Source organism: Lampetra fluviatilis, chromosome 11, assembly GCF_964198595.1.
Source record: "Lampetra fluviatilis chromosome 11, kcLamFluv1.1, whole genome shotgun sequence".
NCBI classification, from domain to species: Eukaryota; Metazoa; Chordata; class Hyperoartia; order Petromyzontiformes; family Petromyzontidae; genus Lampetra; species Lampetra fluviatilis.
The window spans coordinates 122,965-228,915 of record NC_136285.1 but is presented as its reverse complement, the minus strand read 5'-3'; the positions used below and the strand labels follow the sequence as shown (position 1 = coordinate 228,915).

Sequence of the window (105,951 nt, the reverse complement as noted above, 5' to 3'; positions counted from 1 at the left end):
TGATTGAGTGAGTGGGTGGGTGAGCGTGTGAGTAGGTGGGTGATTGGGTCCGTGAGTGGCTGAGAGTGTCAATAGGTGAGAGAGTTGATGAGTGAGTGAAAGGGTGGCTGAGTGTGTTGTAACCTGCAACAGCATTTGCTCCAACAGTATGTGAAGGCTCTACGGGGGGTCTTCGTGACCTGCAGTGTGGTTCAATCTTGATTTTAAGCTTTTGTGACTGCAGGAATTTCGGTAAAGTCACGTAGGTAGAAAGAATAATAGATCACGACGTTCCGATCGCAACAACACGGTGCAGACTGCTGTGGACGATGCATTATATTGCGGTCGCTTATTGTTTCGATCGTAACGTCGTGATCTATTCTTTTTTCTACCTACGTGACTTTACCGAAAGAACCAAAGAGTATGCAGTGTGGTTGTTGAACAAATATCAATATGGGACGATACAGTCTAAAAGACTCAGTCCTTTCATGGCTGGAGGAATATCCAAGTGGAGATGCCCTGGGAATGTGGAGCCTCCCTTTCGCCCTGCGAGGCGCGCGTTATAAGTCTCCGAGGTAATGTCCCCACACCCCACCCGCAAGGTGTGCCACCCTCCCCCCAAGGTGCGGCCCCTCCCCTGCGGGACCCGGTCGGGTGAGATTCCTTCCCAATCTCCCGCCGCACCGCGCGCGCCACCATCCCACTCGTCGCCTTGCGAAACCTCGGCTGCTGCTACCGCCTCCCTCCCTTGAGTAGTAAAGTCCGTGCCCTCAGAGCCCCTTCGCCTGTCCAGCGCGATAGCTGTCCACCTAGTATTTTCCGTGTTCTCCCCCTCCCTCGTGTCCTCCTGCTCCCCGTGTCTTCCTGCTCCCCGTGTCCTCCCGCTCCCCGTTTCCCCCCACCTATCCTGGTGTCTCGTCCTCCCCTCCTGGTGTCTCGTCCCACCCCCCTGCCCGTTGCCGCCATGGACCCCGCGCTCCTCTCGCTGCTGTCGGCAGTCGCATTCCGAGCGTTGGGCCCGGCTCTGGGTCCCCTGGCGCCTCCGCCCGCAGTACTCCGCGGGGATGCGACACGGCAGTGGCGCTGGCAGAACCTGCGCGTGTCCATGGCCCACGCACTCATCGCGGGGCCCTCCGCCCTCGGCTGGTGAGTGATCCACTTCGGTTTGGGTCTCAAACTCAACAACGGGGTCTCACATTCACACTACCACCACCCCAGTTATCACCAGTATCACCCACAACCACCGTCATCACCGCTTTCACCAGCTCCACGACCACAGTCATGATCGCTATCATCAGATCCACGGCCTCCTTCATTCAACACCACCATGTCCACCACATCCACAAACACCACGACCATCGATGCCGTTTTGCCACCACGACCGCTTAAACAACCACCACAATTGTGCAATAGCGCGGGTTTATACAGCGGCTAAATTGTGCGTGTACACTTTTGATATTGCTTATCTTGTTTGGTGATTACTGTGTTGTGAAACGCTTTAGTTTGTTTTGTGTTTTTGGGTGAGAACGCCAGAGACAAGAATAGTCTCATTTGCTAGAGTGACCTGTGTCGCCATCGTGACAAAAGCAATAACGTAAAATAAAGTACAACAATTAAAAATAAAATATAATCCGTAGAGACAACCAGATACGAATTAGATCTAAAGCAACCGCGTTACTTAAGAAATAAAAATAGTGCAAAAACACAATTATTTAATTTAAAAAATCAATTTCCAGAAAATGAATTCGCTTTTTTAAGATTCGGATTCAAATTAAGTTACAATAGATTTAAAGTGCTCATTGCATCAGTATGCTGAAATCCTATGCTGATAAGAATACTGCTAAACATTACACGATGATAATTATTTGTCTTTGATGGAGCGCCCTTAATGCGTCAGAGCGCGTTACATGTGTAGTAACTGTGAATGTCATTGTGTGGTTCCGGGCTTGCGAGGCCACGGCAGATAATGTCATTATGTGCAGCCCGGTTACTGGGCATAGTACCAGCTCTAGTGGGGCTTGGGTGAGGGCTGGTTAGCGCAGAGGCACCACGTACAGTGTGCGGTGCGGCCTCCAGGTGAGGGATCGAGAGAGAGTGTCGGCCAGCCAGGGTTACGTTGGGGCATGATACGCTGGTTGACCTGCCGACACATGACCAGATGATATTGGAGGGGGGCCACTGGTGCACGGTGGCCGCTGGGTGGTCACGCGGAAAAGGGCCAGAGAGATCAAGAAGGTCGGCGGGGCGAGAGGCGGATCCAGCCCCAGCCCGGGCCGATATAACGGGGCCCCGTGTGGGGCTCGGGGTTCTTGACTGTTGGTGAGTGAAGATCCACGTCAGGTTGAAGAAGCCTTAGGCCTCGGCAAGGTAAGGTAAATTACCCTTTTTACCGGGTAAAAGGGTAAAGGTAAAGGGTAAAGGTGTCGACATGCCAAGGGGTAAGGTAAAAGGTAGGGTAAAGGTAGCTCGGAAGAATTACCCGGTAGGGTAAAGATAGCGCGAAGTATTACCCGGTAAATACGGTGCCTTGTTCACCGCTAGAAGCTCCGTGGCGCAGTCCGTGGCCTCCATTTAATAAAAAAAAAAACTTTAAAAAAACACGCTTTTATTAAATGTACTAGTAATGGCAGAACTCCACGACTCCAGGAAGTGGCCCCGAAGCTCGCCATAACGTAAGGGGCTGTGGCTAATTACAGCCAACGTGAGTTGAGCGTGGACAATTAGAGCCAAGCCGAAACATAGCGTATACAAAAGATCGTTTAAAAATATGTATTTTTTTAGTGATATAATATAGTATTGTCATCATTATGACATACATATGTAATAATGTTCCAGGAGACTTTGACGCCGGGGTTGGAGGCACACATATTTATTCTGTGTCGGGTACAGCACAACACTGGACATACAACACTGGAGGGGGTATCGGCCCCCTCACCCGTCTAACTGGGAATACACCCTCTAGCTACGCCTAGCCTACCTCTTGGTCCTCCACTAACGGCTAGGGGAGGCTAGCTAGCCGACACTGGTAAGTCGGGCTCACGGTACCCGGAGTCCCAGACCAGCTCTTACAAGAGCACCGGCTCTGGCTCTCGGGACCACGCCGCTGGCTCGATCCTGTTCGGCCCTGATAAGGGCGGTGATCCAGGGGAGTCCAGGGCTCTATCTAGACGACCTGTCTTCACTGGTTAGCTTCAACATCTCTCCCCGAGCCCTCCGGCTCATCCCCTTTTATACCAAAACCCCCGCTGAGGGGTGGGGCCCCAGGGGATCCCAGCTCCGAGTCAGCCCCCCAGGCTGCCCGATGCGGACGTCGCTGGGAGCACCTTCCCGTGCACCGACATAGCCACGCCCACTGTGTTTCTTTCCCGTGTGATCCCATTGTATAACAGCCCCTCCGTAACACCCCTACATCACCCCCCCCCCCCCCCCTGTACAGCTCGCAGCCGTCCCGGCTGCAACAAAACGACAATAAAAGTGTATTTACCCCTTGAACCCGCGTGTGCCTCACAATTTTTTTCAACAATAACGACAACAAGAACAACAACAAGAACAACAACAGTAAGAAGAGAAAAGAACCCGACGCACCCCCCCCCCCCCCCCCGAATAAATACGAATTCCGTAAGAGCACCATATATACAATTAGCAGGAAACCACACCACCCACACAACACACAGTGAACACAACATATATACAATCCTCCGGGCATCAGAAAAGTCTGCGCATTTTCGCGCGCGTTCTTGCAGCAGGCCCGTCACACGGGGCAACCCCGGATGGCGGACTGTTGGGTGGCAACCGTCCGTGTCCGAGTGAGTCACTTTCTGTTGCCGCGTGACCCTCGGCATCCCCAGGAGAGGTTGGCGGGCGTGAGCCCGTCACTCCCGGTGCACCTGGGGGCGGGACAGCCGGCAGCACGTTAGGTGAGAGCAGCGGAGGCGGACCCTGGGAGTCGGCGGACCCCCCACATGTTTGGCCATGCGTGTGTGAAGTGGGAACTCGGACCGCAACGAACGGTTTCAATCTGGAGGGGTGCACAAACCACCGCCGCTTCCCCCATTTGATACGTACACACTGAGGCCGCAAAACCTGAACCACCTCCACAGGACCCCGCCACGGCCGCACCAGTTTAGAGGAGGTTGCAAGTGGTACTTGGGGACAGTGTAACCATGCCCTGTCACCTGGTTTCCACTGCAGCACTTGCGCCCGACCCAGCCTGAGCCTCTCGTTAGCCTTCTGGCGGAGGTCGGAATTTTGCATAGCAGCCTCCCGTGCCTCTATTAATTTAGCAATATTGAATTTCACATGGTCGGCCAATTTAGATTTACCCCGCGGCGTGGAGATCTGCAGCTGGGTCTGAACAGGTGGGTCAGGTTCGCGGCCGTACATCAGGAAGAAGGGGGAAAATCCCGTCGCCGCATGGGGAGCCATTCTATATGCTGCCAACACCCCTTGAATTTGAAGGTCCCAATCGGTCTGTGAGTCCGAGACCTGTTGGGACAGCATTGACGTGATGGTTCGATGCAGACGCTCCACCATCCCGTCAGTTTGCGGATGATATGGGGAGGTACGAATTTTTTTCGTGCCCAGGAGCTCACAGACCTCTTGGAGAAGTTTACCAGAAAATGTTTTGCCCTGGTCGGTCAGCAGCCGCTCCGGAGCACCTTTGTCCAGGACGTATCCCTGGACAAAGGCCTCCGCGATGGCTGCTGCCGACTGGTTGGCAAGGGGCCAGGCCATAGGCCAGCGCGTAAAATATTCCACCCCGGTCAACAGGTATCTGTTGCCCCTGGGGGTAGCGGGGAATCGGCCCAGAATATCAAGCGCGACAAGCTCGTTGACCCTGGAAACTATGATGGATTGCAAAGGCGGGTTAGACTCCCGTGCTGGTGGTTTACGTTGCGCACACCGAGGACATGACCCCAACAGATCCCCGACATCCCTTGTCATGCCCGGCCAAAAAAAATCCAGCTGGAGCATGGCGAGGGTCTTTTGAGTCCCCAGGTGGAGGAGACGCTCATGCGCGGCCCACACCACCTTACCCCGCAAACCAGAAGGGACCACCAGCCGGTGTCGATGGGATCTCCCGTCCCAATGCATTAACAGACCCTGGACCATCTCCCATGAGTCGACATCACCCCTCTCCCGCCCAGCACTTCCGACGCGACGACGCAACGCGAGGAGGGAGGTGTCCTCCATCTGAAGGCGCCCCCATTCAGCAACAGGCAACCCCAGCAAGGAATCTTTTCCCTGTTGTGCAATCGAACCCGTCATCGACGTTGCGTCAGCGGCGGCCGCCAGGACCGGAACAGACATGTCACTCGGAGGCCTGCAACGCCCCAACCCCAGAAGGCATGCGCATTCAGAGGTGGTTGGCAGCCGTGACAGAGCGTCCGCATTAGTGTGGCGAACGCCCTTACGGTACGTAGTTTCGAAATCGAAGTCCTGGAGAATCTCCAACCATCGAGACAATTGTCCCGATGGTTGTTGAACTCGCAGGGCGTACTGTAGTGCCGCATGATCTGTGCGGACGGTGAAATGCCTACCGTACAGATATGGGCGATACTGTTGGATAAAGTTAACAATTGCCAACAGTTCCCGACGGGTGACACAATATCTTTGCTCCGCTGGAGACAACACCCGACTACCGTACGCTACTACCCGTTCCACGCCATCAACCACCTGCGAAAGCACGCCCCCAATTCCCGTGTTGCTCGCGTCCGTGTCGAGCAAAAAGGGTTTGGAAAAATCAGGGTTAACCAAAGGAGGAGCCTTTACCAGAGCGTCCCGGAGGGATCGGAAAGCAGCCTCCTGTCCCCAGTGAAACCGGACCCCCTTAGATGTCAAAGCATGTAAGGGCTTTGCAATCGTTGCAAAATCCGCGACAAACCGTCGGTAATACGACGCAAATCCAACGAAACTCCTGACCTCTCCCACAGAGGTGGGAGTCGGCCAGGAGCTGACACACTGCGTTTTGGCGGGATCGGTAGCAATACCTGAGCGTCCGACAATATGTCCCAAATAACGCACAGATTCGCGTAACAAATGACACTTCTGGGGTTTAAATTTCAAATTAGCAGCCGGCATTTTGAGGAAAACCGCCCGCAACCTCTGGAGATGTTCGTCGAATGTTTTGCTAAAGACGATAACGTCATCCAAATAAATCAAGCACGAGTCCCATTGTAACCCAGCCAAGACCAATTCCATCAATCGCTGGAAAGTTGCCGGCGCTGAGTGGAGTCCCATCGGCAACCGGTTGAATTGGAACAGGCCGTGCGGTGTACGGAATGCAGTTTTGGGTTTCGAATCATCGTCCAGAGGAAGCTGCCAGAATCCCGAAAGCAAATCCAATGTGGAGAAGAATCGCGCCCCCGCCAAGGCGTCAAGCGATTCATCCATCTGTGTGAGCGGGTATGCGTCGGCAACAGAAATTTTGTTGAGGCGACGAAAATCGACGCAAAACCGCAACGAGCCGTCATGTTTTTTAACTAAGACAATCGACGCTCCCCAAGGGCTGGTAGAAGGAGAAATGATGTCGGCGGCTAACATGTCATCAACAGCCGATTTGACATGGTCCTTTTCGGCGGGACTTAACCGAAAAGGATTCTGGCGTATTGGCACGCTGTCACCCGTATCAATATGGTGACGCAGCAGATGAGTGCAGCCCAAATCGTATTTGTTCCGACTGAAAACGTCGGAAAATTCACGCAGCAGTGTTTTAAGCTTTTGACGCTGTAAGTCTGACAGGTCCGTCGATCCCGCACAAAGCGCCTCGAGCCACCCCTCATCACTGTCCGTATGTGGTCGCGGCAGAGGGGCAGCGCTTACGTGATTCACGACGGGCTCCTCACAGGGCACCGGCGTTGCATGCGCAAGCACGGTCCCCTGTGGAACCACCACCGTCCGCGACCCCACATTGAGGACCGCGATGAAAGGGTCCCCGTCCCCTTTAACGATGGTCTGGGCCGGAATTAAGTGAGGTCCGCTAACCCCGACCCTAGACGGTCCCAGCAGAACCCCCTGGTCCCCAATCCCCTTAGCGAAAGGCCGACGTAGTTTAAGAGGCACCAGCATCTGGGCCCCCGGCGGTACGCGTACCGTTCTATCGACGAGCGCCGGTACCGTCGCGAACGCCGTCCGACCCGCAGAGGGAGACGGCAGAAATGACATACGTCGGCCCGAAGGGAGCTCAATACAGCCCTGGTCGACTAAGATACGGATCGGCATTTTGGCCAGGAAGTCCGTCCCCAGCAGGCACGGAACCGCCAGCGAGGAGGAGACAAAAATTGGGCCTGAAAATTTGATATCCCCGATACAAATTTGCGCTCGAATTTGTCCAATGATGCCAAGTGAGCCCCCATTAGCAGCATAGAACGGAACATCAACGGGCAGCAAAGGACGGCTCTGAACAGGAAGAATGTTGTAAATTAATTCCGAAATAATGGTCGCCGATGCTCCCGTATCGACCAGGATGCGCACCTCAACCCCATCAATGTGCCCCACAACGACTGACGACCCCGACGACGCGGCCACAACGCGATGGGCCAACACGGACCACTGGCTGGGTTGGATATTAGTCCCCACAGTGGTACGTGTTGGTGTGCAATTTCAGACCCCCGTTCGTTGCGGTGCGTGAGTGTGTGATGGGTGTGTGTGTAGGCCAACCATGTGGGGTGCCGCGACTCGCCGGGTTATGTTGTTGGAGCTTGGGAAGAGGCGCGGCGTCCTGTCGAGGCGTCGCCCCGCGCTGCCGAGGAGACCGGCATCCCGAGGCCACATGACCCCGGAGGCCGCAATTGTAGCAGCGCGGGAGCGCTCCCGATGACTTTGGCTGGTCGAGGCGGCTCGATCCTTCCCGAGCCGGCCGTACTCCCGCTCTCCACTCTAGCTGACGGTCGACGGCGCAAATTTCCTCCGCCGGGAGGGTGGCTGCAGCCACGGCACGGCCGGTCGCCGCCTTGCTGGCCTTTCGTCGCTGCGAGAGTAAGTTGGCGTGGAGGTGTCGTGCGGCCCGGAGGGAAGACATCTCAGCGTCGTCCTGCGCCATGACGACAATATCCAATTCGTCAGCCAGCAAGAGGATCTTCTCCGTCACCATGGCATCCACTCCTTCGTCATCCATTTGCGGGAAAGCCGTTCTTGCCAGTGCCAGGAGAGCTGTGCGATACGCCAGGGGCGACTCCTTGGCACCCCGCTGACGATCGTAGAATAGCTGTCTGCAATCAGAAGGTGGTCCGTAGACTGCAGCTAGCAGCTGAAGCGCCATCTGCAGCGTGGCGCGCTTGGCTTTCGGCGCCGAGGTGAGAGTGGCGAGGGCATCGCTGTCTAGCATCGCCGGCAGCGCGCGGAGAGCCTCGGCATCTGTCCACTGCGCCATCTCCTGGTGTGCGAGTAAGCGCCGCTGAAAGCCGCCCCAGTCACCATCCTCGCCCACAAACTCCTTGAGGGGAGGTAAACGTTGGTGCAACGCAGCGGCCGCAGTCGAAGGTCACCCCCCGTTGCTCCCGTCACTCGGCTCGGCTTCGGCGTGAACGACGAGTGGCATCGCCGGTCGCACCACTGGTGACGCGCTGGCCGCTCCTGATGACGTAGCAGCCACTGTATGCCCGACGTCGGACGCGAGGCTCAGCCCAGCCACGCCCTCAGCAGTCGCTGCGGCGATGGCGGGAAATTCAGAATCCGGCTCCGTGAAAGTGGCGGGAACCCGTGCTGCCCGTCGGCTGTCGTCGCTCCGTGGCGGTCCACCAGCCCCCAGCCGCGTAATTTGGTCAAGCGTGGCGGCAGCAGCGTAAAGTAGCTCCGCCTGTCTCGCGTGAGCCTGCCGCAGTCCATCTGCTGATGGCTCCCCTCCATCCAGACGCTGCGGTGTGGATGGACCCGGCCCCGGCTGCTCGGCGTCGCCTTCAGCCATCTCGGGCTCAACTTCGGCAGCAGTGTCCTCCGCCCCCGGTTCCCTGGCACGAGCCGTCCGTCACGTGTCCATGTTCGTAGCAGATCACTTCTGACACCAGATGTAATAATTTTCCAGGAGACTTGGACGCCGGGGTTGGAGGCACACGTATTTATTCCGTGTCGGGTACAGCACAACACTGGACATACAACACTGGAGGGGGTATCGGCCCCCTCACCCGTCTAACTGGGAATACACCCTCTAGCTACGCCTAGCCTACCTCTTGGTCCTCCATTAATGGCTAGGGGAGGCTAGCTAGCTGACACTGGTAAGTCGGGCTCACGGTACCCGGAGTCCCAGACCAGCTCTTACAAGAGCACCGGCTCTGGCTCTCGGGACCACGCCGCTGGCTCCATCCTGTTCGGCCCTGATAAGGGCGGCGATCCAGGGGAGTCCAGGGCTCTATCTAGACGACCTTCTGTCTTCACTGGTTAGCTTCAACATCTCTCCCTGAGCCCTCCGGCTCATTCCCTTTTATACCAAAACCCCGCTGAGGGGTGGGGCCCCGGGGGATCCCAGCTCCGAGTCAGCCCCCCAGGTTGCCCGATGCGGACGTCGCTGGGAGCACCTTCCTGTGCACCGACATAGCCACGCCCACTGTGTTTCTTTCACGTGTGATCCCATTGTATAACAGCCCCTCCGTAACACCCCTACACATATACCAAGTTTGCAGTCGATACCACATTAGGAAGTGTGTTAAAATTGAGTTACAAGATTTGAGGATACGACAGCGACGACGACGACAACAACAATAATGACAACGACAGACAGAGTTCAAAGAAAGCATGTAAAATTGGAATTATCGAGAGTATTCTACATGAATAAAGCGCTCTACCTACCATTTACCATTATAAACCTTTTCATGTGGTAGTACCCCAGTAATTACCCTGTAATCGGGTAATTTGTATGGGTTAAGGGTAAAAGGTAGGTTAAAAGATAGGCTCGTTGCTTTTTACCTTTTACCTTAGCTGCTAAAGGATAAAAGGTAAGGGTAGAGTGATTGTATTGTGGTAAGGTAAAAGGTATGGTAAAGGTAGGCTCGTTGTTTTTACCTTTTAACTTTTACCTTACCTTGCCGAGGCCTAAGAAGCCTCTAGCCACACGGTCTGGGACCCAGCTCGTGGTCCGGACCGGGATAGCGGGACCGTGTCTAGTTCTGCCGTAGCGTGGTTAGATGGGCGTTCGACACCCAAATGTAGGTTACGTTATGTTGTGTTGAGTTTATGTAATAAATAGTGTTGCTCCTAAGACAATTTCTGCGATTCAGTTGGGCTCACTACACATGTGTTTTGAGTTCAACTGAGTCGCAGACATACTCTTGGAGGCAACACGTTTATTTAACACCAACACACAGGTAACTGCCCACCAGGCTAACTACACTAATTACAATGTAACTAACTACTACGGACCGGACCACAGCTCGGGCCAGGTCCACATGTTGGAGACTCGGTAGAACGTAGATGAAGGTTTCTTCAAGATGAACAACAACGCTGGTTCCTCTGGGGGACCCGGATTATATTCTCTGCGGAGTGGCTGGCTCCGCTCTTGGCCATGACCACCTTCCAGAATCCTCGAGCAGGATCTGGACCCCGACCACGTGACCACCCCGAGCCCCCACTTGGAGTCCCTTTGTAGACTTAACTGGTTATGTGTCCTCTCGGGTCAACCAGAGTGCCATGGCCTTTAGCAACCTCATTCCTATGGCTGGCACTCCCACACCCTATCCTGTAGGGCCGGCACTGCACGCTAAGCGTGGTGCCATCCATCGCTATCATTCAGCGCTCACCGAGCCCCCCTAGGGCCGGTACTACACGGTGACATCTCGCGATGTCACTACATCACCCCCCCCCCCCCCCTTCGTAGCACTCAGCCGTCCTGGCTGTCAACTCTCCCTTCAACAAACATAAAACAAACAACCCCTTGTGTGCCTCAGAAAATAAATACCCCAACCCATCTATACAATATGTACACTATAAACAAATATACAGCAACTAACGGAGAAAGGGGACAAAAGTACAGAACAACAATAGGCAAAACAAAGGAAGAGAGAGAGAAAAACAAAATGCAGTAACACGAAAAACCTCGGGATCCCCTCCAGTACCAGAATCTCCCACCCTCACCATGTAACAACACCTGTGTAGTAGAGTTCACGACTCTTGGACGCCGGAGTTGGAGGCACACGGGTTTATTTCATACAGCACGGTTGTGGCATACAACACTAGAGGGGGTATCGGCCCCCTCACCCGGCTAGCTGGGGATACACGCGCTAGCTACTCCTAGCCTGCCTCCTAGTCCTCCACTAACGGGCTAGTGGAGGCTATCTGGCCCGACACTGGTAAGTCGGGCCCGGTACCCTGAGTCCCAGACCAGCTCTGACAAGAGCACCGGCTCTGGATCTCGGGACCACGCCGCTGGCTCGGTCCTGTTCGGCCCTGATAAGGACGGCGAACCAGGGGAGTCCAGGGCTCTAGCTAAGACGTCTTCAGTCTTCACTGGTTAGCTTAACATTCTCCTCGAGCCCTCCGACACATCTCTCTCTAACACCCCTACACCTGCAAGCACAATAAAGGCCAGGTTCAGCCAATAACCGATACGGCCTGCCGAGTGTGACAACCAACTGACGGTGTGGGAGTGTGTGTATGGGGATCACGAAAACCGACGATTCTTTGATCGAGTCCTTGTGGCCGGGTCCCCAGGGAAGGTAGGCTTACTCTCCCTGGGGGTCCCGGGGGGAATCTGAAAATGTCCCGTCCAACCCGGCTCCTCACAAAGAGCAGTCGGCCGGGAGACACTGCAGGTGGCGGCTTGGGGAACGTTAAACGCGTGGCACCTGAGGATGGGATCAGATGACTCTCCTGAGGACCAACCTCAGTGGGTACACACTTCAGCTCGCCGGAAACATCTGACACTCGGCCCCTGTGTAGTGGAGATGGGATGACTTCCCACAGAGAGGGATGTACGAACCAATACCGCCGATACCAGCAAATTTGAACGCACTGGGGCCGAACGACCCGAATTACATCAACCGATCCTCTCGAGATTTTAAACAATTTAGGTGATGTACCCACCGGTACCTGTGGACAGTGCAGCCAAGCTCTGTCACCTGGAGCCCACTCATGTGCGGAAAGATGGAGACCCTTCAGCCGCTCATTTGCCAATTGTCGTGAATTGGAATTTTCTCTGGAAGCCTCGCGCGCTTCAGAAAGCCTCTGAAGGTTAAAGCGCATGGAGTCCGAAATGTTTGATTTAGCCTTGTTTGGCATGGCTCGTAATTGGACATCAATTGGGGGGTCGTGCTCTCTTCCGTACATTAAAAAAAATGTTGAGTAGCCGGTGGACACATGAGGGGCCATTCTATAGGCAGCCAGGACCCCAGGAATATGCAAGTCCCAGTCAAGCTGGGACTTACTGACCTGATGGCTCAACATAGAGGTCAGAGTCCTGTGCAGCCACTCCACCATTCCATCTGTCTGAGGGTGTTATAGTGACGTACGTACTTTCTTTGATCCCAACAAGTCGCACACTTCCCGCAGCAATTTAGAAGAAAAATGCTTGCCCTGATCGGTCAAAAAATGCTCGGGGGCACCCTTGTCCATCACATAACTATTGAGAAATGCCTCGGTGATGGCCACCGCCGAATGGTTGGAAAGCGGCCAGGCCATCGGCCAGTGCGAAATATGTTCGACACCCACTAGTGAATACTTCTTCCCACGAGGGGTAGTAGGGAATAGACCGAGGATATCAAGAGTGACCAGCTAATTTATGCGAGAAACCTGAATGGATTGCAACGGTGGACAACAGGGTTTAGACGGGGGCTTCCGCCGTGCGCACTGCACACACCCCTTCAAAAAATTAGCGACATCTTCTGCAATGCCAGACCAGAAAAAGTCGAGCTTAAGTGTGGCTAGTGTCTTATGGAAACCCAGGTGTAACAATCGCTCGTGCACCGCTCAGCTTACTTTACCCCGTAGGGCAGCAGGTACGACAATGTTGTAACGTTGCAACCCTCCGTCCCAATGCATGAGCAATCCACCTCTGAGGATGACAGAGGCTACACCCCGTCGAACTCCACCCCCCTCTGCCTCCTTGGCATGGTGGCGTAACTTGAACAGGTGCCCCCACTCCACATGGTCTAAGCCAATAATGGCGTCACACGCCACAGGACTATCGACATTCTCAGAGGTGTCAACCTTGGCCGACACCGCAAGGGGAGGGGCGAGTCCTCAGCAGGCGCCTTACAGCGCCCCGAGCCCGAAAAACACGCGCACCCATCGCTCATTGGTAATCGAGACAGGGCATCCGTGTTCGTGTCAGGTACCTTTGCGATAGGAGACAGTAAAGGAATAGTCTTGGAGGATTTCCAACCAACATGAAAGTTGGCCAGATGGCTACTCAATACGCAGCGCATACTGTAGTACTGCATGGTCAGAGCGCACATCAACGCATCTGCCATAAAGATAGGGGTGATACTGTTGCACAAAAAAAACAATAGCCAAAAGTTCCTGGCGTGAGACACAGTACCGTTGTTCGGCCGGAGACAGCACTCTGCTGCCATATGCGACAACACTCTCGACACCATTGACAACTTGAAACAGAACAGTGCCAATTCCGGTGTTAGCATCTGTATCAAGGAAAAGTCGGGGTATCGCAGGGGAGGGGCATTCACCAAGCCATCCCGGATCACAACAAAAGTGGCCTCCTCTTCCTCCCCCCAATGGAACTTCTGACCCTTTGCCATCAAGGCGTGGAGAGGTTTGGCGATAGTGGTGAACCCGGCGACAAAACGGCGGTAATAAGACACAAAACCAATGAAACTTCGCACCTCCTCCACTGACGTGGGAATCGGCCAAGAACGTACACACGCGTTTTTTTCCGGGTCTGTCGCTAACCCTGATTTACTGACTATGTGGCCAAGATACCTAACAGATTTTCGGAGCAGGTGACACTTCTGGGGTTTAAATTTGAGGTTTGCCGCACGCATTTTAAGAAAAACAGCACGTCGCCATTCCAGATGTTCTTTGAACGTATGGCTAAAAACGATAACATCATTAAGGTATATTTGGCATGAGTCTGACTGGAGGCCAGCTAGAACCAGTTCCATCAATTGCAGGAACGTAGCCGGCACGGAATGAAGAACCATCGGAAGCCGATTAAGTTCAAGCCTTGTGGTGTATGAAAGGCTATCTTGGGCTAAGAGGATTCATCTAGCGGCAACTGCCAAAATCCGGAAAAGAGGTCGAGTCGAAAAATAACATGCTCCTGCTAGAGCATCTAGGGAATCGTCCATCCAAGGAAGAGGGTACGCATCAGCCACAGAGATCTTATTAAGCTTACGGACGTCAACACAGAAGCGCAAACTACCATCCTGTTTTTAACAAGAACAATTGGGGCTCCCCACGGGCTGGGGACGGCGAGATTATATCGGCGGCAAACATTTCATCAACCGCCAGTCTTCTGGCTCTGCTGGATAGGAGCAGCATTGCCCGTATTGATGTAGTGACTCAAAAACATTGTGCGGCCGATGCCAAATTTGCCCTTGCTAAACACATCGGAGAATTCACGCAAAAGCGACCTCAACTCCCCCCTCTGGGACTCAGACAATTCCGAATTTTCAGACCAAAGTGTATCCATCCATTTTTCATCAGAAACCTGTTGCGGCTTTGTATTCGACGCGACCCCCACACTGCCAACGATGTTTCCCTCGCGAATCACAGGTGACACGTGGGCTAGTATGGTTCCCTCCTGAATGACAGACGTATCCAACCCTGCATTCAACGGTTCATGGTCATTGGAAAACCAAAGTCTGGGCCCCCACCAACGTCAACCCACGAATGGCTGTGTTTGAGGGTCCTAAAAGGATTTCTCTCGCAGTTACCTCCTGGTCTAGCAGCTTGTGCAATCGTAAGGGAACCAACATCTGCACGCCGGGGGGAATCTTTACGGCCTTGCTTGCAAGCGCTTGTACAGTAGTGTTGGCCGTTCACGAACGGGTGGGAGAAGGCAAAAAGACTATTCGATGGCCCGAAGGTAACTCAAGGCAATCCAAGCAAGCAAGGAACAGCAAGGGACGTTGATACAAGAACTGATCCCGTCAATTGTATATCCTCAATGCACACCTCCGCTGTTATTTTCCCAATGATGCTCAATGAGCCGCCGTTTGCGGCAAAGCACGGAACTCCGACGGGACGTAAGGGGCAAAATGTTAAAAATCAACTCGTAAATGAAAGACATGGATGCACCAGTATCGACGAGTATTCTGATTTCAACCCCCTCTATCAATCCGATAACAGCGGATGAACATGCGGTCCCGGCAACCACTCGATAGGCCAACTCCGACCACTGACCAGGTTGGAGAGGCCAATCAGCCCAAGCAACATCTGAATCCTCGCGCACCAACACACGACGGGAATGAAAACCGACCGAACGTGATGAGTGAGGTGGATTTAGGGGCCGAGTGTGTGATATGTGGCAACTCCCCTTCGGGTATAGTGGAGTGGAGGACGGTCGGGCGGAAGATGGCGGTGGTCTGAGGAGGCGTCGTCGCGGCACGCGGCAGCCCGACGAGACGTGTCCCGATAGGCCGCAGTTGTAGTACACGACGAGCACGCTCCCAGGATGAGGAGAGGTCTTTCACCGTCTAAGTTGTTAATTCTCTCGCACCATGCAGTCCCCTCGCCAGCCTCCGCTTTGGGTCGATGCACAGGCTTGGACGGGCTCCACATCTTCGGGTGTATCACACGTCTCACGAGGCGCGGTACACGCCGCCAACCCCTTATGTCATTGCGACGACCATCCCAGAGACAGCTCATCGCCGTCGGGGAGGGAGCGCCACACTTTCTGCTCGCGCCTCACAACTCCTCGAGTCTGTGGCGGTGATCGTCGTGGAGCTCCACCGCGAAGAGCCAGCGGTGGAGAAGAGAGCACCGAAGCTGTGCGGGAAACCTCCGTGGTACAGCCCACGCAAGCGGCTGCCATTTTGCTCGCGGAGCGGAGAGCCCGACAAATCTGAGACTGCATCGAGTTTCGCTGTTGATATTCCATCTCTCAGGTGACGACTACCCTTTGTTAAAGAATTTTCAGCCACCAGAGGCAACTGGGTGGCCTTCAAGCGCAGGTTCCTGACGAACAGCGACTTGGCAGGGTGGACGGAGGCGCTGAGAGCGCTGCCCACCGCACTTGGCGATGACGTCTTGGCGGTGTTTCTCACCATCCCGCCGTCGGAGATGGCCAAGCTACATAAAGCCTTTGCTCAAATGGTGGCAATCTATGAACCGCCATGAAATGTGCACCATAAGCTCGCTGCGCTGAGGAGGGGGGAGGCTGAGATGCCCCTCGCCTTCCATAGCGCACTATTGCCTTCCCGAAGATGGACCATGACGGAATCGACTCGCCGGTCCTTGAGAGATTGATGACGTTGGCGAAGGACCTCAACATCGTCCTGGCACGCTCTTCATCCTGGGAGCGGCCCCGTCATGTGCTACAACTGCTGCCTGCCGGGGCATGTCTCGTCGGGCTTCCGCGTGCCACGACGACGCCTCCCCGGACCACTGCCATCGTCCGCCCGACCGTCCTCCACTATACCCGAAGGTGCCGCGCGTTTGACGTCCCCCAAGCCGCCACCTGCGCCGTCTCCACAAGATTCGGGAGAGGAAGGCCCGTCTGCCCGGCCAACTGCTCTTCGTGAGGAGCCGGATTCGACGGGACATTTTAAAATTCCCCCCAGAACCCCCAGGGAGAGTACGCCCACCTCCTCTGGGAGCCCTGCCACAAGGACTCGATCAAAGACTCTTCGGTTTTCGTGATCCCCCACACACACACGTGCTCCCACACCGTCAGTTGGTTGTCGCACTCGGCAGGCCGTATTGGTTATTGGCTGAAGCTGGCCTTTGTTGTGCTTGCGGGTGTTGTTACACGTTGTGGTTGGGAGATGTTGGTGCTGGAGGGGGTCCCGAGGTTTCACATGTTACTGCGTTTTGGGTTTTTTCCTCTCTCTCTTCTTGGTTTTCACCTTTTGTTGTTCTATACTCCTGTCTCCTTTCCCCGTTAGTTACTGTATATTCTGTATATAGTATACATATTGTATAGATGGGTTGGGGCATTTATTTGTTAAGGCACACTAAGGGGTTGTTCGTTTTGTTTTGTTGATGGCGAGTTGACAGCCTGAGTGCTACGAAGGAGGGGGGGGGTGATGTAGTGACATTGCGGGATGTCACTGTGCAGTGCCTGCCCTAGAGAGGCACTGCGTGCGGTGTAACGACATCGCGGACACCACAATGGTGTGGGTGTAGTCCCGGCCCGAGAGGGGCTCGGTGAGCGCTGATTGATAGCGCTAAATGGCACCACGCTTGGGGTGCAGTGCCAGCTCTACAGGACAGGGTGTGGGAGTGCCGGCCGTAGGAATGAGGTTACTAAAGGCCACTCTGGTTGACCCGAGAGGACATGTGACCAGTTAAGTCTACAAAGGGGCCCAAATGGGGGCTCGGGGTGGTCACGTAGTTAGCATCCAGATCCTTCCGGAGGATTGTGGAAGGCGGTCGTGGCCAAAGGCGGAACCAGCTACGCCGGAGAGAATATAAGCCGGGACCGGCGTTTTTGTTCATCCTGAAGAAACCTTCGTCTATATCTACGTTCTACGGTCTCCGAGCAACGAGTCTCCAACACGTGGACCTGGACCTGAGCTGTGGTCCCGGTCCATAGTAGCAGTTACATTGTAACTAGTGTAGTTAGCCTGGTGGTCACCACCATAGGTTGTTATTCTGTTAAGGGAAAGTTACCCCGTTTGTGTTGGAGTTAAATAAATGTGTTACCTCCAAATATATGTCTGCGACTCAGTTTAACTCACTACACATTTAATCATGCTATTTATAGCTGGCCACTTGGTGTTTTGGGCCTTCAACGATGAGTGTATTTTATGAGTTGAGTATTTTAACCTTAATCCTATTTGTTTTTCCAGCTTGATTTTCTTTCCTGAGGTGTTGACTGACCTTACCAGCTATACTCTGCCAATGAATGTGCTCCTAGCCATCTCCACAGGTAAGGGAGGGATTTTTTCACAATGGTTATGATATGGCTAGGCAAATAATTTATGTAATGAGCCAGCCAAATTTGTGTTGCATGACCCTTCACCAGATATCACCAAATAAATGTAATTGTCAGGTACCGATTTACGTAAACGATGTTTTTCCTGAAAATTTTCCAAGCAGCTTCAGGACAAATTTTAATTATGAATCGTTCTCCTGACTGGGTAAAGCTATAAAAATTGTGCAATGTTCTGCAGCTTCATTGAGTGTGCAGTAATTTGACGTGTGGCTCTGTGCAGGCTATTTCTTGCAGGACACACTGGATATTGTTTGGAGTGGTCAGGTGAAGGCTTCATGGGAGTTTCTATTTCACCACGCGCTGGTAAGTGTCTCATGATCCTCGAGGGCAGTTTACACTCTCCACTCCTCCTCGTGCCCCTCTGCATTTGTCATCTTCCCTCGTTGCTGGTTATCTCATGCATTTATACTCATTGATAATTACATTAAACCTAACCCTACTTAATAATGATAAGAATTATATAGTTATTGTGGTTTTGTGCCATTATAATACAATGCTATCATGGAGGCACTGTTTCACGCATTCTCAAATAGTTTAATCCCAATTGAGTAATTTTAAACTTTGGCAAATTTAGATTGTGATCCATAATAGAGGTTATTGGGGTTAAATCGCATAAATATGAATGTGTCGTTAAACCCGCCACCACGTGACACAGTCAATTAGTAAGGTTTGTCATGTAATGAAAACATGACAATTCGTTACTCATTGAGCACACTGGTGTGTTGGAGAGTAAATGCACAAAATGTACAATTCGGACGTTTCACCGGTAATTCAAACCAGCCCCATCAGGCGACAGGCAGAGTTATGGAGAAATCCTCCTCTTTCAGTCTTCAATATAGGGATAAACGTAATGTTGTCACTTGTGAGCCAATCAGGTGTGAAGACCAGAGTATGGCATTGGTTGCGAAAGCCTACGTATTAAGATGTCGGTACACAATGGCCTCCTCGTTTAGAATGATGCCACAGGATCTTTAACATCCACTGTAAAGCAGATGTCACATTTCTTATGGTTAATCACTCGCAGTTTTAATCAGGACAGCCTGCCAAATTCCAACTGTGAACCTCTGCAATAGTGAACATACTACCACTGGGCCATGTCAATGCCCCAAGCACACTTAAGATTTGAGAACATTGTTGAACATGTCTTGTGGTTCCTATTCTTTGGTTCTTTCGGTAAAGTCACGTATAAAGATAAAATAATAAATTAAATTAAATACTAGCATACGACGTTTCGATTGCAACACAAGCAATCATCATCAGGTATAAATTAAATAGAAACACAAAAAAACACACGCAAAAATCTAGTATACTTGTATACTAGATTTGTGTTTCTATTTAATTTATACCTGATGATGATTGCTTGTGTTGCAATCGAAACGTCGTATGCTAGTATTTAATTCATTATTTTATCTTTATACGTGACATTACCGAAAGAACCAAAGAATAATTCCTGCAGTTACGAAAGCTCCAAATTAAGTTTCTTGTGGTTCCCTTTTATTTTGACTTCCCGGTTTCATGACCTGAAGATGGTTGACCCAGTTCCAAGAAATTATTGTCAGCTCAAACCATAATACTTGGTTCGCTAAATCTTGTATACATGTACATTTGATTTGTTTGGCTACGTTGGGTGGTGGAGGGTCTTGAGACATATTTGGCCAGATCATTTCATGGCCTAACCAAAAAACAACTATTAATCATATGAAAGCCTGTTGCCCGGTGTACAAATAAAGTAACAGTTTCATCTCCCAGCTATTTAGACCAATATCTTCCTACAACATGGTTTAAGCAGAAAAAATATGGACTGGTTTTGACTTTTTCAGTCTCATCAGTGGCATCTGACCTATGAAACAAATTCTGAAGTGGTGCATATTTCAGCAGCCTTGGCATCCTATTCAACCAATACAGAGGCAAGCATATTATGTTTCAGCTGCTTTGGCTTCATGTTAATGAGCACGTTTTCAAGCTCGTACTTGCAATCATGGATTTTGGCAGCAGAATATGAATTAATGTTGTAACATGTGAATAGCAAATAATGCGATTTAATTAATCTTGCTCAGACACCTGTCTCCCCGATCAGACGTGTTTATACACATCTGATGAATAAACTACTGTACTTCTACACTTTAATTGGAGTCTCTTTCCATCGTCATGAAACAGAGATGGAAGTCTGATTCTTAATCCTAAGAAACAGAGGCTAATGTTGAAAGTCGGCTTGGCAACAAAGCAGCAAACACACTACCACTGGGCCATGACACTTACCCCTGCAGATATATTTTACCAGTCTGTTGAAAGTACCATTAGTGAGAATGACCATGTAGTGAGAACATGGCTTGGTGGGTGATGGCTGTGACCACGATGCTTTCCATCATAAAATCTCGTCACCATCGGCGTGTTAAAACCTGCATAGACGGTCGATTCATTTGCAACTCAATTAGAAAATAACATTACTGCTGTTCTTGATGAACGCGCACCCATCCAAACAGGAACAAAGAAGTCCGGAAAAGCGTGTGGTAAATGGCTAGATTCGAAGCTTTCGTGACTGCAGGAATTACTCTTTGGTCTTTTCGGTAAAGTCACGTAGAAAGAAATTAAATAATAATAAAATACGACATTTCGATTGCAACACAAGCAACCATCATCAGGTAAGAATGAATGAGAAAACAAACATAGTAAACTTAGAAATATAATGCAATACCACACAGAGTCGGCTAACACAACAGTCATAACCCCACCTGGTTGATTACATTCTTCCAAAGATTGCTAAATTTGAGAGAGCGACAAAACACAGACATGGAGACACATAGACAGACACATGCAGAGAGAGACACAGAGAGACACACACAAAGACAAAACAGAAAGACGTCTCTGTGTCGAGGCCTTAAATAGAGAGAGGGGGGAGGGGTTGTTGCAGAGAAAGAGGGGGGGGGGGTAGAGAACAATGAGAGAATTGTGTGGAATTCCAGACCATAGTGCCCAGAGGAGAGACAATGGACACACAAACAAGCACGGAAATATTTAGAGCAAGAAAATTGGAAGTTTGATAAAAACTAATTTCGTAAAATTGCAACACAGAGTTGGTTAACAGACAGTTAACGCATAGCCTGGTTGATTACGTTCTTCCAAAGATTGCTAAATTAGAAGTTGAGTTACTCTTTCGTTTTTTCGGTAAAGTCACGTAGAAATAAATTACATTAAATAATAATAGAATACGACATTTCGATTGCAACACAAGCAACCATCATCAGGTACAAATGAATGAGACAACAAAATAGTAAACTTGGAAATATAATGCAATACAACACAGAGTCGACCAACAAAACAGTCAACACCCTACCTGGTTGATTACGTTCTTCCAAAGATTGCTCAATTTGAGAGAGAGACAAAACATATACAAGGAGGCACACAGACACACAAGCAGAGAGAGACTGACACAGAGACAAACATTACACTTGCTAATTTTACTAAATTTGCTTTCTACCGTGCTTGTTTATGGGTCCATTCTCTCCTCTGGCCGCTATGGGCAGTAATTCCACACACCGCTCCATGCTTGTTTGTTTAGAAGTCCAGTGTCCAGCTCGTCCGTCCCCCTATGGGTAGGAATTTCACACAATTCCCCCTCTGCCCCCCCTCTCTCTCTCTATTTAAGGCCTCGACACAGAGACGTTGTCTTTCTGTGTGCCTATGTGTGTGTGTCTCTCTGTTTGTCTCTGTGAGTCTCTCTGCTTGTGTGTCTGTATGTGTCCTCCGTGTCTATGTTTTGTATCTCTTTCAAATTTAGCAATCTTTGGAAGAGGAAGAACGTAATAAACCAGGTGGGGTGTTGACTGTTTTGTTGGCCGACTCTGTGTTGTATTGCATTATATTTCCATGTTTACTATGTTTGTTTTTTCATTCATTTGTATCTGATGATGGCTGCGTGTGTGGCAATCGAAACGTCGTATTCTATTATTATTTTATTTAATTTCTTTCTACGTGATTTTACTGAAAGAACCAAAGAGTAATTCCTGCAGTCACGAAAGCTTCGAATTTAATTTGAACCACCTCTACGGGGAGGGTTTCCTCACAACTTACGTTTAACTTCTAATTTAGCAATCTTTGGGAGAACGTAATCAACCAGGCTATGCGTTAACTGTGTGTTAACCGACTCTCTGTGTTGCATTGCATTACACTTCCTAATTTCACTAAATTAGCTTTCTCAAACTTTATATTTTCTTGCTCTAAAAATAGCCGTGCTAGTTTGTTTGTGGGTCCATTGTCTCTCCTCTGGCCACTATGATCCGGAATTCCACACAGCTCTTTCGTTGTTCTCTGCCCCCCCCTTTCTCTCTGCCCAAACCCCTCCCCCTCACTCTATTTAAGGCCTCGACAGAGGCGTTGTCTTTCTGTTTTGCCTTGGTGTTTCTCTATCTCTGTGTGTCTCTCTCTGCATGTGTGTCTGTCTGTGTCTCCATGTCTATGTTTTGTCTCTCTCAAATTTAGCAATCTTTGTAAGAACGTAATCAACCAGGTGGGGGTGTTCACTTGTGTGTTAGCCGACTCTGTGTTGTATTGCATTATATTTCTAAGTTTACTATGTCTGTTTTCTCATTCATTCTTATATGATGATGGTTGCTTGTGTTGCAATCGAAACGTTGTATTCTATTATTATTTTATTTTATTTTCTGCGTGACTTCACCGAAAGAACCAAAGGGTAAATGGCGTTTACCGGATTTGATTGCAGTGCAGTGGATGCGGAGGCTATAGCATCTCTGAAAGAAAACTGGTTTCAAGACTGTCCGCCTCGCTTACAGAGCTGCCTGCAGATCTGTCAGCTGACTCATTATTGAGTCTCGCAGATCGTTCTGTGCTCTGTGCATCAATGGATCAGCTCACGGATCCCTGTGCTCTGTGGCGCATCGTGAAGGGTCTTCTGCACTCCAACGACCCATCAACTTGTCAATCCGGTCTGTAAACAGTACTTGTGATGTTCTTCGCCAATAAAATAGTCATGACCAAGAGATGGCAGTTTCTAGCTTGAAGGCAATGCATTCTCCCAATTTTCCATCTGAGTTTGATCGACATGGAACCAATGCAAAACTCGAGACCCTGGCACCAACCATGGTGGCAGAGGTGTCGATGTTCATCAAAGAGCTGCCAAATTAACATCGCCACTCGAATACATCCATACATCGATTTTTAAATCATGCATGGACGTGGTTGCACCGCTCATTGTCCGCCTGGCAAAATTCTTCATTCAGTGAAGGCTGTTTTTCAGACTGGTTCAAAATGGCGCAGGTGACACCACTCCTGAAAAAAGCTGGCTTGAGTCAGAGTCACTCCGATCTCAAACCTGAGTACGATTTAAAAGGTCATAGAGAACCATTGTTTGAAGTGGTTACTTCCCCACATCACTGAAATGGGCAGATTCCACCTGTTTCAGTCTGCATACTGGAAGCTCCACAGCACTGAGATGGCTCTACTAAAGATCACTGATGACCTCTACAAGATCACGGATGACTGCTGCGCCACAGCATTGGTTGGCTTCTATCTCTCAGCTGCCTTCGACACCATCGACCAAGAGATACTCATCGAGCAGCTTAGGTCAAGGTTCAGTGTATTGGGTATGGCACTGGGGTTGATTGAGTCATACCTGCATGGTCAATCACAGTTCGTCAAGCTGGATGACAAACAGTCATCACCTATGCTGTGCCTATTTGGCGTACCATGTGTTTGTTGGTGTAGTTGTGTTCGAGTGATTGAAGTTGCGTGTATTGAAGCACTTCTTGTGATGATTGCGGTTTGAGTGGTGTTTGGTTGTGGTTCTTTGAGCATTTGTTGTGTATGGTTGTGGTTAATATTAGCATTATTCCTAACAAAGTAATACGCTTATAACATTAACATTGCATTATACTTTATAAAAAAAATAACATTATTAACATAATTTTTACGATATAATAAACTATGACGACATCATGAAAACGATATATTAAACTATGAAGACAACATTGCTGTGCTTGCCTCTGCCACGTGCACTCGTTTCTCACGTGGCTCCTGCCGCCGCTCGACCCGCATCGTAAACAAGAGTGTCCACCCCATCAGACGCTGAGTTCATTCTTCTGCTGCTGCTGGAAATTGGTGCCAAAATCCCCGTTGCAGCTGATTTGGCTGGTTGGAATGGGAGTGACATCATAGCAATGGCTCTCACACAGTTCCGCGTCTGCGGAATGGCTGCATACTCGGGCCCCGAATGCCGAGTCGCCTTGCGTCGCACAGGGACAGCTGCCACTGGGGGTGCCCTCCGAACGATTGAGATGTGATGCAAAGTCGCTTTCAGTTGCCGAGCCACTTCATCCACGCCATGTAAATGCAAAGATGGTGATTATTATTACATATCCTTAGTCAGTCCTTGCAATATATCACCTGTGCTGTTGTGCTCCTACAGGTGTTGTCGTGTTTCGGGTACTCACTGCTGACCCTACAGTACGTCGCTGGGACCACAGTGGCTCTGCTTGTAGAAGTGAACAGCGTGTTTCTGCACGCGCGTCTGCTCATGAAGCTGGCAGGAGCCAACGCGGGCTGCAGTCGGGCCTATCGACTCAACCGATACCTTAACGCATTCACATACGTCATTTTTCGTCTCGGTGCACAGGCCTACCTAACTGTCTATGTTATTGTACAATGGCAGCTCTTGATGCATCCACTTTTCTTCTGTATAGTATTGAATCTCATGAATATTATCATGCTCATCTACTTCTATCGGTTGCTGCTCACAGATTTTTGTCCCAGGTTAAAACAATGCAATAACAATAAGTTTGTTTCAGACTGAGCTTTTCCTGAATTAAGCGATGGTTTGGTTGAGTGGTTAACAGAGATGTCCAGTTTGTCAGGTTAATTCCCATGTGGGTTTTTATTTTTGTATGCTTTTGATGATTTGTATTTTTATTTTGAACACCTTAAAAGTAATTAAATATGTTTTGGTAAGACAAAATATTTTCTCGTAACACAATACATGTCAACACGTGACTGAGTGAGCAGAAGGGCGCAGCACAGGCTTTAACGCTCGTGCTTCACAGCAAGAAGACCCTGAGTTAGATTTGTGGATGTCCTCCCCCTGTTCTGAGTGGATTTTCTCCGGATTCTCAATTTTTCCATCCTTAGCTAAAACACATTCAATGCAACTACAATTGGCCAAACATCCCAACTGACAAATGCCCTGCAAATTACTCAAATGAGATTACGCACAGCAGCGACATTGCTCCCGACTGCAGAACACTGGGAGGACCCTCCTGACAAAGAGTGGGTGACATCACAGATGTGACGTCACCGCTCACTTGCCGTGCAAAATATATCCATTATTGCGCCCCCACCCCCCCCAAAATACAAAAGTCTATTTTTATAATTTTGCATTGTGTACAGTCTGGGAAAGTACCCACATGGCAAATTTCAAGTTTGTTGCATGTCGGGAAGTACGCTAAACATTTTGAACAGGCACATTCACAAATTTCCATTTATATACTGTATATAGATGAATTAATTAACTGGGAACGAAGGAAGCTCAAGTTTTATTGTGTAATGGTGAGTACACTTGATTTGCAACGGGTGGGTGGATGCACGAGTGGGTGTTAGAGGGTCGGTGAGCGGGAGGGTGAGTGCGCGAGTGGGGTGGGTGAGTCGAGAAAGTGGCTGAAATGTGCAGTTAAATGAGTGTATTTTAACACGTAGGCTTTCGCGACCAATATCCATAAGAGGGTTTTTTTGGGTTAGATCGCGTGAATTTAAATGTCGTTAAATCTTCCACCACCCGACACAGCCAATTGGTCAGGTTTGTCACGTAAACAAAACGTGCCAATTCGCTACTCTTATGGATGTGTGTTTCTCCGCGTGTCTCCATGGCCGTATCTCCGTGTCTCTTCCCCATTTATGTGTCCACGCATCCGTGACTCCATGCGTCTATCTCCACATTTTTCTCCCGTGTCTGTGTCTTTGCTCCATGCCTCCATGTGGTCTCTCCGTGTCTTTGTGTCCCCGCTTCTCTCATGTATCCTGTCTCCCCATTTCTCTTTTCCTGCTACTTACACATGCAGCCCCCCGTGAGGGTTCCGTGACCCCCACCTCGCTGGCATCAAAGTGTAATGCGGGCGTAAGCGACCTTCCGGAGGTGACGTCACGGGGGGTGGAGTCATGTGACGTGGGGGTAAGGTTCGGGGCTTTAAGCGGGTAAACCGGAAGGGGAAGGCAGTCGGGGTGTGAGCGGAAAAGAGTGAGGCCACGCGGGCAAGTGTGGAGAAGGGGGGGCGCCGACGGCGATCGGGAGCCAACCCCGAAGATAAGAGCAAGCTGCGGAGTGGTGTGCAGCTGGGGAGGAGACAGCCAGGAGGAGCTGCGGAGAGAGAGAGAGAGGGGGTGCTTGATAGAGGCAGCGGTGTGGCTGCCAGGAGGAGCTGCGGAGGGAGAGAGAGAGAGCAAGAAGCTGTGAGAGCTGCGGAGGGAGAAGAGCAGCAGAGAGTACAGCCAAGGGGGGCTGTGTGAGAGAAACAGCAGCGGAGCTGCTGTTGGGGATCGGGCCGACATTGGAGTCAGCACCGTGGAGAAGCTACAGAGTAAAGACAGCCGTGTGGGTGTACAGCACGAACCGAATAATAAAGGACACTGAGCCAGACATCGTGGTCCAGTCGTTTATTACACTGGTGTCGGAAGTGCAACGGCATGTCGAAACAAGTGAGGAAGAAAGTTAATCCGGCGCCTGCATCGGCTTCTTCGTCCGACGACGACGAACTCCCTCCAACCACGGATCCTGTTGGGGTGGTGGAGGAGAGCCAGGCTGAGGCGACCACGGGAACGGGTGTGGAGGATGTTGGCGCGGTGGCGGGTCCGTCGACATCATCAGACGCGGATCAACGATGGCAAGCGATGGCGGTACAACTGGAGGCACTTCAGGACGTCCTGGCGCATCTATGCCATCTCGTCGCGCCAGGGACGATGGATGATGCAGGTGGTGCTCCGCGGGCCGCCACGTTGCCTGTCCTGCCGCCGCCATTGCCCACGCGGCAAGAGGCCGCCATTTTGCGCGCTCCGTGGCGCCAAACCGCCATCTTGGCCACGCCGCGGGCCGACGCCATTTTGAATTTGCCATCACAACCACCACCATTGGAAGACGGCGGGAAGAGGAGTCGGAGTCGCCACCTTACAACAGTTAAAGAATTTTCCGTCGGTGGGGACTGGAGCGCGTTCGCCTGCCGCTTCTTGGCGGCGGTACGCACAGCAAGATGGACCGATGCGGAGGCTTTGGAGGTGTTGCCGACTCTTCTGGACGACGAATCTGTCCGATTCTTCCGTTCCATAGCGACCGATAAGAAGGCAACTTTATGTGGTGTTTTTCAAGAAATGGCCGATGCTTATGAGCCACCAGATGATGCGCATCGGCGATTCGCTCAACGACAACGAGCACCAGAGGAGTCGCCCGTGGCGTTCAGGGGTGCGGTGCTGGAGCTGGCCATGGCAGCTTATCCTGAGACGCCACAGGACCTGCTTGAGCCTCTCATATTAGGGAAAATGTTGGAGTTGTCTCGGGATCTAGGGATCCCCATGCCTGTGTGTGGGCATGAGAAGCTAACTTCCCGGATGGCTGCTAAGTGTCTCGATGCGCAATTCAACCTCCGTCGCTGGAAACAAGTGACGGCGTGGACGGGGGGGCCCGTCAAAGAAGGGGATGCGCTGGGGTGGGACCCTGCGCAGGCCGTCTATGTTCCGGATGACCGGGGCCCTCAACAACTGACGGCCGCCTCCGCTCCATGGACGGGACGCGGCGGGCCGAGACCGCGCGCGATGCTACCAGAACGGGGCCGTCAGGAGCCGAGGCCTGCGCTTCGGCGCAACGAGGCCGAATGTTTCCGCTGCGGGCGTAGGGGCCACTACGCCAGAGACTGCTGGGCCCGCTTCCCGGCTCCGCCGCAGCAGGAGGCCTCGGCACCGGTCAAGTCGGCTAAAGATCCTCCGAAACAGGCATGTCGGCACGCACCAGACACTCGGCAAGGCTTTCCACCTCACCCACCACCTGTGTTGCGCGATCCTATTGTTGTTGTTAAAGAAAGGCCATCGACGGGGCCTTGTCATTCAGTTACGCAGTGGCGCAAATTGGCACGGAGAGTTGTCGCGGCCGCTACGGGTTCGTCCACTGTACCGGGGTCCATACAAGGTGTGGACGTGCGCATTTTGGTCGACTCGGGGGCGTCTGCGACTATTATATCGGATGTCATTTTCCATCTGTTGGGCATTCCGTCGGGGGCTGTGCGTCCGGTTTATGGGTCGTGCGTCGCTGCGAACGGGGGTAGCATGGGCATCGTGGGTCAGGTGGATGCTAAGATATCTATTGGGGATGTGTCGGCCTCGGGTGTTGTGTTGATATCGAGATCTTTGGCGGTTCCTTGTTTGTTAGGCACCGATTTTTTGGCTAAGATGCCCATTTTGATCAAAATCAATGAGAATTGTATTGAACTGCCGGGGGGCCGTCAAATCTCGTTTCTGCCGTCGCCCTGGGGGCGACCTGCTTCGGCCGTACAAGTGCAGGCGCTGTCCGTCGCATCTGTGGACATTCCACCTGGTACACAGATGCTTATACCCTTGCGGTATCGGAAGCCCCTGCCTGATCGGCTAGGAGCAGTAGGGGTCTTGTTGTCACCGTCCGCCACGATAACAACCGGGTTGGCGTTAGTGGGGGCACAGACCATCGTCCGGCCGGATCAATTACCGTTTTTACAGGTGCTTAATGCGGGGGGAGAAAACGTCCGTGTCCCGGCCGGTACGGTTGTGGCACATGCCACTACGGCGTTTGCGACCCATGATTGTCCACATAGCCGGGGAGTTGTTGCTGGGGTTTCCGAGCCAAGGAGTTCGGATGATCGTTGGGTTGCTCAATTATGTGACGAAAATTCTTCCCTGTCCATGGAGCAACGTGGTGCGCTGCGTAAATTGTTGTTGACATATTCCGATGTGTTCAGCTCCGATGATTTGGATTTGGGCCGCACTTCCTTGCTTTACCATCACATTGAGACGGGCGATGCTGCCCCTATTCGATTAAATTCGCATCGGATGAGTCCTGCGGAGCGAGAACACGTACGGGGGGCAGTGGAAGACATGTTGGCTGCGGACATTATATCGCCATCTAACAGCCCATGGGGCGCTCCAGTCGTCTTGGTTAAGAAGAAGGATGGCAAATTGCGATTTTGTGTTGATTTCCGCAAATTGAATAAGATATCGGTGGCAGATGCGTACCCCCTGCCGCGTATGGATGACTCCCTCGACGCATTGTCGGGGGCTAAGTTCTTTTCCACACTGGACCTCTCTTCGGGATTTTGGCAGCTTCCCCTTGACGAGTCCTCACGGGAGAAAACCGCTTTCCGTACGCCGCAGGGGTTATTTCAATTCAACTGTCTCCCGATGGGATTGAATGCGGCCCCTGCTACATTTCAAAGATTGATGGAGCTCGTTTTGACGGGGTTGCAGTGGGAGACATGTCTTATATATTTGGACGATATCATTGTCTTCAGCCGCACTTTCGATGAACATTTGACGCGGCTGGAGACAGTGTTCACGAGGATGCGTTCTGCCAAATTGAAATTCAAACCAAAGAAATGTCACCTACTGCAACGGTCCGTCCGCTATTTGGGGCACATTGTGAGCGCTGAGGGAGTGTCCACGGATCCGGAAAAGACGGCGTGCGTCCGGGATTGGCCGACTCCGGCCACCGTGGGGGATGTTCGGCGGTTTTTGGGATTTGCCTCGTATTACCGAAGATTCGTGCCGGGTTTTGCGACGATTGCGAGGCCTTTGCATCTCCTTACGGGGAAAGGACGGAAGTTTGGTTGGGGACAGCCGGAGGAGGCGGCCTTTCGGAGTCTGCGTGATCTATTGGCCACGGCCCCAACATTGGATTATCCCGATTTCGATCACCCATTCATTCTTGATACGGACGCGAGTGACACAGGTATTGGGGCGGTGTTATCACAGTCTAAAGGGGGTGTAGAGCGTGTCGTGGCGTATGGTAGCCGAGTCTTGTCTCCTGCGGAAACCCGCTACTGTGTCACTCGCAGAGAACTATTGGCGGTTGTTTTTTTCCTACGGCAATTTCGACCATACCTCTACGGTCGTTCCTTTATTGTGCGTACGGATCATGCGGCCTTGCAATATGCCCTTAAAATTGACCAGCCATCCGGACAGTTGGCACGTTGGTTGGACACGCTACAGGAATTTTCCTTCCAAATTCAACATCGGAAGGGTGTGCGCCATGCGAACGCTGACGCACTTTCCAGATTACCGCGGCGCGCCCCTTGTAAATGTGAGTCGGGGACGCATAGGTGTTCGCCGATTCCAAACCCCCCTCAGCCGCTCACGTTGGCCGTCGAGAAGTCGGACACTCCGATGGAACCGGGACCGGCTGACGGGGTTTTGAATCTGCCGCGGTCTGTCTGGATCCGGGAACAGATGATGGATGAGTCATTGGTGTCCTTGCGGAAGCGGTCTGCTAAGGACAATGGGAGTCCGAGTACGGCTGTGGGGCCACAAACCGCTCTCCGAGATGGTCTGCTTATGTGGCGGGAGGGGTTCCAGGAACGTTGGCGCCTGGTGGTACCAACGTCCTTGCGGTTCGAGTTGATTAGAACCCTCCATTGTGACACTCTCTTACATTTAGGGGTGCAGAAGACCTTGTTGACGTTGCAACGTCATTATTTTTAGCACGGCATGGCGACAGATGTCGTAGGGCACGTGCGCGCGTGCCCTGCGTGTGCACAACGTAAGCCGCCGAAACATCCTTACGTGCCGCCTCTCCAGTCGATTCAGGTGTCTCGAGTCAATGAATTGGTGGCACTGGACATATTGGGACCTTTTCCACCATCGGCGAGGGGTAATAAATATTTGCTGGTAGGGGCTGAGTACCTCTCCCGTTGGCCGATGGCCTGGCCGTTGCCTGATCAGTCGGCCGCGGCCATTACCGACGCCTTTTTGTTTGGGTATATTATGGATAAGGGGGCGCCTGAGAGACTCCTCACGGACCAGGGCAGGAATTTCTCTTCTAAATTATTGGCGGAAGTGTGCGCGGGCCTTGGGACTAAGAAAGTACGGACATCCCCATACCATCCGCAGACGGATGGTATGGTTGAACGGCTGAACAGGACATTGTCTGCCATGCTTTGCCATACCGTGAGTGAACAACAATCAGATTGGGATCTGCACATCCCCGGGGTGCTTTCGGCGTACAGGATGACGCCTCATGCGGCTACGGGATATTCGCCGTTTTACCTTATGTATGGTCGGGAAAACGTGCCGCCGGTGGATGTGCAATTGGGAACTGGGGTGAAGGGACCTCGGAAACCACTTCCTGAATACATTCAGGACACGGTTCGCCGAGTCACGGAGGCGCGGGAGAATGCCCGCGTGGCTACGGCCAAAGCCCAGGCCCGGAACGAGCGATATGCGCGACGGTCTGAGGGGGAGTGCCCTTGGAAGGTTGGGGACCTAGCCTGGCTTCATTGTCCACAGGTACGTCCGGGGACCTCGCCGAAATTGCACAAACCCTGGCATGGTCCCGTACGCCTCATTGCGGTTCCCAACCCACAGACAGCACGCGTCCAGATTGGGTCTCGTCGCTGGGTTGTGCATACGTCGCGCTTGAAACCATATGTTGTGCCCTTACATGATGCGTCATCCCCCAATGTTGCCTTGCCGGGGTCTGTTGCTGCTGACTCTCCCCTGCCTGCGTCCATTGATTTTGCTAGAGCGCCTGTCGTACCTGTTCCAGACAGGCCGGCCGTGACATTGCGGGGGACGAGGGGCCCTGCTCGGAGGACGCCTGCCAGGTCTGCGGGACCTTCGAGCCCTGCAGCCCTTCCGACCCAGCTGCGGGCACGGTCACAGGACAAGCCCAAGACTAACTCTTTAGAGACACGGGACGGCGGTGGACTTCCAGCTGCGACAGGGGGATTACCCCCTGTCGTTCCTCGACTTTCATCGCGTTCCCGTTCTGCGAGTGGGCCGCCGACCGTCCGGGACGGGCCGGCGACCCGCACACGTTCCAAATCGCTTACGTTTCGTTGAGTGTTGTTGTCTTGTTATTTTCTTCTTACAGTTGTATTTATTGCATGCTTTTGTACGATCGTTGATGTTGATTGCGTTGTTGTTGTTCTTGCTGTTACATTATATGCTTAGTGTCCTTTAGGGGGGGAAGCTCGGTTCGCCGCATTACGATTTGCTATTGGTCAGCCGAGGTCGGCTGGGATTTTTCTACGGGGGAGGGTGGTGTAATGCGGGCGTAAGCGACCTTCCGGAGGTGACGTCACGGGGGGTGGAGTCATGTGACGTGGGGGTAAGGTTCGGGGCTTTAAGCGGGTAAACCGGAAGGGGAAGGCAGTCGGGGTGTGAGCGGAAAAGAGTGAGGCCACGCGGGCAAGTGTGGAGAAGGGGGGGCGCCGACGGCGATCGGGAGCCAACCCCGAAGATAAGAGCAAGCTGCGGAGTGGTGTGCAGCTGGGGAGGAGACAGCCAGGAGGAGCTGCGGAGAGAGAGAGAGAGGGGGTGCTTGATAGAGGCAGCGGTGTGGCTGCCAGGAGGAGCTGCGGAGGGAGAGAGAGAGAGCAAGAAGCTGTGAGAGCTGCGGAGGGAGAAGAGCAGCAGAGAGTACAGCCAAGGGGGGCTGTGTGAGAGAAACAGCAGCGGAGCTGCTGTTGGGGATCGGGCCGACATTGGAGTCAGCACCGTGGAGAAGCTACAGAGTAAAGACAGCCGTGTGGGTGTACAGCACGAACCGAATAATAAAGGACACTGAGCCAGACATCGTGGTCCAGTCGTTTATTACAAAAGTACCACCCAGACATTCTCATTCGAGCCGAGCTCGGTAGTTCAGTTTCTTCCCCTGTTGACACGGTCTGAACTTCGTCCTGCTAATAACACGACACGGTCACCGGCTGGCGCTATACGGCTCAGCCTCTTAACCCACCCGAGTACCCTAGAGCACACAAGCGCTCACCCACACTCAAACACGTACAGGCACCGCAACCGACAGAACTTTAGGCTATTAATTACAACAGCCGCCGTTCGCCACGAAGTGATGGTCGACGTCACCACGGCGCTTGTGCCAGGCTAGGTGCACTTTCAGGTCATGTGAAGTGTCGAAGGCTCGCTGGCAGAAGGGAACGGGACAGACCCAGGTTGTCATGGATTGACAGATGACTGTTAGAGGTCCCAGCTGTGCTTCCCACTGGCCCAACTCGGCACAGTGGGCGACTGCCTACAACTGCCTTCACGAGCCTCCTCCATATAGGTCGATCTTGACCCTACTGATACCGGTCATCGTAAAGTCCACTCAGCTCCCACTCCTGTACCACATCAGCTCCATCTCAGTTTTTGACAGGGCCGTGCCTGTTTAGCCCCCTCTATCCGGCCAAACAGAAGCTGTTTGGGCATGCAGGTGGCTGGGCATGCGGGCGATGTGACTGTGAGTATAGTACTTGGCTACGCCCGAATAAACGCACGCCCTATTCTTTGCCTGCCGAAGGAGCTCACCGATGAGACTACAGGTTTGCCTTACTTTATGCGGGAGATGGGTTCCAAAAAAAGCGAAGTTTGCGTAGCATGAACCGCATTCACCCAAAGGACTATGCATCTAACGAGGAGCCGGCTGCCTATCAAGTAGCGCACACAAGCACCACACACGTGCATTGCTGCATGTAGAGTGAATTAAAACCGCACAAAGGAAGCTTTTGGGTCAGAATAGGTTTGCCGCATATGCGCGAAATCCCACTGAATCCGCACAGACCGAGTGAAACTACTCTACAAACATTTGAAAGGATCTGTGAGCTCACATTGTGATCTCGTTTGGTTAAACCTAGGGTGGATCGTAGGCAGGCCAACCTGCATTTTTGAAACCGGCACGGTACCGATTAACAAAGATAGCCTTAACAGACGGTTGGGGCAAGTGCTGTTAGCGAGTAGCACTTATGAAGGCCAGCATGGCACGCGAGGGGGTGGGTGGCAAGTAACACCGCCAGTCATCTTTGTCTCCCGAGTAGCGATGTTTACATATCGCACCAGATACTAATTTGAGGCCGAGTCGTAGGTGAGACCCAGGACCCGTTTAGATAATCGCCATTGGTGTTGGCTGTGAGCAAGAATCGCAGCACAAGTGTGTGAACCGCTGTACTACCGCTCTCCACTTACCGATTAAGACGCACATCAGATATGTACCGAACCAGACCAACTCAAAATCGACCAATACCCGCCATTCGCCACGAAGTAACGGTGACGTCACCAAGCTGCCTGCGCCAGGCCAGGTGCAATTTGAGGCCACGTGAAGTATCGAAGGCTCTCTGACAGATATTAGGACAGAACCAGGTGCCATGGGTTGACTGACTGCGATGAATTGTAGATGCACCAGCTGTACCCCCTACTATGCCAACTTGCTGCATTTTAGCCGCCCAGCGCTCCGTTCGTTGTGAGCATCGCTCCACTCCCCTTCGTTGTTGCTCGAGAGCGACTGCCTCCAACTGCCCAGTAGCGTCCTTCACGAGCCTCCTCCATTAGAGGCCGATCTTGACACCGCGAGTCGGCAAGTCCACTCGGCTCCACATCCTCCCGTACCGCATCAGTCCATCTCTTCTCCAGTCCATGTTGTGCCCGTTTAGCCTCTATGTTGAAGCTGCGTCTGCACTGAGAGAGCTTCTTGGGGGCCTCCCTAAAGGTGAAATAGTTTTAGTGCGTGATCTAAATTGGAATTGGCTAAACCCGCCAGCCGTGGCCACACATTTTGTAGATGAATTTAACTTATTTCAATTAATAAATGTCCCCACAAGACCCAATCTAAAAAATCCGGGACAGTCATCTCTGCTTGATGTCCTATTGACAAATGTCCCTCACAATTCCGCACTGACTGGTGTTCTGGGTAATAACTTTAGTGATCACTCCTTCATATTTGGGGTGAGATCATCAGCCAGACCCAAAGCCCCCCTAAATTGGTTGAGAAGCACTCCATGAGACACTTCAGCATTCAGGAATTTACTAATGATGTGCTTCACTCGGATATTGACAAGGTCTGTGATATCCCCAACCTGACTATGGCTTGGGAGACCTTCAGGTAAACGTTTCTTCAAATTCTTAACAAACATGCTCCGTTGGTTAGATTTAAAACTAAAGGCAACAGCCCACCATGGTTTGTTCCTTTGATTACTAAGCTCATGAAAACTCGGGACAAGGCTTGGGCATGTGCTCAGAAAAGTAATTTGGTCAAAGACTGGCTAGAATACAGGATTTTAAGGAAAAGATGCGTAAAAAATACGACATGCAAAAAATTATTATTTTTCCTCCACTCTCCTGGAATCACATGGAAATGCCAGGATATTCTGGAAAACAATCAAATGTATCGAAAAGGCATCCAAAAGTGATAATCTGCCCATTGAACTTAACCGAATTGGGGAATATTTTTCAGAGCCCCAAAAAATAGTTGACAAATTTAACCTTAATTTTTCTGAAGCTGGTGACCTTTTTGATAATGTATTGCGAGTCACCCCTGCGCATGCAAATTCCTACACCCCTGTCCAAACATTAAACGAATTTAGTTTCCAGCCAATCCACGAAAGTAATATTAAGTAATAGTAATATTCTGAAACAACTGTCCTACCTCAAAGGGTCCTCCTCTACCGGAGCAGTAGTATTCCCGTATTTGCTCTGCTAACTGTTGGTCACCTAATATACAAACCTATAGCCCATATTTTCAACCTGTCCATCAAAGAAGCATCAGTACCTCTATAATGGAAACATTCCTATAGTCATCCACTTCACAAAGGAGGCCCTAAAGATGATCCAAATAACTACCGACCTATCTCAATTTTGTCCCCGTTGATGAAAATTTGTGAAAAATTATTGAACTACCAAATTAGCAGTTTCCTGTCCGACAACAATCTATTACATCGAAAACAATCTGGGTTCCGAAGAAAAAATACAGCACCACATCTGCTGCATTAGACTCTCTGAATCACATTTACAGTAGCCTTGATAATAAGCAGTACTGCGCCAGTCTTTTTCTTGACATATCCAAAGCCTTTGATACAGTCGACCACAACACCCTGCTTAGTAAACTAAGTTGCCTCCGTTTCTCCAAAAACGCAGTATAATGGTTACAAAATTACCTCTCTTCTCACACCCAAACTGTATTCACAGATGGTTGGAGGTCAAACAGTGTTAAGATAACAAAAGTGGTTCCACAGGGTTCAATCCTCGGCCCCCTCTTGTTCTCTCTTTATATCAATGACTTGGGCACTGACCTGGATCATTCCAGGGTACATCTTTTTGCAGATGACACGATACTGATTACTACTGGCCACTCTCTGGATGACGTGATTGCTAAGCTCCAGGGTGATTTCAACAAACTACAACATCAGCTAGTTGCTCTTAAAACACATTCCTGCGGAGGGTGCTGGTAGGAACGTTGGGTTGCTCGGTCAATGGCTTGGGTCAACGGCAGCGTGGTGTATTCCACAAATATGCCCGACTATGAGGGCGGGCACAAGCCGCCATTAATAGGATAAACGTTGAGTTTTATAAGGGCACCACGGGGTGACCAGCCCCTCCCCACCCAGCCCCACCCCTCTCACCCCCCACCCAGCCCCAATCAGCCCCTCCCCACCCAGCCCCTCCCCACCCAGCCCCTCCCTCCCCACCCCCTCCCCACCTTCCCCTCTCCACCCAGCCCCACCCCTCCCATTCTTGGATGCACGACGGACGGACACAATAATCCCCTGTGGGATGGTGGAACCAGGAGGCTCCTACTAGTACTAGTCCTGAATACCTCCAAAACCAAGGTGCTATGCTTCTCACCAGGACTAAAGCAGGAAGTTATTTTTCCCCAATTACATTCCTTAAATAATGATCAAATAGAGCAAGTCAAGATATATAAGTATATTGGGGTCATCCTTGATTCAAAACTAAATTTTGAAGATCACATTGATTATATTGGTAAAAAGACAAATAAAAATTGGTTTTCTGTATCGACACAAGCACTGCTTCTCCCCTATGTTCCGTTTGGAATTGATAAAAGCTACCATACTGCCTCAACTTGATTACTGCGACGTCGTATATAAATCAGCCCCCAGTACTGTACTGAAGAAGCTTGACTCAATTTATCACTCGGCCTTAAGATTTGCATTGAACTGCCCATATAGGACCCACCACTGTGATCTCTACATTGGGTCAAACTTAACATCTCTTAATGTTCGACGGCTCGTGCATCAGATCTTATTTATTCACGATGTACTTACAAAAAAAATCCGCAGACTACCTGCTGGATCTCCTCTCTGTTTCGAAGAACAAATGTGACCTAAGGTCTTCGCTCATTTACCAGCTTCACACTCCTTATTGCCGTGCAAATACTGGAGGAAGGGCCTTTGCTATTGATGCCCCCAGGGTCTGGAATGCTATCGCCAATAAACTGCAACTTGGATCACTACCTGAGATCTTCACTCAAAACTGCTCTAGAGGAGTTGTACACCCCTAGCTGTCACTGCAATTCAGTGGCTTGAAATTAAATGTTCGCTCCGGATGACCGCTGCAAAGTACGATCTTGTGTTTTGATTATAGTGTGCTGATCTTAAAGGTGCATTTAAAAATGTTGATACTCCTACTGATGCTCCTGCTGTTATGGAGTGACTCATGCAGCCAGCTATGGCTGCAAAGTATGGTAGTACATGTTATGTATATGGTTTATTGTAAAATTTCAATTACAGCTCCTATGATCACTGTTACATTGATTTTATAGCTTTATTTTGGTGATTTCGAAAACGTTTTGGTTTAGCCTTATTTGTTTGTAGTACAGAGTTAGACTGATAACTTTAATCTAAATTGTTTTTTGGTTGTTATTGTTTGACTTGCATCCCACTGGGATTTTTGCACACAGCATTGATATACGGTGCTTTTTCTGGAAGACTTTGCTGTTTTTTCCTGGATTTTTCTGTTTGAACGTAGTCACTTTAAGATATTTTCTTGTTCATGTTTTTGTTTGTTACGGTTGCACCCGATTCAAGAGTCGAATGGCTCACAGGGCTATACCAAATAAATGAAACTGAAAATCAGAAGCTGCTTGGGCATGCGGTGGCTGGGCATGCGAGCTACATGACCCAGCCAATGCATCCTTGTCTGCCGGAGGAGCTCTCCGATGGGAATGTGTCCAGATCTTTCAAAGATTTGTGAGCTCCTCACACAATCCAGCCTGGTGAAACCCAGGATGGATCGTAGGCATGCCATCCTAAATGGTTTGAACCGGCACAGATGTTTCATTAGACAGGTCCAAGTTTCACAAGCATAGAGAAGGGAGGGCATAACTGTGGCTAAGACCCGAAGCTTCGAGCGGAGTGACAGACCAGGTAGCTTCCACACAGCATTGCGCAGCTGATGAAAAGATAATGCCGCACGACTGATTCGGAGTGAGACCTCTGCTGTGAAACCGGAGGTGATCATAAGCACACTGCCCAGGTATAGGAAACTCCACTCTCTCCACAACCACTTCATAATATCGACACACCTGCACACACAGAACCCACACAAGGAAGAATGCTTAGGAGTGTATTCGGGCGTAACAAAGTACTGTATGGACAGTCCTCGACTTACAACCACAATTCGTTCCCGGTACCTGTTCGTAAGTCAAACTTTGTAAGTTGGAACACAATAATGTAGTGCTATTTAAATGGCCATACGGTCAGTGTTATGCAATGTGTTACGGTTCAACAAAAAATGAAAACTCATAAATAAGAAATATTGTACATTCGATCGTAATACTGTACAAATATTGTACAGTAAATAAAACAAAAATAGTAACATTAATAGAAAATCTATTTTATTTTAACTTACCTGATGCTGGCTTGCTTGTCGGAAGGGGGGCAATGAGTCACCACAATTGCACACAGACACAACCAACGACAACGATCCCCCGTGAAGCCTCAACAGGCTGTTGGTGCAAGTGTTGTTGGCGAGCAGCGCCTATGAAGGCCAGCACTGAACACGAGAGCGTGAGTGGCCAGCACCACGTCCAGCCGCCTTTGTCTCCCCAGTGGCGATGTTCACATACTGCACCAGGTACTCATTTGAGGCTGAGTCGACCTAGGGGAGGCCCAGGGCCCATTAAAATAATCGTCAGTGATGTGGATCCTGAGTGGGAATGGAATTCGGGTTGCCAGATTTATAGCACAACATTCTAACTATTGCACTGCCGCTCGCCACACAAAGATCCCCCATATAGCTTTAACAAACTGTTGGGGAAAGTGCTGTTAGCGAGCATCTTATGAAGTGGAAATGTTTTTACACATCGCACGAAGTAGTCAATTGGGGAGGAGTCAACGGAGGGGAGGAGGCCCAGAACCGGTTCAGATAATCGTCACTGGTGTTGGCCGTGAGAGAGAATCGAATTCGCCGGGTTCGTAGTGCAGCACGCTAACCGCTGCACTACCGCTCCCCACACACACGCGCGCACATACACACACTCTGTTCTGCCTCACGACAGGTGTGGGGGTGTGCGTACACAGGAATTTCCGGATGTTGAGTTTGATCACGTGACCAGGATGTTACGATTTGACATTCTCGAAGCCATGATGGCAGGGTATCAGCAATTACACAGAGTACAAAATGGAGGCACAAATAGCGTATCAGTGAAGTGCATCTGTTCATTGTGGGACTTTGAGAAGCATTGTCTGTAAGTTCGTTTATGTTCTTATAATACTGGGAATGTTAGGATTGTCGTTATAATGCTATGCATGCCTTTATAACGCCGTTAAATTATGATAAATGAGGCCGAGTTAACGAAACCTGCCACTTATACCCATGTAACTTTAATGCAATCTTGAGAGCAAGGATGAAGTATCTCATCCACAGTTCAATGTTATGTGCAGCGCCGTACATTTAGGCTGCAGTATGGTGATTACACGAAGTGACCTTATTCAACACAGTAGCTTATTCTCTTGTATAGCGATTCAGTGCTAATTTAGGTGCCTGGTCCATCCAGGACCTATTGTGGGGTTTCATGTTATCTAAGACAATGTTACGATGCTGCAGTGTTCATTGTATTGCTATTCCAAGTATTGACAGATGCTGTATTTTGTGCTGTTTTTCCATCAGTTTTACCTCGTTCAATTCATTAAATGTTTGGTGTCGGATGTTCACCCTGGCTCTGAAGGTTTATTGAATGCGAGGTTGACTACTCGAAGTGATGCAACGCAGCGCACAGCGAGGACGAGACACACTCCCAGCACGAGGCTGGCTCATTACATCTCGCAGAGGATCGCTCCGCTGAACAAAAGTTCCTCATTTCAGTTTGCAAGTGCAAGTTTGCGTTTCAAGTCGATGTAAAATATAATTTTATGGCAGCTGGTTCGAAAGTGCGGGCGTTCGTAAGTAGATTACTGCATGTACTGTACTCCGTTATAAGCGCACATGCCCAGTCATCGCATGGCCAACCATCTTGTTAGGCCGGATAGAGAGGGGCTAAACGCTCGGCATGGGCGAGAGAAAAGATGAGCTGTGGAATTGAGTGGATTTGCCGAATACTGATGCCAACGGTGTCAAGATTGGCCTCTATGGAGAAGGCTCGTAGAGGACGCGACTGGGCAGTTGGGAGGCAGTCGCCCTCGACTAACAGAGGAGCGCGGAAGAGCAATGCTCACAACGAGCAGAGTCCCGGTCAGATAAAAGCAGCGAGGTGGCACAATGGGGATACAGGTGGGGAATCCGCCAGTCACATAAGTAAACCCATGCCACCAGGGTCTGTCCTGACCACCTGTCAGCGAGCCTTTGATACTTCACGTAATCCCTGACCCCAACCTGAAACGGTAACACTATTAACCCCTAAACCTAACCTCTTAACCCTTACCCCTAACCCATATGCTAACCTCTGACCCTATCCTTAATAGCACCTAACCATCATCCCAAATCGTAAACCTAATCCCTGACCCTATCCCTCCCCTAAGCCCAAAACTAACCTCAACCCCTAAGCATAATCCTAAACCTCTAACCCATCCATTAACCCCAATCCCCTGATCCTATCCTTAACCACAAATCTGACTGGTAGTGGCCAAAACATCCCAATGGTGAAAATTACATGCAAATAACTCGGCAACATTTCTCCCTCCTGCAAAAACTTGACAGGACCATCATAAAAGTTGTGAGTCTGGGTAAACCGTAATAGGAATAACAATAATCTAACCTTAACCCCAAACACGAACCCTAACCTAACCTCAAAAACACTAACCTTAGCCCTCAACCCTAACCTCCAACCCTTAACCCCTATCCTTAAATGTATATATCTGTGCAGTCACTTAATAAGAGACAAGTGCGAGGCAGTAATTATTTTATTATACGGTAGTCTTAACATTATCTTTGACGTTTATTGAATCACATAATAATTATGGTAATGTAGCATTAATTTACTTGTGACATTAATCATTGGTGCAGTGGTGATCGTGGAAGCATTCCCATACTTGGGCAGTCTGCTCATGACTCGAGGTCTCATCTTCATCAGTGGTGTAATGCTACGTAGACAATACTTGACCTATAGCTCCATATGACGCTCAATGTCTTCTCGTGCTGTTATGCCTTCTATTCTCAATGCTAAAGACATGGCCCACTTTAAATGAACACCTGCACCAGGTGGCCTGCCTAAAATTCATCCTGAGTTTAACCAGATGTTTGAGAGATTTGGATATGGTCCGATCAGACTGTGTTAGCTGCGTCATGCAGCCCACATTGCCAGCCACCACATGCCCAAAAAACTTCTCTTTGGTCCGACAGAGTGGGGGGGGGGCTAAACAGGTGTGGCACAGGCTGTTAAAGAGAAAATATGGGCTGTCATCATCGGATTTGGAGCCGATTGGACTTGACATTGACTGGTAACAGCAATGGAAAGATCAGCCTCTGGGAAGCAGGCTTGCAAAGGACGCTACTGAGGCGCGACAGGCTAGGCGACTACTGGGGAGTGATAGGCTAGGTGCACTGTGAGGCTTCTGGGAAAATGGAGGCAGTCACCCTTCGATCGGCAGCTAAAGCAAAGCGAGGCGGCACAGCAGAGACCACAGATGATGCATCTGTTAGTTATCTCAGTCAACTCATAACACTTGGGCCTGTAGCATGACCGCCTGCTAGTAAGCCCTCCACACTTCACTTGATGTCCTCAGTGAACCTAGCCTGGCACAAAGCGCTGTGGTGACTTCAATTACTGGTGAATGGTGGCAGTTGTATGTCTATCTGAGTGTGTACTCAATTGAGTACCTGGAGCGGTGTAAAACTCGCCATTTAAGGAGACAAAGGTGGCTAGGCATGGTGCTGGCCACCCACCCCCTTGTGTGCAGTGTCAGCCTTTATTGGTGTCTTGCAACAGCACTTTCCCCAAAAGTCTGTTAAAGGCTACATGGGGCATATTTTTCTTTGTGTATACATATATTCAATTATACTTTATATATAACTAGCCTTTTGCCCGTTGAAGGACGGGTGTATTGCAGTAAATCTGAAACTTGCAAGCGAAAAGCAGACCGCGACGTGATATTCATTGCATTAGTGCGTGTGCAATTTGTAAGGGTGCGGTGTGACACAGACCTATTTCATTTTAAGCTTATAATCCCTCGTTTATCATGACGTCCGTTTTACTTGTCTCAATAGCGTTACGGAGATCGCGTGACGTGAGGGTACTGCCTTTTTAGTGAGGGTTGTAAGTTGACGCCGAGGAGGGGGGAGGAGGCGCCTCGGCCCCCCATGTGGAGTGACGTCAGCTGAGGGGGGGGGTCCATTTGGAGGACGTCACCTTATGATTATTGAGGGGGCTGTTCGATGTGCAGTGATGAGGGGGGATGGTGCTCCATGTGGAGTGACGTCACCTGCTCATGATTATGAGGGGGGGGGGGTTCATGTGGAGGACGTAACCTGTTCATGATTATTAATGAGGGGGGCTGGTCGACGTAGAGTGACGTCACGAGCGTTGCGCAGATATTCTTGGCTCATTATAGTAGGTAATAATGGGGGGGGGGGGGGTCCATTTGGAGGACGTCACCTCTCCATGAATATTAATGAGGGGGGCTGGTCGATGTGGAGTGACGTCACGAGCGTTAAGGACATTTCTGGTGATTATAGTAGGAATACATCAAATACAGGCAGACCTCACATCGCGCTCAAGGTGCATTGGTGAAGTTAGCGCCAATCATTATTTCTTTTGTATGAGCAATATAGGGCTTCATTGGGGTATCAGTAATAGCGCTAAAAAAATACATTTTATGTAAAAAAAATTATTGAGATCATCAGTAATATGTACTGTACCTCACGAGTGCATTTTACTGGACTCCTACAAGGCAGCAGAGACTGCTGCTGCGTTCTCAATCCACAGTCATGCTCAGAGAAGAGCTCCAGGATCTCCGTGACACTCCCAGTGTACACATCTGTTGTGAGGTTTTTTTAGGTGGAGCCTAAGAGATTATCCTGGTCTTGTGAGTTCTCGTCTGACTAAACTAATCGATTTTTTAAAGTATAATCGTGACTACGAATCGTGATAATCGAATCAGTGGGGGGTGGGGTCTGGTTGGCTGAGAGCCGTGCGTCGCTCTCATTAGCTGAGTGAATGATGAGGGCGGGGACGTTTCATCTGCCCAGCACTGCTTCATGTTCTCACTCTCGTAAATGCTTTTTCTTTGCACTATTTGATTAAAATTTTTTATCAAAACATTTTCTCCAGGGGACAAAGAGCGCCATAATGAATCAGAGTTTCTACGGGGTTGCGCTAAGTGAGTGGTCTGCCTGTACAAAGCATTTTCTGCAAATGCTACACAAGCACCAATCACATACTTCGAAAAGCGTCTATTACAAATACTATAACAATCACTACTGTTACTACACTTAAATATACTTCATTTTCCATTTCAAAATGGCAGTGCACATTAGCTATGGGGTTATACGGCAATGAGTTTGCTTAGCTTATGAAGTGTAATTAGCATATTAAAACAGTGACAGTGGGTTCACATTCAGTGCGAGTCTATGGGTCTCTATCGTAAGCTTAGTATATAAGAAGCCAAGTATCTTCAGATACATTTCTAATGTCCTAAGTCTAGTATCATAAGCTGGCATAAGCAATGTCATGGAAGTGACCCATAAGTATTATCGTTAGGCTCATTAACTAATTAATCGTAGGTGGACATGTTCCGTGTTCCATATTGACCCATCCTCAGCTCTCTCACAATTTACTTTTAAGCAATTTAGACCCTTGTGGGGCGGATTAATTTGCCAATACAAAAAAACATGTGCAACATGCTATCATTAAAAAGTACAATTCCAATAGTACTCATAACAGTGACGTAATAGCCTTAAAATCATTGACATTAAAACCATCATCTCATTCATTACAGAATATGACTTTCGATGTCTTGCCACCGGTGGGCACTGCTCCAGAGCCGCTGGGCGTGACCTGACTCTCCACTGGCTGAGTGCCAGTGAGCGAAACCTGCCCACCCATACGAAGGCTTCCCCCCATCCCTTGCGTGCCCTTATAAGGACCTTCCGAAGCCGGGCCACCAGCGAGTGTGCTCTGCATGCCCATAGAAGGAGCAGCGCAGGGCGTGGCCTCGGGCCTGGTGGGTGTAGCCTGGGTGAGCATGGCGAGCTCCTGGGAGAGCGTCTCGTGCCGGTAGGCCACGCGGATGTCGGGGACGTTCGTGCGCCGGATATCGTTACCGGGGGGCCCCTCCCGTTCCAGCTGGGCTCCCAGCCAGTGGCGTTGCACCTTTGTGAGGGGGGGGGGGGTGGTGGTGGTGGTGGTGGGGGTGGTGGGGGGGTGGTGGTGGGGGGTGGTGGGGGGGTGGTGGTGGGGGGTGGTGGGGGGGGTGGTGGGGGTGGTGGGGGGGGGGGTGGGGGTGGTGGTGGGGGGGGGTGGTGGGGGGGTGTGATTAAGTGAGTGGTAGAGGTGTGACAGTATTTGTGTCCTTTCTTCCTGTGTCTCCGTGTCTTCCTCACCTGTCCCAATGTCTCTCCGTGTCCCTCCACCTGTCTCTCTTTCCACGTCTCACTCTCTTTCCCCCATGTATCTCTTTCCCCCAGTGCCTCCATCTTTCCCCTCTGTCTCTTCTCGATTCTCCCTCCATGTTTCTTTCTCCCCAGGTCTCTCTCGCTGTCTCCTTCTTCACCCCACAATTTCACTCTCTCCCCATGTGTGGATCTCTCCTTGGTGCCTCTCTCCCTCTCTTCTCCCTCTATCTCTCGTGTCTCACTCTTCTCTCCCATGTCTCTCTTTTTCTCTCTACAAGTCCCTCTGCCCCCCCACCATATCACTCTCTCCCCACACGTCTCTCCCCAGTGTGCCGTCTCTCCCTGTGTGTCCCCTGTTTATCCCCGTGCCGCCCCCTCTCCCCCAAGTCGCTTACCTCTAGGGGGAACCCGCTCATCAGCACGCTGTTCCTCGCAAGCTCACACATGTCACATGAGCTCAGCTTCCAGACCTGAGCTGCGATACTGTACTCCTCCATCAGTGGCTCCTACAACAACCACAACATAACATTACCAATATTAATATATGTAACCATAACCACAACCAATCACTCCTACAGTGGTTCCTACAACCACTGCAACAACCAACATAGTACCATTAATGATTATAAAATGAACATATACACCATAACTAGTCACTACTTAAAGGCTCCTACTACTTTCAAAATAACCACAATAAAAGTCACCACCACAACCATACACACAATATAAATTCCTTAAAGAAAACGTGGGAATTATTAAAGGGACCTTATCCCACATTTGGTGGCACTGCCCTCATTCCCCCGTGGCTGGTTACCATGATAACACCGTGATGATCAATTCGTCATCTTAGTGGAATTGCAGGGTGTAGTCTGTTCATGAACGGATCCTGTTTTACATGGACTATTTCTTAAAGGGACACTGTATCTCAAAGGGACACTGGAACTTAAAGGGACCACGTCCCCATAATGAAGACTACTCTTGTTACACCATAGAGATGGACGAGTGAATCACCTTGGTGAAATGGAACTGCAGGGGGTCGTCAGTGGAGAGAGACACCCTGAGCCCGCGAGCGTGGAACTCGGGGAGAGGGTTTCGATGGTACGGCAGAAACAGGGAGTTGTTGCTGAGTGGAGACATCGCAATGCCAACTTGACACAGGTAGTAGAGGTACTGCAACACAGGCGCCTGCAGCACAACCACCACAACCGTTACTACCGCCACAATAGTAACTATTACGAGAGTCATGTATATCATATGCAATAACACAATCATTAGTCACAACAGCATCATCAACACATGAAAATTGATCATTGTCCCTCCCCATGTCTCCCGATGTCTCTGTCCCTTTCTCTCCGTCTCTCTCACTTCCCATATCCTTCTCTAGTTCAATCCGTCTCTCTCTCTGCATGTACAGCTTTTTCCACGTCTCTCTTCGTCTTCCGCCGTGTTTCGCTCTCTCTTATTGCCGATCAGAAAAAAAACGTCGGTTTGTGTTTGTGAACTGCAGCTTCATCAATGCTTTAAGATAATTTAAGATTATATATATACGATTATATATTATATATAAGATTATTTCTTATGCATTTCCCATGCTTGTGATTTGTAGAATGTGTGCTCTTTTTTCCAAATCCCACTCAAGAGGTTTAGATGGAGAACTCCTCCACGCCCGTATACATTGTGTAACACCACTCCAAAGAATCCTCTCGGTACGTATACCAGTATAGTGACATGGAATGAGTCACTGCAGCGCGTGCCGCTGGGAGATTGGTAGACCATAGAATTAGGGGGACAGCCCGTTCTACCAGTGGCACCTGTGGGCAAGGCACAGAGCCCTCTGGGGGATCCAGAGGGGTGCGGGGCCGAGGGCGGAGTCTGGCCACGCTGTTCAGGATATAAGGCGAGCTCCGATTTCAGTAGGGGCGGCTGCGATCAGTAATGGAACTCGTCGTGCCGTTATCGTCGTGATCTTCGCACTCTGCAAGCTGTGGGTCTGGCAGCATGTTAGCTGTCCCGACCGGGTACGTGGTTATCCCCTAAGGCTATGAAGGCCAGAATAAAAGTACCTCCTACTAGTGTCTGTGAATTAGCACACGACACCAGCAATAACCCAGTTTACGTCTGGGGATGCGTTCCTGAAAGTTGCGCCGACGAATATCAAAACGATGACAATCGAAGCAAGCCAAGTCTGCATGTTACAAGAGCTAAACAAAGACAACGGAGGGTACGGTGAAGCTGTACGTTAATATGCACATCTTCATCAGACGTACCCACAACGTTACATAAAATTACAAGACAATACTAAAAATGGCACTCAACACTAGTGTACAGCAGTAACCTTTAACACATTTTATACAGGGTACAATAACGTACAATACACTATAAAGAAATCAAAATACCGTATGTAATTACTATATTGTACTCGGTACAGTGCGTTTGTTTATGCGCGACAAAGTCGTTTGTGTACAGGGTAGGTGGAGGCAAAGGCTGAAAGGCGACAGTTACGAGAAAGGGCGGACAATGCCATCATGGTCCAAATTTGCGACGTGTGGGTTGAGGCAACGTGAGTAGGGTAGCGGTGTTGTTGATAATAAAGTGACGACGTATTTGCTAAACGATGTAAAAGGGGGGGATGTAAATCGGGGTATTGCTGTATTTGGTATTCGCACTACGATTACAGCGCAAGGCTATCGCAAAGGTGCAATACTGCACATACAGTAGTCTGCAGTAGCTACATGGGGGTGATGCTTGCTATGTGTAATGGCAATTGAGTCATTTGCAGGTAATTTGTGAATTTGGCAAATTTGGACCACGATAGAAAGACACAATGGCCTACTCTTATTAAATGTTAACATCCACTGCAAAGCATACCATGCGTCTTTAATGGTTCATATGGTTGCAGTATTAATATTAACAATGTTTACTTTTTTCTTCTTGGTTCTTTCGGTAAAGTCACGTAGAAGGGAAGTAATAAAATAATAAAAATAAAACATAATAAAACAATTCTCACGACGTTTCGGCCACAACGCAAGCAGCCATCCTCAGGCGAAGAATGAAACACCCCAAGCTTGGAGCGTATATTTAAGCTGGGTTAGAGGGGGGGGAGGTGGGAAGAAGAGCGCCTAAACAAAATAATTTGCATATCAAGAGGAATTCAGCATATGGAAAATGCGTAGGAGGTGGGCGGGGGGGGTTCCAAATCAATACTATGCCCGTGCATTATGCAGGATTAGCAGCATCAAAGGGGGGGGGGGAAGGGGGGGAGCATTAACAAAGGAAAGGAATGTTAATAGTATGTAGCTGTAGTTACTAAACAACCACGTAAAAAACTACAGTATAAACTGCATGACAAACTAAAGTATAAACTACATAGCATCATCAGTAAACTTACTATACTCTACAATAAGCTGAGTTACTAACAGTAAGTAATACATGAAAAATTCTACGTTGTAAAAAATTATATAATATGCTTCCATCTAAACTTTATTCTCTTACATCACACGCGTCTATACCGTACTATATACTTCCATAGGCAAAACCAACATTAAATTACATACTGTATTGCTATAAACCACCCTATACCTTATACATTTTTAATATAACACTATGTATTATTCTACCCACCCTAATGTGTATCAAAATGGTTTATTACGTCCTTCCAGTGATTGCTAAGCCAGAATCCATCTTCTCGGTTAAAATTGTCTCTGTGTTTGTAAATGTGGATCGCCTCATGTACGAATCTCTCATGATAGCCAGATGGCTTGCAGAGAACCTCTGTCTTGGAGAAGTCAATGTCATGTGAGCCCACTGAGTTGTAACAGTGATCTGCCACGGCTGAGGTGTTTGTCCTACAGTGTTTCAGGTCAGCTTTATGTTCACGGATGCGGTCCGAGACATGTCGTTTGGTTTCCCCAATGTAACTGCTACCACAGAGGCAACTTAGTTTGTAGACACCAGGGTACTGTATGTCTGGAACCACATCTTTTACAGACGGTACCAGATCACGGATTTTATGTACTGTGTTGAATCGGACCTGGATCTTGTGTTTAATCAGGATTTTGGAGATCTTTTTTGTGACCCCAGCAATGTAGGGTAAGGTGATGGTCTTGAAAGGCTCCTCAACAGGATCCTTCTTGGTGGTTGGAGTGATGGCTTTGCGGATTGTGTAGTCGGAGTAACCATTAGCCTTAAGAGCTTGGCGTACGTGTTTGAGTTCACTGGAAATGTGTTCATGGTCGGAGATGCATTGGGCTCTATGATATAGAGTCTTGATGAGGGAATTCTTCTGGGATGGATGGTGGTGGGAATCCGGTTTTAGATAAGCATCCGTGTGGGTGGCTTTCCTGTAGACAGAGTGGCTCATTGAACCATCAGGTCTCCTTTTGATTAGGACATCCAAAAAGGGTAGCTTGCCATCATTTTCGACTTCCATGGTGAATCTGATGGCTGGGTGTATGGAATTGATATGGTCGAGAAATTGGTCTAGAGCAGGCCGGCCATGTGGCCAGATGACAAAAGTGTCGTCTACGTACCTCTTCCATAAGGTCGGGCGTAGAGTGGCAGTCTGGATGGCGTCCACTCTACGCCCGACCTTATGGAAGAGGTACGTAGACGACACTTTTGTCATCTGGCCACATGGCCGGCCTGCTCTAGACCAATTTCTCGACCATATCAATTCCATACACCCAGCCATCAGATTCACCATGGAAGTCGAAAATGATGGCAAGCTACCCTTTTTGGATGTCCTAATCAAAAGGAGACCTGATGGTTCAATGAGCCACTCTGTCTACAGGAAAGCCACCCACACGGATGCTTATCTAAAACCGGATTCCCACCACCATCCATCCCAGAAGAATTCCCTCATCAAGACTCTATATCATAGAGCCCAATGCATCTCCGACCATGAACACATTTCCAGTGAACTCAAACACGTACGCCAAGCTCTTAAGGCTAATGGTTACTCCGACTACACAATCCGCAAAGCCATCACTCCAACCACCAAGAAGGATCCTGTTGAGGAGCCTTTCAAGACCATCACCTTACCCTACATTGCTGGGGTCACAAAAAAGATCTCCAAAATCCTGATTAAACACAAGATCCAGGTCCGATTCAACACAGTACATAAAATCCGTGATCTGGTACCGTCTGTAAAAGATGTGGTTCCAGACATACAGTACCCTGGTGTCTACAAACTAAGTTGCCTCTGTGGTAGCAGTTACATTGGGGAAACCAAACGACATGTCTCGGACCGCATCCGTGAACATAAAGCTGACCTGAAACACTGTAGGACAAACACCTCAGCCGTGGCAGATCACTGTTACAACTCAGTGGGCTCACATGACATTGACTTCTCCAAGACAGAGGTTCTCTGCAAGCCATCTGGCTATCATGAGAGATTCGTACATGAGGCGATCCACATTTACAAACACAGAGACAATTTTAACCGAGAAGATGGATTCTGGCTTAGCAATCACTGGAAGGACGTAATAAACCATTTTGATACACATTAGGGTGGGTAGAATAATACATAGTGTTATATTAAAAATGTATAAGGTATAGGGTGGTTTATAGCAATACAGTATGTAATTTAATGTTGGTTTTGCCTATGGAAGTATATAGTACGGTATAGACGCGTGTGATGTAAGAGAATAAAGTTTAGATGGAAGCATATTATATAATTTTTTACAACGTAGAATTTTTCATGTATTACTTACTGTTAGTAACTCAGCTTATTGTAGAGTATAGTAAGTTTACTGATGATGCTATGTAGTTTATACTTTAGTTTGTCATGCAGTTTATACTGTAGTTTTTTACGTGGTTGTTTAGTAACTACAGCTACATACTATTAACATTCCTTTCCTTTGTTAATGCTCCCCCCCCTTCCCCCCCCCCCTTTGATGCTGCTAATCCTGCATAATGCACGGGCATAGTATTGATTTGGAACCCCCCCCGCCCACCTCCTACGCATTTTCCATATGCTGAATTCCTCTTGATATGCAAATTATTTTGTTTAGGCGCTCTTCTTCCCACCTCCCCCCCCCTCTAACCCAGCTTAAATATACGCTCCAAGCTTGGGGTGTTTCATTCTTCGCCTGAGGATGGCTGCTTGCGTTGTGGCCGAAACGTCGTGAGAATTGTTTTATTATGTTTTATTTTTATTATTTTATTACTTCCCTTCTACGTGACTTTACCGAAAGAACCAAGAAGATGAATCCCTGCAGTCACGAAAGCTTTAAATCGAAATTTAATGTTTACTTTTGCATACATCTTCTCGCTTGAAGTTTTGTCTATATTGTTTTTCCGAGACCAATGTACTCTGCAAAACTTCGGGCTACTATCAAAGGTTTGTTCATGAAGCCATCCAGATATATAAAGACAAACTTCAACTGAGAATATGGATACAAATTGAGCAATCATTGGAAGGATGTTATCAACCAGGTAATGCCTTAACTTGTTGTTTCCATCATTACCTGCCGGTTTACTGCTAGCCCCGCCCATGCCCCCCCCCCAGCCTCACGTCCTCTTCCCCTAGCACTCACGCAGCCCCCCCTACCCCCCTCCTCTCTCTCTCCCCCCTTGCCTCCCCCCCCCTTCTCTTACCTATATAACCTGTTGCCATGGCAGCTCTCCTACCGACTTAAGTATTTTCTTGCTGTGGTTGTCCCACCTGATGAAGATCACTTGTATTGCGATCGAAACGTCGTGATTTATTTTATTTCTACCTACGTGACTTTACCGAAAGAACCAAAGAGTACACAATGTTAATGTTAGTCGAAACCAAGGGGTTCTATAATATGCAAAATGTTCATCGAAAAACCGTAAACCGATGTCACTGTTAACTGAGAGACGAGTGTATGTGCTTGCCTGCTTGTCAGCAAGGCTTAAACAATAGAGAAAATAAGCACAAAAGCAACACAAATCAGGTGATTACCTGCCTACAATGAGCATAGAATAACACTTCTTTAAAATCACTCTTGTAATTAGAGCAATTAGGATGAAACAAGGTATCTTGATAACAGAAATGTTCTTCAGGAGCTCCGAGTTCACGTGTCTCTCCCCACCCATGCCTCTGTCCGTGTCTATCTCTCTCCACATCTTTCCCCACCCTTCTATCTCCGACTCATCATGTCCCTGTGTCTTTCTCCATGTGTATCTGTCTCTGTCTTGCTCCCTCTCTCTCTCGTTTGTCCCCCTTCTCTGTGTCTCATACTCTCCCCAGCTCCTCTCCCTGCGTCTTTCCCCATGCACCTCTTCATTAATCCGTCTCCCCATATCTCTCTCCGTGAATCCCTCTGTATATTTCTCTCACTGTATCTCTCTCTGTTTTTCTCACCATGTCTCTCTCCCGGTTGTATCTAGCTCCCCCCTCTCGCTCGCTTTCCCTCTCCGTGTCTCTCTCTCCATGTCTCCCTCTGTGTTTCACCCTCTGTGTTTCTCCCTCTGTGTTTCTCCCTCTGTGTTTCTCCCTCTGTGTTTCTCCCTCTGTGTTTCTCCCTCTGTGTTTCTCCCTCTGTGTTTCTCCCTCTGTGTTTCTCCTTGCGTGCGCACCTTGCGTAGGAGCAGTCCATGTGAGATGTTCTCTGCGAGCAGAAACCCGGACACAAGGTGGTGCACTGGTCCCGCTTCTCCACAGTGGGGACGAAACACAAATGTAGAGAGACCCCTCTCCCTGCATGTGGTGAAAGAGCAATGGGGAGAGGGAGACAAGGGCAGAGAGCGATAGAGGAACACTCAAACACAGAGGTCAACCAGGGACACAGAGAGAAATGCTTCGAGACACACACACAAAGGAAGTAACAGGGGAGAGACAAACGTAATTATTATACACACACACAGGGACAACAACAGCTGCCTCTCGCCACTAAGTAGTGGCAACGTCATCACAACGCTTGTGCCAGGCTAAGTGCACTGAGGCCAAGTGAAGTGTTGAGGGGGTTACAGGACAGACTCAGGTGCCATGGGTGGAATGACTGACATGACCGGCAGATGCATCCCATGTGCACCCCACTGTGCCAATTTGCTGCGTTTTAGCCGGCCGGCACTCCGCTCGTTGTGAGCATCACTCCTCTGCCCACCCGTTATTGTTAGTGAATGCCTACAATTGGCCAGTAGCGTACTTTACGAGCCTTCTCCAGAGGTGATCTTGACACCACTGGTACCAGTCTTTGGCAAGTCAACTCAGTTCCACATCCTCCTGTACCACATCATCTGATCTCTTCTCCAGCCCATGCCATGATTGTTTAGTCCCTGTAGCCAGCCAAACAGAAGTTGCTTGGGAATGGGTACATGACCCATCCAACGCAGCCTTGTCTGCCAGTGGAGTTCACCGATGGCACTGTGTCCAGATATTTCAAGGATCTGCAAGCCCGTCGCACGATACAGTTTAATTAAACCCAGCATAAATCGCAGGCAAGCCAGTCTAAATATTCACAAGCATAGAGAAGAGAGAGCATAACTGTGGACAAGAAGACCCGAAGCTTCGTATGGAGCAAAGGGCCAGGTAGCCTCCACACATCAGCGTTACAGTTGATAAAAAATAAAATTCTGCCAGACTGATTTTTAGACCTCTGCAGCCAAACTGGAGCTAGTCATATAAGCACACTGCCCGCGTATGGAAACTTCTCCACTCTCTTGACAACTGACCATCACTCATGGGGAGTTGAAGAGGTGGAGTATTTGATGACACATAATCATGCAGGTGCTTAGTTTTGGTGTGGCTGATGCTAAGGCCCCCATCTCTTAGTAGCATGCTCCAGGTTCAGCAGCAGAGCCTCCAACTCTTTCTCAAGAGTGAGCATAAATCACCAGATCATCAGCATACTTAACATGGTTGACCAATAGGGAGCCATCCCTTGACTCTACCAAGGCATCAATCTGCCACCCATTGTATCTGTACTAGGTGGAAATTCGTCTGGTACAGCCATGGAACGCTTCTTGGACCACCTGGTCAAAATATGTTAAATATAGCAGCCAGAGGATATCCTTGTTTATTCCAAGGAGAAGAAATGGCTCTGACTCCAGGCCAGGCAGCTTTACCTGGGCCTGCCGCCATCATGAAGGTTGTGAGCAGAGGGTCACACGGGGTGGGTAGGTAGCCCACACTATGTCCTTGTCTCCTCAGTGCTAATGATTAAAATATCACACCAGATATGCATTTGAGGTGGAGTTGACCGAGGGGAGGCCAAGGACTGGTTTATATATTTGCCACTGTTATTGATTGCGAGTGGGAATGAACTCAGATTCCCGTGTGCGATAGCCACAATACTATCACCCCCCATAGAGATACAAAAGACGAAGATTCCCCATATAGCCTTATCAGACTGTTGGGGCGAGTATTGTTAGCGGGCACCTATGAAGGCCGGCACGGCACACGAGGGAGTGGGTGGCCAGCACTACGCCCAGCCGGCTTTGTCTCCCTAGTGGCGATGTTTATACATCACACCAGGTACTCATTTGAGGCCGAGTCAACCTAGGGGAAGCTCGGCACCAGTTCAGATAATCGTCGCTGGTGTTAGCTGTGAGCAGGAATCGAACTCGGGTTGCCAGGTTGGTAGTGCAGCGTGCTAACCACTACACTACAGCTCCCCGCCTAATATACACACGCTCAGAAACACACACACACAGAGGGACAGAGGTACACACACATTCTAACAAGGCAGCCAATCTGGGCAGTTTCTCCCGATAGTTAAGAATCGTATTGCTGATTGATAATTGATTTTTGGTTCAGATCGTCTAAAGTTAAATATTGTTTATTAAACCCTCCACAACCCGACACAGCCAATTAACAAATTGTTAACATGAATGAAAGTGCCAATGCACTACTGCTTCAGCACAGTAGTGTGCTGGAGAGAAATGAAAAACATTTAATAATTTGATTCCTCGCTTCACTGGTAATTAAAACCAGCATCATCAAGCAGATGCCAGAAATCTGAAAAAGTCAACCAGTCTTTGGGCCTTCAAGAGGTGGTGCGATGTCATCAATATGCACCCAGAAAATAGCAGGAAGTGACAGGAAGTGATACATGAAGTTGAATATATTTCAATACGTTGTGTTCTGTTGAATTGTATATTTTTAGATATGCAAATATAATGGTGGCGATACAGGTTAGCCATAGTTCATGAGTAATACTAAATTGGTGAGTAAAGTTAACAATGCTGTTCATATCAATAATGTGAACACAATATTCTATTCAGGTTGTGATATAAATACTTAATGCATTTCCAAGCATTACTCCGCCTATAGCTGTCAGGTGGGTTCTCTTGGCCAATAGTATTTAGCTATTCATAGTACATCAACATTATACAAATAAATTGGACGTCCTTGTTGGCAGGCATGTTCCGCAACTGCTGACAATGGTGTTTGAGTATTTGATGTTCCTATGGTGTTCTTTTATCATCGTGTAGTGACACATATCGAAGACAGTAATACTTGGAGGCATTTATTTATTTAACAAGCACCATCGGGATATATACACACCCTACGTGGGTGCACACTATTATAATTAAGACCATCTATTGTCGGCAGTACTACTTAGAACTGGTAGCCTGTCTAACAGCACCGCGGGATGGTGAAAATGGAGACGACGATGGTCTTGAACAGCCACGATGGGGATTCCACTTCCAGCAACAGCCCTAAGCTCCCGCTCAGGGCCCCCTCTTATGCTCCCAGCATGGCCTTGCTCCGCCCCGGCCACGCCCCCCTTCTGGAACCTACTAGCGGGTTCCCGGGACTCCCCGATGGGCCCCTTCTATGACCTTTCCCCTAGATGTCCCCCTCTCGTATATACTGTGGCCTGCTGACGCGAGTACTGCCATACAACCGCAGTTACCCTTTTCCGCCAGCAGCCAGCGCTATACCCCTACACTCGTACTAATCTTATTATCCAGTCTGGTTAACAAAATACTACACCAAGCTTGTGAATTATAGTGATCATCGATTATCCTGTGCGTGATTATCCGGCTTCCAAAATTATCCGGCGGTTCCGGCCCAATCTGACGAAACCGGCAAAACTACTCCAAATGCTGTAACCATTACGGCGATCGGCACCATGTGCGTGACGAAAAAAGTAGCTTTGCTTGATTTCGGCGTTAAATATTATATACAGTACATGATACACAGCACAGTAACTGATTAAAATAAGATGTTTATTTTTGTCTATTTCTGTTTATTTATGCCAATTACATAGTTAATATATTTAGAACACAAACAAAAAGCATATAACACCTAAAAATGTAATGTCATGCAAGAATGTGAATAAAAAACACTTTTAAATAATGATTAGTGATTAGCCGGAGTTTTTGAAAATCCGGCACCCCCTCCCCCCCAGAAGCCACCAAGTTTGTTTACCCCCAATGATAATTATGGAAATGCCATAGTTTTACAATGATAGGCTTCTTGAATCAAAGCCCGTTTTTCTTAAATATCAAATAGAGTTGAAATTAACCAATTCCGTGTCTTTTGTAACAAAATGATGTATGAATTAAACAATTAATAATTAAGGTCCAGGGTATGTGAAAAATTAAACGAAGCCCTGATTTAATTTGCTCAATTGAGGGAATTATTAGAATCAGGTGTTTAAATAATTAGATAAATCTACAGGGGTGAGTTTGGGAGGCTCCACCCTATATAAAGATCAGAAAGTTTGTGAGTTTGGTCTTCACCATACAGGTGTGCGGAAACAAGTCATGCCACAATCAAATCAATCTCTGAGGACCTCAGAAAAAGAGTTATAGATGCTCATTAGTTCGGAAAGGGTTACAAAACCATTTCTAAGGATTTGGGGCTCAACCAATCAACTGTCAAGACAGATAGTATACAAATGGAGGAAGTTCAAGACCACAGTCACTCTACGCAGGAGCAGTCATCCTACCAAAATCGATCCAAGAACTGGAAAATCATCAAGGAAGTCACAAGCATCCCAGAGAAACATCCAAGGATCTGCAGACCACTCTCGTCTCGGCTAGTGTGAGTATTCATGACTCGACTATCAGAGAAAGACTGAACAAGCTTTGTGTTTATGGGAGGATAGCAAAGAACAAACCACTGCTCTCCAAAAAGATCATTGCTGCCTGTCTGACATTCGCCAAAGAGCACATAGATGATCCACACAAGACGTCTTGAACAATGTTCTTTGGACAGATGAGTCAAAGGTAGATCTTTTAGGCTTCAATGAGAAACGTTGTTTGGCGAAAACTAAACACTGCATTGTATCAGAAGATTATAAAGGAGAATGTCAGGCCATCCATCCATGACCTGAAGCTGAACCGAAAGTGGGTCTTGCAGCAACACAATCATCCTAAACATACAAGCAGATCTACAAAAGAATGGCTGCGGAAAAAGAAATTCCGTATTTTAATGGCCTAAACCCCATCAAAATGTTTTGGTAGGACTTGAAGCGAGCTGTCCATGCAAGGCAACCCGTACATATCACCGAGTTGAAGGAGTTACAGGAATCACTTTAGTTGCAGTCATTACTGCCCAAGGGGGTGTCTCCAGTTACTGAATCTAAAGGTTCACATACTTTATCACACATGGTTATTGAATGTAGAATCATTTGAAGAGGAATAAACGTTGAAAGAGGATCATGTTTTTGTGTCATTTATTTAATCAGGTTATCTTTATCTATTATTAGGACTTAGATTAAGATTTCATAACATTTTAGGTTTGAAATCTGTAAAATGTGAAAATCCTAAGGGGTTTACAAACTTTTTCTTGGCATACAGCGTAATTAGCGTAAATTAAATCACAAAATAATAAAGTACTTAAATATTGGTTGCAAAAGATTAGGTGTTCAATCATATTCCTGATATCCACAAACTTCACACAAAGACCTACAGCAGGTACGTAGACAGACTCACACAGAGATACACACTCACAAACAGACCCACGGACTCATGAAGACAACCACAGACACAAACCACAGATGTACTTACTCTGCTGTATATAAAACAAGGGTAGATTGAATTTAGATATCCAGTAAAGAAAATCTACTGATGCAAAATTAACTTTTATTGTCCTGCCGGAAAGTGAATATAACAGGCAACTGTTTACGATGTGGTCCACTGTTTGAAGTGCACCACAATTGCAGTGTGGATTGTCTATTATGCCGCTTATGCATCACAAATGATCCATATCACACATGAGAAGCCCTGATGTGGTTTATAATAAACCATTGATTGTGGGAAGCCAGGAGATTCGGCAATGGTATCTTCAAATTTTTGTTTTATCTACACTGGCCCATCGGTGATGCCACATTTCCTCTGGAGTGATGTTCGACCCCAGAAGAGCCTCTGCTGTTCTCCAGAACGATCAGCATGCTTTTCGTATAGGTGGTGGTGGATAGTTAAGATCTTTGTAAATGAGGTAGTGTTGTGTTCGTTAGGTTATTTTTTTTATTCTCTCAATGTGACATTCGTTCTTGCGTCGGATTGTAGGACTATTTGCAAGTGCAGCCAGCATCGGGAGTGGTGATGACTTCAAAGACACAGACTCACATCAAGGCACAGAGACTCCTTCAGCGATAGACTCAGAGAGACTCACAAGATTCACACAGAGACACAGCTTCATTCAGAGACACTCACACAGACCCAAAAACTCACAGACTCACAGATGCAGAGACTCACTCAAACGATGAGTTAAGATCCACAGGCTCAAATACAGACCCACTCAAGAGACATAATCACACAGATACCGACAGACTCAGAAAGAGATCTACAGACTCACACAGACGACTCACAGGCTCACAGAGACCCACAAAGAGACCCATAGACTCACAGAGACACACAATCACTTAAAGACAGAGAGACCCACAGACATGCACAGAGACACTCACTCAGAGAGATTCACAGATATACGCAGACGAACACAGAAACCAGCGTAGATGCATCGACACACATTTACACAGAGACATAGAGACTCACTTCTGAGACACAGTCTCAGTGGATCTCACAGAGTCTAACAGGGACTCGCAAGAACTCTGAGGAACTCACCGGCGCAGGTGGTTGAGCACGGTGATGTTAGCATAGGTGTAGTACAGGTAGTACGAGTACGAGGGGTTCTTGCTCTGAGTCCACTGCCCGGGCAGCGGACTGTTCACAGTGAACACGCCCTCCTCTGGCTTCGACTCATCATCCACACTGTCAAACCCAGTCACCTGGAGACAAGGAAGCATGTGTTTGAAAATCCTGGACAGTTTAGGTCACCACAGACTGTATAGCGGTCACGCGACAACAATAACCGATCAACAACATTGCTGGAACTGTCACACAAAAAGTGGATGTGTATAAATGCAAATAAGTGCAGAGACACACAAACTCACATACAAACAGTGGTGCATAGAGACACTCACAGAGACCTACAGAGATGTGTAGACACAATTCACATAGAGACATGCATACTCACAGACAGATTCGCACAAAGATACACAGACTCAGACACCCACGCTCATACAAAAACTAGACTCACTCCGTTGTACAGAAATACAATGGTAGATCGAATTTAGCTATCCAGTAAATAAATCTACTGATGCAAAATCAAAGATAAAGACTCAAACTAATGTGATCAGCAAAAGTCGATCACCTCACTTGCCAATTTGGAAGGGGCACTGAGAAATGAATCCTATTCAACGAATAAACAACAAATCGACACTCACTGAATCTATTGAACTGAGTTGAAATAAGGAGTGCTCAATTCCCATTGGCGACCCATCACATAGAGAGCTGACGTGTGAGCACACAGTCTGATTTTACGGTGGTGAAACACTTCAAATCAGATTGGAGAGATTAATATGAAAAAATCATGGATGGGAGAAGTGAAATATACATGGGGGAGTCAGAGGACAGTTATGGGAGGTGATGGGGATTGGTGGAGAGACAGAGAAAGTTGGAGAAGGGTGGAGAAGTGGACAAGGGGAGCTGGCAAGATAGAGCTCAGGGTATCTAAACAGAGTAATTCCCACAAGTTGGTATGTGCTGTAGGTTGTATATTGTGTTGAAGATAAATAAAGTACAAGTTAAAAGACCCATAATGGAGGCTTTTGGGTTAGATTGCATACGTATAAATGTTTTGTTAAACCCGCCACCACCCGACACAGCCAATTAGTAAGGTTTGTCACCTAAACAAAACATGCCAATTCGTTACTAGTTCAGCACACTGGTGTGTTAGAGAGTAAACCTACAACATTTACAATTCAGAGTATGACATTTTGCCGGTAATTACAACCAGCCTCATCAGGTGACAGCCAGAGTTGTGATAAGACATAACCTGACTGGAACTACTTCACAAATTGAAGAACCTCGGAGAGCACACATGGAGTGTGGTGTCCATCTTCACCGCATTTGGCGCATGTGACGCTATCCAGGTTTCAGCTACATCTAACCGCTTTAAACTTGATCCGTATTTATTTGAGTTAAACCCCGTGGAAATGTTACATCAAAGTTCTAGTCACTCATCCTCAATCACCCAACCAGATTGTCACATTTTAAGATATTATTTAAAGACTAGCCTTTTGCACGTCCTAGGACAGAAGCTGTAATATTTCCGATAAAATTGAGCACAGTATAATAGTATCGTGAATACATTTAATGGCAGTGGATCTTGCACGAAAGAATGTCATCAAACACTACACTGCATTTCACTGTAGTACTGTATTAATGGCACTGATGCTTGCACCAAACTCTGTCATAAAATACCTCACTTCATGTGACTGACCTTAAATTAGCCTTTTGGCCATCCTAGGACAGAAGCTGTAATATTTAAAATGTACATTTACGTTTTCTTGTGATTTCACTCGCTGGGGTTGTATTCAATTTAAAATCGATACAATGTCTGAAAAATGACGGAGACATGTATTTATTTTATCATAATTTAGAAGCAAAATCTTGATTTTAAGCTTTCGTGACCGCAGGAATCCATACTTCTGCTTGGTTCTTTCGGTAAAGTCACGTAGAAGGGAAATAATAAAAATAAAACATAATGTATCTTATTGTTTTCTTTTTATTATGTTATTATTTCCCTTCTATGTGACTTTACCGAAAAAAATAATAAAAATAAAACAATGTATTTTATGTTTTATTTTTATTATTTTATTATTTCCCTGCTACGTGACTTTACCGAAAGAACCAAGAAGATGAATCCCTGCAGTCACGAAAGCTTTAAATGGAAAGGAATCCATACTCTTTGGTTCTTTCGGTAAAGTCACGTAGGTATAAAGAACCAAAGAGTTTAGAAGCAAAAAAATTACTTACCTTTTGTTTCAAGTGCTGAAGAAATAAATAAAAACACCAAATACACTGTGTTGCTGCGTATAATTATTTATTTGATTAACTTGCAATAAAGGAGCGTACAATTTAAAGCGAATTTGCGTTAAAATATCTTTCCGCTCGACCTTTTTCCGCTTGAGTGTGAAAATCCACCCGCTCATTATTTTATTATTAATGACGGGGGGGGGGGGGAATGGCATGTGGAGTGACGTAACGCATGTTATGGACATTTCTGGGCTATTATAATTGTAATCTATTGGGACCTTTTTCCCAGTATCTTATATTTTTAGGATTTTATTTCACGCTTGAGTCAAAGCACTTTACAAGAATAAAAAATTTGTACATTAGTATGATGGGGAAAAGGGATGGCATTTGAGTGTTGGGGAGAGGAAGGAATGGCAAGGAAGCGTGAGGACAGGAAAAGGGAGGGGCGAGGTTTAGAACGGGAAGGGGGAGGAGGATGGTGGTTAGGGTTTTAAGGACGAGGACAGAAATAGTAGTGGGATACGTTATCATATCTGTCAACCCTTTATCAGTGCCTACCTTATTATAGACCAACTCAGACCTCATTGGTTACCCCGTGCCTTTATAAATCTCAAAGTTCATCTGAAAATGTCCCATCACAAGGGAGAAAAAAAACATTTGCTCATATTGAAACGGCTGTACGCTGTATAGGCCTGAAAATTTCCCGGTATAAAATTACGGGTAAACCGTATGAGTTGACAAGTATGCGCTATTGAAAAAAAATTAGTCTGGCACTGGTGAGGCAAGGCCATAAAGAAGGCTGCCTCTGGTGTAGGCCAATCCGTTTCAAAGACAATGTATATATTATCAGAGCATGTTTGTTTGCTTGGTTTTCCACAAGTATGTGTGGTTAATACAGACTTGATGCCGTGCAATAGGTATCTATTTGGTGTTTGAACATTTTAACATCTCCTGCTTAATTGCCAGAAAGTGTAAAGCCTATTCTTATTTTTCGATTTAAAGCTTTCGTGACTGCAAGGATTCATCTTCTTGGTTCTTTCTCTTACACATCCACAAGTAGTGACTAATCCCATATCTGCATTTTCCATAAATATGCTAAATTCCTCTGTTGATATGCAAATTCCTTTGTCAAGGCGCCCTTCCTCCTGTAACCCATCTTAAATATACGCTGCGAAGCTTGGTGGTGTTCATTCAGACGCTGTCTTTCCAACAGACCTGTTCTTCACCTGAGGACGGCTGCTTGCGTTGTGGCCGAAACGTCGTGAGAATTGTATTTGATTATGTTTTAATATGTTATTATTTTATTATTTCCCTTCTACGTGACTTTACTGAATGAACCAAGAAGACCTATCCTTATAGTTTTTTTGTTATTTTAAGAAATCCGTTTCAATAGTCTTCTTTGCAAATCAATTAAATGTATTTCTAAATGTAGTAGACAAGGAAGATGGCCGCAGATAATAAATCGTGGAAAATCTAAATATATTTACATGGATCTCGATTCAAAAAACCACTAAAATGTTTATGTAGTGAGTATAAAACTTGCGGAGACTTCTCTCGTCTGGAGGCAACACGTTTATTATAACATAACAATAACAAAAAGGGGTACGGCCCCTTCCACCCGATACTTAGGGAGGTATTTCCTCCGGCTAGCCTGCCTAACACTGGTTATGCTCTAGCCTCTTCACTGGTTAAGCTTTTGCCCGACCCTAGCCAGAGGTTTGTGTTCAGTCCTTTGGGCTCTTCGCTTCGGGTCTTCAAGGTGGCAACTCCAGGGTGGCTCTTGAGTCTTCAGGTGAACGACGACTGCCGGTCCCGTTCAGGGGACCGGCTTTTATACCGGCTTCTGGCTTACTCCGCCCTGGCCACTCCTCCCTTCTGAAACCGTCCGGAGGGGCCTGGGGTCTGTACCCCTGGTCCAGAGCTACATTGGGGTTAACCTTGGCCCAACGGCCTCACTTCTGCCCCCTGTTGACCCAAGGCCGTTACTATAGGCCATAAGTAGCGGCGGTTACATAGAGCGTTCAATGATGTCGCTACATATAAATGAAAACTCACAAAATAACTGATCGGATAAATCACTCAAAATGAAGCACAACTGATGATTTTGATTGTTACTCTTTTGATTTAGAATGAATACTAACGATCGATTGATCGATGCACGTGCTCAGTAATAACACTTTCCTGCTCCCGCGCAGAAGACTTGGCCCACTAAGTGGATAGCAGAGCCATGCCAATCAAAATCAAACAAACTCTGCCCACTGTTGTAAAGGTATGCAACTACTCTACCGTAGCAGCAATCACGTGGATTTCGGATTAACCGGAGCAAATATTTGTTCGGTTTAAGCACTTATGATTTGTCATAAACATTTCCAAAAATAACAATGTATAACTGTTTTTAGATTATTAATTTGGGCTCAAGGGAAAATCCATGAGTTATTAATATCAAAATCTCAAGTGCACGGTTAATCCGCAAATTGTATAAACTGCACGCGTATAATGACATTAAAATTATCTATACCCAAATTACAAATAAATGACTAATGCTTCGCAGTTATTGATGTCACAGCCGGAGAGCAGAGTCAGCTGAAGCAGCCACTCCATGTGAGAGTTTAATTTACTTTTAAAAGCTCTAAGCAGTTTGATTGAAATGTCGCCATATGCTGATGTTACATTAAGCCATCGAAAGTATTCAGCCACCGGTGAGGAGTTGTATTGGTCATAATTTGATCAATACATCGGAAAGCACAAATAATATCTTTGGAAATGTGACAATCTCGTTGGGTGGTGGAGGGTGAGTGACAAGAATTTTGGCATAAAACTACCACAAGGCCTAAGATAAAAATCAACATATCAATTTATTGACTACAATAACCTACATGTTAATGCTAATTATCTTGTAAATTACCAGCAATTTCCATACAGCAGACCACATTCAATAGTCCTGTGTTGAACGGGCAGAACATGGGGACACAATGAGACATTGGGGCCCCAAGTCCACACTGTAAAATCCAGTAACTAGGAGACACACTGAAATATATGGAGAGACCCGAAGCTATACAGGGAGACACCGGAAACACACTGGGACATATAGGGCGAGGGGGGAAGACGTGATATGAGAGAGGAAGACAGAAAGATGACACGGGGAGATGCAACGAGACACGGAGACACACCAGGATACAGACAAGGGGAGACACGGAAAGATACACGAAAAAACGGCAAAAGGGGAGATATGGAGAGACAAGGCAAGACATGGGGAAAGAGAGGGAGAGACAGGGATACATGGAGAGGTAGAGATACGGGTAGACGCCGGGAGACGTGAGGAGATGTGGGGAGGCACGCACGTGCTGGAGAAAGAGGTGCAGCTCCGGGTGCCTCTGTGGAGCAATCGACACCTCAAAGAGAGGGAGGAAAATGTTTCCCAGCATCTCCTCAAAACTCTCCAGATGATTCCGACTGCGGTACACATCACTGCACAGAGGCATGGGCAGAAAGGAAGACATGGGGTGAGACATAGGGTGACAAAGGAGAGACAAGTCTGTCATCAGCATCATATAATAATCATGCACGTATCCAATTGTCAAGTCCAACTATGAGGAATTGTCCCAGTCTCATAACTCCATTATTACCATTTATTGCCCAGTTACTCCAACAATCACCGACAACTCTCGCAATCTTGGCTCCTTAAACCTCACCATGCCGAATCTTCTTCTCACCTCTGGTTTCAAAGCTGATCATGCTACACATCGCCTCGCTGGTAGAGCCACCACCCACAAAGCTCATCGTGGCCTGGCGCACTTCACACAAACGATCACATCTCTGCGGCCAACTGACCCACGTCAACTCTGCTCTATACTTCACGCCAATTCTCCATCGCTGATAAATGGTGACCGTGTGCGATCACCGGAATCTTCGCTTCCTTTTAAGTATAGTCGCTTTCTTGACAAAACTCACCAGCATCGCCTACACCATCACGATGTCTCCTTCGGTCTGTCAAGATCAAACCCCAGCCATTACTTCTTTCACTCCCTCATTTGATTCTCTCATCGAATTCACCTGTTATATGCCTAGAAGTTCTCAATCTAATCGACAACACCTGGACTAAAACTTCTCCCCTAAATATCTTACCATTAACTTTTTTAGGCAGTGCACTAACAAATTGGTAATGATAGTTTTTCACCTTGCCAATTCCTCCTTCCAGACGAGTGTTTTCCCCTCTCTTACATACATTGAGCCAAGTGACACCTCCATTTAAGAACCTGACTCAGACGCTGATGACCCTTAAAACTACCACCCCATCAAAAATGTATCATCCATCTCCAAACTTAAGTGCCTCACACTTGTCCGATTCAAAGATGACATCACTTCAACCCTCAACTATTGCCCTCTTCTGTCTGCCTGCCACCCAGCACACTCGTCCTGTTTCTATCATCAGCCTTGACATTTCTGTCGCCTTTGACGCTTTAAATCAGATTTTGATTCAAAGCTTAGAATCTAACTTCACCATCAATGCCACAGCTCCACAGTGGCTTGCATCTTACCTCTCTGACATAAGGTTCTACGTCAAGGTTGGCAAGTCCTCAATCCCAGTCGTCAAACCCAACGCAGGTGTCACTCAGGGATCCATCCTTGGTTCGTTTACTTTTCTCGGCCTACATCTTCCCAATCAGTCGCCTCATCAAAAGTCCCAGAATTAATGATCACAGCCACTCCAACCTCAGACCTGGGTCCACTTAACCTTGCGAGTTATACCTCTTACAGCACTGGTATCGGTTTAATCACCAATTTAACCTGGACATGTCCGTGGGCTCTTTTTCCAAGGCACCAGGCTATGGTCCAACACGGGTGTCGTTCCCTCAAACTCTACTAATCGCTGGCTCCACATTTAGCCTCTCAAATCATCTGAAAAATCCTCGGCATCAACTTGACTCCTCCTTCTCCATTGACAAGCATGTCCTGAACGCAAAATAAAGAGACACGTAATCACCGTCTCAGGCCATCGTGGCGGCACATCCGCCCCAACGTTGACTCCGGCCGCTGCAAGCACTCGGGGGGCTTGTTGTATCGTTGGCTCTCGCTTGATTACGGCCATCCTTACCTCGGGAACTTTTAGGGAAAAAACACCTCAGAAAACTACAACAGCTTGGAAACAAACTGTCACCGCTGTTCTCATCATTAGGAGGCATGGCCATGTGTCTTCCATGGCTACGCTAAGAACTCTGCACCGGCTCACCATAGCATCAGGAACACAGTAAAAAAATTGCTGTGCCATCGGGGCTCATATTCAAGGTCTCCCACCATACTGATTCCAATTCTGGCTCCAATGACCATACAAAAGCCCATTCCTCCAATGAATTTCGTCAAACATTGCACTCATCTTGTACCAAGAACCAAGGCTATTTTGGCTGAGCAGCATTTCTCCATAGCTGCACCGGCCATCTGGGACTCCCTCCCAATGCAAACACGCCCACGCCACATCCAAACATCACCATCCACCTGCAAGCAACAGCTCAAGGGTCACCTGTCTGGCTCTCAGCTCTTTAGGCTGCGTGCGATAGACTTTGATCTCTGGTTCCAAGCCTCTGAGTTCTCAACCAAAAGACCAAAAAACAGGAGGAAGATTTCTCCACAATTCTGGCCGTCAGCTGATGAAGCTGGTTGTAATTCCCAGAAAAACGTAATGGTACTTGAATCGTAAATGTTGTGGGTTACTCTCCAACACACCGGTGTGCTAAAGTAGTAACTAATTTGCACGTTTTGTTTACGTGACAAACCTTATGAATTGGCTGTGTCGAGTGGTGGCGGGCTTAACGACACATTTATATTTACGCAATCTAACCCCAGAAAACCTATATTGTGAATAATATTGGTCGCGAAAGTCTGTTAAACTTCTCCATAAAGCATTGTGTCCCATTCACAAAATATACTTGCGTTATAAATTGTGTTTATTATTATTTCTGTGTTTGCTCACAAAATATGCTATATTTATTAAAGGGACACTATGTGAGGCACCCAATTTGGGTGGATCCCCTATATACATTTTCCTTGCTTTGGAGGGTCCCCGTAACCAGGAAGCTCACTCACTATAGGCGAGGGATCTGGATGAGCCAGCGCACATTGTGGGAGTAGACTCGGTGAGTCACTGCCCACTTCGCCAGTCCCTCCCACTCGCCCCTCTCGCGCCCATATATGGAGAGACGCAGCTCGGCATTCTGGTACTTGCTCTCCTCCAGGTCTGACATTACTTCCTGTAAAGGGGGGGGGGGGGAGAGACAGCACTTCGAGTCATGTGACCTTTGAATGGCAGAGATGGTGAATGACATCACTTTGTGTTTTTTTGATGACACTTCCCATCTCACCCCATATCTCCCCCTCTCCACGTGTGTCTCTTCTTCCTTCTACTCCATCTTTTCCTGTCTCCATCGCTCTCACCATCTATTCCTCCCAACTTCTCCCTTTCCCGGTCTCCCTTTTGCCTTCTGCCTCCCTCACTCATCCTTTCCCTCCTCCCTCGATATCAACTTCCTCTTCATTTCTCTCTCTATCTTCCTGTATCTCTCCTCCCCATGTTATCTCTTCCCTCTGCCCATGTCCCTTCCCCGGTGTATCTCTCCATTTCTCCCGGCCTCCTCTTATCTCTTACTCTATCTCCTCTCCTTTACTCCTTGTATCCCCTTTCTCTCATCTCCCGTGCATCTCTCTCACCTTGATTATGTGGGCAAAGTATCTCCCTCCGATGCAGTTGTCAGTCTTGATGAAAATCTCCCTGAGGATCGACTCCCCCACAGGGTTGTACTTGGCATTGAACTTATCAAACCGGTGAAATGTGTTCCTGTCCTGAGACATCACACACACACATAGTGCCCAGAAAGAAACAGTACAATTAAAATTGCGTAAATTGATGAGTGAATAGTGCGAGTAGAAGCGCGAGTCTGTGTCTCTACCAGCTCTATGACAGACTGTTAGCCTTTGTGAAAATATTAGGTGTATGCAAGTCTGTGCATCTGCAAGTCAGTATTACCGCATGCACATCCAACATGTCCACGCTGAGATCGAATGCAGTCAGATTGAGGTCTTCAAACACCTAAATCAGAATCATCAGCAGCAGCAACAGTATTATAAACATCAGCATCATCAGCTTCATCATCAGCAAAAAGTGCTGTGTTACTGTTTGTAGTCTTTGTCACTCCTCGCTTAACGTCGGCCCATTTAACGTTGTATCGCTACAACGTCACCAATGAATCACTACTCACGTATGTATCTAACGTCGCGTGGTATCGCTATTACGTCACTGGCGGTGGGCAACTACTTTCCACAGTGGAGAGCAAGGCGGCTGCGCACCATGTACGTTGCTAGACAACGAACCCTACCAACACAGTACATCTCTACGCGGCCATACTGTATGGGAAGTCTTCTTGGGCTGCACAGGTGAGCGGTATGATACAGTACGCGGAATGATACAGCACGTGGCAGCATACCATCATCTTAGTTGACTGTGGCGACGTCATTGCCACTTAGAGAACGCCGGTTGTTGTTATCGTTGCGAGTGAGAGTGAGTGGGGAGCAGTGGTGGTTAGTGCACTGCGCTACAAACCTGGCAGACCTGAGTTTGGTTGCTGCTCACAGCCACTCCTACCAACACTAGTGGCAGCGATTAATTGAACCAGGTCCTGGGCCTCCTCTAAGTCGACTCAGCCCCAAATTAATACCTGGTGTGGTGTGTATTAAACGTAGACACTTGGGAGACAAAGGTGACTGGGCATGTGTGGTGCTGGCCACCCATCTCCTCGTGTGCCGTGCCATCCTTCACAGGTGCTACTTGCTAACAGCACTTGCTCCAATAGTCTGCTAAGGGCTACAGGGAGATCTTTGTCTTTGGTGCTGGCCACCAACTCACCCACCCTGTTCAACACGAGTGCTGAAAGACCAAGAAGTGATCCTACTGCTTCAAGCGGCACGATGTGTAGGAAGGTAATCATACTGAAAAGCAAATTAGAATCATTACGCCGCTTTGCAGCCGGTGATATGGAGCGCCTGTTATCGGCTTTGCAGCCGGTGATATGGAGCGCCTGTTATCGGTGTGGATTTAAAATAAAAATCAACGCCACATTCCTCTCAGTTTACTGGTGATCCAGCCAAAGCCATGAAGTGGTGAATTAGGGTGTCATTGCAACTTTCAAATCTGCCACATCTTAATCAAGGCATGGGAGATTTTTAGTGAAGATGATGCAAGCAGAGAGGGCAGTTCTTAAGTGTGCAGGAAAACAACTGATACTTTGCAATGCTACAAGCAACTCGACCTATAAAAGAAGAAGTTGTGCAACAATCATTTGATGTGTCCCTGTGGCTCCAACACCTCACTCCACAAGCATCAATGGTGTTAACCTAACCATTTCTCTACTTATAGCTCCATTTAATCACCAGTGTTATTATTAGTTTTTTTATACGTACGTGAAAAAAGTTTATTATTTTCTTAAGTGTGATAGGAAATTTCCCAAGGACATAACATCCCCTATTTACGTTGTTTCTTATAGGAAAATGTTTCACTTAACGTTGTTGCATTTACCGGGAACGTACCCCCGACATTAAGCGAAGAGTGACAATAAATTACTGTGCATAGAGTTACTGTTGAGATAGTAATGGCTGGGCTAATTGTCCATATCAATGTGAATAATGGAGTGAAATAGATGTGTAGAGTGTAATGTATATTACGTAGCGTATAACGTAGTGTACATATGGAAGAATTGGGCGTGACTTTGCCCAAATACGATTTTTCAGCAGCAAAATTATCCATCTGTCTATGTGATTAAGCATTGATCTAGCAGAGGATTTTTAAAAAATCAGTACTGGATTCCTGTCACAATTAGTGGATAAAAAAGCCCATTGGTGGCATTTTTGGGCTGCTATTCCATCCATGGACGACCACTGGCTTCCCCTGTAAATTCACACAAATTATCATTGTCACAAATTAATTTGGTCCTGTTACAGCGAGTAGCACGTACAGGGCTCCCCTCCCCCCACGTAAAACATGCGATGCGCGTATAGTATAGTATCACATTGCAGATTAGTCTGTTTTCACCGCGTGCGTCCTTTGTTTAAAAAAATGCGCAAAAAAAGTTTTTTTTTTACGCATATCCAAAATATTACAGTTATTAGGAAATATGTTCCCCAATTCATCAGCAACGTATATGTGAAACCACAAAATGCGTCAACTTATAGTAGGGGATTCCTATACTGTATTGTAGCTGATATAGCGTATTGTATAATAGATATACTGTAGTTCGGCAAAACAACCCCCTACCTCCTCGTTGGAGGAGGACGGTAATGCTGTGGTGAGCAGTGCCATGGGGGGAGGGTAAATTTTGATTGGCCATTCACCTCATGACATTTGTAGCCACCACAGCAGCCAAAGGGGGCTCTGGATGGGTGCGAGGGGCTGGTAACCCCTCCACCTTCAATCCAAGTACCACTAAACCACGACAAACATATCTAACTAAGCTTGTGCCGGAGGTCCCGGGTGGACTGGTGTCCATGACATCTCCTGGCTAAACCCCATTTGACGGAGCCAGGAGATTGAATCCTCACCCTCGGGGTTCCTCCAGAAACAGCAAAAAGCCACTGCGGGTGGTCACGTGGAATGTTCGAATGCTCACTGCGGAGGAGAGGCTGCCACTCCTCTGTCGGGAGCTGAACTGGTACCGCCTGGATCTCTGTGGTATTCAGGAGGTCCGGTGGACCGGCTCTGGCTCCTGCCACCATGAGGGGTGGACAGTCCTCTACTCGGGGCATGAGACTGCCAAACAACAGGGAGTGGCTCTTCTTCTGAACAAAAGAATGAAGGGGGTGTGGGAGCATGGCCGTGAGGTGTGGGAAGCTGTAAGCCCAGGCTACTTGGGGCTCGCTTTCCTATCAGAGGCGAGGAGTGATGGTCCTGGTTACTTATGCCCCCACCGAAGATGAACATCAGTGGAGGGATGCAGGCAAGGTCGATAAGTCAGATGCCTTCTATAACCTCCTGTCACGGGTGCTAGCTAAAATGGCCCCTCGGAATAGAGTCATCTTGTTGGGTGACTTTATTGCCCGAGTTGGTCATGATGCTGGCACCTGGTCTGGAGTGATTGGAAGGCATGGGCCAGATCAGCTCAATAACAATGATAGGAGGCTGCTAGATTTGTGTGCAGCCCATGGGCATCGACGCATCCACACATCATGGATGCATGCGGGGTTCAAGCAAGAACATCTGCTGGACTATTTCGTGACGGAACAGCGGATGCGGGCCCATGTCCTTGACACCAGGATTTACCGTGGAGCTGATCCGCGCACTGACTATCATCTGTAAGAAGTGCCAGCCCTTCTTCCACTCCGGTGGTGGGTGTACACCCAGGACCCCATTGAAACCCATAGTGGCCTGGTCTCAGCTAGCTGATGAAAGTTGCAAGCGAGAATTTCATTATCGCTTGCGGCTGGGGTTGGCATCGTCCCCCACTCCTCCCTGATGTCGAGGGGAAATGGGCGAGGTTTAGGACTGTGGCTCATGCAGCTGCAATGGCTGCGTTGGGTACACGGTCCAGACCTGCTACAGCGGAGGTGTACGAAATTCCAACAAAACCTACATCTCTGCTTTATTGACCTGGTCAAGGCCGATGATACCAAGTAGGCCTGAACTCTGGGTTGTTCTTCGTAGTGTCAAAGTCCCTGACTCTTTGTTCACAATCATTAAGGACCTTCATGATGGTGAGTGGGCCTGGGTAAAACTATGTGGCCGGGAGTCAGAGCCCTTCCCTGTTCACCTTGGGGTGTGACAGGGATGTCCTCTGGCTTCCACATTATTTAACATCTATTTTTACCACGTAGTTTGTGAAGCCTTCGATGGCTGTACTGGAGGAATTTCCATCTGATACAGATACAATGGGAGGCTGATCGATGCCCGGGTGTGGTCAAGGAATGCTCCCTATTGGTCAACGATGTTATGTTTGCCGATGATCTGGTAATTGCTGCTCACTCAGAGGAGGAGTTGGAGATGCTGCTGCTGAACCTGGAGCGTGCCACTAAGAGGTGGGGCTTTACTATCAGCCCCACCAAACTAAGCACCTGCCTGGGTATTTTGTACCATCAGTCACTCCACCCCCACAACTCCCAATTGGTGATGGGCAGTTGAGGAGAGAGTGGAAAGTTTCCCAAACCTGGGCAGTGTGCTCATGACCGGCTCCGGTTTGACAGCAGAGGTCACACTCTGAATTAGTTGAGCGGCATTATCTTTTCATTGGTTGCGTAACACTGTGTGAAAGCTACCTCGTCTATCGCTCCATACGAAGCTTCAGGTGTTCTTGGCTAGTCATGCCCTCCCTTCTCTATGCTTGGGAATCGTGGACCCCCCTAATGGAACATCTTCGCCAGTTTGAAACAATTAGGCTGGCCTGCCTACGATCCATCCTGGGTTTAACCAGGCTGGATTGTGTGACCTCACAAATCCTTGAAAGATCTGGACAAAGTCACATCGGTGAGCTCCTCCGGCAGGCAAGGCTGCGTTGGCTGGGTCATGTAGCCCGCATGCCCAGCCACTGCATGCCTAAACAGCTTTTGTTCGGCCAGATAGAGGGGGCTAAATGGGCAGAGCACAGGCTAGAGAAGAAATGGAGTGATGTGGTACAAGAGGATGTGAAGCTGAGTGGACCTGCCGATGACTGGTACCAGCGGTGTCAAGATCGGCCTCTGTGGAGGAGGCTCGTGAAGGACGCTACTGGGCAGTTGGAGGCAGTCGACCTCCAACAACAACGGAGGGCAGAGGAGCGATGCTCACAATGAGCAGAGCGCCGGGCGGCTAAAACACAGCAAGTTGGCATAGTAGGGGGCGGTGCCCCAGGGTTCCATAGCACCCCGGCACTCGCATAATGTATGTGATGCAGTCATTTTTTGTCTGTTGATGGTCGGCGATGCGGCATTCGACTCATCTCGACGAGCTGTACACGATGCACTATTAATTTTTCGAGAACGGATAATTTTATGCTGTTTGGCGTTTCGACATCACGGAGTAGCACTGATTTTGGATTGAACGCGGAGTTAAGTACACCCCTGGAAAAAATAGTGTTCCAGAAATAAAATATTTAATTGCCTCGGCCATTTTGTATTATTTGGTACCCCGTGGTACCGCAATAAGGAGCAGCTGGTGCATCGGCAAGTCATCTCAGTCAGTTGACACGTGGCACCTGGGTCTGCCCCGTGACCTCCTGCCAGCGCGGGCATTCGACACTTCAGGTGGCCTCAACGTGCGCATAGCCTGGCACAAGCACAGTGGTGACGTCACCGCCACTTAGTGGCAAATGGCGGTTGCTGTTGTTGTATAATGTAGGGTTATAAGGTACTGTATATGCTTCAGTGTGTGGTATGTGTAGAGAAGCTTGCTGTATTATTATATGGTTAGCAGTGGTTGGGCCAGGTGTGCGTGTTGATGTGTGGTACCTGTTTGAGCGTCTGCTCTTTCCCCTGGTCTCTGTGCACCACCTCGTCGCTTTCCCTCTTCACTGCCCTCTTTATGAACCTCAGCAAATGTTTTTGATTCATACAAGATGAGGCGTGGATATGTGTGTCCACCTAAAGCCACAGAGACACACAGAAACAAAGATATAGACAATGTGCCTGATTATTATAACTGCCATTCACCACTAGGTGGCAGTGACGTTACCACGGCACTTGTGACATGCTAGGTGCACTTTAAGGCCACGTGAAGTGTCGGAGGGCCGATGGCAGGATACCGAACATACCCAGCTGCCATGGGTTCACTGAGATGACTGGCAGATGCACCAACTGTGTTCCCCAATGTGCCAACTCTGTGTTTTAGACGCTCGGCGCTCTGCTCGTAATTGTGAGCGTCGCTCCTCTGCCTCTCCTCTAAAGTAAGCATTCGGACATTCCACGTAGCCAACCTCAGCGTTTTCCTGAAGTGTATTTTTTTTTAATTCCTCGAGGATCGGTAAAGTTTGGCTCCACCAAATGCCGTTTTTCCAGAAGTCGTCATTGATGCCTCTTCCCCCTGAGGCCTCGAAGCACAAGCTTAAATGGGTGTTTCAACCATAGTTACTGATGTAAATTTGTTCTAAGTGAAGCGGTTATCAGCACCTCGGTACACACTTATCTTGTTACATGCAAAGACAAATGTAGAGACATATACACCCCCCTAATCACACTCGCGTCATCCTCACCTCCACCCCAACACGCCCGGCCCCATTCACACCCACCCCCACCTACTCAGGTCAACCCCACTGCACTTACCCTCACACTGCGTCAAGTCATACTCCCATACACTGTGCCACACAATACACACCAAACCACACCACAAACTACAACACCAATCATAGACTACTGTACCCCAACATACTGCACGCCACCACACTTTACCCATCCAATTGAAATAAACACAAAACAAGACAAAGATCCTCAGTATAGCCTTAACAGATTGTTGGGGCAAGTGCTGTTAGCAAGCACCTATGAGCCATGTCACTGCACACGAGGGAGTGGGTGGCCAGCACCACCCCCGGCTGCCTTTGTCTCCCCAGTGGTGATGTTTACACACTGCACCAGGCACGCATTCGAGACTGGGTCGACCTAGGGGAGGCACAGGACCGGTTCCTGTAATAGTCACTGGTGTTGGCTATGAGCGGGAATTGAACACGGGTCGCTGCATTGCACTACCGCTACTCACAATCACAGAGACAATGGAAAGGGGAAACTGATGCCGATAAGCCACACAGCACTGCACACACCCAGACACAACTCATGCCTAAACTTACAGTAAGGAGAAAACATTCCCAGCTGAGTCACCCATGACACCATGGGCGACTCGAGAGTTATATATAACAGTTATTCAATACTAACCACACACAACCAAATGCAGAGATAAACAAAGAGACACAGACACGCAGATACAAACTTAAACAGAAACAAACTGAGACACAGACTTGCAGAGACCTTGGAGTAAGTCTATGTATGGAACTGCGAGTCCCTATGAGTGAGTCTGTATCTGTGCGAGTCTGTGCGACTCCTGAGGGAGCCCATTAGTCTATGAGTGAGTCATATGGGTCTATTGAATCTGAGCTTATCTGAATAAGTCTGCGAGTCTCTGTGGTTGAGTCTCTGGATGAGTATGTGTCTCTGTAATTGTCTTGGAGTCTCCGAGTACCTTGCGTATGTTGTAGAAGTCTCTGTGAGGAACTCTCTTCTGTGCCGATAGTTCCTTCATCTCGTTTAGCAGTGCATGCATCTGAAATTTTGCCGATAGGAATTGCAGGCGACGATAACAGAAGGATTTCCTGGGTAGATTAAATATCATATCATTATCAGCAACATTATCAGCAGCAACAAAAGTAGTAAGAGCGTCAGTAGTAACATTACTATTTAAAACGAACATCTGCACCAGCTTGAAATATTCACGCAGGCGAGGTTGTGCTGGCTGGGTCATGTAGCCCACATACAATGCCACAAGCAGCTTGTGCGGCCGGATAGAGGGGGCTACATGAGCATGGCACGGGCTGGAGAAGAGATGGGATGATGTGGTACAGGATGTGAAGCTGATCGAACTTGTTGATATTGGCACCAGCGGTGTCAAGATGACCTTCTGTGCAGGCGGCTGTTGTGTGCATTAATGGGGAGTGGTTGCGCAATGGTTTCTGCACTGCGCTACGAATCCAGGGACCCAAGTTCGATTCCCGCTCTTGGCTAACTCCAGTGACTCAGCCTCAAACGAGTATCTGGCAAGGTGTGTAAACATCGCCGATAGGAAGGCATGCTGCTGGCCACCCACCCCCTCGTGTGCCATGTCGGCCTTCATAGATGCACTTGCCCCAACAGTCTGTTCAAGCTATCCAGGGGATCTTTGTATGTGTGAGTATATACTCACAGGGGTCCATTGATACTCATAGCCATGAGTATGTTCATATCAGCAATAAAGGCTGCCAGGTCACCATAGGGAAGGTCTACCAGCTCATCCCTACATGGAGAGAAGGGAAGAGATGTGTACGGGAAGGGGAGAGAGAGGGATGCACGGGGAGAAAGAGGGACGAGTGGGCAGAAACACGCGGGGAAAGAGCAGGAGCCATTATATAAATCTGTACACATCTCTGTAAGTCTCTGTGCAAAACTGTGCCTCCATGTGATTCTCTGGCTCGCTCACCCATTATACACATGTACTTCCCTCCTAATCTGCAAAGTAAGTCAGTGCAGCTGCTAGGGTGTTAACCAGAACACATTCTTTACATCATATTACACCCGTGTTGGCCTCCCTGCACTGGCTTCCAGTTTGTCTGTTTATTTGCCTATCAACAAAATTATAAGAGGTTTGCAGAAGCCATGACTCAAAAAGTAATAGAAAGTAGGGGGTAAATAGTTGATTTAAAAGGTTTCCAAAAATTGCCAACCCCACCCTCCAAATCTGTTTACAAATTGAGTTGTACCTGCGGTGACTGCTATATCAGGGAGAAGAAACGACATATTTACGACCGAATTCGCGAGCACAAATCAGATTTGAAACACGGCAGAACTAATTCTTCGACCGTGGCTGATCATTGTTTCAACACAGCGGGTTCTCATGATATTGTTTTCTCCGATACCAAAGTACTCTGCAAACCTCCTGGCTACCACCAAAGATTTGTCCATGAAGCATCCAGATATACAAACATAGACACAACTTCAACCGAGAGGATGGTTTTAAATTAAGCAATCATTGGAAAGATGTCATCAACCAAGTCAAACTTTAGCTGCCTTATAATTGTACAGCTATATCCATTTCTTCCAGTGGTGTTCTATTCCCAGCCTGATACGCCACCATCACTCACCGGGCAGGCGCTGCACAACAAAAAAGAATACAGATGGTTATCTATCGGCTTAACTCATGCTAATCCCGTGCACCACCATCCACACTCCTTGTCACAGACCCCCCCCCCCGACCTCTTGACTCCTCCCCTCCCCCTAACAACCTATATAAATACGTTGTCTCGAGATAAACTCTATTCACACGCCTCAGTAATTTTGATGGAGCAGTCAACACCTGATGACGGTTGCTTGGGTTGCTTCCGAAACGTCGTGATTTAATTAATTTTTTACCTACGTGACTTTACCGAAAAAAACAAAGAGTAATATTGTAATATTTAGCAACTTAAATTTGAAATATTAGTTGTCTACACACAAACATTATTATTTTAATATTTCCAAACTTATTTCAGAAATATTTGTTTTCTATCTACGCGAGTTTAGTGAAAGCAAGAAAATAGCACTTAACATTGCCATGGTGAGGCCTAGTCCCGCGCAGAGCCCCTGGCCTCGTCTAGATTGCCCAGCTGACCGAGGTGGCACCTTGGCAAGCTGGGGACTGGGCTACTACCACAGCCGCCCCCCCCAAACACCCCCCTGCCCGCGCTACAATAATACTATCTAAGCGCTTTAATATTAGTAAGTGCACACATTGAGGTGGGGGGGAGAGAAGAGGACATGACACTAAAGAATTTACCTCAGCGTTGTATGTTGGAATTTGAACGCGAATGAGAAATCCCCCCCCCTCCACCGATGGCGCGTGTGCGTTACTAGGGGCAACCCCCGGGGCAGCTTTAGCACTGCGCGAGGAAATAATTAAATAACGATACATTGCACTCAATTGTTTATTTAACTACTTTAATGTTGACGGTTGGTAAAACGGAATAGCACTGGCTCACCTCGGGGCTTACGGCGTGGTAAATGGCTACTTTTTTTTTAAACGTAAACCCCAAGGTTTGCGAGCCAAATCCTTCGCAAGTGTGCGTCCACAGACGGAGACAGACAAAAATGACATTTATAGGTAAGACGTATATGCTTCCACTTATTAAACTTTTAGTTAATTTCGTAAATTTATTTTTTAAATGTATTCCTATCATTGTCTTTATGCTGTGCATGTCTGCTGCTGTGTTCTGTACAGCGCTTTGAGATTGATGAAAAGCGTGATATAAATGGAATTATTATGTATATACGAGCGTCTCTGAGAGTCTCTTCTCAGTGAGTATCCGCATCTCACTCACCCATCGTACACGTGAGCCACTCCTCCCCTCATCTCTACGGTGAATCCGCAGTCCTCCGGGAACTCACTCACGTCGTAGTCCCCATATGGGTCCCCCCCTCCCCCAACCCCTCCACTCACCCCCGCCATCGCCGGGAAAGGTGAGTGTGACGGGGGTCGGGGAGTCACCGGGGTCAGCCTCGGAAGGTTCTGGTGTCTATAGGAGCCTTGGTAAGGCTGTGAGCTGGCACCCGGAGAGGTGAGAGGCTGTGGGCTAGCAGCGGCACTAGCGGTATTCTCCGCTTTAACAGTAGTAGGAGGGATAGTCTCCAGGGTAGTAGCAATTGCAGGAGGGATACTCTCTGGGCTAGTAGTAGTAGTCTGGCTAGTAGCAGTAGCAACAGTCTTCAAACTAGTAGTAGTAGCAGAAGGAAGGATATGATCTGGCCTAGTCTCTGGGCAAGCAGTAGTGGGATGGATATTCCTCGGGATAGTAGCAGTAGCAGTCGGAGGAGGGATAGTCTGTGGGCTCGTCCCCGGGGTGGCCGCTGTGGTGCTGTTGAGGAGGAGGGCCTGGGCCGTGGTTGGAAAGAAGCTATGCATGGCGAGCATTGAGTATTTATATCGGAGACGAAGAGCACGAAGCAGCGAGGATGACACCTCCACCACATCATCACGTGGGACCTGGGAGACAAGAGGGAGAGCGGGAGAGAGCGGGTAAGAGACACGCACAAAGAAAGAGAGAAACAAGGAAAGAACAGAGGGGGAGAAAAAGATAATGATAATTTTTATTTAATTCTAAAGAAATCCGATGCGCTATTAATCTATTTTTCACAGATTTCCAGTACGCACGCTGGGAGAAACACTGGAAGACAAACACTGGAAGAGGGAGAGAGAGACATGGGGATAGAGAGGGGAAGATTTAAATCGAAGACAACATAACCAAACAGATATCAGAGCAAAACTATGTGCATTACAAAGACACAGACACGGGGATGCGCATTTCCTAAAATGAACCTGTCTCTTAAAAGGCCCTTGTTTTATCGAAAGGAGATACAGGACACACACACACACGGAGACAGAGAGACAGGGCAACGCAGACATGGGAGACACATTGAGATACACAGAGTCACAGGGAGACTCAGGGATACACAGGGAGACACGGGCAGACAAGGGGACACAGGGAAAAGCGGGGAGCTGCAGGAATACAAAAAAACTACAGAGATACAGTAGATCATCGATTATCCCATGGCTTCGGGAGAAAAGGGGCACCGGATTTTCAAAAACGCCGGACAACGACATTATATAAAAAAGCTTATTTTTGCACATTCTTGTATGACATGTTTTTAGGTCTTGTGTATATGTGTTTCAGTGTTTTCAATTTTTTTACGATATTCAATCATTATAAATAAGCATACAAATACTCTTTGGTTCTTTCGGTAAAGTCACGTAGAAAGACAAAATAAAATAAATAATAGAACACAACGTTTCGATTACAACACAAGCAACCGTCATCAGGTGAGAACTGTATATAAATGCAAGCTCGGAGAGAGACACATATGCAGAGAGAGAGACAAACACAGACACGGAGAGAGACACGGAGAGAGACACGGAGAGAGACTAACACAGAGGAGAGACACACGCAGAGAGACACACACGCAGAGAGAGACACACACGCAGAGAAAGACACATGCAATCTTTGGAAGAACGTAATCAACCAGGTAAAGTGTTAACTGTTGTGTTAGCCAAGTCTCTGTGTTGCATTGCATTACATTTATAAGTTTACGAGGTTTGATTTCTCAAGCTTCAAATTTCTCTCCTCCTGCCGTAACTTCAAATTTAGCAATCTTTGGAAGAACGTATTCAACCAGGTAAAGTGTTAACTGTTGTGTTAGCCAACTCTCTGTGTTGCATTGCATTACATTTATAAGTTTACGATGTTTGATTTCTCAAGCTTCCAATTTCTCTCCGCCTGCGGCAGATCCCATCCCCCCCCCTTGGCTCTACATGCCCCCTGCTGCAGATCTCATCCCCGTTTGTCTCTCATTGACATGCTAATTTCTCTGCCTCACCACCCCCCTTCTCTCTCTATATATAATACCTCGGCACAGAGGCGTTGTTTCTCTGTGTCTCTGTGTGTGTCTCTCTCTGCGTGTGTCTTTCTCTGTGTTTCTCCTCTGTGTCTCTCTCTCTCTCTGGTTGTCTCTCTCTCTCTGTCCGGCAAAAACAACCCCCTACCTCCTTGCAGTGCCGGACGGGCAACACTGTCGTGGACAGTGCTGTGGGGGGAGGGCCAATGCCAATTGGCCCTCTTCCCTCATGGCGACTGTGACCACCACAGTGGCTAAACGGGGGCTCTGGATGGGTGTGAGGGGCTGGTAACCCCTCCACCTTCAATTCATTACCACTAAACAACGATTGAAACATAAAAATGTAACAAATAAGCTTGTGCCGGAGGCCCCGGGGGGACAGGCGTCTATGACGTCTCCTGGCCAAACCCCAATTGACGGAGCCAGGAGATTGAATCTTCACCCTCGGGGATCCTCCAGAAACAACAAAAAACCACTATGGATGGCCACGTGGAATGTTCGAACGCTCACTGCGGAGGAGAGGCTGCCACTCCTTTGTCGGGAGCTGGACCGGTACCGCCTGGATCTCTGTGGCATTCAGGAGGTCCGGTGGACCAGTTCTGGCTCCTGCACCATGAGGGGTGGACAGTCCTCCACTCGGAAAAGGAGACTGCCAAACAACAGGGTGTGGCTCTTCTTCTAAACAAAAGAATGAAGGGGGCGTGGGAGCGTGGCGGTGAGGTGTGCAAAGCTGTAAGCCCCAGGATACTTTGGGCTCGCTTTCCCATCAACCGGAGGCGAGGAGTGGTGGTCGTGGTTACTTATGCCCCCACCGAAGACGAACATCCGTGGACGGATGCAGGCAAAGCCGATGAGTCAGATGCCTTCTATGACCTCTTGTCACAGGTGCTGGCTAAAGTGGCCACTCGGGACAGAGTCATCTTGTTGGGTGACTTCAATGCCCGAGTTGGTCATGATGCTGGCACCTGGTCTGGAGGGATTGGAAGGCATGGGCCAGATCAGCTCAATAACAACGGTAGGAGGCTGCTAGATTTGTGTGCAGCCCATGGGCTTGTAATTACCAACACGCTCTTCCGGCATCGGCGCATCCACACAACATCATGGATGCATGCCGGGTCCAAGCAAGAACATCTGCTGGACTACATAGTGACGGACCAGCGGATGCGAGCCCATGTCCTTGACACCAGGACCTACCGTGGAGCTGATCTGCCCTCTGACCATCGATTAGTCATCTGTAAGATGAGCCTGCCATTCTTCCACTCCGGTAGTAGGTGTACACCCAGGACCCCATTCCAACCTAAAGTGGCCTGGTCTCAGTTAGCTGATGAAAGTTGCAAGCGAGAATTTGATCATCGCTTGCAGCTGGGGTTGGCATCGTCCCCCACTCCTCCTGATGGCGAGGGTAAATGGGCGAGGTTTAGGACTGTGACTCATGCAGTTGCAATGGCTGCTTTGGGTGCAAAGTCCAGACCTCCCCAGAAACCCTGGCTGACGGAGGTGTTCAGGTTAGTTGAGAAAAAGCAACAGGCCCACTCTCATCGGCTACAGCATCCCACGTCAGAGAATGAGGAGGTTTACCGCAGCCTTCGCTCGGAGGTTCGGAGAGCCGTAAGGCACTGCAAGGATGAGTGGTGGTCGCGGGTTGCTGAAGAGATGGAGTCTGCCTCAGTGGTCCGCGATCACAAATCACTATTTAACTCCATCAAAAAAGTTACCTGCAGCGCCACACCTATTACCATCATTAGGGGAAAAAACGGTAATCCAATCTCCGACCCCCAGGAACAGGTTTGCAGATTTGCTGAGCATTTCTGTGAGGTCCTGGGGGAGGGAAAATCCCTCAGCCAGGAAGACATCATGGCACAAAGTGGGGATAACCCTGCTGAGGCTGCAGTGCCTCAAATATTGGAAGAGGTCACCCCCTGTGAGTGGCTGGCTGAGGTGCCATCTGTTGAGGAAGTACTGAAGGCGATCCAGAGTCTGAGACCAGGAAAGGCACCGGGCAGAGATGATCTCCCAAGCGAAATGCTCAGGGAGGGTGGCGTTGGTGCCCAGACTGCTCTATATGACATCATAACAGTCTGGACCACTGGATGGGTTCCGCAGGATTGGAAGGATGCCCTGGTGGTCCCCCTCTTTAAGAAGGGGGACCGCACAGCCTGTAACTACAGGGGCATCTCACTCCTCAGTGTGCCAGGAAAGGTCCTGGCAAGGATTATTCAACATCGCCTTGCTAGGCACGCTGAGGAGAGGCTTGCCGAGCCCCAGTGCGGTTTCAGGAAAGGGCGGTCCTGCACGGATGCCATATTTTCTGTCCGTCTGCTACAGCAGAGGTGTAGGGAATTCCAACAAGACCTACATCTCTGCTTTCTTGACCTGGTCAAGGCCTATGATACCATCAGTAGGCCTGGGCTCTGGGTTGTTCTTCGTGCTATCGGAGTCCCTGACCCTCTGCTCACGATCATTAAGGACCTTCATGATGGTTGAGCGGGCCCGGGTAAAACTATGTGGCCGGGAGTCAGAGCCTTTCCCTGTACACCTTCGGGTGCGACAGGGATGTCCTCTGGCTCCCACATTATTTAACATCTATTTTGACCGCGTAGTTCGTGAAGCCTTCAATAGCTGTACCGGGGGAATTTCCATTTGGTACAGATATAATGGGAAGCTGATCGATGCCCGGGTGCGATCAAGGGATGGCTCCCTATTGGTCAACCACGTTATGTATGCCGATGATTTGGTAATAGCTGCTCATTCAGAGGAGGAGTTGGAGACGCTGCTGCTGAGACTGCAGCATGCCACTAAGAGGTGGGGCCTTACCATCAGCCCCACCAAAACTAAGCACCTTCCTGGGTATTTTGAACCATCGGACACTCCACCCCCACAACTCCCAATCGGTGATGGGGTAGTAGTGGAGAGAGTGGAGAGTTTCCCATACCTGGGCAGTGTGCTTATGACCGGCTCCAGTTTAACAGCAGAGGTCTTACTCCGAATCAGTCGAGCGGCAATATCTTTCCATCGGTTGCATAACGCTGTGTGGAAGCTACCTGGTCTGTCGCTCCGCACGAAGCTTCAGGTCTTCTCGGCCACAGTCATTCCCTCCCTTCTCTACGCTTGCGAAACGTGGACCCCCCTAATGGAGCATCTTCGCCGGTTGTAAACATTTAGGCTGGCCTGCCTACGATCCATCCTGGGTTTAACCAGGCTGGATTGTGTGAGGAGCTCACAAATCCTTGAAAGATCTGGGCAAAGTCCCATCGGTGAGCTCCTCCGGCAGGCAAGGCTGCGTTGATGTGGTACAGGAGGATGTGGAGCTGAGTGGACTTGCCGATGACTGGTACCAGCGGTGTCAAGATTGGCCTCTGTGGAGGAGGCTTGTGAAGGACGCTACTGGGCAGTTGGAGGCAGTCGCCCTCCAACAACAACAGAGGGCGGAGGAGTGACGCTCACAACGAGCGGAGCACCCGGGTGGCTAAAGCACAGCAAGTTGGTACAGTAGGGGGCACAGGTGGTGCATCAGCCAGTCATCTCAATCATCTCAGTCAGTCGACCCGTGGCACCTGGGTCTGACCCGTGACCTCCTGCCAGCGGGCGTTCGACACGTCACATGGCCTCAAGGTGCACATGGCCTGGCACAAGCGTCATGGTGACGTCACCGCCACTTAGTGGCGAATGGCGGTTGTTGTTGTCTCTCTCTCTGTATGTCTCTCTCTCTCTGTATGTCTCTCTCTCTCTGGTTCTCTCTCTCTCTCTGTGTCTCTCTCTGTATATGTGTGTTTCTCCGAGCATGCAATTATATACAGTTCTCACCTGATGATGGTTGCTTGTGTAGGGGCGTTGTTGCAATCGAAACATCGTGTTCTATTATATATTTTATTTTTTATTTCTACGTGACTTTACCAAAAGAACCGAAGAGTAATTCCTGCAGTCACGAAAGCTTCAAATCAAGATTAAGCATACAAATAGACAATACTGTAAGAAGTTACTGTATTTACTATATCGTACTTATTCTTTGGGTCTTTCGGTAAAGCCACGTAGATAGAACAAATATCTACCACTCCAATGTCCAGGACTCTGCATGGGGTGATGTATGTACGCTCTTGTTTCAACAAATTGTCCTGGACGGTTCTTGGACTGATGCAGCCTTTAGACCGGTGCTCCGGCGAACGCCAAATTACACAACGCACTTTGGCCAGATCGCACTGTATATTTTGTTTTTATGACTGTAGTTATTAGTCATTAAAAATGTATACAGTGCAGTATTTTCATTGTTTAAGTTGTATGTAGTGTATAATGAACTGTATATAATGTGACACAATCAAGCACCGAGACTTTTTTTGTCACGCACATGGTGCCGATTGCCGGACTGGTACAGCCTTTGGAGGGGTTTTTGCCGGATCAGCCCGGGACCGCCAAATGTTGGAAGCCAGATAATCGCGCATCAGATAATCGATGATCAACTGTACACAGGTAAACAAAGGATACTCACCCCACACGCGTCCTCCCCAGTGATCAAGAGTCTCTGAAACTCGAGTTCCAGATCCGAGTCCGAGTGTCCTTGAGCCCCTGAGTCACTCTCCTCAGCCTCCCTCACATAGTCTCTGAGAGAGGAGAGAAGAGAGAAAAGCGAGTAAAGGGAGAGACAATCATTACACATGCACAAAAAGCCAAAGATCCCCTGTATAGCCTTAACAGACAATTGGGGCAAGTGCTGTTAGCGAGCACCTATGAAGGCCGGCACGGCACACGAAGGGGGTGGGTTGCCAGTACACCACCTGACCGCTTTTGTCTCCCCAGTGGTGAAGTTTACCCAAAGCACAAGGTACTGATTTGAGGCCGAGTCTACCTAGAAGAGGTCCTGGACCGGTTCAGATAATCGTCACTGGTGTTGGCTGTGAGCGGGAATGGAACTCGGGTCGTTGGGTTCATAGCACAGTCCGCTAACCACTACACTACCGCTCTCCACACTCACACATGTGGAGAAAGAGGGGGGGGGGGTGAGAGGACGAGAGAGATAAGGGCAAATAAGACACACACAAGGAGGCGAGAGGGGCGAGCAGATGAATGAGTGGTGACAGAGTGTTGAGTGGGTGGGCGAGTGGTGAGGGATTGTTGAGTGGGTGAGTAGATTGGTGTGTGAGACTTTTCGGGCACAGTTATGCTCTCCCTTCTCTATGCTTGTGAAAAGTAGTGCCCTTTAAAATAACATCTGCGCAGGTTCTAAACATTTAGGATGGTCTGTCTACGATCGATCCTGGGTGTAGCATGGATTGTGTGAGCTCACAGATCCTTAAAATATCTGGACACAGCCCTATTAGCGAGCTGCTCCAGCAGGCAAAACTGCATCGACTGGGTCATGGAGCCTGCATGCCTAGCCCCCCAAATGCCAGATAGTAGGTGCTAAACAGGCGTGGCCTTGGTCAAGAGATGGACTAATACGGTACATGAGGATATGGAGCTGAGCGGAGTTGCCGATGACTGGTACCAGCAGGGTCAAGATTGCTTCTGTGCAGGCTCGTGAAGGATGCTGCTGGGCATTTGGAGGCAGTCACCCTCCAGCAACAACAGAGGGAGGAGCGATGCTCCCAACAACGAGCGGAGCGCCGGGAATATAGAACACAGGTTGGAACAGTAGGGGGCACTGTCTTCTGCCAGTCATCTCATTCAATCAACTCATGGCACCTGGGTTTGTCCTGTGACCTGTCAACAAGCCTTATTACAGGTCGGCCTCAAGGTGCACCTAGCCTGCTACAAGCTCTGTAATGATGTCACTGCTACTGTGGTGAATGAAGTTTATTATTGATGTTGTTAGGTGGATGAGTGAGTCTCACTCTAAATCAGCTGTGCTGTCAATTTTCATAAAATCTTGTTTGGCACGCACCAAAATATCTGGTTGTAATCTACATACACAGACAAAAAGCAAAAATCGTAATCAGAAGTCATAGATTGTCATCAGAAATAAGTTTATCTTAAATCAAATGTAATCAGATTGTCAGCAGAAATCAGATATTCTAATCAGTGACTATCATCAGAAATCAGCCATTTTAATCAGTAGTTTATCTATTGTGTTATATATTGATTATATATATTGCTTATAATCTGTCTCTCCATTGTATGTGTAAATATAATCTGTTCTGAAGTTGCTTTAATATGTAATCTACTCAAGTAATCGGTAATCAGGTGATGTCACAATGAATGTCAGTGGTGTAATCTATCATCGCCAAACAGTGATCACTGTCTGGAGTAAATTAATTTCATAATCACGTGATGTCGTGAGTAATCTGTCTCTGGAGCTGTTGTCTCTTTTCCTCGAGTCTCTCAATCGGCGTCTCCTCTGGAAACTCATACGGAGACACAGGGACAACCCTGTCTCCCACTGTCCGAGAGAAGAGCTCCTGAGAGACACACAGAGCAGGAGGGGCACACAGGGTTAGAGACACGAGAACACACAGTGAGAGGGAGACATGGGATGGTGGATTTTTTCTTTTATTTGTTTGCGAGGGTAACAAACATTCAGCCTCAAGCTGATTTAAAAGAATGACCCACATAGGATCTTGGTGAAAATAAAGGAAGTTGCAGCACAAAAAGAATCACATTGCTAACACGGAGGAAAATACATTCGAGGAAAACTACATTCACATCATGCACCATTCCAAGTGACTGGCAGGTAAGACACAATTGCAACATCAAATCACGTGCAGTTTGCTCACCACATGTGCAATAAAATAGATATCTTAAATAAATGAGTATAAAAAGTACAGGAGAGACATTTAGGCCAAAACCACATAGTGCTGATGCTGATGGTGGTAATGATAACGGTGGTGATGCTGCTGATGATGCTGCTGGTGATAATGATGGTGATGCTGCTGATGATAATGCTACTGGTGATGCTACTGCCACCGATGATGTTGCCGATTATGTTGCTGATGATATTGATGGTACTGTTCCTAATTATGTTGCCAAGGATGCCGATAATGATGTTGCTGACAATACCTCAGCGATCTTGTTAATTTCATTGTCCATAGCTGTTGGAACGTGTTTAGGAAACCTATTCGGGGAAAATTCAAAATCTACACACACAGAGAGAGACATACGGGGAGAGATATGAGAAGCGAGAGACCAAGCGACAGGGAGAGAAGTGACAATGGGAGACAAACATGGTGAGCGAGGGACAGAGTGAGAGGGACACATGGGGAGAGAGAGACACACGGGGAGAGACATGAGAAGCGAGAGAAACGGGGAGAGAGACACGGTGAGACAGAGATGGAGGAGAGGGAGGAACACATGGGGAGAGAGAGATGTACGGGGAGAGAGGCAACGGGAGAGATGGAGAATACACGATTAATTATTTAACACACATATATACGCATATATAGCCGTACACACCATCACTATACCATCATCACCATCATTACTTTCATCATCATCACCACCGACAACCACAACATAAATATCACCAAAACAATATAAATAACATTCACAACCACATCACGAATCCCATCACCACCACCGTCTCTTGAAACGAACCTTATGATTTGGGCAAATCCATTTTTCAGTCAGAGAAAGGGGGATGGTGGCCGAAACCAAAGGACATGCAACCATAGGGGGGAAATTGCAAAAAACCAATACACGACCACTTACTTACATAATTAGCTTGTCTGCGGAATTATGTAATCTGTCTTGCACACACGTCTGTCTCCACATAAAGTTTATTACGAAACCTACCAGCCGCACGGCTTTCAGAAAGTAAATTTGTTTATTGTATGCGGAAACACGGATATGTGAAGGAGACGTGCTGTTTTTGGACGTGCTGTTTGCCTGTTTGTTTTGTTATTTATATTCTCCGCAATGACGCTGATTATTTTGAGTCAATGTTTGCAGGGGTCAGCGTTAAAATAAGGACGAATCCATTTAATAAAAGAGGGGGGAATTATATCTGGATGATCAAATTGAATCAATTGTGGACGTAATTAACATATGAGTAGTCTCAGTGGGCATCCATCGTATTGATATATAATTAACCCTGAAGCATAAGACAGTCTGTGTCTCTGTGAGCCGCAGTGATAAACATTGAACCCCACGGGGAGCCTTTAGCCTGGCTACGAGCCTCAATGGTTTGGCTCTAAAATCCACCACCAATTACACATTTCGAGGTGGACAAGAGACAATCTGAATGTCCGAGCCCATCGGAGGCGGCGCCGCGTCTCGGGCTTCCAAGGCCCCCGGGCGGGGTGCGGTCGCTTTTGTTTACTGGCGGGCCAAGGTCCAATTGATCTCTCGCCGGTGGTCACAAGCCAATAAAATAATTATTTTTAGCCACCAAAATTAAGGTTTATTTTCACCCCAAAAGAATAATATTTTGTAAAAAAAACACCTTTGTAAAAACAATATTTTATTATTTTTGTAAAAAACGTCTTACTAATTTGGCGGATTTTTTTTCTCCGCTGGGCTAAGTCCCGAATCGCGGGCACGGTTGGCTACGTACGGTGCGAAAGAAGTTCAACATACTGGACATACAGTACACAAGTTTCGTTCATATTTGATCAACTTCACGAGATCGATTGACTCCCCGCTACAGACGGACAGACAAGTTGACAAAGATCCCACGTATAGCGTAAAGACTTTTTTTGGGGCAAGTTCTGTTAGCGAGCACCTATTAAGGCCGGCACGGCATTAGAGGGGGTGGGTGGCCAGAACCACGCCCGGCCGCTTTTGTCTCCCTAGCGACGATGTGCACACTCCGTACCAGGAACCCATTCGAGCCCCAGTCGACCCAGCGGAGGCCCAGAACCGGTCCAGACAGACACGAAGACACACTCACACAGAGACAACAAAATACACATCGACAGCAACAGATACAAAGACCGATACATGAAGATATGCGACGTGTATATCACTATTTATATCACTGCGCAGATGTGTATAACAATGCGTATATATGCGTCTCTATTACGCATGTCTCTTATGTATATCTGTATGTATCCGTTTTTACAAGTCACTTGTTGTAATCAACAGCAAAGTTGCAATTCCTGTCTTCAACAGCGTAGTCTTTATGTTATTTAATTGTAGAAGCGGTCACAACTTGTGCATTGCTCCGTCTAATTTTACTTCATCTCTGTGGCGTCTGTATCCGAGTTTACGTGCAGGGACCGCGAGTCGATGCTTACACAACTTAAAACATCGACACAGGCCACCGTTTATGAACTTTTACCGCTTCTAAAATAACTTTTAACAAAACTTCGATCATCGATGGTTAAGTTGTTGGTCAGTGTTGTTCATCTGTGCTGCTGTTGCTCGTATAAGCTCACCCAGATCGTCACCTCCAAGCGCCATTTCGCTTTCTTTTTTGTTAAAGAATCCTAAAAATGTAATCGATTAATTCGATTCGTGATCGAATACTCATGAATAGTCACCATCGCCGCTCCTGGGTCCCTGGTGTTTTATTAACAGGATTGGAATCGATTCCAGTTATAGAATGAATCGTGCCGCCATGTTAAGCGACGTGAATCTAAACATGGTTAATACGGTTCCTTTAGTGAAATCGATTCTGATCGCGGAATCGATTCCACAATGCAACTCACTTGGAATCGGTCGTAGTGGAGTAATCGATGCGTGTTATTTCTTGCAATTGGAATATACTCTTACCATTGTAATCGATCAAAATTGAAAATCAGTAGCGTGAAGCTGTTGAAATCGATTAGAATAGAATGGATTGTAGCGCCTGTGGATCTGTTAAGATAATCAGTTTCCCATGTAATTATGTAGTTTAATTACCGGATTAACAATAAAATAAGAATCTGCGGCTACGGTATTGGTGGTGCACAAGCACAGCACCTTAGAATAAAAGTATAGAATAGTCGATGTTTCGGACGATGAATTTTATTCATGGCCCATACATTAACGTCGCCTGTTAAATATTTCCTTTGAAGGCCATGGTGTTGTTTTGAACGTGTCTGATTAAAAATCGATTCCTGTTGTAAAGAAGGTTAGCATGCATCATCATCATAGGCCTGTGTCTCGAGAGACAATTTTTTTGCGCCTTACGAGGTCAGCTGTAGGTTTTGCAGCGACTAGAATGACTTAGTAGGCCAATCCTTGAGTGACAATCCTTGCCGCAGCATGCATACATTTTGCCAATTGTACAGTGTGTAGTGACAGCGCCGACTGCTCCCAGCAGTGCCAACTGCGGAGAACAGTTAGCGCACACGCCATCGAGCATAGACACAGGAGTGCCGGCAAGGCGGAGGAACTGGGGCAAAGGAAGACCTCCGAGGGAGGCTCCTGGAACCCTCTAGTGCAGACATGGGCAAAGTACGGACCGTGCGGCGTATACGGCCCGTTGGGCTTTTTAATCCGGCCCGCCGAACTTGTCCAACCCGATTTGGTCGTGACTCGAACCTAATTTCCCCATTGGATTGTATGTAAATACAATTAATCCGTTCCAGACTCCTACGAACTGTATATAAATATTGTTTTTTCAAAGATTATTAGGCACAAAAATAGTTAATTACGCAATAGAATTCAGTGTAATAGTAAACTAAATGTAACAACATTGAATAACACTGAGATAACCTTTAATAACAGAGAAAACATTGCCGCATCAAGGTTTAGAATCGTTCAACAAGATGATTGTTTCGTCTGCTACATCAGTCGGTCGATTCTGAGAGAGAGAGAGAGAGAATATTCGTATGAGCAATTCATGTTTCTATTGAAAGTAAGTTAACAGTAATATTTGGGTACAGTATTGTTTTTGGAAGCATTCACCGTAATATCGTATCAACGTTTACTTCACCGCATCATCGTATGAATGATGCGAGAAGAGATTAACGGGTTCTTATGTTAGCGATTTACGTATTCGGCGCTTTCGCTCTCTAAATTACGGCTTGAATGAGGGGGAGGGGTATGACTACACTCACAAAATTATTATCTTACTAGGAATTTCATATAACAAAAGTTATATACATAACTGTTAGACTTTGTGCAATTCAACAAAACAAACAACACTTAACTCCGAGTTCTCTCCAAATTTCATGAGTCCGTTCTAGACCCCACAGTTTTTTTGAAAGAGTTTTAAGCACAGAACACATAATTAAAGTTTAAAAAATCATTAATTATACAAACTTTTCAATAATTTCCTTCTTCACTTCGATTTTAATTTTCTTTAAAACCTTCTTCTCACCAACATTACCACTCATTACCACTTTCTCCGAAGGCAAGTTTGTAAAAGAATGCATGGTACAGACAGCAGACATCTTGTGTCTGGAGATCAAAAGCAAATTTGAAAAAGTCAGCTTATCACGCAGGATTGTGACTCGCCGTGTGGAACTGATTGATAAAAAAAATATAGCCAGTCAATTAAACAATTGAATTATATTCACTAGCACTGGATGAAAGTACGGACGTAAAATACACTGCTCAGCTCCTCATTTTTATCCGAGGCATTGACAGTTTTGCGATAACAGAGGAGGATTTGACCAGAGTCCCTGAAAGGAACAACGCGGGGCGAGGACTTGTATAACCAGGTATCTGCTGTCATTGAAAGAATGACGCTACCTCGGAGTAAACTTGTCAATGTCACAACAGATGGATCGACAAATTTAACTGGAAAAAATGTTGGGCTGCTGAAAAGAATCCAGGATAAAGTGAAAGAGGAAAACCCTGTCCAGGATCTTATTTTCCTTCACTGCATCATCCAACAGGAATCCCTGTGTAAGTCTGTATTGCAGCTTAATCGTGTCGTGAATCCAGTCGTAAAACTTGTGAACTTTATACGAGCAAGGGGACTTCAGCACCGTCAGTTTATTACCTTCCTGGAGGAAACTGATGTGGATCATCAGGACTTGCTGTATAGTCCGCTGGTTAAGTTTGGGGAAAGTGTTACAACGAGTGTGGGAGCTGAAAGAAGATATCATCGCATTTTTGGAGTTGATGGGGAAATTTGACGAATTCCCTGAGCTAAGCGACAAGAACTGGCTTAGTGCCTTTGCGTTTGCTGTGGACATATTTTCACACATGAATGGGCTGAATGTGAAACTGCAGGGGAAAGATCAGTTTGTTCACGACATGTACAAACATGTGAAAGCCTTCAAATCCAGCTCACTTTGTTCTCCGGACAAATTGCGAACAAATCTTTTGCTCATTTCCCATTGCCATGCAGGAAGAGGCACCGCGAAACGCAAAAAAATACAGCAAATCACTTGAGGACCTGCCGTAGGTTCTCTGATTTCGAAAACATTGAACAGTCACTTCAGCTGGTGTCCTGTCCCCTGCCACAAGACCCTGAAACAGCACCACAGGAGCTGCAGTTGGAACTGATAAATCTTCAGTCTGACTCCGTCTTAAAGGAGAAATTCAACTCTGTTAAACTGAATGACTTTTATGCTTCACTTAACAGAGCCACGTTTCCAAACCTCCGGAGGACTGCACATAAGATACCGACTTTGTTTGGCTTGACTTGTGTGTGAGCAGACATTCAGCATCATGAACGCCAACAAAGCCCGTCACAGATCAAAGTTAACGGATCAGTACCTCAGATCTATCCTGAGATTTTCCACAACCAAAATAACTCCAGACTTGGATGCACTGGCAAAAATGGGAGATCAACAACACTGTTCCCACTGAAACTGAAAGTGATGATGTGTTGCTGCAGCGAGGTTGGAGCCAAATCTCCGCAACACAACCTGCATGGCTGCTCTAACATGTTAATGTAGATAATACTGGTAGGAACGAAGTGAACCAGCCTACAATAGATTATATCGTCCGTCCGTCCGATTAGGTGTAGCAACATCGCCCCCTACTGCAAACACTTGGCAGGACCCTACAAAAACCTTTACACTCAGTGACGCTTTCCTGGCTAAACAAGTGTAACATTCCCTTATAATTCCCTGAGATAGCTTTTAATTAAAACATGTAAATTAAAAAGTAACTCACAGTGGCCCAAAGCCTACAGCTAGGCCTAAAGCCTAGAACTAAAACATTTAAATTAAAAATTAACTCACAGCGGCCTAAAGCCTACAGCTAGGCCTAAAGCCTAGAATTAGGCCTCAAACTCTCCCTTCGTATCGTCCGATTAGGTGTAGCAACATCGCCCCCTACTGCAAACACTTGGCAGGACCCTACAAAAACCTTTACACTCAGTGAGACTTTCCTGGCTAAACAAGTGTAATAATACATTATCTTTATATTCTTTGGTTATTCGTTCCTACCAGCCCACCCCGCAGGGACCTGTTAAAGAAGTTCAAGTAAGGTAATTGGTTTGGCGCAGGGCTCAGATGTTTTCATGATGTTTGATCAGTCACGTTACAACATGTTTTTGTATTGTTCATGTTCGTGCAATTTGTTAAATTGCCTTGCAAATAAATGCTTTCCTACCTATTAAAGGCCAAATCCTTTCATGTACTGATTTTTACATGTCATTTATATTAGTTCACACAAACACTCCATCCACCTGTTCCTGGCCCGACCCTCTGTCAAATTTTAGAACCCATTGTGGCGAGTGAAAAAGTTTGCCCACCCCTGCTCTACTGGGTGCGAGAAGGGAGGCGCGGCTAGGGCAGAGCCAGGCCGCACCGAGTAGAATAAAAGTGGAGAGTGAGAGCTCCGGGCTGCCGGTTCTGGGAGTGGACTCATCTCGTCGTCGCTGTCGTCTTTGCCGCCATCATCGCTGCCACCTTCGCCAAATAATTGCGCGGTCGGACAGTAGTTGGCTGTCTTGGTCGATCCCGTCGGTGTAATGGGAATAAAGAGAGACGTCGGTGTAATGGGAATAAAGAGAGACGGTGCCTCCTGCAACTACCTCGTCTCCGACTGAGTGTGTGCGTCACACACACACACCGAGGAGGACACTACAATGTATGACTGTTTTACTATTTTAAGAGTGACGCGTATATGCACGGGGAGTGGTGGCGCAGTAGTTATGGTAACAGAGGAGCGAGAGAGAGGGAGAAATAGAGAGAACCCTAAGTCACAGTAGCCCATCGTCGGTCATGGTCAATCCACTGCTGGATGAAGGCCTCCCTAAGCCGCCACTATCCACTCACGATCCTGAGCACCGTGTTTAATTGTTGCCTCTCGGACGCATTCCACTCTAACCAATACATTGGCCAGCTCATCTACTCCACAAAAGCAGCTTGGAAACTCGATAAGCAAACGGGTTTGGACTTAAAACTGTACCAACTATACAGCCCTAAACAACTAGTATACCAAATTAGTCCAGCTGAACAAATACCATAAGTTGTAGGGCACCCTCTTGGAAAGCCATAAAAGACCCTTGGGAATTAAACGTCTGAATATGGAGGAACGCCAGGACTTTTGCTCAATGGCAAACGGGTTTAGCTCAAACTTTCTATATGCAGACCACATAATTCAACACTGACCCACAGCCTCGTGATACCACTATTCACCCTTCTCACTGTCCCCACCAATCATAAATAACATTTCCTCCCAATGTCGGAATTTGAGGTCCTCACCTTGCTCTCCACACTAAAAAACTTCCACCTTTCCATTCTAGAGGCATCCATCTATACTGAATGGGAAAACACTGCTCTCGTGCATGCTCGTCATGAAGGTGGGGCTCTATAAACGACCAGAACAATTACCTCGTGGAGGCAAAAAGCTGCTGATGATGGTGGAACGCAGCAGAATAATTCCATATGGACACAAGCGACGGCCGAGAGCCTCCGACAGCAGCATCTTGCCAGGAGTGGCAGCAAGCACCGATCAATGGTAGCCCAGGGCAGGCCGAGGGACAGGCGAAGCACCCAGGCAGTAGCGGTGCACAGCCTGGCACAGACGAAGGCCATCAAGAATGGCGGGCTGGGGGAGGGGAACTAAGCAGGGCGCCGAATACGTTGGGAAGCAGCCCTGGGCCATCAACGAGTGACAAGGAGCATAGGTGAGTGCAGGGCAGAGGCAGGTTCCGGACAGAGGAGTTCCAGGTCGAGACCACCAGGGATATTGGGCGACTACTCAGGACCAGTGAGGACATTGGTGGGGCCGCAGGGGCGACAGAACACTGCCAGGTATGGACACGGGCAACACAAGGGTGAGCGCCAGGTCAGAGGGCCTCGGGGTAGCCACCAGGCGACACAGCAAGCTGCCACTGACCACGGAAGCCCGAGTGAAGCCAGCACCAGCAGCCAGAGTCTGCGGACCACCAACAAGCACAGGTACTGGAAGCCAGGGATGACAAAGGTCCAAGGAGGGCAAGCATCGGCGGCTGGTGGCGGCATGCAGCCAAGGGCAAGTAGCCAGCCACCTGCAGCACCAGCTCAGTGGTGGTGGTGCACCTACAGACAAGGCAGGCGTCAACCAAAGGCAGTAGCAGAAAGCAGAGCGCAGCTTGTAACAAGGACGAAGCACAGTGCAGACCAGAGAGCACTGCCCGATGTAAACACAGGTGACCGAAGCCGCAGGGGGCCAGGCGAGCAGGCCAACGCAGGCAGCTGGAGGTAGTAGGGAAATCCCCTGGAAGGGCACACGTGGCCTGAAGATCCAGGCACCACCAACCGTAGGTCGCAGGGGACCGCTCGACACAAGTGCAGACCAGCCCTAACCTCAGAGGTCTAGAGCAGGCAGCCTGAAATCGCAGAGTGAAGAAGTGGGCAGACGCTGGCCACTGCCAGCTTTGGAGAACCGCCATGGGCAGGTGCAGAAGACCAGCGTCTGTCGAACGCAACCAGAGGCAGGCATTGGGCTGCCGGAGGTGGCATAGACCCCAACAGGGCTGGTGAGATGAGGTCCAGGTGGCAGATGCCAAGCTTCACAAGTTCAGTAAACTTTCGATTATCTGCACGAATGACGGACAGGACGGCACCAGATAATAAAAAATCATGATAAATCCAAAAATATTAATTTTCCGTGGATCTCAATGCCAAAAACTAACGATCGATCGATGCGCATGCACAGTGATAATAACACTTTCCTTCTCCCACGCAGATGACTCAGCCCACAAAGTGGATAGCAGAGCCACGCCAATAAAAATGAAACTCCACCCACTGTTGTAAAGATATGCACGTGGACTTGTTCGGTTTAAGCACGTGGCTTGTAATAAACATTTCTAAGAATAACAATGTAAAACTGTTTTTAAATTATTCATTTGGGCTTAAGGGTAAATTCACGAGTTATTAATTAGTAAAAATCTCAGGTGCGTGGTTTGTCCGCAAATCGGATCAACCGTACACGGATAATCGAGTCTACTATACGAGGGGGCAGGCGGCTCAAGACAGACGATAATGGTGGCGGCAGCGGCGGCAGTATCAGTGGCACGACCACCATCACTGCCCTAGTGGATGGCAGGAATTAGTTGTACCAAATATATAGAGGGAATGTGTCGTATTGTGTTGTGCTCCACTGTACAGTATTGTACCCTGTTGTATTCCCCCATTGTTGCATTGCATTGTTTTGTATTACGTTGCATCACGTTGTGTAGCATCACCCAACATTGTGTAGCGTTATTTCGTGTTTATTTAATTATTTGGGTCTTTCGGTAAAGTCACGTAGATACGTTCAAATTAATAAAAATAAAATTAACAAAAAACTACGACGTTTCGATCACAACACAAGCGATCGTGACTTTACCGAAAGACCTAAAGAATATGAATTCCTGCAGTCACGAAAGCTTTAAGTCAAGAGTGTTTATTCTGTTGTGTTTTGATGGAAAGTGGCTAGAAGCAGACTGGCAGAGGAACCGCGTGTCAGCAAGTGAGGTGGTTTGCGCCATGATGGCGAGATCTTAACTACCTCGCCCGGTATACAAGGTCATGAATTCGATCCCGACCCTGATGCCTGTTCTCCGCTTGGTTGCGTGGATTTTTCTCCGGGTCCTCCAGTTTCCCCCTCCAAATTTAGATTCAATAACATGCGTCTAGAGTATTTATTTGGCTGTTATAAATTTCCACTTGATAAACCACTTTGTTGCAGCTCAGTGGGGCCTTACCTGGTAAAATAAACCTAAAATATGTTTTTTTTTATCAGAAGTGGCACCATCTTAGTGTGACCCAGAAGGCCATTGTTTGCCATCGTCCATCTGCCTTTCAAGCTCATTAACTTTTCTTAACGGTTTGGATGTTTTTTTACCTGCATATATAAACCTTACATATACATACACAGATACTAAGGTATTGTGAAAGGCCGGTGGGCCGTTTTGTCCATTTCTCCACCAATATAGTTACCCCCGCGTAGGTATATATACCTACATACCATACCTACAACAGAGTAAGAAGTATCTCTTGACTCTGTAGTTGTATCTACTGACTGTACAGCAGTATCTACTGAGCCAGTAGTAGCTACTGACTGTTTAGTAGTATTTACTTACTGTAGTAACTACTGACCATAGCAACATCTACTGGCAGTGGTATCTACCGACTCTATAGTAGTAACAACTAACTCTATAGTAGTGTAGTGGGTTCCCAACCGACAGAGACGGCGAAGTGGAGGCAGCACTATTTATTGTAACTCAACACTTGGACAGGGCAAGGTATACAACACTTGGAAGGGGTAACGGCCCCTTCACCCGTACTACACTGGGATACACCCCTAGCCTATCTGCCTATCTACCTACGCTCCCAGGTCCTCCGCTAAGGGCTCTAGGGGAGGCTAACTGACTTGGCCCAGCCAAGGCTCAGGTCCCGACCACCAGCCACACAGATCCGGCCCTAAGAAGGACATCGGCTCTGAGGCTCTGGGGTCACACCGCTGGCTTGCTCTGCCCAGCCCTGAGAAGTATAGAGGGTCAGAGGAGTTCCAGGGTCTATCTTGCCGGTCTTGAGTCTTCAACTGGGTCTTCGGACTTCGGCTCACGAACACTGCCCCAATCTCTCTGGCTCCCCATCTTATATACCAATTCCCCACCAAGGGGCGGGGTTCTGAGGGATCACAGCACACCCCACAGCCCCCGCCCGTTGAGAGGAGTACGGGGGATCCAAAGCCCACAGCCCGCTTTGGGTAAGCCCAGGGTGCTAGCTATAACTGATGTGTGTTTGTCCCATAACACCACTACAGTAGTATCTGCTGACTCTATAGTAGTATCCACTGACTATAGTAGTAACTACTAACTTTATAGCAGTATCTACTGACTCTATAGTAGTATCTACTGACTCTATTGCAGTAGCTACTGACCGTAGTAGTATCTACTGACTGTATAGTAGTATTTACTGACTGTAGCAGTATTTACTAACCGTAGTAGTATACCAACTGTGGTGGTACCTGCTATCACTACAGCAGTGCATACCAACTGTGGTGGTACCTGCTATCACTACAGCAGTGTATACTGACGATGGTGGTACCTGCTTTCACTACAGCAGTGCATACTGACTGTGGTGGTACCTGCTTTCACTACAGCAGTGCATACCAACTGTGGTGGTTCCTGCTTTCACTACAGCAGTGCATACTGACTGTGGTGGCACCTGCTATGACTACAGCAGTGCATACTGCTGTGGTGTTACTTGCTATGTTTACAGCAGTGCATACTGACTGTGGTGGTATCCTGCTATTGCTACAACAGTGCATACTGGCTGTGGTGGTACCTGATATGATTACAACAGTGCATACTGTGGTGGTAGCTGCTATTATTACAGCAGTGCATACTGGCTGTGGTGGTAGTTGCTATTATTACAGCAGTACATACTGGCTGTGGTGGTACCTGCTATGATTACAGCAGTGCATACTGACTGTGGTGGTACCTTTTATGATTACAGCAGTGGATACTGACTGTGGTGGCACCTGCTATGATTAGAGCAGTACATACTGAGTGTGGTGGGACCTGCTATGATTACAGCAGTGCATACTGTGGTGGTTCCTGGTTTCATTACAGCAGTGCATACTGACTGTGGTAGTATCTGCTATCACTACAGAGTACATGCGGACTCTATGTATCTTATATATAAAAGGGAAATGTGTGAACATCTGTCTGTTCGAAATGTTTAGCATACTTCCCGACATGCAACAAACTTAAAATTTGGCTTCCGGACTGTACAAAAATTTTAAAAATATAGAAATTGACTTTTGTATTTTGGGGGGGGGGGGGGGGATGACCATGAAGTGTGCGGCATCAACCCGCATTCAGGACTGGCGAGAATCGATATCTGATGAGCATTTCTGGTATCGATTAAAAGGGAATAGGCCAATTTTAAAGAAATCTCCAACCTTCGATTCCTTTGCGCGATTTAAAGATTCGAATCTTGACACGCGAGCGTAAGATTTTTTTACCACCGTGCGTTGGGTTTTATTTTATTTTTAATTAATGAGGTAATGATCAAAGTTTTCTTTTCATTTGTATATGTTATGTTTTTAAGTTTTGAGAAGTTTTAAAATATATTTCCCCCCCGAGCAACGCCGGGTACTTCCCGCTAGTAGCAGTATATATCGACTCTATAGAACAAAGTACTCACCTGACAGAGTGCTGTGGTGAGGCCTAATCCCGTGCAGAGCCCCGGCCTCGCCTAGATTGCCCAGCCAGCCGAGGCTGGGGGCTGGGCCGCTACCCCTACACAGTACATAAAATCCGTGATCTGGTCCCATTTGTAAAAGATTTGATTCCAGACATACAGTACCCTGGCATCTAGAAACTAAGTTGCCTCTGTGGTAGCAGTTACATTGGAGAAACTAAACGACATGTCTCGGACCGCATCCGTGAACACAAAGCAGACCTGAAACACGGTAGGACCAACACCTCAGCCATGGCAGACCATTGTTATAATTCAGTGGGCTCACATGACATTGACTTCTCCAAGACGGAGGTTCTGTGCAAGCCATCCGGCTACCTTGAGAGATTCGTTCATGAGGCCATCCACATATACAAACACAGAGACAATTTCAACCGAGAAGATGGATTCTGGCTTAGCAATCATTGGAAGGACGTGATAAACCATTTCGGGTCTTGATTGATTGTGTTCACGTTTACGGTGACTTTCAGATCGAATTTCATTCGCTGGCATTGTGTTGTATTTAAGAATAATTCGGCCAATAATTTTTTAAATAATAATAGGGAAAATATATATTTAAAAAAACAGATACCCCCAAAACTCTCAACTCTACTTCTCACAAGCCACTCCAAGCATCTGGAGGTCGTAAAATGCCACTGAACAACAAGCTTGGGGCAAAGAGAGGTTACAGACTATCTGGAAATCTCCAGATTGACGAAAGGTCTATGACCCGATATTCCCAAAACGCTCTGGAGGTGCACAAATAATATGCAAAAAAACACGCTTAGAGCAGAGACAAACAACTTTACAACTCGCGTTTTCTTTAACGGTTTTCCTTAACGGTAAAAGTTGAAACTCAGCAAAAAGAACAAATCAACATGATAAGACTGCAGTCTATTATTAATTCCCTTATATTATTCGTATTCACCACATATATATTATTATTTTATATTGTATCTTTCTATCTATGTAACTTCACCCAATGAACCAAATACGAGCCCTTCCATCACGAAAAACTTAAGTCCAAACTAAAACTATTCCCCAGCATCCAAATATAACTCAAAATAAAAAAAATCCCTGGAGACGGACTCATAACGAAACTTGGCAAAACCCTCAAAATAATGACGTAACAAGGAGCATTACGAATATTGATTAAACATGAACCGAATAATAACCACGATATATTAAGACCGGGGGTAACTCATAAGAGATACAAGGAATACATCTAACACACAGGACCACATAAATGTATCCCATAGAACCAAAGCCTCCCCGGCCACTTTTGTCTTCCAACGGTTCGGCACAAACACATGCCAGCCATAAATACGTATGGAGGGGTCTGGCCTCGGGATGACAACCACTCAGAGGGAGTAGGGGGTCAGGGCGGCCGCGGGGAGAGGCCACGGGGAGGGGCCGCGGGGAGGGGCCGCGGAGGGCGTCTGTTTTTTTGTTTGTTTTTCTCTCGCAAGAGACGCGCAGAGAGGGAAGGGGGTTTCACGTTTTGGGTTTTAAGCACAAACACACATCACGCAGTTCAGTCTGGTTTGAGTCTGGGTCGAGGCTGGTTTCAGCCTTGCTCCGGCTTGCGGTGCCGTCGCAAAGCATGTTGATTCAACCAGGGGGAGAACGTGCAAAATCTAAATATACAGAAGTCAGGGTCGGGATCGAACCCACAACCTCCTGCATGCCAGGCAATGTAGTTAACATTTCGCAGATTGTAAAACTTGGCGATTTACAATAGGCAAGACCCTTTCCCTCCGTGGCGCAACTCCCTCCCTCTCTAGCGGGCTCTATTCTGCCCTTCACGCCGCTGAACCCGGACTATCTTGTCGCTCGCGTTATGGCGCCTTCACTCAGAAACCACAGCCTTGTAGTTCTGGCAGTGAAATGGTAGCCTTCAGGCCCACCCACAACAAGGCCCACCTATGACACCTGGCTCACCCATGACAGGGCCCACCACAGATCGGTTGCCGCGAGTGGGAAGGGATTGAGGGGCCTGACGGTCATTGGCACTTTGGAGGTGAGGTAGTTACCGGCACGCAGATGCAGCTCGGCCCGTCACCACTTTCGCCGCTGTGAGCCCGAGCAGCGCGTCACCTGCACGACGTCGCCCTACCCAAACCCACCCTGCTTAACAGTTCATTCGTCTGACAAGTCAGGGTTATGGTTACAGGTTAAAGGTTATGGTTAGGGGTTAGTGCTTGGGATTATAGCTAGGGGGTTAAGATCCCTCTCTTGGTGGCGTGGTCTCCTCCCTCTCTCTGGGCCTGCGCTGTCGGTTGGCCATGGCCACTCAACGTCTCCCATCGGGTGCCGTTGTCCCTCGGTCAAGCGGCGGGAGTGTCGGCCGAGCGGAACATTCCACCCCTTCAGTAATCCTAAACCTCAAGCCCTGCAAAGTGTCACTAGTTTTGATGCAGTTAACCTAATCATAAGAATTATTATAAAATAACGGGAAAATGTCAAAACTGGGTGGTTTTTAACTTTTGCCGACAAAACTGGATCCCAAATGTCAAAACTGGGTGGTCTTGGAAAACGACAGGCAAAACAGGGTGGTGCTTTTTGATATGACAAAACTGGGTGATGTTCAATGTGGACAAATGTCAAAACTGGGTGAAGAAGGTGTACGATTTAATGTATCATTTTGTACACGTTTAGGTCCTTGCGTTATTCATCCATATGTCGCCACAGATTTAGAGCGTTCCAAATGATGTTTCTCGTGGCTCATGTTCCATACCTTGCACCACAAACTTCCCGTTTGCATACTGGCACAGTGTGCCAGCTCGCTACTACAGTAACACTTACTTGCCATATGTATACTGGCACAGTGTCCCAGCTTGCAACTACAGTAACACATTCAGCTCGCGAACATACACGAACTTGCCATTTGTATACTGGTACAGTGTGCCAGCTTGCATGCTACACCTACTACAGTAGAACAACGGTAGATAGTGTTTGCGTCGAAAAGTATGGTGCTGCACACTTAGAACAAAACATGTTTGTTACATATATATAACTACTTCGACGGGCAAGAGCGCTTGTTGTGGCCCTTGGCGCGACAGAAGGAGCACCGCGTGAGGCCCAATGGGCCACCTTCGCCACGGTTGCGAATCCGACGCTTCTTCGGGCGGCCAGCCTTCTTCTGGCGAGGAGGTGGCATCATGGTGTTGTCGCGTTGCAGCTCCTCGGCAATGGGCAGCTCGATACCGGCAACCGAGGTCCATGTCGTGTTGATGGCAGAGACTTGGTAACACACCGCACATGCGTCGTAGAGCTCGGGCATCCGCCCAAACGCCATGAGGGCACGAATGTAGTGCCGACACGGCAAGCCCATCTGCTTCATGTACCCGCACGTGCACGACCGAGAGCTGAGATCGACTCGGCGCTTGGCAGAGGCGTAGGCGTCTGGATCCTTGACGTATGCACGCGTCGAGGTACTCTCGTAGACCTTGTACCTCGGGGCCAACGCCTGCTGAGCGTCGATGAGTCCTTGAGCGTACGGCGTAATGACACGCCCTTGAGCGGCCCACTTCTCGGCGTCGCTGCAGTGGGCAAAGGCCGTCGTCATCATGTCTTCCATGTGGTGCATGAGGAAGTGGAAGGGGTCCATCTCGCGAGCCGGCAGGGCCTCGCTGTTCGTGGACTCCACAAAGTTCGTCGTGCGCCAGCCGTACAATGGCGTCGTGTGCAGGTGCGGGTAGAGCGCCCACGTGTGGGGGTCGATCTTGTTGTAGTACGTGGCCGCCGCAGGCAGAGCTACGCCCAAGCAGCCCAAGGAGCTGCGGAACGCGGCCTCGGAGGCGCACCCTTGGGCATCGTAGATGATGCCTTGGAGGTCGGGCGTGAACGCGGAGCCGATGTTGTCCACGCCGTTGCAGATCAAATGCCGCGTGCAGTGGATGAGCATGAGGTCCTTCCAGTCGGAGGCTAGGATGCCCGTGCCACGATCGCAGAAGACCGGCGTGCCGTCGAGCTCGATGTCGTTGGTCGTGCAGCAGTTGAGAAACCAGTCGTAGGCCGCTGCCGTCTCGGACGGCACCAGCGCCACGGCGAGAAGGACGTTGCGGTTGTTGCCGTCGCGCCCAACGAGGACGAGCATGGTTCCATTGTAGGCGCGCGCCTTCATGTGCGACCCGTCGATGCCGACGACGCGTTGAAGACTTGGCTGCAACGAGCGTGCGATCGGGTTGCAGATGAACGCACCCCAGAAGATGCCCGCGTCTTCTCGCACACTGCAGGTCGTCGCGTTGAGCTTGCCGAACGTCTCCACCAGCGAGTTGATGAACTCGAAGCCTGCATGGGCCGCACTCTCGTTCGCCGCGATGCACGTGTCCTTGGCGCGGTACATCATCCGGGTCGGGACAATGACGCGAGCAACGTCGGCGACCTGGGCAATGACAGTCGGTGCGGAGGTACGGGGGTTGGCGCGAAAGGCCGAACGGGCTGTCGTGTTCGCCTCCACTTGGCGCTGCGTGATCTTGGTAGTGCCCGTGCAGCCGTGGTGATCCGTGCACAGCGCCGAGACGCGGAAGCCGCGTCGTTCCCCCGTGAGCTTCGTCAGCTTCACCTTGAAGGAACAAGGTGTTGAACTAGAGCAGACGATGGCAACGTGCCATCCGCCGCTTCGCTTGAGGTCAAGGACCGCGCGCTTGCCTTGTTGCAAAGCAAAGTCTTGGATGCCGTGGATGGCCTCGCGGCGCGTGGTAAAAGTCTTCTTGGGGTGGAGGGTTGCCATTCGAATGTGAGCAAGGTGGCAGTGCGCCCGCCTGGTCGCAAGCCCGCCCCGAGCTCACTTCCGAGTCCGAGCCGTAGCTTGAAATGTTGGTCGTTGGGGTGCTGGCACACTGTGCCAGCGTACAAATATCAAGTATGTGTAGTTATATGGTGCTGGCACACTGTGCCAGCATACTAATACCACGTGTTTAGATGAATGGGGTGCTGGCACAGTGTGCCAGTATACAAATACCAAGTGTTTGGATGAATGGGGTGCTGGCACACTGTGCTAGTATACAATTATCAAGTGTATTTGACAAATGTCAAAACTGGGTGCACCCTGAGTGTCCAAAACTCAAGTTTTCAGCCACCCAGGGTGCACCCAGTTTTGACATTTGGGATCCAGTTTTGTCGGCAAAAGTTAAAAACCACCTAGTTTTGACATTTTCCCATAAAATAACAGTTCCGACATTGCCATTCAGAATCATACAGTAAACCTTAAATAGCAACGTCGTGTTTAATTGCTATTGTTGGTGGCTGTGAGCGGGAATCGAACTCGGGCTGTTGGGTACAAGGCGCAGTGCGCTAATCGCTACACGACTGCTTCCACTGTAATTGCTCTTATTTATAAAGAAAATTAACACTAAATGAGAATTGCATTGAATTCAATGCAGACATTTATCTATTACAATAATCAGCCATCTTGTATTGGCAGTCAGCATTAAACAAGCAGTCATCTTATGTTGGAAAAATCCCATTCTAATCAATGTATAAATGGTCGAGTTTGTAGTAACTTACACTTGACAATGTGTAGAGAACTAAATAATTCCACCAGAGGGTGAAGTAAAACCACAACACAAACCCATAACAACTAATCATAACCCCCAGCCATAACCATTAACCTATAATCATAACTCTGTGCCTCAGACCTGTCACATGAATTGACTGTAAGGAAAGGTGGGTTTGGGTAGGACATGTCCTATAAAAACCACAACCCTAACTCTGGCCTCAGACTTATCACATGAATTGACTGTAAAGAACGGTGAGTTTGGGGGGCATGTCATGGCTAGAAATGAAAAAATTAACCCGTAAAAACAAAGTTTTTCACTATAAATCCTTTATATGCGTGGCGGCTAGAGTCCTCTCGTCCTCTGGCTTGAGATGGCTGCCACCTATGGGTCAGATGATTGTCTGCCACCATTAAGCAATTGGTAATTAAATATAAAAAAAGCCTAAAAAGTGTAAAAAAAAATGTTCACGAAAATAAATTGTCATGCACAACGAGTCTGTGTGCAAAATGTCAGCTCGATTGGATCACGGGAAGTGGGTTAAAAAACGACCGAAAGATTTGCACGGTCGTAAGGGCACAAGCAAGCAAGTGAACTTAATATAAAGGATTTAAAAAGGCCAGTGGCAGAGGACTAACAACTGACTGGCAGCCAAAGGAGGAAT

At 48.1% G+C, this 105,951-nt stretch overlaps 2 protein-coding genes across 6 annotated transcripts; one reads left to right on the top strand and one right to left on the bottom strand.

The window, feature by feature from the left end:
- The first annotated feature begins 860 nt into the window (after window positions 1-860).
- On the top strand, window positions 861-25,278 carry TLCD1 (TLC domain containing 1). The gene is made up of 4 exons (XM_078860720.1): window positions 861-1,125; window positions 17,877-17,956; window positions 18,243-18,325; window positions 24,444-25,278. Exons 1-4 carry the CDS (start codon window positions 944-946, stop codon window positions 24,825-24,827), a joined length of 729 nt encoding a protein of 242 aa, XP_078716846.1. The 5' UTR covers window positions 861-943; the 3' UTR covers window positions 24,828-25,278.
- Window positions 25,279-41,358: 16,080 nt separating this feature from the next.
- AMPD2 (adenosine monophosphate deaminase 2) lies at window positions 41,359-89,755 on the bottom strand. Of its 5 annotated transcripts, none has more exons than XM_078860764.1 (18): window positions 89,674-89,755; window positions 87,359-87,435; window positions 86,630-86,760; window positions 86,197-86,265; window positions 84,855-84,966; window positions 78,304-78,965; window positions 76,158-76,247; window positions 75,441-75,570; window positions 73,724-73,855; window positions 68,286-68,348; window positions 67,970-68,101; window positions 67,349-67,512; window positions 64,609-64,735; window positions 59,012-59,175; window positions 52,571-52,691; window positions 46,037-46,210; window positions 45,421-45,531; window positions 41,359-44,783 (listed from the first exon to the last, which is right to left on the bottom strand). In XM_078860764.1, exons 1-18 carry the CDS (start codon window positions 89,696-89,698, stop codon window positions 44,397-44,399), a joined length of 2,871 nt encoding a protein of 956 aa, XP_078716890.1. In that variant the 5' UTR covers window positions 89,699-89,755; the 3' UTR covers window positions 41,359-44,396. The 5 variants fall into 5 exon arrangements, with proteins under 5 accessions (XP_078716890.1, XP_078716888.1, XP_078716892.1 ...); XM_078860762.1 differs by lacking the exon at window positions 89,674-89,755 and adding an exon at window positions 89,112-89,223; XM_078860766.1 differs by lacking the exon at window positions 89,674-89,755 and adding an exon at window positions 87,850-87,892.
- Between the last annotated feature and the right edge of the window lie 16,196 nt (window positions 89,756-105,951).

What these genes read in the sequence shown, in the direction of transcription:
- AMPD2 (XM_078860762.1), bottom strand. Translation starts at nt 89,208, where the DNA reads ATGTGTATTTTGTTGTCTCTGTGTGAGTGTGTCTTCGTGTCTGTCTGG. An exon ending in GTGGCTCACGTGTACGATGG is followed by an intron (nt 76,248 to 78,303) that starts GTGAGTGAGATG and finishes CTCTCCATGTAG; the next exon opens with GGATGAGCTGGTAGACCTTC. An exon ending in ACTTTGCCCACATAATCAAG is followed by an intron (nt 67,513 to 67,969) that starts GTGAGAGAGATG and finishes CCCCCTTTACAG; the next exon opens with GAAGTAATGTCAGACCTGGA.
- TLCD1 (XM_078860720.1), top strand. Translation starts at nt 944, where the DNA reads ATGGACCCCGCGCTCCTCTCGCTGCTGTCGGCAGTCGCATTCCGAGCG. An exon ending in GGGCCCTCCGCCCTCGGCTG is followed by an intron (nt 1,126 to 17,876) that starts GTGAGTGATCCA and finishes TTGTTTTTCCAG; the next exon opens with CTTGATTTTCTTTCCTGAGG. An exon ending in GCTCCTAGCCATCTCCACAG is followed by an intron (nt 17,957 to 18,242) that starts GTAAGGGAGGGA and finishes GGCTCTGTGCAG; the next exon opens with GCTATTTCTTGCAGGACACA.